Genomic DNA, 135873 nt, shown 5'->3' with positions numbered 1-135873 from the left:
CCGGCCCCGCCGCTGCCGTGCAGGGAATAAGGTAGGAACAAGGATGACCCCGCGTTGCCGCAGGACTGCCCAGTGCCCAGGTGAGGTGTTTCTGTGCCGGCTCTGGCCGATGCGATGTGCTGAGCTCAGCTAACCCGATGGGCCGGGTGCGGGGCGGCAGGCCGAGCCTGGCAGGTTAATTCTGTTACACTTCTTCCATTGCTCCGTACCCCTTCCGCAGCATGGGACACCTGTGTATCTTGGCAGTGAAATTAAGCGTGGTAAGGAAAAGTTTTCCTCTTTCCTACTAACACTTTGTGGCTGACACTGGTTTTGATATCCAGCTGGGCATTTTACACTAACATATATACAATTTAACAGATTGCAGCACCGATGCCGTCGCCGGGCACTGCTGCCTGTGCCCCAGCCCCGCACCTTTGCCTGACTGCTGGCCCTTCCCCTTGGGATAAAGCCTGGCGTGTTCATGCCACTTTGCGCGTCTCTTTAGGGGAAGATGCTGTGAACCTGCGTCTGCTCAGAGGTTTCTTAGTGCCATGTTCACTGCGCTGTCCCGCCTCACCGCCTGTCTGTGCAAGGGCAGCAGCCAGCTGCCCCTGGCTCCCACAGGATTTGCCCCGCTCCGAGCTCGGACCATCTCGCTGTCGCGTTATGGGGGCTTCAGGGGCTCTTAGGGGCTGCTGCCACACGTGTAAGCCCGAGTACTAAGCTGCTGCATGTCTGTTACCGTCGGCATGGGAGCTCATGTACGCTCACAGTGCCCACATCACCGCACTGAAAAGCAACACATGGGCTGGAAAATGAGGTGGAATTACCACATCCAGCACTGCTCCCGCATAATCCCGACCTGCCTCTGGTGCTTCTCTGAAGCACACCAGGCCTCCTCAGCTGCAATAACGGAGGGCACGCCAAGGTGGACCTTCTGTGGAGAACAATTGCAGCCTCCCATGTACAAATACTTCCAACAAAATTTATGCTGCGCTTTATCTTCGCGGGGAGCGGAGGGGGGTGCGGGACGCTGCCCCGCTAATTTTCGATCTCCGCCGAGGCTGGCTGGGGAGGCGAGCCGATCCCTACAGGCAGCAGCTATGCACATCTGCATGGATGGCAGAAGAAGACAGATAGACCCCGTTGTCTTTCTAATTCCCATTCCCTTTGTAATGTGAGGGCTCCCCTCCTCGCCTGGTGTGCTTATCTCCCCTCCAGGTTTCAAAGCCACGCTAATCATATCCATCACACGACTCACATTAGCAAGGCAAGCTCCAGGCTGTCACCGCACCTCATGTGCAGGCATATGTTCCAGCGAAGGGCTGAGTGATTTAGAGGGGACCATTCACATGCACAGTCATCGCTTCAAATAAACAGGCTGAGAGTTTAATGATTTCAAGGTAAAGCTCTTTTATTAAGACAACACAGGGAACTTTTTTCAACCACAGCTGACATCACTATAATAAATCACCATCATGTCTTGTGGGATTGAAAAAGCCAAAATACTGTCAGAACTGATTTTTCTGGCTACTCATGCCTCCAGAACAAACCATGTGTTTTTAATCAACAAATCTTTGTTTTGCATTTCTAAGACCCTAGCACTCTTTAAATAGTTAGCATTTACCAGAGGGATATTTTAAATTCAACACACTGCTTCCTTACTGAAGAGATTAGGAAACAGGACACCACATTACAGACTTACTGGGCTTGTCCGGGCTTTTGGAAATTTGTTTTTGTTATATTCATGCAGTACAGAGAAGGGCTTTCCCATACTTGTCTCTAGGTTCATTAGGCCTTTTCTCTCCCCAAAATCAGGACATTTACGGCTTGTATGAGTCAAACCATCTACTGAGACCTCATGAAAACCCTCCCTGTCTGAAGCTAGGAAAAGTAATGGAAATAACACCACACCCAGGGAGGTTCCCGAAGCCCCTGGAAGCCCGCACCAATAAGTACCTCTTTGCCCATCATGCAGGCATCCTTGCACCCGTTATCCTTCACCCAGCAAAGGGGTACGGTCCAAGCATCGCCCCGGCTGTCCCTGCTCTCACCTGGTGGCCGATGCCAGCGCTGCTTGTTCATGCCCGGGATGTGCCATGTTTTTCCGCTGTGATTCCCCCCCTACCAGCAGTGTGATCCGGGGGGGCTCACCTCCCTGCTCCGGTTTCAAGGTCAGGCTGAAAGCGGAGACGTGGGGATCCTCTTTCACGCCACGCAGGAACCCCTCCCTCTCCAGCAAATAAACGCGACATGCTCTGCCTGCTTGGCACAAATGTCAGGGCTGAGAATAAACGCGGGCCCGGGCCCAGGCGCAAAGGTGCCCATGCCAATCAACCCGCCATGAGCGGGCAGGGGCAGCAGCATGCCGGGGTGCTGCTGCCGGGGCACTGCCAGGGTCCCTGGGGGGCAAAGGGGCAGGGGCAAGGTGAGCGAGCTGTGCTGGGGTGCTGTGAGAGGGTCCCTGCAGGACAGGACCCCCACGGGCGGATCTGGACCCAGTTCCCTGCATGTTGCATGACGGCTTTGGTTTGGAAACCCTGATGGGAAGGGGCTGGGTGACCCAGACCCTTGTCCCCAGGGGGACACCTTGCAGTGCTGCTGCCCAGGCGTGCACCCTGGGTGGCTGCCCACGCTCCTCCTGGTGCCTCTGGTTGTGCTCGGCTTGTGGCACATGGTCACAGGGCCACCGGTGCGGGCTGTCAGCGGGATGGTGAGAGTGGGGACAGGTGGGGACACCACCCAGGGCACCCCCAGCCTCAGCTCCCACCATCGCAGGGTGCGACCTTGCCAACAGCCCTTTGGACTGGGCTGGAACGGGCTGAGGGGGACAAGGTGACCTTCTCCAGAGCCAGCTCCATAGCAGTGGTGGGGCCGAGTATCCCCACCACTCCCTTGGACACTTCTCCTCCAGGATGATAGGGAGACCTCAGGGCCCCCATGTGCCCCTCGGATCAGGCATGAACTTTCCCCTTTGGACGAACTATTGGCCCTGGCACCTCCTGGGCTGACCCCGGGGCCAGCGGCCGAGCCTCCCCTCCCACACACAGCCCCCTCCCCGCCTTGCAGACCCCCTGCGGGCGGCATAAAAGCGAACTGGGCACACAGATTGCTCTGACACCCTCCCACGCAGCCGGGCGAGATCAAAGCCTGCGCCGGGAATCAAAGCATGTGACAGGCAGGTGTCCGTCCCCCTCGACAGGGCCGCGATTAATCACAGGGTCTGTCCCACAAGGAGATCAAACCGGGCCTCCTGCTGGCTGTTGGTTAAAGCCTGCCTTCAAGTTACCCTAATTAAAGTTTTCTCTTCGCCTCCCCCGTGTTTGCCCGGCTGACTGCTGTCCCATGACCGCCCCTTTCACTCCCCAAGACAAAGGCTGCTGTGAGGCGCTGGGGCAGCTCTGGCCCCAGCCATGCTTCGCCAGCCCTTTCTCCCTGGCAGGCTGTGCCTTCCCCCCGGCAGGGCTCAGCCCCCCCAAGCCCTGCGCCCACCGGGGCAGCGGGCGCTCCCGCCACCCCAGGCACAACCGGGGCAGCCTCACCTTCCTCTGCTTTCCCGGACATTTTGAGTGTATTTCTTCCAGTTCTGGAACTACCCATTTTTCCTCTTCCTAAAGCGGGAGAAACAGCTGAAAAGCGTCTTTTCAAATATTTGCAGAAGCGCTGGATACGCGGGGCAGTGGCGGGACCCAGAGGGACCCCTCACACTAAAGGCTCCTCTCCATCCCCCTTCCCAAGGTTCTTGTCTCGCTGCAGCACCAGTAGCGGCATTTTGATGGGAAGGCGAAGGAAATGCGTCCCTCCAGCAACACTTTGCTTTGATGTGTTTCAGGGTTGCATAAAGGCAACCCAGGGGAGAACCAAACTCTTTCTGTAACCAAAAACTGGGAGGGGGTGGGGGTTAAATGCACATTTTAGGCATGTGACATAACGAAGAAGTTTTAAGGTTTTCTTTTCCCCTTGAATGTGCACATTATTTCACTCACACAAGGAGCGAAGAAAAAAAGAAAGGAAAAAATCACAGGGTTTCACTGAGAAGCCGCTTGCAGTTGGGAAATCAATCATTTCAATGGCAAAAATGCTCAAAACGGGGTCCTGTCACGGCCAGGGCTCACCCCTGGCTGCACCCGTGGGGCTGGCCCCATGGAGGGAGCTGGGGGACCCTCGCCGATGCCTCTGGAGCCAGACTGGGGGTCCGGAGGGACAGGTCTCCCTTTGCTGGCACAGCCAGGGGTGCTCCCCGGTGGGTCGCTGCCCCGGGACACAGCCCCTTGCTTTTGAACTTGGTTTTTCTCCTCTGGAGGAGCGGGGCCAGCTGACAATCAGTCGAGCTGTCAGTGCCGGCCGTGATTGATGGCGGTGACTGCGGGGCAGGACGCGGGCTTCAATCGCTGGCACACGTTGACTCTGGCACTGGGACAAACCACCTTTCACAGCCTCCCTGCGACCTCACTCCCTCTCCCCGCTCGCAGGCCATCATTCAAACGCCTGCCCCAAACCTGAACTTTTTTCCAGAGGAGCCTTTTCTAAAAGCAGCATTTCTTCCCCAAACCCCGCCGGAGGGATCCCGGTGCCGAGCCGGTGCCGGCCATGCCGGGCTGGGGTGAGCCCCCGGCACGTGTGGCTCAGGCAGGCGAGGACGCAGGTACGCGGCTCCTCGCGCATATTTGTCAATTTGCACAGCTGCTTCTAATCCCCTCTTTGAAGTCCCCCCTCTCTGTTTTTCTAGCTGACAGCCTCGACGCGGGGTTCCGGGGTCAGGGCCAGCGGGCTGCCAAGGAGGTTTCACCACCGGGTTTGGAGGAGCATCCGAAAGTTCAGGCTCTTACCAGTCCCCAGCGTGAGCCTGGTCCCTGCTGCCGGCCAGGGGCTGCGGCGCCCACCACGGAGCCCCCGGCAAAGCTGCCTGGGAATCTGGGGGGGTGGCTCCTCTCTTAAAAAAAAGCTGGGAAAGCCAAGCCAGCGCTAAGGTACAGGTTCGTCCTGGCTCGCACACACGCCCGCCCCTGATGCAGTGTTGTTCTGGTCTTGGCCTTACATTATTAACAATAATAACTGTAAAATTTTGTTACCCACAACACGCAGATTGAAGTATCCAGATAAAGGTCTGTGAGCTACACAACCTGCTGCTGGGGAGAGATAGTTATCTAAATAAGATTTTTTTTTTAAAAACCCAAGATAATAATGATAATGCTAATAATAATAATAGTAATAATACCTCTTTTTAGCCTGCTTCAAGATCCAGATCTTATCCTAAACAAGACAATAATTCCAAGCCCTGTAGAATGCATTGAAAATTAATATTGATTATTAGGAATAATAGTCCTACTGGGAATGGCATTGCAGTGTCTAGGGAAAGGATTCCTCCAGGGCCAGGTAATAATCACAATCATATTTAGTATCTGCACTGCACTTTCTATCCTCAAAGCAGATTAACCTCTTCTGTTCTAGCTTAATTATCCGGCGATGGGCTGGCATGGCTGGGGGCAAGCAGCTGCGCCACAGAACTACCTCTTGCCTGGAAAACTCTCCCAACCTCAAAACCCCTCACACCCCACCACGCACAGCCTGGGGACTGGTGTGACAGTCCCTGGGAGCCGGCAGCATTGTGCTGCCCCCCCAGCTGCCCCCGGCCCTTAGGAGCTCGACCCCCTCCCCTGTTCCAGCCCCCGCCGCAGCTCCGGCTGCGCCAGGTTCTCCAGGAGACCACACAATGTGCCTGACATGCCAGTTAATACAACACAATGAAATATTGAAAAGGCTTTCAAAACTCAACATGTTGAGGCAGAAATCTATGGAAGATGTTTAATACTAATTCTATTAGGCATCTGAGTTAATGAATCACAACTGTAAGAAATCATGATAATCCAGAAGGCATTAGTGACAGATTAGCTTCAAAGCTACCATAAAAGTGCCATAATGCTTACCTAGCGGCATGATTAATACCAGCAATACATAATGGCATTATGAGGGATGGAGCTGCACAGCAGCGGTCTGACAGCCCCTTTGCTCTGGCCATCACCCCAAGTGCAGCGCCCACCTGGCCCCACAAGCCTCCCCGGCACAGGGCAGCAAAACCATGGTGGTCCTGGCACTGCCACAACCCCTCACCGGACACACCACAGCCCTTTGTGCCATTTGCCTGAAGGAGCGAGCCCCCAGGTGTTGCCCGTAAGACTTTCTGCTCTCCTGCATCCCAGTAGGCATCCCTGGCAGGTGGGTGCTGCAGGTGTCTGCACTTGGGCATGGATGGGGAGGCAGAGGCCATAAATAGGAGCTCAGCAGCCCTAGCTCTGTTGTGGCCCTGGGGCAGGGCTGGGGGGGCTCTGGAGCGTAGAGCTCCAATGGCAAAACGCAGCAATGGAGGGTGCCTGCAGACTGAGAGCAGAGGTCCTGTGCTGTGTGTGCTTGAGCTGTCTCTTCCTCCAAGGCACTCACAGCTGAGGCTTCAGCAAATGTTCCTGATGGCTCCTCCATGAGCTGGCCCGGGGCTTGACCTGCCAAACCTAGTGGTGGTCTCGGCTGAGGACCACATCAGGAGAGCCTGGAGAGCCACTGTGCTCGCCCGGCTGGTGGGGGTCTGACTGAGAGTGCCCTCCTGGGCTGAGGCGCTGGCAGGCACCATGGTCCTGAGTGTCAGCAGAAATGTAAGTGGAACAAGTTGCTATTGAATGAAACTAGACGTCTCATTATGGCTTTTCAGGATTGTTTTCCTACATCTTTATTGCTCAGGTTTGCTTAATTCTAGAGTGGACGCCTGCCAAATTGTCTATCAAATTACCTACTGGCAAGTAAACCGAGATTAGTTCACTTGAGTGCGGCCCTCTTATATTTGACTTATAGCCAAGCAAAATATGGGTTTAATCAAGGGAGAAATTGGACATGATGTTTCAATGAAAGATAGCAGGGTACTATCTGTGCAGTGGAAACGAGGGAAGATGCAGCCCGCAGGCAAGGAGCAGGGGAGGGTTGGCTGGGTCAGCTCCACGTGAGCCAGCTGAGGGTGACTGCTGGGAGAGCAGCTTGGGGCACCAAGGAACTCAGCCCTCACCCCACAAACAGCTCGGCTGTGTCATCTTGCTTCCGTGGTGGAGCCAAGAGCGCGCAGCAGCCCTGGCTGGGCTCCCCAGGCAGTTGCCCTCTGCCGTCGTGTGCCCGTCCCAGAGCCTGGTGGTGTTGTGCCGACTCCTGCCATCCCAGCCGTGTGCCGTGCAGCTCCGTCTCCAGCAAAGCCCCTCTGTTCCCGGAGGGATGAGCTGGGGGGCCGCTGCTGCTGCTAGCACGGTGCTTGTTGATGCCAGCACGCAAGGTGGGACTTGCCCTCCTGCAGCCTGGCCAAGGTCTCAGCAGACAGAAGCCAATGAACTCGCACAGACTGTGTCTCAGCTCTTCTGATTTGTGCCATCTGAGGATGTGCAGGGAGCTGCTTCACCCGCCTCCTGCAGAGCCCGAGCCCCTGGCAGCCAGCGCAGTGGGCTCAGGGTGGGCAGCGAGGAGGAAGGTGAAGCCGCAGAGGTCTCTGAGAGAAAGCACAGGCAAGTGTTTGGTGTGTGCCCAGGACGTGGGACTGGCACATCTGCAGGGCATGTGTAAAATCTTCCAGTTTCTGGTGCCTCACTTTGTGCCTCCCGACGGGCTCCTGGGAAAATGCAGCGTCTGGGCAGGGCCCAGTGGTGTGAGACACGGGGGTCCTTCTACACCCCAAAAGTTGTGGGGTCTTCCCCTCCTTTGCACCTCGCTGTTTTCCCAATGGTAAAAGTGGCTGCAAGTAGGTCCCTGCGTGCGCCCAGCAGGATCCCCTGCTCCTCCCCAGGCCCCCGGTAGCTTGTACTGGGGCGGGGGGGTCCTATTCAAAGCCTCTTTCCATGCCCCTCGGTGTGTGCAAGGGCAGGGCGTGCTCTTCAGGGCAGGCGGTGTGCCTTGCTCCGGGGGTGCGGGTGGTCCCTGTGGTGCCCCCTGGCTCTGGGGTGACAGTCACAGGCCCTGGGATGTGGGATGTCATTTTAAATCCCCTGCTCCTGGCATGATGGGAATGCACATTCCTCTTTTTTTTTTTCTTCCTCCCCTCTTTAATTTTAAGCTGTTGCCAACCCTCACTGAGGCAAGCTCAAAAATTTGACTCCTGAAGCCTGAAAACTGGAAGGTAAATAAAAATAACCCCAAAGTTAATTATATACTTAACAAGTCATGGGTTTTTTTTAAGCCAGTCTCGTTCCTTGTGGGGGTCTGACTCATGATTCTGAGCGCTTGCAGTTGGCGATAATATCTTGCTGTAATTTGAATTAAACCACTTGTAGCAGTGCTCTGTTCTCTAATTTCATTTAGGCCCAGTGGGTGTCCTGTCTTCCTGGAATTTGTTGGCTATCTAATGAGAAGCAGCCTGGTGGACCCGGTTAATGAATAAAGTCAGGGATCTCGCGAGGGGATGCAAAGGGGTGGGTGGACACGGCTGGGTGAGGGGACCAGGGGAGGGGTTTGTAGGGCCATTGGCGGGGGCTGCTCATGCATCAGGTGCTGTGCACACTGCATCCCTGCAGCCACCCCGTGTGCCCTGGTGCCTCCAGCAGCATCTTGACCCAGCACTGAACTTGGGCTTATCCTGGAGCTCATCCCTCCGGCCCCAGAGGTGTGTTTGATCCTTGCCATCTGCCTGAATTTTCCCTATGAAAGGGGGATGTTTGCTCTTTCAGGCAGCCCCATGGCCACACAGAGCTGCTGCCTGGCCTGGGGAGACCTGGGCAGGTCATGGCACGGGTGTGGAGAAGTAGCTGTGCCCAAGGTCACCACCAAACCTGGGTGGGCGGGAGGGTGCCAGGTCCCCCACTGCCACCCACCAGTGACAGGCTGTGCGATGCTGGCGGGGCATCGCTGCGCTCTGTGTGCTTCTTGCAGGTGATGAGCCTGCAGCCTTTGCTGGAAGCCAGGCACGCAGCCTAGCAATGAAACTGTTCCTCCTTTGCCAAAACGAAAAGGCAGGGACATTTGCAATGGCCTCCTGTGCCCTGCAGGGACATGTGGTTTCCCGCAGCGCTCTCCAGGAGAGTCATTTCCACCGAACCTTTGCTAATGGTTCCCGCTGGCGGGGACCGTGTGCCCAGAGCTGTAGGTTCCTCCCCGGCTGCCTGCACTGCACAGCCCTTGCAATCCTGCCTTGCTGCTACCACCTGTCACTCTCATCCATCCCATGTCCTGCTGGGGCAGGAGCATCAGCCCCAAACCCGCTGCCTGGTGCAGTGCCACGGCCCTGATCGCGCTGCCCCCGGGTACCTTGAGGGAAAGAAAAGGGAGGCAGTCACGATACAAGCAGATCATGCTGTCCCTTTTGTCGGGGGTGGGGTGGGGAGGAATTGAAAAGAAAAAGGAGGAAAAATGTTAGGGGGTTTTATATATTAAAAAGAGCAGGGAGGGAGAGAGGAGGAAAAAAAAAAAAAAAAAGACTTCCAAAGTCGTGCAAGTTGCTGAGTTGAATTACGGGGGCTGGGGTCGAATGATTAACAACCCTCCTGCATTTCTGCATCGCAGTCATTACTCACTGCAAACCTGAGGCTTCTCAGTTACATACCCCGGCACAGGCTGACCATTTTTTCCATTGACTGAAAACACATTCTGACTGAAAACAAACTTTCGATCCCCAAGGCTTGGCACGCCTCGGGTCCTTCACCATATTTAATCAACGGGAAGCTAAACACTTTCAATCTGTGATGGCTCATTTGGAGAGGGAGCTTTGGGCCCTCGGTAGGTGCCAGATATAATAACTCTCCCCTTTTCTTTTCTGAGGCCTACTTTTATAATTTTGCTATTTTTCAATGTCAGACCCATCTTTTGAAGAAATTTTATTGGATTTCCTGCTAGACTTCAGTGAGGATTTTTCTTTCTTTGGCAGAAATATCAAGCAGAACAGGGGAAAAACTCAATCATAAGCTTGGAACGAGGATTATTATTAGTTAGGATTTCTTTGTCTGTTTGCACAAACACATTATTTAAGAGCCCCGTGGGTCAGTGGGCCCCTGGCTCTCACCAGCCGGTGCCTGCGGCCGCCCCTGCTGGGAGGGGGACAGGCAGTGCCGGTGCATCCAGGGCACAGCAAGGGCAGGCGGGGGCTCTTGGCCCCTTAGCAGGGGTATTTCTAAACCCTTTCCAGGATTTCTTAAATATTTGCCCAATTCTTCATCTCTCCGGGAAGCGAACCCCGGGGGCAGGTCTCTGCTCCTGACAGTGCTGGCTTGCACGGCCCCTGGCAGCGGTTTGCCCTGGCTTTTTGTGGGAATGGGTGTTCGAGGGGGTCCCTGGCTGCCCTGGGGCAAATGCACATCCCAGGTGCTGGCTGGGGCCCCTGCCCGTGCCATCATCCCCCTGCCTGTGTGCAGAGGGGCCCTGTGCTGGCACCGCTGGGTCGCAGGGATGCCCAGTGGTGGCGTCTCTCTGCCTGCTGAGCCCCTGGCAGGCCACCGGTCGGTGTGGGCACAGCCAGCAGGAGGTCAGTGCTGGCCATCCCCAGGGATGCTCCAGGGCCAGGCTGAGCAAGGCACAAGGGACCTGCAGGGATGTGCTCGTTTCTTCCCATATCTCTCTGGCGTTGCAAATGCCTGTGGTGCCTGTGCTTCTCTGCCTCTGTCCCCCATCCCTCCTGGTCTTGGGGGTCTTGGAAGTCAGGGTGGCTTCGGAGCCTGACCAGGATGCGAGTCAGCCGATGGGCACCATTTCCACAGGCACGGCTGAGCCCCGTCCCCAGGTTTTGGGGCGTGCGAAGCCCAGACGAGGGTTTCGACAGCCGACTCCTGCTCCCACCTCCCCCTGGCTGAGCCCAAAGCAAGCAACCCGCTGCTGCTGGAGCGGAGCTCCTGCCCTCTTAGCAGAGCAGCTTTTGCTGTCTCAAGGTTTTCCAGGGGCTCTTAAGGCTTCCCTTCTTTTTTCTGTCAGTGTTTGAGGTTAAGAAGTATGCTACAGTATTCAATAAATCGCTTGGCATGGCATACGACAAAACAAGAAAATGTAATTCAGATTAAAGTCACCCTCTGGCTAAAATGATAGTTTATTAAATAAACTGCAGCGCTGCCAATCAACTCTGCTGGCAAGCAATCCTTTGACATTAATCTTTTTTGATGTGATTTAGGGTACACCTGGGCCTTTGTAGAGTATCTCCCATAATTTCTTTCCCATCTCTCTGGATCAAGCTGCTGTGCTTGGCTCCGTTGACAAATTCCCCAAGTAATCCCTCAAAAGATTGGAGAAATGCTCCAAACGCTCCATTAAATTTATTTTCCGTGCTTTAAGAGCCCCAAAACTATGTCCAATAAATAAGTGTTCGCTGTGATTTATTGAAATGCTGCTCTGATTTAGAGTTATAGGCGGGGGAAATATGTCACCCCTGGGAACTGGAAGACCAGCCTTACAAGCGAGACCAGATGTGCCGGCGTGGGGCAGGGGGGGCCTGGACCCCGCTCCTGAACCCCAGCACAAAAGGTTCCCGGTCGAGTTTTCTTGCCTGAAAAATTTATTGTGGTTGTAGTTATTGGGGGAACCATCAAAAGAGTAATTCTGGCCCTTGTTTTTGCACAGGCCTTTTGATAAATATGATACTTAGAAATATGCCTCCCACAAGACAGGAAAGCCATAGAGTTAAAATGAAGTAATCTGTCAGTAAACTTGCTGGAATCAAGGCCAAAATGAAACCTGTGAAAGCAAGAGGGGGAGAAAGGGAGCCTGTGCTCCCCGTGCCCAGGGAGCCCGGAGCACGGTGCCATCGGCTCCCCATCCTGCCCGGATGCATCCGCAGGGCTCTGGGCACCTTCCCCTGCCCTGTGCACCCCCTCCTTGGGCAGCAGCACCTGCCTGCCCACAGGCTCAGCCTCCGGGGTATCCCAGCTGCATTCCCAGCTCAGGGTCTGCAAACTCCATCCGAACCCTGGGGAGCAGAGAGGCAGGGGCCGGATTCTGCTCCCCTCACACCAGTGTGGTGCATCGCCCCTGCTGGTCTGGACACAGTTAAAAGCGAGGTGTGTTGCACCACCTGTGTTTACACTGCACAATCTGCAGTTTACTGTAATAAAATAATTTAATACAGTCATAATATTTTTGGCAAGGTCCGTGCTGGCGGGGAGCAATGGGGAGCGAGTCGGCTGACAGCAGCCCGATGGACCTGATAACTCCCAAGCAGGGCTGCTCCAAGCAGGAGGCAACATGAAAATCCAGTCTGGAGCTCACGCTCCAACGTTGCGGCATGGCCACGCTCGCCAGGGAGGCAGACGGCTCCTCTGATCCATGGCCAAGCTCACCGGGCGGGGAGGGCGCAGGGAAGCAGGCTTCCTCCTGCAGCTTGGGTGCTGGCCCGCTCCCACTGGGCGATGAATGCCGCCGGGAGAGCCTGCAGCTCTGCTATCGAGAGCCAGGATCAGGGAAGCGGGAGCTGGCTCTCCCAGGTTTGCTTCTGATGATGCCCGGGACCGCTGGTGTGCCCACGCACAGCCCCCGGCGCTCAGCACAGGAGAGTCTTGGGGTCCCTGTGCCCCAAAATCAGCGTCATGCCCAGCAGGAGGGGCACAGCTCCTGCAGAAGGCCCTGCTGTCGCACCGTGCTTCGATTAGCCAAACCAAAGATAATATCCAAGATTGATGAGGCTGCAGATGCAGAGGGTGCCGTGACCCAGCCTGGCACCCACAGTGCCTGTCCTGCCCCCCCAGTTAGCACCCCCTCGTAAAGCAGAGGACGGGTGCTCGCGGGCAGCCTGACCCCACAGAGAATGGGGGAAGGATTTTTTTTTTGCAAGTCTGAAAGATCAGTGTCACTGCACAACTGCCAGGGTGCTGCAGAGCGAGGCCGCCAGAGAGGGATGGAGGGTCTGGTGGGACCCTTTCTGGGGTCTGGATCATGGGGAGAGGGAGGGTGAGCAGGGAGAAGGGGGGGAGGAAAAGAGCGAGGAGGCGTGTGTGTGTGACTGTTAAGAGAAACAGGATTCATGGTAATTTCCTGCCAGATGCCTGAGCTCCTCCAGCACGCAGACGTTTCACATGCGAAATATCAAAGCGTTCCCAGTAACAAATGTATTTCCTGCAGCTCCTCAGATCTGCCTCGGTGCCAGCCGGGGAGCGCGGGGATGCCGGGAAGAGCAGCGCTCCCAACGCCGCACGGGGTCCAGCCCCCAGCCGTGGGGGGACACGGACATTGCCCCGTGATGCGGGCGCTCCCCAGCTCGCTGCGGGGTCTGCGAAGCATTAGCCTTGTTTTTTTGGGAAGCGCTGCCTGTGCCTCCCCGAGCGCTTGTACACATATTGGTCCTGACAGCTTGAATTAATACGTCAGGGTGTATGATCCGCGCTGGCGACGGGCCTTTGACCCTATCAGCACAGTGCTTCCCCGGCTGAACGTCTCCCGGCCTCAAATTGATTCCGAGTTTTGTAAACATCCTGACGTTGGGGCTGGGAAGAGAGAACAGGGAGGGGGGGAACCCATCGCCACCAAGAAGCGGCAGGGCTGCACACTGGGCGGCGATGCGATGGCGAAGGGCTCCACCGCCCCTCTGCGAAGGCTCCCCCCGCCCCTCCGCATCCCAGCAAAGCCACCCCCGGAGCTGCCGATGCTGCTCACCGGTCCCCAGCAGCCTGGCCTCAAAATGTCGTCTCTGTTCCTACTCTTCAGGTTATTTGTTTGGTTTTTTAATTCAGGAAAGTCAGTGCCTCTCACCTGCTTTCACAATTTCCTTTGCAATTCTTTTTAATGCCTTACCAAGTTGGTTCAACATCCCAGTATACTTAAAATCCCCCCCACCTGCAAAGTTGATTTGGTGCTGTTTTTCAAGCTCTCTCTGAACGCTTGTGCTCATGGGGAAGCAGTGAAATTCATTTGGTTTAACGTTTTTTAGCATGTTTTAAGAGCTGCAGGATGATCCCAGCGCTCTCCAAGCAGTCAGAGGGCCCTGCCAGGTGCTGCTGTAACTTGCTCCTCACGCCGTTTGCAAGGCATTTTGAACCTTGCAGCAAATCTCTCGCTCCCCGTTCGTGTGTCTCGGCGCTAACAATCGCGTGAGCCTTGCGGGCACTGCTTGGCTGGTGAGAAAGTCGTGCAAAAGACCCAAATAATCATAAATCAATATTAACTGTGCATTGCTTATTATTTTCTATTTATTGTCTATTGGCCTGAGAAGTTAATATTGACTCAGTCGGAACAAAATGTCGATAACTGCAGACCTTGAAGGTTGGGGAAGATTGACGCTGATTAAAACCCCCTGCTGCCAGCGTGTAGGCTGGGGCAGAGCCGGTGCCACCGGGGGTGGGGGGGCAGCTCCCCGACAGGAGAGGGTGCAGGGGGGGAGGTGCTTGGTGCGTTTTGGCTGCTGGCTGTGGCACTTGCCACACCGGAGCCCAGGGATCCTCCTTGGCCTTGGGAAAATACTGCTTTTGGCCCTCTCTGCCTGTTTCAGGGGAAGCAGAAGACCTTCCCCGGGTGAATGCACAGCGTGACCTGTTGGTGCCCCTCTCCTCCCCTGGCCCTGCATGAAGCCGTACGGGACGGCGGCGTCACCCATCGCCCCCCACCCTGGAGGGCGTCCCTAAGCTTGCAGCCATCCCACAGAGACCACGGGATGTAATGGGCCACCAAACTGGTGGACTGAAGGATAAAAGCTTCACTTCTTCCCGCCAGCACATCAGTCTGCTCCTTCCCCACTCGCTGCTCCTCGTCCCCCTGCTTTCGGTGCCTGTGTGCCAGTGCCAGCCCAGCACCAATTATCCCGCTGCCAGATTTCCGCCGGCTCCCATGGCGATGGGATCACAACAAAGCAGCACCACTTCGGACGCGCCCCAGCCTGTTCCCTATTCAGCCCGTCAGGTACAGTGCGGGACGGGAGCTGGCAGGGCAGGCATCGCCACGCTCGCCCTCGCACCCTGCTCTCGGGAGGGCAGAGCAACCCAGGGAGCAGACCCGGGGTTTTGCAGACCACAGGGAAGGCATTTGAGCCAGATTTAGCTGCTGGGTGCTGTCCCCCTGCTGCGCCTTCATTTTAGCTCTCTGGGCCAAGCCTTTCACCGGGCGCTGCGGTACCCGGTGCGCAGCAGGGCAGAGGCAGGCTGGGCTCTGGGGAGGGATGCTCAGCAACCCCCACCCGTTTCGTGCCCCTTTGAGGTTGCTCAGGCAGGAGCCCTCAGCAGTTTGCCACCGTGGGCCGCCTTGGCTCAGCCACAGGCAGATTTCCTGGCTTTGATCCTGGTTCAAAGCTCTGATCAGCGAAGCAGGTGGCCCACCGTGGGCTTGAGTCCACCGTGGCTGACTGGCCGTGGCCGCGGAGCCCCAGGCCGGCCCCGTCACCCTGGCACAGAGCAGGGCCCGAGCGGTGGCCCCAGCAGAGCCCCCTGCCTTTGACACTGGGAAGGGGGGGACCTGTCCTCAGGGACCCCAGTGTCACTCCCGGAGCCTGCCTGCTCCCTGTCACGTCTGTCACTTCTCATTAGTGCCCATCAGCCGGGTAACATGACTTGACTGATGTAATCGGGGCCGACACACTGGCAGAGAGGGTCTCCGGAAACTTTACACTGTGTGGTTTCCCAGCCCGCACCAGCTCTTTCCTGGAAGCTGCGTTGGAGGCGATGCTTTGCCTGGCACATGGGCAAAGCGGGGCTGACGTGCTCGGTGCTGCTCGGCAAGCCCCAGGCTCCCCTCCGAAAATGGTGGGGGTGGGAGAAAGCCTCTTCCAGCCGTGCCCAGCACCACAGCCAGGGGCTTCCCACTGCCCTCGGGAGCTGCCAGCTGGCCACGGTCTAAGCCATGCACCAGTGTGGAGGGACAGGCTAGGGGCTGGCATGATCTGGGGGAGTGGACCTGGGGGGAAGGAGAAGAATCAGAAAAGGGGTTTTGAGTCACCTGAGGGTTTCTGCAGTGTGGGGAATGTCAGGGCTGAGGTCTTACTGCTCCCCTCCTCCCTGCCATCAGGCCTGGCAAGCACGCTCGTTCCCGGCTGCAGCAAACCCCAGCATGTTCAGTCCCACATAAAACAACATCATCCCTGTTCTTCCAAGAAAATTCCCGCCTGAGTGAGGAATCGTGAGTTAAGGTCTCCATCCCCTCCCTGGGCGGAGGAAGGGGGCTGGTGCTTGGGGGACACACGGAATGTCCAGCACCCCGGGCAAAGGTGGTACCCACCAGCCTCTATCACTCGGCGCAGCAGGCACATGGGAGCGAAGGGCCAAAAGCCCCAACAGCAGCGAGGGTGGGGTGGTGGGGACAGTGCTGCCACTGACCCCCACCCTTTCTGGATCAATTAATCTGGCAGGGTTCGGTGGTTTATTTGCCGAAAATACTTTCTCACTGCAAGTGTCCTACATAATGAGCAAGCACATCCGGCACTTCAGGGAGATCAATATCTCTGCAGTTGTAAATATCCCAGGAAATCAATGGGGGATGTAAAATGTATTTCGTCCATTTTCACTTTTAACATCTCTTTGTAATAAAAGTGCTATTTTAATAAATGAAAATGGGGAGATTCACTGCTGGGCCACGGTGGGTTTCTGCGGTGCTGGATTTTTGTCATCCCCGCAACCATTCCCTGATCCCTGCCAGTGCAAACCAGCCCGGTGGGGCCGTGCACTTCGCTCCATCCTCTGTCCGTCCTGCAGCGAGCCAAACCATCCCGTGGCGGGGCCGGAGCCCTCAGCCCTGGCAGGGAGTGCTGGCTGGCACCACCGGCACCAGGGCAGATCCCAGTGCACACCCGGGGGTGCCATGCTCCCTGCCAAAGCCCCCGCATTACCACGCTGCCGCCTAATCCCTTGGAACAGGTATTCAACGCCATGCACAGACGTGTGGGTGTCGGGCCGGTGGCGCAGGGTGGGGGTTACTCTCTCTGCACCACCAGCTTCTCCCTTCCTTTCCATGCGGGACCTGCCCCCGCGGACAGGGTGTACCAAGGGGGGTGGCCCTAAGGAAGATTCTCACCTGCAAAGGACAGAAAAGAGCCCCTCGCTGTACCTTGGGCAGCTCTGGAAATGAAATCCTAGCCTATTTGTAATTACTGTGCAATAGCTGCTTGTTAATTACAACATAAAACCTCTCGCTGTGCTAGAGATGGATTTATGGATGAAATTCCCTGATCAACGTTCACGGCAGTGCCAGGAAGGAATGTGTGGGTGGGGTAGCAGGGAATATCTTTAAATATATTTTTTTTATTATTTCTGTTTTAATATCGGCCGACCTTAGAGAATAGAAAAGGAAAACAGGAAGACTTAACATTTGCTTTCAGAAGAGTCTCTCCCCACAGGCGGTGGCCACAGGGACCTGCCAGCCGAGCCACCGGCTGCCCGCACGGGAGCGAGCTGTTCAAACTCCCTGAAAATCTCCTCGTACTTCCCAAGCAGAGGAGGCTGCGGGGGGGCAGGGGGCAGCCCCCGGCATTGTCCCGTTCCCTCTGCTGGGGCAGGACAGCGAGGCTGCGCTGGAGAAGCCAGGTAGGATTTAGGAGGTCGGGAAGAAATAACCCCTGCGGGACAGCCAGCCTGCTGGCATTTGCCGTGATGGATTTTGCATCTTCCCTTGAAGACCTGCTGGCATTTTGCTGGAGGGCTCAGGAACAGATGCCGCCTGGGCTGAGCCAGCATGGCAGTTTCTGCGGTGCACCTCTTGTTTGCCCGGATAATAGCTGGTTATTGGGTGGTTTCAAACACCTAACCTCTTACGAAATGTCTGTTAACCAGATTTATCCGGGCAGCTTGGTGTTAGCAGAGCACCAAGTGCACCAAGAGCATCAAGTGCTGGTTTGGAGGGGAGAGGAGTGAGGTTGGAGTTTCTGGCTTTGCCTGGGAACGTGGTGCTGTTGTCCCCGGTGCCCACGGAGCCTCACCCTCCCCGGGAGAGGGCAGGGACGTGTCCGGGCAGGGTCCCAGACATTCCTGGGAGACGTGCACCTGAGTGCTGGGAGTTCCCAAGGCTATTAGCATCTCTGTGCTAACAGTGGTTTTCTCTTCTGTCTAGGCAACTCCTTCATCAAGGTGTGGATCTGCTTTTGTCTCCGTGCTAGCAGTGCATCTTGGGGAGTTTAATTAGAAGCTTGGCATGGCGTGTGCAGTTACAACAGAAATGCTTTGTACCTTCTATCACCACCACCTAGGTCAGTAACCCCGTGCTGCCCTGGGTGCTTCCTCCCCTGGGATAAAAGATCCTGCTCCTGGGATACCTTCAGCATCTGCATTTTTCCCCACTCTGGCTGCCGTGACGAGGTTTTGCTGGCGTTAACAGCCACGCTCGGAGCGCTCAGTGCCAGCGCTTGGTTGGATGCATCCCCAGGACACGACACCTCTCTGAGCACCATCCCAACCCCTCTCCGGGCGCCAGCCAAGTGAGGCAGTGGCGTGGTCCCCGTCACCGGCGAGCCAGCGGCAGCTGGCAAAGGCAGCTTTCATGTCTCTGAGAGCAGAGTGGAAGTCAGCACACAGATAATTACAAGGCAGCGCATCTCTGTGCCCTGTGACTAAGGCAGTATGTAGAGCAAAGGTAGGAACAAACCACCAGAAGAGCAAATAAATAAAGAAGGCAGCTTTAATAATGGGGTAATTACCTAGCTTAAGTACACAATCATCTAGCATTTTGCTAAACTTTATGACACATGATGACAAGTTAATAAATGAGATGTCTTACCAGCAGTAAAACAGCTGTTACCAGCCACCTTGTATGTCTGGGTAGCCCAGAGCGAAAAAACCCACCAAGCCAAATGAAAAGAAACTGGTTATTTCTGTTTGTCGAAATAGCCCGGGTAATAAATCACCATTAATGATGCTGTCATTTATCAAAGGGAAAGCTCTTGTTGCAAAAGCCTTTGAAGTCATGGCACCTATAATTTCCTACCTATAAAAAGGTACCTTTGTGTATGTGTCATACCTGGAGCTGGCGGCAGCCGGGAGGTACCGGGAGTTCATCGCTGCCCCACGCCCTGTCTCACAAGCACGGCACCGACGACGGGGGCTGCCCCAGGCTGCCGGCTGGGCTCGCTGCCGGCGCGGAGCCCCAGATCTGGCAGGGATCGATTTGTGATGGTTTAGAGGTGGTTTTCCTCTCCTGCCTATACCTAATAGCTTGTTTACCCAGGAATATTTAGGTGGTTAATTCATTTTAATTAACAGGGATCTAATGTGGTTAAAATAATCAACTTGACATTTGCAGTGGCAGGAACAGCCAGGAGCAGGACTCAGAATTACTGGCATAGCGAAGCCCCTCGCTGCTGCGGCTGAGCCGGCAGAGTCCGGCCCTTGCTGATCCTCGCCGGAGGAGCCTGGGTCTCCCTGCTCTCCCACCCTCGCTGGGCAAGCACACACGTTATTAATGGTGATGCAATTAGCACAGTATTGCGAGAATCTTCATCTACCGTCATGTCCCAGTGAAACACGCAGCAGCATCTGCCGGGCTCCAGCGCCATTCTTTCTCCTGCCTCAGTCCTTCGCGGTGCAGCCACCATGCAACAGGAGCGTGTCGGGGTGACGGTTACAAACACGGGCCCTGAAGATGAGCAGTCTGGCTGTCATCAGAGATTAAGTCCTCTGTCACCAGAGAGCAGGAGGTACCAGGCACTTGAGCTAAAGGAACATCTCCCTTTAGATGTGAGAAAGCAGCAGGCTCGCACAGCCGTGGGGAAAGCGGTAATGAAGACACGATGGCATGCATTAAACACACACGCATGCATTAAACACATGTGTGCTCAGGAGTGCTGCGGAGCCGGCGGCCATGGGGACCCAGTGGACAGAGCGCGGCCGTGCCCGGCTTGGAGTGTGCAGGGGGGTCGTGCAGAGCAGAGCAGCCCCGCTCCCTCCCGCACGGATGCCCTTGCAGGAGGGGATATACGTTTCATAGGAGAGATTACACATTTCATCGGAGGCATCTCACCCAACCTCAAAGCAGCCGTGAGCTGAGCTGGTGGGAGCCTGAGCTCGCCCCAGCCACGCGTGGCAGCAGAGCTTTGCAGGGCAGCATCACGTGTGACAGCATCCAGCCGAGTCCCAGCTCACCTGCAGAGACCACCCAACAGAGGGTGGGACACATCTGTGGGTTTGCATGCTTCAGTGTTTTTTGGCATTGCCAAGGCCAGCCCAGCGAAGCAGGGTGAGCCCTCTGGGTGGGGAGCAGGCTCACAGCACGGCAGCTCCAGCTCTGCCCTGGCTATAATACCCCCAGCACATCCCCTAAATGGGGGGCTCTGCATGCACGGGGGAGGCATCTGCTCTGCAGAGCATCCAGCTCTTTAGGAGGAATGTGTTTCTTTTCAGGAGACCTAAGGAGGTGGGTTTTTTTCCTCCTTCTTGACTATTAAATGAGGCAGCTCCTGTGTAGCTTTGTCATTTTTCTCCTGCTGAAGACTTTTTCTTTTCTTCTCATCTGAGCGGCAGGCACCTCACCCACCTTATAAGCATCTGCTACAAGAAGTCTTCACCTGTCACCTCTTCCCAACTGACTTGAGAAAACAGGATAGGAAAGCTATAAATAATTAAGAGCTATCCAACACAGGTGCAGTGACTAAATATCAAACCTGCCTGAGCATCACCACACTCTGTTGATAGCCAAGGGGAAACTAACCTACTTTGGAAGGAGGAAGAGAAGGGAGATAGGAACCATGTGCTAAAATTGTGGCCAAACTGGTTTCAGTCCCATCGAGGACTCCTGACCAGGCAATAACCCACTTACATTGGTGCAGCGTGCTGCACCTGGCCAAAGGTTCACATCATCCCAAAGGACCTGGCCAAGGCATCCCGAGAGAGTGGCTCTGGCACCCAGGGCACCCAGCCGGCACTTACCCCCTTATATTTCTGGGGAGAGAGGAACCTCTTGCATTTCTATTGCTTCTCCCTATTAACATGCATGATTTACAGATCAAATCCTACAGCCGTCTCGGAGCTTGTAAGAAGTTAACATCAAAGCTGTGGAAGGGAGGGAATGGCAAGTGCTGGAGAGAGATGTCACATTAGTGTCTGGTGCTCTGAGAGCTGCTGCATTTTAAACCTTGTTCATCAAGACTCCAACTTCATTGCCCTGCTTGGTGGGGAGGGAGAAGATGCCACGCACAGAGAACTTGCCTCCCGCGCAGGAGAGGCTTCGGTGGCTGGGGCAGCGCTGGGATGGCAGGGACGGTCCCATCTGGAGAGGGCTGCAGCCAAGGGCAGGACCGCTCCAGCCAGGGCACCTGGCCACATCAGAGGATGTAAATCCTGCTGTCACCAGGGCATAGCGAGGCTGACAAGGGTGAGATAGAAACTTCTCCTCTGGGCACTTCTGTAATTGTTCGTAAGGGCGTCAGTGCAGCAGAGCGTGATTAAATTCCCAAGTGAGCAACCAGGGAGATAATTAACTTTTGGAACAACTTACCTGTGAGACAAAGTATCCATCACTCAAGGTCTTTACGGAGCAACGGATACACTGCTGAAAGCTCCTGGAGGTGACCCTGCAGCCCAACTGGTGGGAAATATCCTCCTGGGATTGGAAAACGCTGATTTACCTGAATCTAAATGATCTGCAGGAATACTCCTGGCTCCAAATTGCAACAAAAGATAGGCAAGCTGCATAATGTGCTGTCAGCCTGCCCAGGCCTGGGGACAACAGGGTCACCCCGAGCCGTGCAGCTGGGCACGCTGTGGCTCCCAGCTCACCTTCCCGGGGCTGCCGGCTGCCGCTCCAGCATCAGGCTGCCTGGGAAGCGGCATTCCAGCTCTCCCACCGCTCAGACTTTCTGCAGTGCTTTCTCCAGCCACGCACGTGCACACCTGATTGTGTTTTGTTTTGTTTTTAAAGTTTGATTTTGCCCTGCTTGGGGATGAAATAACGGCCTTTTTGCAAGCCCTGTCGCTGCAGCAGAGAGCACCTGGAAAAGCTGGGATGTCTCCTGGCACCTCTGAATGCCAGGAGCCCGGCGACAGCCTGGGCAGGCGGGATCTGCCTCCCCATTATGTGCCAAGCAAGGAACCAACATGAAGTTTTGCCCTGGGACGAATGGCCCGTGTTCATCTGTGCCTCGGTGCAAGGCGGGAGGCAGAGGGGCAGGGGGCTGCCGAGCGCCCGGAGAATGTTTCCAAGGCTCAGTGCAAACTGCACCAAGGAACGAGCTGGGGGCTCTCCCTGCACCAAGCAGAGCAAAAGCCTTCCCCAGCTGGGGGGGTTGCCCCCGGCCTGAACCCTCCTGCCCTTCCCACGGGGGCCGGGGTCGCAGGACCCTCCCTGGACACCCATTAGCCCAGGGAGCTGCTTTTATTTGGGCTGCATGGCACAGTCCCCAGGAGATTTATGGCCTGAGCGCCTTTGATGTGGGCCCCTGATAAGCATCAGGAATATTTTCGTTTCATGACAATGTCAGCCAGCTCGCTCCGCTCCAACTGAAGGGGGTTTATGGGCAGCGATGTTTCCTGCAGCTATTGAGCCGGCAGCCGCATTCCTAGGGAAGGCCAGCCATTAAAAGAAAATCGTAAAACCCCCTCTGGAAGGCTTTATAAACAGAGGGAAGCTTCTCCTTTACGGGAGAGGATCGAGGAGTATTTCCATTTCAATCAGGGGCATCTCTGGAACAAGACTGCAGCCAGGGCTGCGCAGAATTTGTCAGGGGATTAGCTCGGGAAAAGAGTGAGTGCAGGATTTTTCCCCTTCGCACTCACTGGGCTGTTATTCCAAATTAGGCTGTTTGTGTTCGGCTTGGAGGAGGGTAATGGAAACCAGAAGGGAGCCGCGGCGAGAGCCTGGCTGGGGGCAGGGGCCGGGACGCTGAGGGTCCAGGCGTGTTGCAGGGCAGCCCAGGCACCCCACTCCCTGAGTGGTCCCAGCGCTGCACAGTGGAGTGCAGTGCTGCATGGCACTGCAGGGTGCTGCATGGCACTGCACAGCACTGCACGGTGCTGCATGGCGCTGCATGGCACTGCATGGTGTTACATGGCATCAGTGCTGCACGGTGCCGCATGGTGCTGCATGGCACTGCTCCTCTTCTCCCGTCAATGGTCCACTGGGAGCAAGCCCGACGGCAGGAGAAACCTCCACCTCGGGTTTATGCAGCACAGCGGGCTGGGGGGCCCCACGTCACCCCTGCCGACCGGGGTCCCTGCTGCAGGGAAGCCACCATGGCCTGGCTTTCCCCTCACAGCAGCCTCTGCTCACTGTCAACTGCTTCCTGCATGATTTATTTGAGGTTTACGCTCCAATCTGTAACGCAAAACCACCGAGCACATTTCTTCCTCCTTGTAATTGAAGCCCCCACCACTGAAGTGCACACCTGGTATAAACAACTATAAAAAATATACGTGTGCAGCGCCAGCACTGTTTTTAGGTGCCGGGAACGCAGCCCGGCACTGGGTGCCCATCCAAGAGGCAGACGAATGTGGCTGTCCCCGTGTGAGAGGGGGGCATGTGGCTGGATCAGGCCTTACGCAGTCTCCAAAGCTGGATTGCAGTTTTCACAGGGGGTTTTGGGATGCATTTTTGGGCAGAAATAGGGATCCCTTCCTCACCCATCTCTCCCGGGCAGGGCAGGAGAGCTCTCCTCACAGGGTGCAGTGCCAGGGCTGAGCTCCAGGCTTTAAAGGCAAATGGTTAATGCCAACAGGTCTGAACTGCCCAGTGGCTGGGAGATTAATATAGCAATGGTTTTCCTGAATTTTACTGAAATACCATGGGATGAAGGCAGTGTGAATACCAAAGCACGCCATCATTTGGAGGCAACGAGAGCCCCTCGCCAAGGAGCCTCGGTGGGGATGGAGGGGAAGCGCCCGGGGCTGGTGAAAGCCCTTTGGTCGGGTAGTCAGAGAGAAGGAGAGCAGCAGCTCCAGGCATGGAGGTAACCTTCAGGGTCCCAGCTCTTCCCTGTGGGAGAAGGGAAGGGGTTTCCATGTATCGATGAAGCAGCAGTTATCGCTGCCAGTGCAGGCATGAGAAGCGTGGCCTTGAGCGATGTGCCCAGCTGAAGAACAGCCTCTAGCAAAGGCTGAAGGCTGCTGGGAGACCTGTGCCACTTTTCTCCTGGGAGATGTCTCTGATGGCCCCGGGCACAGCCTCAGTACGGGGCTCCCTGCTCAGGGACCACCACAGCATCCCGTCAAGAAAGGGACCGGACTCCGTCCCCCTGCTTGTGAGGCTCCACCAGAACCCTGCTCCCCTGATGATTTTAAGCTTTCTTCTCATTTCCAACCTAAATCTTTTTCATGGCTAATTTATCCCCTTTGTCCTTGTGCCAACATTGTCCTTTAACTTAAACAGCTCATCCCCCTGCCTGGTGTTTACCCCCTGTGTGTTTATACGGAGCGATCATTTCCCTGCTCAGCCTCCTGCTCGCTGATAAACAAGCTGAACTGGGCTGGTTTCTAGCTGCTCTTTCCTCGGTGTTGGCAGCCTCCGTCCTGCTGCCCAGCCCTGCTGCCCCCAGCCCCGCTGACCAGCCTGACGCAGGGCAAGACCCCAGCCCGTGTCCCCCAGGACCTCCAGCCCCCACCTCTCCAGCTGTGGCAGCAAGGAGAGGTTTGGGGGGGGCCACCCGGGGTGGGCTGCGTGCCGATGCCTACGGCACCGTGTGAGCAGTGGCACAAAGACCGATGCAAGACGGAGATGGGACGCCCCATGCTCGGAGCATGGGAAGTTTCTCAGCCTCCCCAGCAAGCAGCGTGGCAGGATGAACAGGTTTGGTGGGTAGCGTGGAAAAGGAAAAGGGAAGGTTGGCCTCAGCATTCCGTGCTGGCATGAGAAAGTCCCAACCCAGCGCCGTGCCTCCTGCAAAGCAGCGGGTGCTGGGGCGGTCGCCAGCCGTCCCTTTGCTGTTTCCCCAGAGATGTCCCTGCCAAGGAGGTTTTGCAGGGCTCGCTGTGACCCCCCCTGCCCCAGGAGCAGGACGAGGTGGGGGCCAGCCTGGCCCAGCCTCCCTCTGCCTCAGCCCGTATTTCACAGGAGAGCGGATACCCGTCGGCCGTGTCATGGCGGAAAACCAAGAACTCAAAGCAATTTTAAATGAACTTTCAAAATGATGAACAAAGAGCCCTTGTCCATGTTATACAGCAAATAAATCACACCAAAATGATAGTTGTAATTCCCAAAAGTACACAGAGAATTGATTTTCCGATGACATTTATCATGATAAACCAGTGCAGCAGCATACAGGCACATCTTAAGTTGCAGCTGGTTGACTCCTGCCCATTTATCACCCATCCCATCTTCTCCCAACACATTTGCACAGTTGCACAAGTGATTATTGGTACTAAGGACAACAGTCCTGGGGCCAGTTGCAGCTCACCCTGCGCCAAAGCTGGGGCTGGGTTGGCCTCTCCCCCCACGCTGACTCGAGCCGAGGAGGTGTTTCAATGGCTCGCCAAGCACAGCGCCCACACAGCCAGCTCCCGAGCCATGGAAACTATTTTTGGGTGGACATGAAGCGCCTCTGAATTACAGATCAAAAACCAGGTTGAGGCTGGGTTGGTTTAAGCCGCCCTCCAGCCCCAGGCTCTGGAGAAGCCTCCCAGGACGGAGCACCTAGAGCAGCTGAGATGGACATGGGGCGAGGGGCCGGGGGTCCTGCTCTGCCAGGAGGAAGGAGCAGGGATGCGCCAGGTCCTTACCTAGCAGAGCTCGGAAAGCAAGGATGTCAGGCTGCCGGTGTGGCAGCGGGCAGCAGGCAGGCAGGGCTCTGCCTTCTGGGAACACCCAGCCCGCAGCCGCCGCGCCGATAGCACCAGGAATGGCCTTGGTTTGGCTTTGGCTCTCTCCCAGGACATCCCCCGACTCCTGGGTGGCTGGGGCAGAACAGGCAGGGAGCATCCTTAGCCATGCCAGGCCCCAGGCAACCCAAAAATGAGCTGGAGACACCGCTGGGCTTCTTAGCAAAAACCAAAACCCTTTCCAAAAACTAAGGAGGTTCTCCCAGAAAGTGAACCCAGCTCCATTAGGATAACATTGCTTTCAATCCCCAATCAGATTTTTAAATTATCTGTGGCTGTGCCAGTGTATATATCTCCCTTTGTCAGAGCCTCGCCAGCCTCTCCCGCTCGCCTTTATTTGTCTTGCTGCTGTTGCAGCGAAAATGTATTGGCTTTGCAGTTAGTGATTACACGTCATCACATACCCAATTTATAACACCATACCCCAAAGAACAGATGTAATAAAGCCAGGCCAGGAAACAGCAATGTTATAAACCAGAGCAGTCAGCTCAGAGGTCCTTGCATGTGTGCAGGAAAGAAAATATTATAGACGCTGGTTTGGGGAGGGAGGGGACTCGTGTGCTGGGGATGGGGTGGCATGCCTGTGCCTCATGGGGATGTGGACGGGGGGATCGTGGGTGCCAAAGCCGCTGCCTGGGGTGCTGCAGCCTGGGCCGGGAGGGTTGTGGGTGGCTTTGGGGGGGTTGCAGCACCCAGGTCTGGCTGGGGTGGCCACCTCTTAATGGGCAGAGGGGGGACACAGCATCAGCCTTGCCTCCAGCCACACAGGGCTTTCTCCCAGAGCCAGGTGTAGAGCCATGGTTTCCTCGGCCTTAGTCCTGCACTAAGCCCTCAGCCACTTCCCTCAGAGAGGAGGAAAGGCGAGGGGGGCTGTTATCTCCAAAAACTTCAATCGTCCCCCCTGCCTTCCCATGCAACCCCCCTAAGCTATTGTACCAGGAGATGCTCTCCAAGAAGACTTACCCAAAGCAACAATTTATCTTCCATTATTCATGGGCCAGGGAGACACAAACTCTCTCGGCGGGACAGGCTAATCGCCAGCAGAGATAGGGGCAGCCCCGTCGCGATAGCAGTGTGGCGGCGAAGGGCTGATAACGCGGCAGCGGCAGGAGCAGGTCTCCAGTGGCCGGGCTCCCGCTCAGAAAGCGGCTGCAGAGATCAACACGCCTCATTATCAGAAAGTTTTTGTTTAATAATCCAGGGTAATAAAATGCACCTCGGGAGGGCTTTGCCCAGATAAAGGAATGTAAATCAGTGATAAAGAGTTTTGAATTTAGCTGCCACAAAGAACGTGTTAAAGCCCATTGTTCCCCGAACCCCCGCCGGTGACCTTGGCCATGTCTGTGCCAGCGGCTGGAGCTCCTGCACCCCTGGGATGGCTGGAGGGAGGGATCGGCTTCCCAGCTGGAAGGACCCTGCGCTTTGCTGGAGAACTGGGAGGGTCCCAAGGAGCTGGGTGGGCCACGCGCTGGTGACAGCAGCAGGCCCGCAGAAACATCTGCCAGGATGATGCTGTTTTCCAGCAGCAGCAGAACCAGAGCTTCGGGAAGAGGCTGGGCGAAGCCCATGTGCCCCGAAACCAGGTGCACCAGGGATCGGCCAATGCTGCCCAGCCGATGGGCAGGGCATCACCCAGGGACCAAAGCACTGAGCCAGCAGCTTGCTGTAGGCTGCTGTTAAGAAGAAAAAAAAAAAGAAAAAGGAGTCAACAACAACAAGAAAAAAAGTCTGGTCCTAGATTGTATATGTAGTTTCAAAAGTGATGTCATGCAAATTAGTTAGCTTCAAAAGCTAATCACTTTGAAAGGTCAAAACTCACATTCATAATCGGACTAAACAAAAAGCTAATTAGAGGCCTTTTGTGTGCCTAAATGAGGCCAGAGAATTCCCCCTGCTCCCAGGGGCCGGTGATGCTCAGGAGGGCTCTTGGCAGGATTATTTCTTCCACAAGGTATTTACTATGAAACCCCTCTCGCCGAATGAATGGAAATAATGATACAGAAATGGCACCAGACCCGAAGCATGTATTAGTGTAACATTAAACTGCCATTATGGACTGAAGCTTAAATCCGAGAGAGGCCAGAGGCGGAGCGCGATGCTGCGAGCCAGGCCGCTGGTGGGATGCAGCTGACGCCCGCCACGTCCAGCATGGCCGCAGGAAGCACAAGGGCAGGGAAGGACGATGTCCCTCCTGCTCCGCCAGGTCCCCGCGCTGCTCAGTGCCTGCGAGCGGGTGCCGGCAGCAAAGCTCAGCTCCACCAGGCTGCACCCACTGCAGGTTTGGCCCCTTGGCTCTGCCGGTGACCAGCGCAGCAGCACACGCAGCTACACGGGCACCGCGCCGGCTCCGGCGCTTCCCCGGCTGAACCCCCTGGCCAGAGCTGCGGGCCCTCAAAAGTGCCTTTTAATGCTTCCACAGGAACAGTCCCCCAGCTCACCCCGGCTGTCAGCGGCACCGTCACTCCAGCTGGTTCGGAGCACTGGATTCCTGTTGCCAAGATATGGATTTGGTTTTAATAACAGTTAGTGCAAACATCGTAAATTTACTGCTGCTAGAGAGAGTTTTTGAAAATGTCCAACTCTGGCTATAATTTTTCAATCGCACCAGCTGTTTGTGCTCTGCTCATACCTGACATGCTGCTTTGAAATAGCAATCACTGTATTTATAAGAAGGGAAGGACTCATAAATATGTCAGGAGTGGAATATACAACACCATATTTCACCATTTTCTATTTTAAAATTGTGAGTTATGGCTACAGAAATGTGGTCCCATTAAAGGTGATATGATGTATTTTGTGTCTTGTTCAGGAGCCCATCCATCATTGAGACAATAAAGAAAACCGCACTTACTTTTTTTCCCTGTCGTCTGTAATTTATGATGCCCAAAAAGCTGTAACCTTTTGGCAGGCTTTGCAGAAACTGCTGCACTGTTAGCAACTAAATAACCTTTTATAAGGTTTTAAATGTGTTGCTACAGTCTCAATGCACTTGCTGTATCGATCCAGAAGATCCTGCAAAAAAGGGGAAAGGAACATGATCTATAACAGGATCGATAACAGTATATAGATTGTTGAAAGATGCTTCTAATGATTTTTGCCAGCCATCATCTTTCAATGTGCTGCTCCCCATCTTTTAGGCTTCAGTCTCTGCTCAAATTAATTAACCTTGCTCAGCCTCTCACTGTGCCAGTGCTCCAGACACAGGCTGGCAGGACCACGACGTGTTCTCAGCCTGCAGGTTAATGGGAGACGGTGGTGGCAAAAGCGCCAGCCAGGGGGGACCGGGCAGGCAGCAGCACCCCAAAACCAACACGCCAGCCCAGGTCCAGCCTGGCGTGGGCAGCCGGGAGGGGTGGGGAGAAACAGGGAGTGCCGGGGCAGCGCCACCTCGGCCAGGCTCCCACTGCTCGTCCCTGCCTTAGGGGACAATATTACGGTTTTTTTTCTTTTTTTCCATGGCAAGGCACTGGCCCTCCAGCCAAACACGGGGCGTCCATCCTCTTCTAGGGGCCGGGACCCATGAAACGCACCCAAAACCGGGTGCCAGCCAGGGCACGGATCTTGCTGGGGGTGCGCCGGCTGCCGATGCTCCGGCTGGTGGGTGTGACTGGTCCACACCGCCGGATTTAATCATCAACCTTCAGCCCGGGTTTTAAAAGTGCTGAGTGGAAAGCAATTACGAGGCAGAAGTCTCCATGTTCACAGGGCTATTTAATCAAAAATAAAAGAGGAGGCAGCTGAAGCAGGGAGATGCGTGGCTGGGCATTGACAGCGCACTGCTCCCAGAAAGCACAGCTCCGCTCCCCCTCCCCGCCCGGCTGCCTCGCTTTGTCATTTATGTTTTCCCCCCAAAGCAGCCACCAAATCATTATTAACGTTATAAATAAAATGAGAGGGCAAGTTATTAAATGTAAAATATGTGGAGTCCTCCTCGAACTCACTGCGTAGTTCATAAATATGATGGCTTAATTTCATCTGTAATCCAAACGGCTGATGAAGCATTACACAGCTCTCTGTTAATTGAAGTTGTTAACAAAGCTGAAGAGAGAGATTATTATGTATAGACTTTTATCCTTCAGGGGTATCATCATAACAGATCATAAATGGAAATGAATTCATCACTCCCACATGCCATCGTGGGATCCCTGCGCGCAGTTCTATGCCAGACGGGTGGCCAGCACATCCATGGGGATGGGGTACAGGATGGACCCCATCCGTGAGGGTCTCCTGGCCCCTTCCACAGCCCCAGCGCTGAGCCCCGTGTCCCGGCCAGCCTGGCTCTCCTCCTGGCACCTGTGGGATGAGCTTCCCAGCATCCAGCTGTTGGTTTGCAAAGCCCCTTAGAAGCCTTTAGCCTTGATGTGCGACCATTGTCATCATCAGGGGCATGCAATGTATCAGGGTAGATGGAAAATCCATTCCCTCAGCCAGTGCATCCCTGCCGAAGTGCTCTCAGGTGGGAGGGTCCTCCGAGTTCAGGCCAGGTAATTTATGGCAGGGCACGGGGCGAGTGTCTGTGCGGGCACCCAGCGCTCGGTGCATTTCTTGACCCCGTAGACAAAGGATCGTTACTATCTCAGACCGGAGCATCTATGTTCTCAGCGCCTTGCTTGAAGTAATAACCGTTTGGCTTCTAGTTAGTGACTGGTTGTTTGTTTTATGGAGAAGTAGCTGCCTGGTGTTAGAAGTTGTATGGGAGGAGAATAGCCCTTCCCGTGGCTTCCCGTGGTCACTTCTTACACCCAGCTCCTGCTGGATGCCGGGAGATGCTCTCCCAGCAAGCGAGCGCTGGTGCCCAGCACAGCCCCCCGAATTCGCCCTCCCCATGGCAAGGCAAGCCAGCCCAGCCGAGGTCTGCAGCGCGGCAGCCTGTACTGCTGGGCTGTGCTGCTTCCAGGTGGAGTTATGAAAACACACAATGCCGTTTCCTTCTCCTGGATCCCATCGGCTTTTTCCATCCAGCACATTATCCAGGAAATTCTCGTCTATACCTTTGAGGAGTTACCGTGATTATCTGGAACGCGTTACTTGCACACAGCAAATGCAAATTAATGTAGTCTTCACATTTCGCCATGGCAATAAAGGGGAACGTTGACATCAGCCTGAAAGTAGAATTAACTTTTGCATTATGTGGTGTGAGAGCGAGGTGTTGAAACCCGCGTCCGAGACTTTCCAAGTCACAGTAAAGAACTGTTCTGGCAGCACTGCAAAAACACGGCAGTGTTTCCAAAAGGCAGAGGTAAGCTGAGTGCTCTCTCTGTTCCAGGCTGGATTATTGCTTCTGCTGGGCTTTCAAAACCCTGCCATTTTGTCTCGTTACCTCTAATGTGCTCCTTGGTTTATTGCAAGCTCATCTCCTTAAGAAGAGAGAGTTACAGCATTGTCAGGCTCTGCTACTCTCCGATAAAGAGCTCGTTCCGTTCCCAGCAGCGTCGGCCTCCCCTCCCCACTGTAATCCCTCCAACAGCCCTCCTTTCATCGCAGCCACAGGAACCCTTTGAACCAGAGCAGACAAGGGCTGGAGGGACCAATCCTGCCCGGGCCCTGCCAGCTCCCTCGCAGCCCTAACCCTGGCAGCTGGGTATTAACACCTTGTTCACGGCGGTGGCGTGCACGTTGCTGGAGCCCCTTAAATCACGCGCCAATGCTCAATGGGAAGGGACAAGGCTAAGAGCCGTATTGATCCTTCTGCAGAGCACGGGCATCCGCCGCGCTCCCAAATCCCACGGTGAGCACAGAACCTGGTGTTGAACAGCCAGGGCAGCCCCAGGGCTTCAGCCCCCGGCCTGCTTGGTGGGGCTGGTCCCACCAGGGATGCTGCAGGTCCTGGGTGTGGGGCGAGGGGCCCAGGCACGGCCCTTGAGTCATTTTCTTGTAAAAGTGGCTCAGCTCCGATTTTCTGCCCCAGCCGTGCCGGGGTGAGGGCCAGCAGCTGAGCGAGGATGGCGAGGGTGAGGGCAGGGGCTGCCGAGAGCAGCGAGCAGCGACCAGCGAGAGCAGAGGGCGAGAGCCAGACGGGCTCATGGGTCCAGTGGGCTTTGCCCGCCCGGCAGTTACATCCCATCCTTCTCTCCTCGGAGATTTGATCTGAAGGGTCAATTAGCCTGAGTGATTTTAATTAACCCCTCATCTGCCTCCAGCCTCAGTACCTGTGATGCAGGAGGCTGTTTGCTCAGCAGCATCCCACCCCAGGGTGGGAGCCCCCGCATCTGTCCAGCACCATCCTGCCCCATCCCGGTGACGGACGGCCTGACAGGTCCATCGCACACGACGGCTCTGCCATCTCCAAAGCAGCGCTGCCCGCGACCAAGCCGGGGCTCATCCCTGCGCCCAGCGGTGCAGGTGGGGGCTTTGCTCCTGGTGGCTGCCCGCATGGAGCGGGGCACAGAGGGAAGGGGAGCAGGAAGAGCTTGGAAGAGGATCCCTGGACGTGCCTGCACGCATGGGGCCAGGCACTGGCTGCAGGCTCAGCTTGGAAACCACTTTCTTAATAAAGAGCGACTTCAGTTTCACAGCTGCGAGGGGCAGCCGTGCCGTTATGCGGCATGGGGCATATGGAACAGGTCGTTCCACTGAGACCCTCGGGAAGGAGCAAAGTGCAATAACAGGCAGCCAGAGCGGCTCGGCCATGGGGCTCGGGCCACCGGCCCCAGGGGTCCACAGGGGGTGCCAAGCATGCGGGCAGACAGTGAGCGCCCGCAGGAGCCGGGGCCAGGGGGCACCCAGAGCAGCCCACCACCCCTGTGCGGGGCAGGGAGACATGGGGGCAGCTCTGGCTGCCTGGGGAGCTCATCGTGGCCCTTCGGGGGGATGCCACCCCCTTCCCTGGCTGGGCTCCAGGACAATTCTGGCTGAGTGGGCTGTAAATGAGGAAGAAGGGAAAACAAATGATGCCAGCAGCAAGTGAAGGAAGTGTAGGAGCATTATGTAAAATATTAAATTTAATGCTATTCCATTTTCCATCTCAGTTATTAAATTAACTGAGAACTATGCTTGCACTTAAAAGATTCCTGTCATATTTTATGCACATGATGATCTCAGAGTAATTCATGTTAGAAATATGTCATGTTAAATTACAGATACCAATAAACCTTACTTAAACTCAGCATTGATCATGTATGGGAGATAAACTCCACAGGGCCAGATCCCCCGGGTCGTGCACAGATCCCCCCAGCACATCTCCCCGTACAGCACACGCCTGGGTGAGAGCAGGGATTTTCCTTCTCCCCTCCCAACCAGCACCAGCAACTCCCACTGTGGGGCCAGGGTCGGGCAGGGCGAGGACACGGTGGCACTTATCTGCCGGGGCCAGCGGGTGTTGCTTGACGTGCATGGGAGAGCCAAGGGCGCCGGGCGGGTGCGCCGGCGGGGGTGAGGGGTGATGGCTATCCACAGGGAGGTGATACCGCTTATCGGCAAAAGGTTTGGTGTCGCTGTATCAAACGTGGTATGGCGAGAGTCTGTCTCCTATTTGGTGTCACCTCTGCTTGCACCGGACCCGTCTTTCCAGCATCCCCCTCCTGGAGCGGGTGGGTGCGTCGAGGCACCGACGGACGCAGCAGCTTCGCTTTCTCCGTGCGCTTTGCTGGGCCATGTGAAATCATGCGCGCTCTTCCTCCCGCGCTGAAAAAGTAAAAATATTTCTAGGAGCACTGAGGTTGCACCCACACACAGACACACCCCGACCCTGTGGTGGGGCTGCAGGACCCCAAGGAACTGGGGACAGCGAGTGCCAGAGCAGCCCTGCTGCAAACGGGGAAACTGAGGGGGGGGCGGTGTCAGTGCTTGGGCTGCTGCATCGGTGGCACCGCACATGTCAGGGCAATGCTGTCCACCGAGGAGTGCCCCCCAAATCCAGCCCATCACTGCGGGGTGGGGGGCTGCCCTTGGGCCATGGGGAGGCAGGCAGCAGCAGGCAGGCTGCCCTGGGCTGCAGCATGGTACCTGGCTGCCACACTCGCCGCAGGGCTCCCAGAGCCGGCGGCCATCCTCAGCTGACAGCTCTGCACCGTGAGAGCGAGCCAAAACTGCATTACAAGGCGCCAGGCTCCGCAGGAGAGGGAAAATGCTAATAATAGGCCTAGGCAGCCAGGGGAGCAAGCTCTCTCCCAGCACAGCATCCTGCTACCGGCTGCAGGATGCGACCCCTAGTCACCAGCTGCCCAGTGGATGCTCTCCTGGTCCAGGACCCCGAGCATGGAGCGGAGCCCTCCACGGAGGCATGCAGCTGGATCCTGTGTCTCAGGACCACCAGGCTCACGGCAGGTGCAGGCTCTGTTGTGCCGATGGGAGCGGTACAAACGTGCTCGGGGCGGTTACATGTGCTCGGCCTGGGGGTCGTGGCGATGCCCCTGAGCCGCCCACAGCCCCAGAGGCGGACAGACCCCACTGGGGCTCTGCCATCCCGGCAAGGCCAGCACGTGGGGATGGCAGAGTCCTTGGCGGGATGGGGACACAGAGCCCCTTCCCCAAAGCCAACCTGCAGCCTCCATGGGGCTCGCCCCGCTCTCTGCCTTTACTCCATGGCCCTGCCCTCATGTGATCCGAGATTCGGCTTTTCCTTTATTAAAACAGCCTCCGCCTGTGTGTGCAGGAGTCACAAGCTCCGGCTGCCCCGAGGCTGCTCCCTCCGCAGCACAGAGGCTTTTCAGGAAAGTTTGGCTTCTACCTCCCCTTGAATAGAGCCGCTTGTTCTCAGGAGCCGGTGGGCCCGGCTGCCTCCTGCCCGCTGCTGGGCTCCAGCACCCACATCCTGCCAGCTCGGCCCTTTGCTCTGAAGCCCCGGTGCTGGAGACATGGTGCATCCAGGTGGACAAGGGCAGGAGCCCCAGCTGCTGCCCAGTTGTCTTCACCATGAGTGTCCCCATGGAAAACCCCATTGCCCCAGGGATCGCTGCCACTGACTCAGACCCAAAGAGCACCCAAAAGCTCCTTTCAGCGTGTGAGTTACTGGGATGCATCCCAAGGTCAATCCCTGCTGACACTCACAAGCTTCAACGCACACAGCAGGGCTTGAACCAGCTGCCCGAGGACACTGTCGTTACCCCGCCCCTTCATGCGTGAGCCTGGGGCTGTGGTGTGACCATCCCTATGGACAGGAACTTCTCAGAGCCACCAAGAGCCATCGTTGGAGCTACTCCCATATTATCCCGGCAGCCAGACAGGTTCTGGCAACGCTGGTCCAGCACTGGGTGCCAAACACCCACCCAGCCAGGTGCTGAGCCCTCCGTACCACACAGCTGAGCATCCCTGGTGCCAACACAAGACACGGCCACGTGGCACCACCAAACCATGCACGTCAGCGGCCATGACCTTGCAAAGCTCAGCTCCAGTGGGGACCCCAGCCCCACGCTGGGGACCCCACGGCTGCCGGGGCCACGAGCACCCCTTACCGCAGCTGCCCGCCGCCAGGGAGTAATTGGGTGCAGCAGCACATGCTGCAGGGCTGCTTTAATCCTGCTCCAGGTGGCTGCAATCCAGTGCAGGATTTACAGTGCCCTGACCCTGAGCTGTCAAGAAGGAACAGCCAGATTAATGGGGTGGGCGGGTTCGTGCAATAATCGTTTGTTTGATGTGACAAGCCTGATAGGCGTTGATTTACTTACAGACTGATAGGCTTTTAATTGAGCACCTCCGTCCCAGTCACATCAAAGGCAGAGGTTGACAAGGGGCCCCTTTTACCAAAAGCTCCCAGTGACTGACAGATCCTGGATGCTAATTCTCCTGGGGAGGGGGTTCCCTCTTTTTCTCTTCTTGGGTTTTTTTTCTCCTTTTTTTTTTCCTCAGGATAGGGCAGGCCGGGTGCAGAGAAAGCCCCTGCTCCTGCAGGAGGGGGCGCCTCTTTGCCCCCTCCCCATCACGCTTACCCAGAGCCCTCCAGCAAAGCCAAACCCTCCCCCATACAACACAGCCAGGCTTCTGTGCGACTCCGCAAGGCATTTTGGGGTCCCCCTGCCTCCTCCTGCTGCCAGGTGGCTGTTGGCCACGATGCCCAGGATGCTGTGGGCAGGAGGGCACCCGCTCCCCCACCCCATCCCCATGGTGGCAATGCCACTGCCCTCTGCGTGGGGCTGGCTCGGGTCTGGGGGCTCTGGGGTTGCTCTGGCTAATACCCCTCATGAAGAGGTGGAGGGACGTTGCCCTGGGGGTAGTCGCAGGCTCCTTGCCAGCACAGTGCCACGCAGCTCTAGGGGCCAAGGCGCACCCATGGGTGCCAGCACCATACCTTACACCCGTCCCCAGGGCAGCACTGGATGGGACCACCACGACGCCAACAGAAGCATCCCAGGAGGGTTCCAACAGGAGCATCCCAGGAGGATCCCAACAGGAGCATCCCAGGACAGTCCCAGTGGTCAGTATCTGTCCCCACAACCCACCCCTGGGCCCAGCTGTGCCACGAAACGGACACGGGATGGTTTCAATGAGCTGAAAAGCGGGAGGCAGAAGCCAGCCCAGGGTGGGTTTATCGGTGACTCTGCATGTCAAGGCAGGTAACCCATCCCACCTGGCGGGTCACCCCGAGGAGGTGGCGTGAGTCAGCATCACCGGGCGGCGAGTGCGTGGGCACACGTGTGTGACTGGGCACGCAGAGCACCCGCCGACCCACCAGACGGGTCTGGAAAAGCAAAACCTCCAACTGGCTCAGACATTTTCCAAAAGACTTATGGGAGATTATACTCCTAATGGGAAATTTAAGGGAGCGGGTGTAAATCACGACTCTTTTCTCTAACCTGTGGTGTAGCATTCGCCTGAGCCTTTGGGCTGGATTAGCTCCGTGTATTTATGTTTTAACGTCTGATGTGTTTTTCAGTATCTAAATATAAATTATTTTTACCGTATCAATGATTAAATATTTTTCTTTGAGATCATAGAGTCCAAAAAAATAAATGTTTCTGAAAAGGCATTCAAAAAATTTAAAAGAAGAAAAAAATCCCTCTGAGAAACCCCTTTTGTCATTTGCAACCAATAAAAATGCCTATTGTTATGAAGGGCTCATAAATAATCTGATTTTGGCATGCTTTCATACCATACAGAAAATGAATAAATTAAACTTGATTTACAGCCTTTTTCATTTTTATTAGAGCCGCTCCAAACATTTTATGTAATGTATGTGCCAGATGAGCTACACCAAATGGTTTGAGGCTCTGGTCCTGATATTATAGAAATTAAGTTGTTTTAATTTGCATAGTTTAATTAACTGATACTGGCAAATAAAAAAATTAAAACAGAGGTAAAAGTGATTTTTTTTTTCTTTTTTGGTGGGCGTCTGAGGACTAAATGAACACACAGAGGCAGATCCCCCAAGAGCACTTGAGCTGATGCCAGCGCAGGGAAGTGGTTGGCCACCCCAGGGCCCCTTCCCACCGCTCCGACAGCAATGGGCATCGGGGGCCGCCATCACTCCCCTACTTTAGAGACGGGGAAACTGAGGCACGTAAGCTAGGCTGCTTCGTACAGCTTCCTGTGGCACCCCTGTGATGTTGAGACTGAATCATTGGGGAAAATACCCCAAAACTGTCCTTACTAACTGTTGTAAAGGCCTTTCCTCTGATTGCAGTAGCAGAAACCAGAGACAAACTGGCAAAAAAAAAAAAATTTAAAAATCCTTAAATAAAGTCACTGTGACCCGACGCCAGCCCCGCTGCCTGTTTTCATCCGCTGCCCATCCCCGGGAGGAGAGCAGGGCTTTCCTCCCCTCCAAAGCACTTTGATAAGTGTGGGATGTTCTCCTCCCCCTCCTGCAATTTATCCCGTAGAATTTCACACCAGGAAACAGCTTCATTACACCAACAACAGGAAGACCCCACTGATTTGTCACACAGAAAAACAGCTGTTAGTCACACATCAAGGGAATAGGGGAGGGGAAAAAAAAAACCCACCACCCTCACCTTCTTTTGCTTTAATGTTCACACCACTCTTTAATGTTAATCGCTCTGCAGAGGAAAGCAAACTACCCGGCTACTCAATAAGTAACCATCACCCAGCGAGTATCAGTTAATATCTAAGTGTCTTCCTGCTTTTCCTGCTACATGATTGCTTTGGAAAGAAAGATTAATTCCAACTTTAAAAAAGAAAACACTATTTTTATCATTGCCAGAAGTCTATATGGGTTTAAAAAAGAAAAAGCACTTGCTTGTCGTTTTACATCTTGCAATTTTGTCAGTTGTTTTAAAACATGTCTCCTGTAATAAATAAGATCATTTTTATGCACTTGTTCTGCAGCTAAAAGCGAGGCCTCAGCTCGCACAGCGCTGGGGAGAGGTGGGACTGGGAGACAGGAGCGGGGCAGGGAAAACGCTGACTCCGATGCTTCTGCTCCCAGAGGGGCGGCCGGGGGGCTACGGCTGCCATCGCCTCATGCAGGGTGGCTGGCAGAAGGCGACACCTATGAAATAGCAGGGACACAAGCACCGATGCGTGGATGAAAGCTCGCCTTTTAAGAAGCGTCTTGGATCCCCCATCCTGTAGCAACAGCTGGGGCCTTGGGGGGACCTGCCAGGGCAAAGGCGGCTCCCTGCCCTGCCGAGGTGGGAGATGGTCCCGGCAGGGCCGGAGAAGCTGCTCCCGTGCCCCCCAGCAGCTCCCGGACAGACCCGCTTTGGCCAACAGGGAGTTTATCCCACTTTCCCTTAAACCACATCCAGCAGCAATGAAACGGGCAAGGCATTTATTCCAGAGGGAAAGTACAGCAGAGAGATGCTGAAAGAGTTACAGTGATTTAAATTCATGGCTTATCGTATCCCACCACCACGTTCAGTGCAGGCTGCAGCGCTCGGGTGCCCCTCTCCTCCTCCACCCGCAGCCACATGTCGCTCCTGCCCACAGCCCCCCGTGACTCGGGATGCCCGTGCCCAGAGCCAGCGTCTGTCTGTGCCGTGGTACGGAAAACTCGCCGTGCTACCAACAACCTTCTGCCTATCAGCAACACAAGAACGTGTTACAACACTGGAGAGGATTTTTCTGCTAAAGGGCAGAGCAAAAATAGAGAATGAAAGCGCCGAGGGCTAGACAGCGTGTTGTCCATAGGTATGTCTCTGCACCTCACTGGCTGCCAGAGCAGGCACGTCAAGAAATACACTTGACTCCCCAGGAGAAACCGCTTTCTCATGGTGCAGTTAGTATTTATGTATTTAACGCCACGGTTTGTATAGCGACTGCCTCAGAAAGCAATTTCCTAGAAGTCAGAGCTGGTGCCCTATCCATCATGAAGGGCACGCAGGCAGCGCTGCAGGCAGGGCTGGGCCGGGGGATCCAGCAGCCCCTGCACATCACTCATCTCCTACTTGGCGTTTTTCTCGCTCTTTAAAAACACCTGGTGCGCCATGCGTGCCTTCCTCTGGAAAGCACCGTTCTGCACCACCAGAACTGGGGGGACGAGGCTGGAACGGGGCCCGGGGAGTGAGGGGCACCCCCGTGGCATGTGTCACCCGAAAGCCCCAAGGCACTGAGAGATCCTAAACTTAAAGGAATTCACAGCTGCCCTTCCCCGGCCACGCTTCGCAGGTTGTGGGAGCGCCGGAGCCCAGTGGCGCTGGTGAGGCTCCGTGTGGGGGATGCGTCCCTGGAAAACTAAACCCTCCATAAGAGCAGCCCCGATTTGGGAGCAAAACTACCGTTAGTCACATCTGAACGCGCTCACGGAGGCTTTTTGTCTTTCTTGGCTTTACTTTTATTCAAAATATTTTGCTTTTCATTTGGTGCTTGTGTTATTTTTTTTTGGCAAGTGGTCTTGCATATTTTATTTGAGTGCCCTTGCGACGGGCAGCCTCTAAGCCGAGTGACTTGTCCTGGGGCAGGACTGACCATGGAATTGGGAAGTTTCATTTTCTGCCCCTCTGGTTACCATTCTCAGGGAAAACAGGACCCACACGGATTTTAGAACGAAGACTATAACCAGAGACAGTACAGGCACCCCCAGCGAGCAGGAGTCATCATTAGCCATGACGACCCTTTGGTGAGGTTCTAACCCAGGGACCATGAGCTGAGTCCAGCGACGTTCTGCCATGTGCCAGCACCGGGGCAGGATCAGGCCTCTGAAATGGCTCGAGCTCTGGGGGAAGTGCTAGATGCCACCCCAAAGGTATCGCTGCTCTGTGCCCTCGCTGCGTTCCAGCATCCACCACTGCATCGCTGCTGCTCTTACGCACTTGTCCCACCTTATTTTATGTTATTTTGTTAAGGCCATGTTGTTGTTGGCGTACAAGTCGAGTGACTTTGAGGAAAGATTTTTTTCTGTTTCCTCCTTACTTGAATGGCTCCTTTGAAAGGCAGCGCCTCTCCGTTTACATCCCCGCTGTCCGGATTGAATCAATCTTGTGGTCAGCTTCAGGAGGAGGGGGGAAAAAGAAGAAAAAAGCCTCACAAAGAGGGAAAATCGACAGGTCTGACCATCAGCATGATTGATAGCGGTTGGAGAAGCGGGACTTGACGTCGGGCTGCGCCAGGGCGATGCCAGCGCTCGCTGGGGAAATCCAGCAAAGCCTTTTTTCCCAGAACCCAGAGCAGACGGGCTTGGCGAGGGCTGGTCACATGAACTTAATAATAGCATCATTGTTGGAACATAAAGCATCTGTCAGGAGTTAATATGATTAATTAGAGGTGTCTGTCTCTCTCCCTCTTTCCCCGCTCCCTCTCCGGGTAGGCAGGAGGGACACGAAACCCGGCCCCGGGGAGGGCAGAGGTGGGTCGGTGCTGCAGCGCTGGCCAGGGTGGGCACCCAGCCCAGCCCTGGGAAGGCTGGTTGCTCCCCGCCAGCCTGGCTCTGCCGCACGCAGTCGCCACGAGCCTGCCGTTGGCAAAGGATACACACTCAGCCGGGGTACATGATGGAAAACATGAAAATGTCAAGCACCCAGCTCCCCACTTTCCCAACGACACCACATGGCTTTTCGCCGGGCCAAAGGTTTTGTACTCGCCCCGTGACCTTCCCCCATCACCCCACACCCCTTCGCCCACCTCTCTGCCAGCCCCTGCTCTCCCAGCAGCTCCCAGCTGATGCCCAGGAGGGCCGGGGGAGCCGCCCTGACGTGCCCCTGCATGCTGCCGTTGTTCCAGGCTGGGGTAAAGCTCCAGGATTTATCCCTGTGGCTCTTCATGGGCGATCCCGTCGGGGTGGTGCTTTTCCAGCCCCTCCACCTGACTGTGGAGCCCCAGGGGTGTGTGAATTTAATTCAGAGATGTCTGGAAAAGGTAACTAGAAATAGGAAGTTAATTGTTGGGAGGCTTAATTAGTCATACAGCGGTCTGCATTGTCAGTGGCAAATTTTTAAGACTCTGCAAACCAAAGGAAGTAGGAAAGGCCTGAAAGAGGGACGGGTTGTAGGAACGTGTGGGAATCGCCACCTTCTGTGGGACCCAGGTTAAGACGGGCCCCTTCCGTAGCATCGCAGGTGCAGCTCACACCCCCGGCCACGTTTCTATTGATGGTGCGAAGTGCTCGGTGACTGTCTGGTCATTACCCCAAGAGCTGAACTTGCTCTGTGACAGCCTAGTGCTGCTGCTGGGAAAAATAATTTAAATGCTGGTGGCTGCCATCCATGCAAAATCAAAAAGTATGTGCGCAGCCTGCATCAGCCCCTCAGGCTGGGGCGGCACCACGGTCCCCAGCAACCCCAGCACTGCCCCAGTTTGCACATGCATTGCCTTGGGACAGCAGGGACACAGAGATGCCACCGAGGGACACGGGCTGGCTCTGCCCCGGGGGGGAGCACAGGACGCCGTCAGCCCTCACCCCATGTGGCACTGGGGCGGGATGGGGCGCTGGGCACGGCGTGCAGGGGCTGGACTGGGTGCAGGCAGCAGGCTGGGTGCAGGTGCTGGGTGCAGGTTTGGGCACAGGGCATGCAGACAGGGTGCAGGAGCCATGGCAGCAGGGGTGCTGAGCTGTGCTGCGCCAGGCTGATTTCTCGAAGCCGTGCCACAGCAGCCAAGCCATGCCATGCCAGCCGCACCATGCCATAGTGCGCCAGCTGAGCTGAGCCATGCCATGATAAGTCATGCTGGGCATGCCATGCTAGCTGAGCCATGCTGTGCCATTCTAAGCTGTGCCACACCATGCCATGCCGTGCCAAGTCACACCAGCCATGCTGTGCCATGCCAAGGTGTGCTAGCAGTGCCATGCCATGCCAGCTGTGCCACACTGTGCCAAGTCAAGCCAGCCACTCCATGCTATGCCAAGGTGTGCTAGCAGTGCCATGCCAAGGTGTGCGAGCAGCACTGTGCCATGCCAGCTGTGCCATGCCGTGCCAAGCCATGCCAGCCATGCCATGCCAAGGTGTGCGAGCAGCACTGTGCCATGCCATCCGAGCTGTGCCATGCCGTGCCAAGCCATGCCAGCCATGCCATGCCAAGGTGTGCGAGCAGCACTGTGCCATGCCAGCTGTGCCACGCTCTGTCACCGGTGCCGTGCCGCGCCGTGCCGTGCCGTGCCGTGCCCTGCCGTGCCGTGCCGTGCCGTGCCGTGCCGTGCCGTGGGCGGCTCTCCCCCACGCGGCGGCGGCGCGGGGCGGTGGCGGCGGCTCGCCCCCCCCACCGGCGGCTCTCCCCGCCCCGGGGGCCCGGCCGGGCGCGGATTGGTGCGCGGCGCCGGCCCCCTCGGAGCGCGGCCGCCATCGGGGCTATTTGACGTGTCGGTGGGGCCGGGGAAGGGTTTCGTCTCGCCGGGGCCGCCGCCGCCGCCGCTCCGCCGCCCGCCCGGCCCGGCCCGGCCCCGCGGAGCCCGGCGCCCCCCTCCCCCCCCCCCCCCCCCCCCCCGGCCGCACCCGCCCCAAATGAGCGGTGCCCCCGGCGGGCCCCGGCCGAGGACCCCGCCGAGCCGCGGAGCCGCGGGCGCCCCGTCGCCCCGGCCGCCCCCCGCCGACCCGCTGCGCCAGGCCAGCCGGCTGCCCATCCGCGTCCTGAAGATGCTCAGCGCCCACGGCGGCCACCTCCTGCACCCCGAGTACCTCCAGCCGCTCTCCTCCACGCCCGTCAGCCCCATCGAGGTCAGTGCCCGCCGCCCCCGCCCGCTTCTCCGGGGCCGCCCGGGGTTCGTCCCTGCCCGGCGCTCCCGGCTCCTTCCCTTTTCCCTTCCCTTTTCCCTTCCCTTTTCCCTTCCCTTCCCCCGCTCCGCTGCAGCCCGGCTGCCCCCCCCTCCCAGCCCCGTCCTTCTCCCCGGCCGGGCGCATCCCGCCCCCCCCTCCCCGCCTCCGCCTCGTCCCCCTCCGTCCCCCGCGCCCTGGCTCGGCGCCGGGCCCGGCCCCGCTGCCCCCGGGATTTTGGGGATGGGATGGGGTGGGTGGGGGGAGGCCGGGCCGGGGGCGCCGTCGGGGTCTCCCCCTGACCGGCTCCGCTCCGCCCGCAGCTGGACGCCAAGAAGAGCCCGCTGGCGCTGCTGGCCCAGACCTGCTCGCAGATCGGCAAGCCCGACCCGCCGCCCTCCTCCAAGCTGAACGCCGTGGCCTCGGCCGGGCAGCCCGCCCCCGAGAAGGAGCCCACCGCCCGCCCCACCGCCCTGAAGCCGCCGGGCAGCGGGGACGCGCCGCCCGAGGACAAGTCCAGCTTCAAGCCCTACTCGAAGGGCGGCGGGGAGCCACGCAAGGAGGGGGGCACGGACAAGGCCGGCTTTCGGGTGCCCAGCGCCGCTTGCCCGCCGTTCCCCCCGCACGCCGCCGCCTCGCCCGGCAGCTCCCGCGGCGCCTCGCCGCAGCACTCCGAGCCCAAGGGCGCCGAGGAGAAGAAGGAGCCCGAGGCGGGCAAGCCCAGCCCCGAGGGGACGGGTGGGGGGCTCGGGCGCGGGGCAGCGGAGCCCGGGGCGCACGGCGAGCCCCCGTCGGGCCGCAAGTCGGAGCCCCCAGCACTGCCGCCGGCCGGCCATGTGGCCCCCGTCTCGCCCTACAAGCCAGGTCACTCCGTCTTCCCCCTGCCACCCTCCAGCATCGGCTACCACGGCTCCATCGTCGGCGCCTACGCCGGCTACCCGTCCCAGTTCGTGCCCGGGCTGGACCCCACCAAGCCGGGCCTGGTGGGCAGCCAGCTGCCGGGGGCGCTGGGGCTGCCGGGCAAGCCGCCCAGCTCCAGCCCGCTCACCGGGGCCTCGCCGCCCTCCTTCATGCAGGGATTATGCCGGGACCCCTATTGCCTGAGCTACCACAGCGCCTCGCACCTGGGCTCCAGCAACTGCTCCAGCTGCGTGCACGACCCCGGCAGCCTGAAGAGCGGATACCCCTTGGTGTACCCCACGCACCCCCTGCACTCAGTGCACACCACGCTCTCCTCCAGCGGCACCCCCAGCCTGCCCGGCCATCCTCTCTACACCTACGGCTTCATGCTGCAGAACGACCCCCTTCCCCACATATGCAACTGGGTGTCTGCCAGCGGACCCTGCGACAAGAGGTTTGCCACCTCGGAGGAGCTGCTCACCCACCTACGGACCCACACGGCCCTGCCGGGGGCGGAAAAACTCTTGGCGGGTTACCCTACCTCCGGGCTGGGCTCCGCAGCCTCCTGCCACCTCCACCTCCCGCCTGCCGCCCCTGGGAGCCCCAACACGTTACCCGCCTCCCTCTCCTTGCGGAGCCCACACACTTTGGGACTAAACAGGTACCACCCCTACGGCAAGAGCCATTTGCCCACAGCCGGTGCCCTGCCGGTGCCCTCCTTGCCGGCCGCCGGACCTTACTACTCTCCATACGCGCTCTACGGCCAAAGACTAACTTCAGCTTCTGCACTGGGATATCAGTAACTACGGCGGCCCCTTCCCCTGCTCCAGCCCCCTCCTCGCCCCAGCCCCCTGCTCCCTCCTTGGACTGTGTATTTATTTACTGTATGTTAGCTTAAAGCTGGGAATATAAGTGCATTAATACACCAATGAATCAATGGTATGCAAAAAGTCTGTGTCCAAAAAAAAAAAAAAAAGAAAAAAAAAGAAAAAAAATTCTTTACTTTGCAGGTGTGGGGCTTTTCTTTTTCCTTTCTGTTTCTTTTGAAAAATTTTTTCCCTCCCCCCTTCTTAATTTCCCCCTTGAGAAATTCTTGCATGACTCTTGACACACAAGGAAAAAAAAAAAAAAAGCATTTTCCTCCTCCCTCTCCGCGTTTATCATTCTGGGATTCTGTTCCTCTTCATTTGTAAAGTTAACAGATGTAATATTTTTTAATTTTTTTTTTTTTTCGGTGCCCGCGGGGGCGGAGGGGCCCAGCCTTGGCCGCACCGCCCCCCGGCCCGCGGCGCGGCTCCCTCCTGCGCGCCCCCCCCTCCCCCGCGGCGGGGCAGCGGGCCGGAGCGCGGCCGGCGGCGGGAGGAGCGGCGCCCCCGGGCAGGAGCGGCGCCCCGAGGGCCGGAGCAGCGGGCGGGCGGCGGACCCCGGCCGGGTAAGTCTCGTTTTGTTAATAAATGACTCTTGGTTATATCCACCCTCTGGTGTCGTCTCTCGTCCCTCCCCGCGCCCGGGCCCGCCGCCGCGGCTGGGGGGTCCGCGGGCCCCCAGCACCATCTAGCGGCGGCCGGCCCCCAGCCCCCTCCCCGGGCTGCCGGCCCCCGCGCCCGGCCCCGCCGCCGCCCTGCCGCCCCCAGCCCCATCGCCCGCTCCGGCCCTGGGGGGGGGTGGGGGTGCTGGATGGGGGCCCGGGGCCGCGGCCCCGCCGGTGCGTGTCCCGGGAGGAGCGCGCCGGGTGTTGCCGTGCGTGGCGGCGGAGGGAAGGTTCGAGAAGGCGTTTGGAGCTGACGGGATGCGGAGAGCCCCAGTGCTCCCCGAGGGGCGGCGGGTGGCGCCCCCCACCCCCCGGGGATGGAGTTTTAGGGATGGAATTGCGATATTAACGGGGCCCGGGACCCTCTTCCGCGTGGGGTCCCGTGTGCCCCCTCCCCATTTTAATCTTTTTGCTGTGCCAGGAGCGTGCGGCGCGGGGTGTGTGTGAGATAAAGGGCTTCTGAGCTAGGTACGGCTGCCCCCCCCCCCCGGACAGAGCTGCTGTGCCTGCCCTGCCGCCGGGGAGGCGGCGGGGGCTGCGCTGCTGCCCACCCTGCACCCCAGGGACAGGGCTTCTCCCCCAGCAACAGCCTAGCCCTCGCAGCGGGACCCCCGGCTCTGCCCCTGCTCCCCACGTGCTCCTGTCGCCCCCCATCACTTCGTTTTTTCGGGCTGTTGAGCGCGTTACTCCTGTTGCATTTTGGGTGAGTCATGCAATTAATCCGATTTAATTGCCTTCTCTATATTGCCTTATGCCCTGTGTTTAAATTCCTTTGTGTCCTTTGAGCTGAAAAATAATGCGCTTGGAACAGGGGCTGGTTTTGCCAATGGGATTTTTATTTTTCTGCCCGTTCCCGTGAGCGTCGCCGTAGGCGTGTGGCTGGTGTGGAGGGCCCTGGCCAGGGTCTCCTGCTGGAAACAGGAGTGGCCGGTGGTGCCCGGGGCTGGTCTCCCCTTGGCTGGCGGAGGGGTGGGCAGCACCAACCCCAAGCCCCCCGAGGCTGGGGGGAGGAAGGTTTTGCAGGACCACAGCTACCCCTTGCCCTGCTGTGAACATGGCTCGGGTCCGACGCTGCCCAGGGTCTCCCCGCGGTTGGCCCCGCTCCTTCGTGGCAGGATGTTTGCAGGGTGATGGCCCGGGACGTGCAGAGGACGTCTGGGTTCAGAGCAGAGGGGGCTTCACTACGGCTGTTTGCTCTGCCCTGGGGCAAGGGGTTCCAGCCCCAGGCTGCTGCAGCCGTGCTGGTGTCTCCCATCCCCGCATCCCAGCTGGATGCCGAACCGTTTGGCTCTGGGCGTTGCGGCTGACGTTCCCTGTGGAGCTGGGCACCACAGGGCAGCGGGCGCAACACTGGCAGGACAGCTCCAGTGTTGCCATCCCCTCTGCTGCGGAGCTATGCGGTGGCATTGGAGGTATGCTGGCCCCCCTGCCCCTCGGGAGCACCGCCACTCCCTGGATGGGGCGCCCACTCCCACCGGTGATGCTGCTCGGTGTCAGCCCTGCTTGGGCGCCGTCGGTCCCCGGTGTAATTCACGGCTCCTGAGCTGCAGCTCCGAAATGCCGTGCCTGCCGTGGGTCCCTGCCGCAGCATTGCGTTCCACCGTGCTTCTCCCTGGCTGTCACTAGGTCTCCGCTGCCAGCACTGCTGGAGAGCCTCGTGCCGTGGGGCAGGAGGGTGATGCCACAATGCCCGTGGGCCTGCACAAGGCACCATAGCCTGGCACAGCCGATGCAGAGTCTCGGGGCTGCCAGGGCCGTGTCATGTGCCAGCCAGCAAGTAGCTGCCGCAGAGCAGCCCGGGCAGGGGGCGAGGGGCTGGCACAGCTCACCGTCCTGCCGGAGCCCTGCTCTGGGAGCAGGGCAAGCTGCTGGGTGCATCCTCCCTTTACGGCAAAGGACCGTCTCCCCCCAAACCCCTGCTCACGCCAGGATGCTCCCAGCTTCAAAACTGAGCCCATGGGCATTTCCTCCACCGACGGTGGGAGCTGGATGCTGCTCAGATGCGTCCTGCCACGCAGAAGGTTCCCTGAGGAATATTTTTTCCCCTCCCTAAAGACTGCAGCACCAGGGCCAGGCTGTGTAAACACTGCAAAGTATCATCTGATAGCAGCCGACACTCGGGGGCTTTATCTGCCGGGGAATGATTGTGTTGCCAATATATTAAATAACTCCCTATGTAATGTATGCCCAGGTTATTGCAGAATTCAATTTATAATAAGAGCACTGGGATGCACTTTATTAATCATTCTGTCTAACAACCTGCACTCCACAGTTTCGGTTTGATTTGATTCAATCCTGTCTTTCTACAAAATATATGGCTGAGTGGGTTGGATAATGTATGGCTTAATTTAGAGTTGTATGGGTTTGAATTACCATTTTCATAATGTGCTGTGCATTAATGTGTTGCATCATTTATACAGAAAAATGTGCAAGGTTTCAAACCTCTCCAGGAGGCAAAAGTCACCTAAAGGGAACGTGGAGCGACAGAAAAAAGACCCTTTCAAACCCAGCTGGTGGGGGGCGGCTTGGGGCGGGTGGGCTGGGGTAACGCAGGTGGGTGTCGGACGCGGGGACGGCGCGTTGGAGGCTGTGCTGGCGGCGCGTTGGAGGCTGTGCTGGCGGCTCCCCTCCCTATTGCCCGCCAGCGACTCCGGTTTGCCCCGAGCTGCTGGGGGCCTCCAGTGCTTGACTCACTGGTGACCCCGGTGCCGATGCTCGCCGCGATTGCACCCGCCGTCAGTCACCCCGGGCCGGGAGGAAAAAGCTCTGATTATCCAAATACAGTCATTAAAGGGGAAATGTGTTTTTAGGACTGTCAGAGTGATTAATGAGGGTTAGCAATCCTTGCAAATGCACTTGTTTAGTCTAACTGGCAGCCTCTATTTTCCTATTGATTTATTGCGGCAGTTGCCAGGGCCGCGGTGTGTGTGGAAGGAGCCGGGACTGTGCGCTATGTAAGCGGCGAGCACGCAGGGCTGCGCAGCGGCGGGCACAGCCGAGCGGCACGGCAGGCTTTGCTGTGTCGGCCCGTCGGAGGCAGCTGAACAAAGGCAACATTATACCTTGTGCTGGGGAAGGAATAACTTGGACGCACATGCAGAACAGCTCCGCCGCGCTGCGTGCCTTATAAATATCCCTGTTTGTAAAGCCCGAAGCCCATCTGACCACAAATGATCTGTCCACCTAATAAATACGTGAATGAAAGCGCAAGGCCGTATTTTTTTTTTGTTGTTGTTTTCCTTCCTCTCCTGCACACAAATCCCCGATGTCTTTTAGGTGATGCAGAGGTGTCTGCCCACAGACGTACAAGGCGTTGCAGAGACCAGACCGGAGCACAAAGTCTTCGAGGGCTGCTGCGTGCCCGCCAAGAGGAGGTCAGGTCAGGATGCAGAGGCAAGGGCCGGAGCAGAAGCGATGGTGGGTGGATGAGAAGTTTCTCAGCTGCATAAAGCAGCTTTTCTTTCCACGTGAGCCCTGGTGGAAGCCCCGGAGAATACAGGCTCTGTGTTTGTCCTCCCAGCCGGAGTGGCGCGGACGCCTCCCGTGCCCCCACCAGCATCCCCGAGCCCAGCCTGGCCACTCAGCCCAGAGGTCAGGGCTTTGCTCTGGGGGACGCTTCGTGCCACGCGTGCTGAGCGCAGACCCGGAGGGACAGAGCCATGCTCGGAGATGGCCCCTGCAGCCACCGCTGCCGCCGGCAGTGTTCCTGCTGCCTGGGGCTGTGTGCTGGAGCTGGGAAGGGAGCAGCCGGCGGCGGTGATGCGGAGCGGATGGGGCAGCCTGGGGGTGCTGGCATGCAAAGCTGCACCCCTGGTTTGCAGCCATGAGCACAGCCCTGTGCCGGAGCCTGGCGCTGCCCTGGCCTGTGGTTTGTGTCCAGCCAGTTTGAACAGCACAAATGATGAGAGGCCTTGGAGGAGGCAAGCGGAGAAGAGCAAAGACCTTGAGGTGCTCAGCGACCCCCCCAAGCCAGAAGAGCATGGGCAAGCACCCGGGGAGCTGCGGTGACCAGGAATGCTGAGGATGTGAGAACACTTTTGTATGGCTTTGAATGACGGCAGAAGAGCCGCTGCTGTCACTTCCCTGGCCATAAATTGGTGTGTGGTGTGAATCCTCCCAGCGGCACCAGTGCCAGCTTGCAGCAGCGATGCACCAGCGTCTTCCCCACTGTACCAGGACACCCGGTTTTGGCACCGCATGGGAAATGCCCAGCATGACCCATGGCCGTGGCTCCCTGCTTCTTCCACAATGTCTCATCCCGGGTGCCGGGGCTGGCTGACGCGTGCAGCTCAGCGTGGCGATCCAGCACGGGTGCAGAACGGCTGGAAGGCTGCAAACCTCCCCAGTCCTCGGGCTGAGCCCACAGCAGCGCTGGGCTGCAGCCGTTCCCTGCAGAGTGCAGCCCTGCTCGTGCAGATTTACGCCGGTGCGCATGTAAGTGATACTGTTCATTACTGTGATGCATGGTTAATAGTTATCTCTCTGTTTATTATCATGATGAATAACTGAAGAGTCGTAATTCTGTATACACAAATGTTTCAGCTAAACGCTCACTGGAGAATGCTGGGGGAGACGCAGGGCTGACAGCTCAGTTTACAGAGTATATTCCTGTAGCTCACTTCACAATAACAAACAGATTTCCACAGACCATAATGTTTTCTAATACAGTGTTTATGGAAACCTCCTGGAGCAGCTTTACCATGACTTCATCCCACCTTCCAGCATGGTGCATGAGGTGGGCCGGGGGGGATGTGACCTCTGCAAGGATGGACCCACCTTTGCAGGAAGAGATGGTGGAACGCCACTGCCGCACCAGCAGAGCTGACCCTGATGGACTGAGCAGAGCTGGGTGGCACGCTCAACGCTGTGCAGGGTGCAACGCAACCTCCGCCAGAGCCTCATGGTCCCAAACACCAGAGGTCGTCCCTCCAAGCACCAAGAGCCAGAGCCCTCCCGGTTCAGCAGAACCTGGAGGCAGCTGAAGGACAAGTGGCATCCCAGGCATCTGACAGCTTTGGGGGGCTTTTTAACCACCTGTAAACCCAGCTCGCAGACACCCCACTGGAGCAGAGAACTGAAATGACCTTTTTTTTGTCCCCCACGTCTGCAAGAGGGCAGCTGCCAGCGGCACACGGGGCCATGCCAGTGCCAGTGCCTGCCACAGCAGCTCGTGCATTTCTGCCAGCCACCGGTGCCTCGATGGGAGAGGGAGATGCTGCTGCTCCAAGGAACAAGGGACCAGTGGGAGCCTGGGGTACTGGTGCCGCCTCCTCTCCCACTTTCGCCCCTGGCCAGGCTGTCCTGCAGCCCCTGAGCTCCACACAGTGCCAGGAGCCCCTTTCCACCACCAGCACTTGGAGAGCAATCAGCCCTTTCACCATCCTGGTTCATGACCCGCACCCATGCAAGGATGGGGCTGCTCGTCGCCCCCTCAGTGGTGAAGCTGGCAGCCAGGCTGGGATACCTGCTCAGCTGGGTAGAGCTCCTGTAGAAGTGACTAATTGTTTCTGCTGAAGCAATGGTTATCTTCACTGGGTTTCATTCCAGTTCCCTGTGCAGGCTCGGTGATGTCTGTGGGGCTGGAGCGGGATGGTGGCCAGGTCCTCCCTCTGAGGTGGGAAGAGCCACGTTCTGTGGAAAACGTCTCTGACGTGAAGCAAAGCGCGAGCCGGGCTCGTGGGGAGCTGCTGATTTGTCACGGGCATGGAGCAACCTGAGGTTTGCAAGAAAATTGTTGCTCAACCTGCCCAGGGGAATTTGCCGCCCCAATTGCTGAGAAATGGAGCCCCAAAGCCCTTGGTTATTTCTGGGGCTTCTGAACCTCTCGTAGGGTCTGGTTGAATGTTGTATTAGGAACAACTGCTTGGAAAGGGCTTGCTGGATGCACAGCTCGTCCGCTCCTCCAGCTGCAGGGATGTGCTCTGCCCTGATTCCTGCATTGATAGTTCCTGAACTTTTCTGACTTGTGTGCACCGGCATGGCTCCGGTGGGGCAATCCTGCGGCACGCACCAGCAGACCCCTGTACAAGCTGTGCTCCGCTGCTTGCTGATGAACCTGCCTGGCTTCTCTAGGGGTGAAAAGCCAGAAGGGAGTCCTGGGGCAGGGCTTGGTGAGGTTTTTCCCCAGGGAACACTGTAAGGGCAGCACCAGGCTGTCGGCAGCTGGTTTCCCAGAGTTCCAGCTCCGGCAGTCATGTCGCTTGCTTTCAGTGCGTCCTGGTGCAAAGCAGAGCCTGCAGCCCTCCCAGCCGTGGAGGAAACTCAGAGCATTGGGGGCTGTTTTGCCATTTTGGGGGTCTGGCTCACATTGCTTGAGCACTGGGGGTTGTGTACAGCACCCGGCACACATGCAGATGAGTTTGCGGGGAGGCCAAGGCAGAGCCAGGGCAGGGCTGGCACCTCCAGGGGCTTTGCAGGGGGTGCTCTGTGCAGGCCAGGGCATGGGGAGAGCTTGGCACCAAGCTGTGGCACAGCCAGAGGGTGGGCAACGGGCACCAGAGCCCCTCCAGCTCCTGGCCTTTGGTTGCTCCAGGTTGCACCCCACATTGCATGCTGATGTCCCTCCACTTGCACCCCAGCACGGCGCAGCGATGGGCTTTTGGGGAGAGGGGCCAGTTGTCTCCGCGGTGCAGCATGGGGTGGAGCGGGGTACCAGGGATGCTGCCAGCATCCCACATCCCGCCGCCGCCCTGGGGTGCTCCTACTCATTCCTCTCCCCTGTGCCTTTCTCTCCGCTGCTGTGAACGGCCCTTTTATCTCTTGGGTAGGTACAAATGGAGCTGTCAGATGCGATCAGCCCTGTGATATGACAGGTTGCGGGAGCCGGGGCCCCTCAAACAGAGCAGCCTTGTCTGTCAGAGCTGCCTGACACTCCCCATAATGGCCAGATGGATGAGACTCTGAAAGTAGGGCCCGGCGCGTTTTCAACTCTATTTTGGGTGAAAACACTTCTTGAAAGATCTTGAAAGGAGCTGGCAGTTTAGTAGTTCAAATGATTAATGAGCACTGGCTCTGCTGGGTGGATTTCTCGCGCCGTGCCAGCAGCTGGGCTGCTCCAGCGGGCCAAGACACGCTGCTCTCCCCCCGGCTCCCCCCACGCCCCCCTGGTTTTCCCGGAAATGACACCAACGCGACAGGCCCCGCATATGGAAAAAGTTAAATATAAATTACTGCTGAAAGAGGCCTCGCTGAGCGGAGTTAGTTAAAGATGTTTATGGATTCAGAAACACGGGCCTGCATATGTATTTAGGGATGACAAATGTGATTCAATAAGTAAGGAATTTCTCCGTGGGCTGAGGCGGGACCCGCGCGGAGCGGGCGCTGCTCTGGGCTCTCTGGCTTGGCTGCGCCAACGCCATAAATCCTGCAGACAGGCTCCTTTTTCCTTCCTGGGCAGCTCAGGGTTTATTTTCTTTTTTTTTTTTGCTCCGGATCACACCAAGTCACTGCGTCTCCTGCACTTGGGACGTGACAGTGCTGCTCCATGCCTGGATCCTCTGCATGCATCCCCCAGGGCGACTTCGGGGGGCTTGGGAAAACGTGATGGATGCTCCATGCAGGTCACTGGGGACTGTGCTCTCCATGCCGCCACTGGTGCCAGGCACGTCCCCGTCCCCAGGCTCTGCTGTCCGCCCGGAGAGCTGCGCTCAGCAGAGCAGCCGGACCCTTCAGGACTGTCAGCAGATGATTAATGACCAACAACTCCAAAACTGCCCCAGTTGCCAGTTTGGGTGCTGTTTGACCCAGTGCGTAATGAGTTCAGACATGCTTCTGCAAGCCACTTCACATGGGCAGCCGGGCACACTCATGGAGCCTGGGGGGGCAGGGGCACGCGCATGTCCCCCACCCAAACTGTCCTCTGCTCCCGCTGCTCTTTAGCATCTCTCTTGGGGCACATAACGTCAGGGGCCACAACAAACTCATGCAAGAAACCCCTAAACTAAACTCCAGCTGCTGTGGCACAGGCCAGGGAGGGATGCCGGATCCATGGCAGGGATGCTGGGTCCATGGCAGGGGTGCTGGATTTGGGGCGACAAACCCCAGCAAACCTGCAGTGATGGGCAGTGCAGGAGCCGGTCCCTCGGCTCCCCCCCATCCCGCCACCTCCGTGGGCCTCGCAGGGAAGCGCCTTTCAGGGGGTCAGCGCCCGGCCGGGCTTTTGACAGACAGCCACATTCCTTTGTCCTGATTTTATTCGTTAGCAATATTTGGCCTGGACACAGAGACAGCTAATGAGGGACTGAGTTTATTGCAGTTTGATTTTTCTGTTAAAACAATACAATAAAATAAATGCACTTGGAAATCTGGTATGTGTTTGTACATAGTAGATTTATGGCTCTGGAGGCTTCCAGAGAGATGCAGCCTTTCATTCCCTTCCTTATTGGAACAGATCATATTGCAGAGTTTAAAGGGCTCTGGAGTTGTGATTTATTTGAAGAGAGAAACTAGGGAAATCCAACTATCTGTTCCCTGGCTCAGATCATCCAGTAACTCCCCGGCCAAGGGGACGGATCTGCACCTCCTCCACAGATATTTTTATTTTTTTTTCCCTCCTGTCGCTTACATTATCCTGCTCTAAATATATCACCAAGACAGGGCTGACTCCTGACCTGGGCTTCAGCACCTCACCAAGGCTTCCCCAGCCCTTCTTGGAATCCCACAAATAAATCATACTCCTGGAACCCTTTCTGAGCTCCTCTGTGCCACTCACGGGATGGGACCTGCGCAGGGCCAGCCACTGCCTTGATCCAGAGCAGAGATCATGGCAGATATCTTGTTTTTATCTCTGGAATCAGGTGATAAATCTATGCCACCGGCAAGCCCTTTCCCCTCCCTCTCTGCTTTCCCAGCATTTGCAGGGTCCCTGGGCAGAGGAGAGCCCAGCAGCTTGGATCCAGGTCAGGATTTGTGCCTGAAGGCCTTCTTCATGCAATTCCTAGCCCATGGGGCCCTGCCTTGTTTCTGTGGCTCAGCTGGACCTGCTGATTGTGGGATGCTGCTGCGGTTCCTGCATCTGAGTGGGAGCATGCTCCGGGCCAGGGCTACGGCAGCCGCTTCCCTCCTGCCCTCGCAAAGGAAAAATGTGTTTTGCCCCTCTCTGAGGTTTCCAGCACCGCAGGGATGAAGCACTTCAGCACCATTTGGGGGGACAATCAGAGCATGCACTGCGATGGCTCAACAGTGCTGTTGTGGTGCACCCCACCCCAGCACCATCCCAGTCATCCCAGTGGTTCCCACTAGCAGGAATAAGACGAGACTGTTCCCCGAGCCCAAAACCAGGCTTTTTCTGAAGTTATTTGTTGTTTGCAGGCAGGAACTCTCCGGGTTTTGGTGCAAAACCTCTCCTGCTTCTCCCTGGTCCTAGGAACCTCTGGGACATTTGGGAATGACCAGTTTGGGTCCCGCCAGCAGCATTCATCCTTCCTTGTGCTGTGCTGGGAGGCCCACAGGAGGAGATTACCCTTCTGCTCTGCCTGACCATCTCGGCTGCAGGGCAGATGAAGAAAAGGAAGGAGTGACTGAGATTTCCAGCTCAAGGAGAGCTCTGGCAGCTGCTCTCCTCCTCCCACCCCCAGCTCCATCTCACTTCTCCAGCCCGGGTTTTTGCAGGGTATTTTCTCCCCCTGCACACAGACGGGCTCTGTTTGCCATTAGCTTCCCCTCCTCTGCCCTAGGAGCTGATCCGAGTGCTAATTCTCACGCATGTTTCGGGTAAATCTACTTTCTTTCCTTGGATGAATTGTGGTTTCCAAGCACCATTAATCATTTCCCTTTAGAAAACAGCGTCGGGGGGCTGGAAACATTGCTTCTTTATTTACTGGGAGGATGACCTGGCACGCTGGCGCCCGGCCACGGGGCTGGCGTCTGTGGGACGACATGGAGTGCGGAACGAAGCCTCAGGGTGAGCTCCCCTCCACTGTGCCAGGACCGCGGTATTGGCTCCCACCAGGACCGTGCCCTGCAAGGACAAACCCCCCAGTCCCAAGGTTAGATGTGAGCAAGAGCCTGTGGAGCAATAGGATGGAGGCTGGAGAGGAAAATGCTGCTGAAATGCCATGTGTTTTAACCCTGTCCTCAGAGCCTCTTCCCGGAGGGGTCGTTCACCTGGGGGCTTGTTTGCACCGTGAGATTTGTTGTGGCAGTGGCAGAAACGCCAGCCCTGTTCTCTGCCTGCCACAAGCACCCCTCAAAATGCCTGGGATATGAAATCAGGACCCTCTGCTTATCACCCGCTGCTGGGGCTGGGGTGGGCAGGGAGTCAAAGGGAACTTCTCCTGCCCCGATTGCAGCGAGGGTGAAGAGGTGCAGTGAGCACATGTGAACGGTTTCCTCCTTTCCAGCTCAGGACTGTCAGAGGATGATTAATGGCCCACGCCACAGAACTGCCTTGATTGCCAAGTGCTGTATTGTTAGCACTGACATGTAACGAGCCCGGACATACTTTAACACAATTCTGCACCATAATCTGCAAATAACGTTCGATAGACTTAATTTGTTAAATATTTCCCCCTGCACAGTCCCTCTCCCCACCATCTTTCCCTTTCAAAGCCAGCTCTGAGCAGCCAGGGGCCCAGCTGAGTGCCTTGCAGCCCCCCAGCCCCGCCATGGCACTGGCAGCCCCGCTCTTGCCAGGGATTTCCCTTGCTGGGCTCGGCAGCTCCTTTAGGTTTCAGCTAGAGAGCAGCTTTCTCTTTTCTCCCCAGCCAAACAAAAAATCAACTTTTTATGCACTTTCAACCCTGTGCACGTTCGGTCACCTGCTACTGCCATGCTCTAGTAGGAGTTGCAATAGTTACTGGCAATTTTGGGGTTCCACCAGATGGCTTCAGGGCTCCCCATGCCAATAAAGAGGTCACCACACCAGCTGGCACATGGGCGGGGGCCGTTGCACCCAGAGCAGCTCCCAGGTCCCAGGTAAAAGCCTCATGGAGCTGCAGTGAGTTACAACAGCACTGAGTGCCCATGGAGCACGATTCGTCCTCGAGGCACTTTACAAACATCGTATTAGTTACTGGGCATCATGGTGAGTGAAGCACCAGGTTTGCCTTTTAGAGCAGCTTTCCCCCAGGAGTACCAGAGCAACCCAGCCCGGGGAGGGGAGCAGGGCCGTGCCAGAGGGTGCTGGGAGCACCGATGGATGGGTACAGGGGTGGGGATGGGGATGGGGAGAGGGAAGGGGGTGGGATGGGATGGGATGGGATGGGATGGGATGGGATGGGATGGGATGGGATGGGATGGGATGGGATGGGATGGAGATGAGGATGGGGATGGGATGGGATGGGATGGGGATGGGGATGGGGATGGGGATGGGACAAGGATGGGACTGGTGAGCAAGAGCGTTCCACCCCATCGCTCCAGCTGCACACGGAGGTAACCTTAAACGCCAAAGCAGGAACAGTGGGGACAGAGTTTTTCCACCCCTATTCACAACTGTCAGGCGGTGATTAATGGCCAACAGGCTCGAAATTGCCTTTATTGCCAGCCCAGCATTGTTACTTGTGACAGCTAATGAGGTTAGACAGACTTTTACACAGCGCTTTACACCGGTGCTGGCGGAGCAGCCCTGCAGGGTTCAGTGCCCCGGGCGGGGGGACCCTCCGCGCTCCCCAGCAGTGTTCAAGCTGGGGCACGTCCCCGGGGGGCTGCCCACCTGCCAACCCCGGGTCTGGGCAGGCTGGGACCGTGGTGCTAACGAGAGCGCTCTGAGACCTTCAAACTTGTCTCAATTAACTTTGCAGTAAAACCCGCAAGATATTTTTATACGGGCTCCACTGCAGTGGGGCAGGGAGGAATGGGGCAGGGATGAAAAAGTTTTCAAGTGCCGGAGAGAAGTGGGTGTAATAAACCATTTGTTCATATAAAAAGCCGTGTGCTGTTAAAAACCAGAGAGCCACGGCACAGACACCACCGAATGTTCCTGGCCCCAGGTCCAGAAGTAATGATTTTTTTGGCCTTTTTTTTTTTTTTTTCCTTTTTTCTTTTCTTTTTTTTTTCAGGATTATTACAAATAATATTTACCTTTGTGCTAGTTCACATCTTGATGCTGTTAAACACGTGGCTGCAGCTGGTTTCCCATTCAGGGTAATGATATAGCACCGATGTTATGAAGCAAAACCTCGCCTGTGAGCCAGAACACCCCACACTTAAAAATCTATTACTTTTCAATATTATATGAATGTATTTTGCTTCAGCTCAGAGCAATTTCCTAGTTTACCCTTATTAAACTGGGAGAGGGCTGAGCAGAGGTTCTTGATTTATGAAACACATACTAGATTCATTAAAACCTTTAAAGATTTAATACATTTTATCAAGGCCTTAAATCTGGGCAAGCGCTTTAAAAAAAAACTAATACAGGGTGTATTTCATCTCTGGTGCCCTTTTGTGCTTATTTAAGAGCTGTAAAATTTGGATTGACGGATCGCAGGTATTTCATTCCTTATTTCTAAATGGCGCTGAATCCTCCTGACAGGCTTGTTATATATAACCCTTGGAGATCTATCGAGTGTAAAGATCAAATTATTCTCCTTTATTGATGTTTTATACGTCTCTCCCGTGTTTTTTAAGTCCCCTTCAACAGTTGCAGAGGGGGACACCGAGCGTGCCTTTGCCTGGGTGTTGCTGTCCCCACCACGGCCCAGGCGGGACCGGGGGCTCCCCGGCGGGGGGCCGGGGCGGCGGCGCCGGGCCCGAGCCCACGTGCTGTGGGGGGTCCTGCGGCGGCCCCCACGCGTGAGCTGGGGTCCGCGCAGGGCCGAGCTCCCGCGGGCGGGTCTCGAACCGGCGGTCGCGCTACTCCCGCGCCTCCACCGCCCCCTGGCGGGGCGCCGCCGCGCCGGAAGCAGCCGTCGCGCTGCGATGACGTCAGGGCGGCGCCGGGCTGGGGCGGCTGAGCGGGCCGCCGCCGCTGCCGAGCGCAGGGCATGGCCCAGCTGGGCGCCATCGCGGCGCTCTCCCTCAGCTTCCTCGCCGCCGCCTTCCTCTCGGCCATCCACAAGATCGAGGAGGGGCACATCGGCGTCTACTACCGGTGAGGCGGGCCCCGCGGCCCCCTAGCGCCGCGACGGGCCGGGCCCCGCGCAGGCTGCCTCTCACGGCCCTCTGTTTCCCTCCCTCCTTCCTTCCGCAGCGGCGGGGCGTTGCTGACCTCCACCAGCGGGCCCGGCTTCCACCTCATGCTGCCCTTCATCACGTCCTACAAGTCAGTGCAGGTGCTGCTGGGGCGCTGCTCGCCGGGCACGGGGCCCTGCCGCGGGGGTGCGCCGGGCTCGGGGGGCCCCGCCGCTGTGGTACGGGCCGGGGCCGGGCCGGCGGGGGGCCGGGCGGCGGGGCCGGGGGAGGTGGCTCGGGGTGTGTCTCGCTGGTTTGCGTGGGGCGGGTTCGGCTCTGGCTTTCAGCGTTTCCCCCGAGAGGTGCTAGGGGGAGATGCGGGCAAAACCCTGCAGCTTTTTCATACGCTTGTGAGCAAGTAGGATTTGTGCAGGGGAAATCCTGTCTCTTAAGCCTCTTTCTTAAATCTCTCTTCAGACCACGCTGCAGACAGATGAGGTGAAAAACGTTCCTTGTGGTACCAGGTGAGATGTCCAGCAGTTACCCCCCTGCAGTCCTTCACTTTTTGTGGAAACCTTCGGCTCCTTTCCCTTTTTTCCCCCACTGATTGTTCCAGTATGCTTTAAAACGTGTAGATTTGTTTTCATGGACTGGATTTCCCACCACCCTAACTGAAGTCTGTGGAAGGCTCTGTAATTCGTCGCCCAAGGTGATGAGGATGAGCCCTGCTGGGATGGTTTATGTGCAGCCATCTTCAGGGTCTGCACTGAGTTTTCCAAGCCTGGGCCTGCATTTCACGATCCCCTTTCTGGAGACACATGTAATTGAAACCAGGAGCCTGGTGCAAGGAGTGGGGTGTTGGGGGTTTGCCAGAGTGCTGCAGCAGTGCTGCACGGCTGGCTGCGCTCAGCCCACTAGAGGGGAGTGTCCTCCACTCAGAGCTGCACAGGCAGAGCACTTGGCTTCTAGCAAACTTCATCTTTATACCTTTTTTTTCCTTTTGCAGTGGTGGAGTGATGATTTACTTCGACAGAATTGAGGTGGTGAATTTCCTCATCCAGAGTGCAGGTGAGTGCTACCTCTGCGAATCCTGCCACCCAGAATTGTTTGTGCTCCTGATAGCATGACATGAGGTGAAGAAGGTTGTGCTCTTATTTGGAGCTGAAGTGTACCACAGGTATTCCCCTGTGTACCTTGTAAAACCTCATACTTCCTGGGCATAAGCTTTAAACCAGCTCTCCCAGACGGTTTATGTGTGTATTATTTCTTGCACATACTTTTTCTGTGCTGCTAATTGCTTCACCAATACCTGAATATCAGCCATCACTTTTATTATTTGTATGATTACAGCCCCGCTGGGCTGTATGCTTCAGTGAAGAACTGCTGATTTGAATAACAAGGTGTACAAAAGGTAGGGGAGATGAGGCTTCTGCGAGTAGAAGGCTGCCTCTGAAAGCCCAAGGAGAATGACTCGTGCAGCCTTTTTTTTTTTTAAATTCTATGGTTTTTAACATCCTGTGGGTTACAGGTGTGGTGTAACTGCCTGGCTCATCAGTGGTCTGCGTTGAGACCTCTGTTTTATGCCAACTGCAGGATGCCCTTCCCTTGTCGCGTGTTAGACCACACATTCTGTATTCTGCAGCTTAGACACAGCCCATTGCATGCTTGCAGATAGCACAGAGAGGGCTGTTAGCAGTTAGATGTCCCGTTTACAAAGCATGTGACAGGACATTGGTTAGTGTGTTATGAAATGTTAGCGATAAATACAACTTTCCTGAATGAAGTATTTGTTTGTGGCGCAGGCTTCTCTTGTGGGTGTGTTCCTCATGTGAGACTGGCGCTGCAGCTCTTGCTGCTGTGACTGAGCCATGAGGTTTTCACTGCAAGTGCTCAGCCCAGCCTGAGGCATCCCTCCATCCCAGCCCTTGACAGTCGTTTCTTCTTTTTTAGTATATGACATAGTGAAGAACTACACCGCTGACTATGACAAAGCTCTCATCTTCAACAAGATTCACCATGAGCTGAACCAGTTCTGCAGTGTCCACACGCTGCAGGAGGTCTACATCGAGCTGTTTGGTGAGCTGCCCCCAGCCTTTCAGTGTTGGATTGATGGCTCCTTGAGTGATATTTCTGGTGGTCATTTGCATGGTCTGTTGATGCAGAACTTGCTACCCGCAACTGATGGACTTTTTACCTATTAATCCAGCGCCTCCTCTGTTTGGAATCGGGATTGTTAACCAGCTGCCATCATTTACTCCTTGTTATCTTTCGGTGCTCAGTGCTTCAGTATGTTGTAACAAAAAAAAAAATCCAAACCTGACAGTAGTACCGGAGGGCTTTAGGGAAGGGACCAGTAATTCTGCAGCGTTATTTGTGTGTTTAGCAAATGTGACTTGTTCAATCAGTCACAGGGTTTGCTAGTCCAGATGGGAAAGCCAGTCTTCTGCTCTTTGCTGTTACAAAAAGTATGAGCAAGCACTCCCTGGCCTGTGGGTTTGATTAGCTTTGTGTCATGCACATGGCTGCAGTGCCCAGACACTGTGAGTGAGTGCTGGAAAACAGGGCTCTTGGCAAGGGCCCGCTGACCTCCCCTCCCTTGCTGCAGGCTGCTGGGAAATCAGGGAGCGCATGTGCTGGGAGAGCATATTGTGAAAGAGTCTGAAGAAAAGTTGCGGTTTCTTGGTAGAAACAGCTGCTGCCAGTGCTGAGTGTTTTGTTTATGGCTTTGGACTGACAAGAAATCCTTTCCAGCATTTCAGCACTACAGCAGTGCTGACTGTGGGCAAGGTGTCACTGTGAATAGTTTTGGACCCCAAATGGACAGGATTTGTGCCTGAAAGAACACAGGGCATTTGCAAACTCCTGTTTTCTGTTCAAACAGGGCTTCCCAAGGAGCCTGGCTTTCTGCTTTCTGAGATGCCTCTGCACAAGATGCAGAACTGGGGCTCGCTTCGCCTCCAGTTCCTTTATGGGACTGCTGGCGGCTGTACGGGTTCTTTGCCGATGGAGTCTCCAGATGTCAGCAGCTGCTGACGACAACTGCTTGAAATGGACTCAAAGCAACTGATTTGCACAGAAGGAACTTGTATAAACTCCCGTGTAACTCTTTGAGCTGAATGTTTTCTGGCTCAGGAGTTCTGGCACAGCCCATTTCGAGCAGACTTATGTCATTCTCTGCCCCCACATCTGCAAGCAGGTGCAGGAAACTGATAACAGCTGTTTCCTAAACTCCTGGCTGAACTTCATTATGAGGGTGAGTTCCAGATAGCTAAACTGGGACCAAAGCAAATAATCAAGGAGTGCAATGTGATCACTTTCAAGGCTGTTACATTTTTATTTTCCCTTTGCACTTCTCAGCAGGCCCCAACTGGAAAAACTACTATCCTTAGAGCTTTTCACTGAAACGGGGTTTTGGGTTGTATTTCCTTTTGAAATTTCTTAGCTACACTGGAGTTAACTGTTATCCATTGAGCCAAAGAGACATTACTGATGAGTGTTTTGCAGCCTATTACAATAACTACTGCAGCCATTTCACATTTCTGCCTTGCCATTTTCTTTGTCTCCTGCTGGCACACATGCAGCTCCTAATCAGTCACGATTTAGCTGGACCATGTTACTTCACGATCTAGTTGTGAAGATATCAATGGGGGAAGTGGGTTAGAGCACAGATTCTTTATCGTAAAGATGCTGCTTCTGGCTCGGAAAGATTCCAAACTGCAGCTCATGGAAAAGAGTTTCATTTCATAGCTGTCATGTTCCTACAGTTTGTCCCAAGTGTTTGGGGCTGGCCAGTGCTGCTTGACATGCTGAGAGAGATGGGAACCTGCCTTGGAGTCAGGGATGGTTTTTCTCAGCCCAGCACTTCTACATCAAACTTAGGTTTGACTTCCCAGGAATAAGAAATCTGAGCCATTCCAGCTAATTCTGTATGTGTTGACAGCAAGCTGCCTTGTGGGCTTTTTAGTTACCTTTTTTTTTTCTTTTTTCCCCCACCCCTAATCAGATCAGATTGATGAAAACCTTAAACTGGCCTTGCAGCAAGACCTAACTACCATGGCCCCTGGATTAATTATACAGGTAATCAGGATTCCACTTCAAGATATCTAAGGTGCAGATCATAAGGAGGGGTAAGGGCTAAAAGGAAATAGGAAGCTGTGAAACTTGTTTAGAAAATGTCTTTACAGTACAAACTTTGTTTAACTTGAGGAACGAGAACAGTATCCTTTCCATCTCCTCTTAGCTTTGATGTGTTGGTTTTCTTTTGGTGTTATTCTGGGTACTGGTTTACCCAGGTTATAATCTGCCATGTCAGGAGATCATTCAGTCCTACCTTTGCTCTGTGGAGTTTGGACCTTGTCACAATTTCTGCAGCATGTGAAAGCTTTGTGTGGCAGAGCATGCCCTTAGTGTTAGCTCCCCCGTCCTCTGCCGCCTCGGGGGCCATTTGGCTTTTGATTGTTGGCTGCTTGCCTATGTTTTCTTCGGTCTTTCTTTCCAGGCAGTTCGAGTTACAAAGCCAAACATCCCTGAAACAATCCGGAGGAATTATGAGCTCATGTAAGTGCCTGAGACTTGCACCTTTGTGTTACCAAAAAAGAATCGGTCATCCAGATTAATGTGTTTTCACAGCATGCAGTGATCAGAGTGCCCTCTGCCAGGCCTGCTCTCAGCCTCGTGCTGCTGTTCAAAAAGGGTCTGGTGAGGCTGCAGCAGATGAGCACATGTCTGTCACTGTAAGTAGCAGGCAGGTCACTGCTGAGTTAGAAGGTATTTCTCCATTTTGAACACAGAAATTATTTGCCCAAGGGGCTCCTTGCGCTTGACACTGGCCCTGTTTTAAAGAGGCCTCCCAGTGCGTGTGAGTGAGTGGCAGGTGGATGGATTCCACTGCTAATCCTGTTGTTTGACTAGGATGGAGAAACTGTTGATTCAACAGGCTGAAGACTTGCAAAGCTTTGAAATAACTTTCTTTAATAGCACTTGACATACTGGTCCCTTTTCAATGCTCTGAGCCAGCAGCTGCCTTCTCCTGCACTTGATCATTCAGAATCGCTTATGTTCTCTGAGCACTCTGCCGACAGAGCCTGCGTAGGTCAGAGTAAGATCCTTCTCGTCCATTTTGCTTCCCTAGCATTTCATATGACCTTTAGGTATCGTGATAAGCCACGTGTGGTATGGTCATGGTAGGCAGAATCCCAAATCAGCCTGTTGCCATAAATACAACAGGACATGTGTTGAGAGAGACTTGGTTTTGACTCTAATCTCTCTTCCCTAATTGGGATCAGGAGCAGAGTATTTTATTTATACACACACTTTTAAAACTTACTAGCGTATATACAAAACAGTAAGATAGAAAAGGCTTTAGCATGTAAAATGTACTGAGCCGTTTGAATGAAGGATGATTTCAAAGCTGTATACTTCCAAATGAAGAAGAATAGCTGTGAGGGCAAGGCTTTTAGAGGATTTTCATGTCTTACTTTGTTTAAATAATATCTTCATTAACAGTAGCCCAGAAAACTTACAGATGTGTATGGTCTGTGACCTGCCTCTTGTAGAAGGCAGCATGGCAGCCTGCAGAGAGTAGGAGGTAGTGTTTCACGCTGGCTTGAAAAGTCTTCCTGCTATGGAGGGGAGGAAAAGATGCTTTGGTTTAGAAAAAAAAGCTCTGTGTGTGCAGGTATGTGCACTCACTTTCCTGATTGCTGCCTGCCCTAAAGACATGCTGGAAGGAGGACTGAGCCAGCGGCTCATCCTGGAGGTGTGGTAGACCACACCACTTCAGTAAGCTCATGTTTTGTAACTGGCTTCTTCTGGCTTACTAGGGAGAGTGAGAAGACAAAGCTGCTGATTGCAGCACAGAAGCAGAAGGTGGTGGAGAAGGAAGCGGAGACAGAAAGGAAGAAAGCTCTCATCGGTCTGTATATCTTTGCTTGAAGGCAGTAACTAGCAGAGCGTGGTGGGGTAGGCAGCAAAAGGAACCCAGGCACCAGGGAGAGATGCTCCTGGTTCAGTTTTGGGTGATCTCTCTGCTGCATATGTTTGCAGCTGATCTGAAACTCTTCCAAAAAAACTCAGAAGAGTTTTTCAAGTGGATTCCAGCTTTGCTTACAAACGTAGACTGATGCCTTCTGAGGGCTGAAAATTCTTCCCACGATTGTTTTCACCAGAAGGGGGTGGTGAGGACATTCATGGGTGAAGCTGCTTCTGGCATTAGAAAGACTACGTGATGACAATGTGAATGTGTTCTTTTTCGTTTCAGAGGCAGAGAAAATAGCACAAGTTGCTGAAATAACTTACGGACAGAAAGTGATGGAAAAGGAAACAGAGAAGCGAATTTCAGAGATCGAAGGTGAGTGGTGAGCTTTCCAGTAAGTAAATGTTCTGTGTTGAATTTTATCTGAAAGTCCTGAAGCAGTTCACCATGGAGTTAAGTCGTTTTTAAAGTGTGTATATTGACTGTGTTCTTCAATCCAAGCTGACATTCACAGGGGTGAAGTTACTGGTCTGAAGTCTTTCATTTTAGCCCGTGTTTGTGGTACCTTATGGTAATGCATTGAGTTCTGAATAAATGTGTCTCAATACACAGATTCTCCCAACGTGTTCGCAGCCTATTTTGCAGTGAGGTTTTCAGGGGGGTAGATCAGTCGGGATAGCAGAAGGCATTCAGGGTACTGGGGCAATGACACAGTTAGTGAAGCTTGACTCCAGATTCTTAGGTGATTCTTCATATAACCAAAGTGCAGGAAGTATAGCTGTCACGAGTGTGCTGGAAGGGAATGGCAGGCTGGTGTCCTCCTAAAAGAGGTCGTGTCAGGTTTTGGATAATGGCTGCAGACTCTCACAAGAGAAGTGGAAGCATCCTAAAATACTACTGTCCGGTCTTGTGGGGACAGCCGCATCTCCCAGTTATCTGCAGTAGGGTAGGTTTGTAGAAGCTTTCTATTCTTTTCTGGCTTAAGATTCTTCTAGAACCTGTCTCTTTCTTGGAGGGAAGAAGAGGTACGCAAATTTAGCTTTAGTTCTTTGTGTAGTGTGAAATATTTAGAAAACAAAGTCTGGCTATTACAGAATGCAGCAGCAGGGGTCTTATATAGCTTCCAGCTCCTAAAGGTTGAGAGAAGGGGAGGGGGAGATGCTTCTTTTGGAAAAGTAGTCTTTTGTTTTAGCTGATAAATCTGTAATATCTGTTTAGTTTGCATTTTTGCTTTTTCATCCTCCTTTAGTTTTGCAGCTAACTACTTTTAGGAACTAGGATTGACCAGAGGCAGGAATAGCAATGTTTCTTTGCAGGCTGCGCCTCTTAAAACTCTTTCTCAAGGTGATCTTTCTAGGAGGTTATACTGTTAAGGAGATATCCCTTCACCCGTCTGATACAATGCTTTGTCAAGGAAATTCCAGGACATGAAAAGGGGTCTGCATTTCCTGCTCAGAGTGGCAAGCCCTTATTTTCAATTACATTCATTATAGGCCCTGTCAAGCTTTGCAGAAGGCCACTGAGGAGCCAATTAAGCATTTTACAGATCAGCAGGTTCTCATTAAGAAGTTCTCCACAGAAGTACAATGGTTTTTATTTCTTATAAATGTGTGTCACCGGGTGTCAGGCCTTCAGTTCAACTCTGCAGTGGCAGAGGATTCCTGTCTCCCTCATTCTTTCCAGTGTCTCTGACTGGAACCACTCCTTTTAGTCAAAAAAAGAGAAAGTCGTGAGCCAAACCATCCAATTGCTTACATGATTTTTAAGTGTAGCAGCTCACAGGGCTCCCTGTTAGTATAGGTAAACAAATGGTTTATCCAGCTGTGCAACTCAAATCCAGACTGGCATGTATTACAATCATGTGGCTCCTGTCGTAGAAGGAATGTCAAGAGATCACATTGAACCAGCTGGAATACACTCGTCTTAGCCTTAACATGGTGGCCGGATGTCGATCAGAAGAAAACAAAAGGAGTGCAGTGCAGAAAGGGGAAGTGCTTCTTCCCTTAAATGTCTCTGCTAGGAGTCAGTGGAGGAATTTCAGTATCTTGTAGGATCAGACCCTTTACGCAATTGTAGATATTGTAGAGAAACATCTCTCCAACATCTGTCCAAGGGGCAGAGCCTGTAAAGGTTAAAATCGCCTGCCTCTACATGCCAGAATCTTAACCTCAGTATCCCAGACAAAAATCCCATCTGGGGAATTGCATTCACAGTCCCAGACTTCATCTGTAGAGCAGTCTGCTCTGCTGTTCTTGGAGTCTTGTGCAAATGTCGTGGGTAAATACCATTTCTGCAGTGGAACAGTTGCTGTGTTTTCAGCACTAGCGTTAGTGGCTGGCTAGAGAAGAAAGAGTGTTCTCGGCCTGCGTGACAGGGGCGGTAATAAAAACCTTATGTTCGTAAAATGCTTTGAGGTCTTCAGTTGCAGATGCAATTTACTTATTTAATGCTATCATCCTGCAGCGTTTTAGATGTAAACTGAGATCCCATTTTGTTCCCTCTTCCCCTTGTTGTATCCTGTACAGTTTAGATGTGGTACTGGCCACTTTAAAAAGTTTCCAGCTGCAAATGGTGCTAACATGGCTGGAAATAAAAACCTGAATATGAGAGCATGTGTTCTCTTCCAGATGCTGCATTTCTTGCGAGAGAGAAGGCAAGAGCTGATGCTGAATGCTACACTGCTATGAAAGTAGCTGAGGCTAACAAGGTATTGTTATTTCCTTACGCTGTGCCTTGAAGCAGAGCTCATGAGGTTAGGCTGTATAGAAATACTCAGCAAAAGAGCAGTCTGTGTTTATTGTTTGCTTGTTGTGTCTCATTAAGTCAAAAAGCAAAACAAAGCCATCTCCTCAGAAGAGTTTTCATTGAGACTGAAACAATTGGATCCTTATTTGCAAATTCATTTTCTTCTCTGGACAGATGAATTTGTCAGGATACATGAAATACCTGGTCATCTCTGGAGACAGCTCTGCTAGATGCTAACGGGGCCATGGCTCCCTCTGTAGATAAAATATCAGTTTCAGTGTTGCCCTTTCACGCTGTTGTAATCAGACATGTTGATTCATCCCAAGCTGCAATCTGGCAAGCAATCAAAGCAGGGACATCTCTAGAGTGACAGGCAGGCTTAGAGTAAACAAGCATTCAGGTAAAGAAGAAGTGGAGCTGATCTTATACACCAAACTAATAAAGCCTTGGTACTAAAAAAGAAAAAGTAAAAAAAAAAAAAAAAAAAAAACCCAAAAAAAACAAACCCCAAAAAAACAAACACCTGGGAACAGAGGAATTATATGGGTAGAACTGCCAGGCTCGTTACTGCCTACAGCAAGTTCCCAGGACATCCCAGCAGGAAGACTTTCTGCTTTGTAAGGGTCAGTGAGAATGGACAGAGGTCTGGGATGTTTGTGCACAAGTTTTGTCCCAGTTATTCTATCCTCTCTGTTATAATGTCATTATCCTGAACAAATGAGCTCTGCTCTCCGAAACAGACTCGTCAATCTACTCCCTGGAAAAAAGCCAATTGTATTTTTCTTTCCAGTAGCTTGCATTGCAAGGGCTTTCAGTGAGTTATGTGCTTTCAAGCATCTCCATCTCTGGTACGTTTGGATTGAACATTTCCCCAGCTGCTTCCATCACTTTTGCATTTTGCCATTTAGTCGTTGGATTTAGAGCTTCACTTAGACATGCTGAAGGAGAGCCTTCTTCTGGGCACTCCATCTTTTCAGCTGAAGAGAGGATGAGCATGCCTGGTAGTGTTGTGGAAAAGTAGATACCTTGTATGCTGATGACAGAAATTTGCTTTTAACTGAATATGAGCTGTTGGTGATCAGTTTTCTTTTTGTGCAGCTGAAGTTAACTCCTGAGTACTTGCAGCTGATGAAATACAAGGCTATCGCAGCGAACAGCAAGATATATTTTGGTAAAGATATTCCCAACATGTTCATGGACTATGCAGGAAGCCAGACCAAATTTGCAGAGGGACTGGCAGAAGGAATCCAAGAAGAGGATGGGGCAGGAACCAGTGAGGACACAAAACTACTTCATAATACCAACTGAAAAGAAAGATTTCTATTCATTTTATATCAAAAGAGACATGAACTGGGAAGTTCCTTTTTGTTTTCCCCCTTTCCTGTACTGAAAGAGGAATCAGACTTAATCCTTTCATTCTTTTGTATGACAATTAGACACAAAGACTTTGGTATTTATGGGGTGTGTTTTCTGGTAACTTCTAAGCAGCCAGTTCCAGGTGTGTCCTCTAGATGCACTTCTCCCTGCTCTTGGACACATAGACCAGCTAGACTCTGTTGTGCAGCCAGCTTAGATGGGTACTTAACCTTGCATTGGGGTGGTTCATAGCAGCTGTAAGTTAACAATTTTTGAGGCTTTGGAGGGAGGGGAATTGCTGCTACAACTTCTTGTTTTGTTTTTTTTTTTCTTTTTGGAAATTTCAAGTACTTTATTTCAAACCCCTTTTCGAAAAAGGTGCTAGACTTTTGTACACTACACGTGTCTGCTTGAAGGCCCGGACCTTGTCCAAGTGGTAGGTTACTGCCAGTTGTGTGGTGAACTGGGATAATCTAATGGCCTGTGTCTGTGCTCCAGGTCTGTCTTGAGTGCAAGATGTAGCAAGTGCACAAAATCACCTTTTACTGAGGTGTGAGCTGATGTGTTTTGCCTTGGTAGGGCAGCTGTGACCATGTGCACAGCAAGTTAAAAATTTCAGCTGAAATCCTTCAGGTTACCTAGTTTCTGTGGGGGGATTTAAGCCTTAGACCACATGTCACGCAGGTAGTGACCCAGACTGTTCATTTTCTGTCTTAACACTGGTTTGTTTTCCATTTGTCATATTTGGGGAGGGCAAAGGGGGAGTCTGAATTTTGAGGCTTTTTCCAGCAATTTAGCTGCTAGGCAAGAGGTGTAGGCATGCCAATGGAGGCAGTGTCTTGCTAGTGGATAACTGGACTTGATTTTCAGTGAAACCAGACTGCAAGCACGGTACTTGTCATAGTTAGAAAAGCTAGGGAGAAAAGAATTTTTGTCTCAGGGAGCCTGACTTTGCAAAAAGCCTTGCTGGTGAATAACTTCTCGAATGACTAGTCCCTGCGGTCATTACAGTATGTTATCTGCCTCTCTGCAAGGCCAACTGGATGTCAGTGTTTACAGTGTCTTATTAGGAAGAGGACATGCAGGTAAACTGAAATGAATGGAACCCAGTTACTGTTGGCTTTGGGTTTTTTTTCTGAACAGACCTTGTGAAAGGAAGATAGACTAGTAGCAAAGGACACAAAACATCACACTGAAAAGTCACAGGGCAAAGAAAAGAACCTCTTCTCTTTGAACTGTCAAAGATAAATTTTCCCTTTTTTTGCTCAATGCTATATAATGTACCTTTTCACTTCAGAAAACAGATTAATTCTTCACGTACCAGATGCAAAGAGGTAATAGGGTTTTGTTTTCACACATGCAAAACTTGAGTGTTAAAGACAAAAGTTCTGGCCTAGAGAGAACATTATTTTTTTTCCTCTCCCTAATCCATCTGCCACTTGGCAGGAGAGCCTGTTTATTAATTGCTGTTATAATTTGTGGCCAACACACTAATATGAGATGATGTGAGTGTAACTGCTTAGTTGTCAGAGACCAGCCTATTGCATTTACAATCTTATGCCCCAAATGCTTGCTACCTACTACACTTGGTTTCACTCTTCAGTTTTTTAAATATGCATTAGTCTTTGTAATAAAGTGATCACACTAAGATAGAACTCTGATGAATTTCGGCTGCCAGTCCCAGTATTTTCACTTCACTTTTCTTTTCCCTGTTAGGTGAGTGACTATTGATACTTGAAAATGCAAAATAAAAGATATGCATCAGTTTCTGCTGGAGAAAAGTCCCATCTCCTGTGTGTCATCTTTGTATTTGTTGGAAAATACGAGCTAAGGGAAGTTCCACCTCCAGATCTATGTACTATATTAGACAGCACAGCAGTCAAAAAATTGCATCAATAGGTAGGCTGTAATATTACTAACTTTTATAAATAGGTCTCTGCAGGAAGATTATGAACAGGGAATAGCAGAAACTTAGCATGGAGGTAACAGTACATAAACCTTTGAGGATGATCCCATTTGGGATTGCTCTACATTCATGTTAGGCTTCCATTAGTAACTAAAACCTACGTTTTACATGAGTGTGTTTCACTAACGAACAGATGCAAATAAGCCAAAGTGGTATTATAAAGCATGTTTTTGTATGACTTCAGAGTAAGACAATAGTTTGGAATAAGTAGGTCTTGATTATTTTTTTCAATTGAAAACATTACTGCTAAGTTATTCTTGTAATTTAGTTAAATTGTAATTAAATTGTAATAAGGGTAAAAAGCAAAAACAAGTTGAAATCTTACCAGTTCTCACTAAGTCAAAATCCACTGTTGCACGTTCTTTCAGGTTTCTACATTGTATGTATAATTTCCTTAAGTTTGTAGGGTAGATCTGTCACTACAGCAAATTTTTATTCCATCTCTTTGACATTTTGTCCTATTTCCATAATCTGAAATCTTGAAATGAAGATCTGAATTTTAAACCCAGTCTGTATAACAAAGAAAATACAGGTTTGTGGCATTGCTGATACCTGAGAATTGCTGGCAGGAGCATGGTAATGCTTTACCAGTACAGTCTTTGATCTTCTCATGTATTGAATTAAAAGCCTTTTTATTTTGGTATTTGCTATGACAATAAAATGGCCTTCAATTTTAATATCAGTCTTTTTTTCATGGATGACCTTTAACACAGTGTGTAGATATATTTGCAGGGGAAGTTTTATGAGGGGTAACATCAAGGCTGCCGCTGCTCCAGTGGGAGAGTGTGGAGCTGTGGAGTGCCGTCTCGGTGCTGTGCTGGCAGAGACGTGCCTGTGCTGCTGCACAGTTTTTCCCTTTCCACTGAGCAGGAGAGAGGAAAGTGGAGCTTCGGCAGAAGAGGGGCAGACGTGTCCCATGTCGGCTGGGCAGCCAGCTGAGGAATGCCGCTAGCGTCTTTCAGCCCCACTTTGCTAACCGCATTGGTGAAAAATAGATAACAAAACTTCAGTGGCAAATATCTAGGATTTGGTAAAGTTTGCAGAAAATCATTGTCATGTTTTACCAGACAAAGGGCAAGAACCTTCTGGGTATTTTAAAACAGCTGTGTAAATACTGTCATTGCTCAGAATATGGGGAGGGAAGAGTAAGTTCTGCACATTAAGACAAATATTTTAGTTAATGGGTTCCAGCTGGCAGTTTCCCATTCTTTCCATCTGACTTGCTGTGATAAAGACTGGCATTGTCCGTGGCCCCACGGCACTGGGGCCTCCCGCGCCGTCTCCAGCTGCGTGGCTGCCGCTGCCTGTCTCAGCCCTCAATGCTCCAACCGGGCGTGCAGAACAAGTGGTGTCGCCTGCCCTGGTTTTATGAAGTTTTTTTCTGAAAGAATTTAAATTTGTACCCCAGGGAGACTGCTTTTCATGCAGGTGGGAAGAACATAACTTCTGAGGGTGTGTGGTGGACTTTGTAATTTCAGGGGTGTTTTTTCTTGGAGCATGCATAGCTCTGCAGTACTGTTGTGATGGGCAGGGCTTGCCCCTGAACAAACGGGGCTGCTGGCTGCTGATTTTCTTTCCAGTCATGAGAGCCAAGGGTTCCTGCAGACGCCTTCCTTGCAGGCCCGAGGGCTCCTGCCCACACACCTTCTCCCTCTGCAGCCGGTAGACACCTCATCCTCCCTGGCCTGCCACCGAGGGGAGGCTGGGGTGCCCATGGGGTGCCATGGCAGCGATCAGAGTTGCTGATGCCATGCTTGTTCCTCACAGCCGGGCCCCCCCCGCTCTGCTCGCTGCCCCTCAGCCCGGCGTCGGGCCTGCACCCCCACCCAGCAGCACCACGGGCAGGCAGATGGGTTTGGGCAGCGCCAGGCGGGAGCGGGGCAGCCGGTCAGGGCTGTTCCCCACGGCACGGGGGTCAGACTGCGTTTGTCACCAGTTTTGGCCTGTATTTGTCGCCTGTCTTGGCCAAAACCGGTGAAGGGCGTGAGGTGAGGGAGGGAAGGGGAGCATGCGCACTGCAGGCAGCCCCAGCCGGGCCCTGCGGCCCGGCCTTTCCCCTCAGGAGCCCGTGGGGCTTGTGGATGGCCCCGGGCGGTTCGGCGAGCGGGGTCCGGCCCGAGCTGGCCCTCAGCCCCGTGGCCAGGCCTCCGCGCTGCTCCCCGTACCGCCCACCATGGTGCCCGCCGACCTCCCCAACATGGCGCCACCGCCCAGGGCCCCGCCTCGCCTCTGCCATTGGACAGCGGGGCGCGGAGGAGCGATACCATTGGCCGGCGGGGCGCGGAGGAGCGATGCCATTGGCCGGCGGGGCGCGGAGGAGCGATGCCATTGGCCGGCGGGGCGAGGAGGAGCCATGCCATTGGCCGGCGGGGCGCGGAGGAGCGATGCCATTGGCCGGCGGAGCGCGGAGGAGCGATGCCATTGGCGGCGGGGCGGGGAGAGGAGCGGCGCGCGCGTGTGTGTGGCGGAAGGCGGCGGGGCCGCCGGGGATGTGGAGAGCCGGCATGGCCGCCGGGGATGGATTGGGCCCGGCGCTGCGGGCCGTCACCGAGCAGGTGCAGCAGGCGGCAGCGCGGAGGCCGCAGGTGAGGGGCGGCGGAGAGGGCCGGGGAGCGCGGGGGAAGGCCCTTACCCCGCCGGGGTAGGCCCGCTCGCCATGGCGGCACGTCCTCCGTCACCATAGAGACGGGCCCCGCATCCTTGAGGGCAGGTCCTCCGTCGCCGTGAAGGCAGTCCCCCATCGCCACGGACCCCGCGGGGTCGGGTGTCGGGCCCCCCCCCCAGCAGAGGAGACAGCACCCCATCACGGACCCTAGAGACAGGCCTCCCCGCGCTGTAGCCGGTCCCACTGGGACAGGCCGTCCTGATCCCCTCCCACGGCAGCACCAGGCTGGGGCTGGGGGGCTTGAGCTGGGGCTGGGGGGCCTGGCTGGCCGCTGCGGGACACGGGGGAGAGCGTGAGGCAGGTTAGGGCCTCCTCCAGGTGTCCCCCTCACCCTTGGGTGCTTCTGCAGGGGCTGCCAGCTGTGCAGCCGCGGCTGGTGGCCGTCAGCAAGACGAAGCCGGCAGAGATGGTGATTGATGCCTACAGCCACGGGCAGCGCAGCTTTGGGGAGAACTATGTGAGTTGGCTGGGCCCCACGGGGCTGCGGGTGGGCCCCCACGCCTAGGGCAGGCACCGGGCACCCAGTGTGCCTGGGGAGCTGGGCTGGGGTTCGGCGCCGGGCTTCTGCCCTCGTGTGAGCGAGGGGCACGCTGGTCCCAGGGACACATGTTCCAAAGAGACCGCTCTTGTGGTGCAGGCGCGTCTGGCATGGTTCTAACGAGAGATTGTCTTTGATTCTCCTAGGTTCAAGAGCTGCTAGAAAAAGCATCAGACTCCAGAGTAAGTAGGCAGTTCTTTATATATCCTCTCTCCCTGTGTAGCTGTGTCCTGAGAGCTGTTCAGCAGAAGTCCCAGTTTTAGGGATTTGGAGGCTGTTTGATCCTTGTCTTTTCAGATAAATAGTGGGGTTATTCTTAGCACTTTATCTCAGCCCCATTCCGTCTCCTTGCCTTGTGGGCTGGAGAGGATTCTGTGAATACATGTGCCTTAGTCATGAAGTATTTTTCTGAATAATGCTTTACCTTTTGTGCTTTCTGCTGTAGGAGATGCACAGCCCGCTTTTAAAAAAAATGGTAACACTCAGTTTGGGGAAAACATCGTTTTATGACTGTTCAGTTACAAAAGAGTTTTGCTTTTCCCATGCACGGTGTAATGCTCTGCAGCCACCATTCTGTTCCTCTCCAGGCTGTGAAGCAATCTCAATAAACACTAGGAGCACTGCCTGAAATGTGTCTTTCAGGGTAAACAAGAGAAGAAGATTGGGTGTCTGGTATTTTGTTTGTGAGCAAACTAAGACTTAAGTACTGTGGGGGGGCAGAGGGAATTGTCATTCAAACAACTGTTCCTGTCTGCTTTCAGATTCTGTCATCATGTCCGGAGATTAAGTGGCATTTTATTGGCCATCTGCAGAAAAATAATGTCAACAAGTTGATCGGTAAACACTATTTAATTTTTTGTGGGGTGACCTTGTGGGCAAGAGTCTTCCAATGTTCAAATGATAACAGCCTCATATACATTAACTTACCGCTGCTTGTGTCTCTGAGCCAGCTGAGTTGTAGGTACAAAAAATACTCTGCCAGCAGAATTGCCCTCAGCCTGTGTTTTCTCCCCAGCCGTCCCTAACCTGTTCATGTTGGAAACAGTGGATTCTGTGAAACTGGCAGACAGAGTCAACAGCTCATGGCAGAAAAAAGGGTCAGCTCAGAAGCTGAAGGTCATGGTGCAAGTTAACACGAGTGGAGAAGACAGTAAGTGGCCTTTTCTGATGATATGCAGGTCTGTCCTGCTGACTTGACAGAAACAACCTGAGTGGGATGGGTTGGTATGCGCTCTTAAAGTGTTTCTCTAAGCTAGGAGTAAACTTGCTCATCTGTTTGCGACTGCCTGGCTGCGGGGAGGGGAGGTCAGGTCTCTGGCAGAGCTTGACACAAATCTCCCGGCTTTTTGCCAGGTAAGCATGGCCTTCCTCCCGGAGACACTACAGCTGCTGTGGAGCATGTCATCAACAAGTGTCCAAGCCTGGAATTTGTGGGGCTGATGACGATTGGCAGCATCGGGCATGACCTTAGTAAGGGGCCAAATCCTGACTTCCAGGTAAGATTTTTCTAGAAGAAAATGTCAGCTGTTGGCTGGCCTCCCATTACAGTCTGTTGTCTATCCCAGCCAAACCAGTAGGTTGTCAATAGAAACACCTTGTTCAGAGTAGTACAGAGCTCTGAGGTATCAGTACTAATGCAGGTGTTGGGCTTGTTTCTGCAGAGGCCAGAAGCCCATACATGTTTGGTCGCATCTCTTCTCTGAAGCTGTAGCCAGGGTATTAGCAGGGGCACCTCGTGCAGCAATTACTGCCCTGGATCCTCTGGTCCTGCTTTCAGTTGGGGTTTCAGTCAGCACACTGTGTGCACAGGGCTGCAGCAGGCAGAAGAACTGGGTCTGTGTTCCTTGTCTGTCAGGCTGGTGTGATAATTTAATGTCTTCAAAAGATGTGTAGAGTTGTAAGTACGTGTGTCATCAGTGCCACAGCATGTAATGGGAAATCTCCAGGTGCTGTTACGATGCTGCAGAGCAAGCTTCAGTGGGAAGCGTGGGAATTGCGTTCAGCCTGAAGGAGACTTCAAAGAAAGGCAGAAATCGTGATCTGTGAAACCCTGAAACTGAGCTAGCATGGCTGTCAAGTGTGTGGTCCTCTTTTCTTTCCTCCTCCCTTCTAGATGCTGCTGTCTTTGCGGCAGGAAGTGTGTGAAAAGCTGAATCTCCCCATTGAGAAGGTGGAGCTGAGCATGGGCATGTCCACAGACTTCCAGCACGCAGTAAGTCTGGTTTCCTTCTGCCACCCCTTCTCTTGGGAAACAAACATGCCAGTGGTAGGCACCCAAAGTCCAGCCCAGGCATCATCCAAAATGGCCTCTTAGGCCTGCCCTTGGATAGCGGTACCGATGGTGCTGTTCTGTGAAAAACAGCTCTCCTGGTCCTGGGATAGAGTTCTGCAGATCAAAACAGACCCTAGCTGTAGCTGCAGGTGGCGAGTACATGGGGAACTGTCCTGTGATATGGGGAGCTGTCCTTCTGTGACATGGCGAGCATCAAGGTTGGTTGCGGACTGTTGGCAGACGTGGGTGGCAGCCCTGCCCTGAACTCCTCCTTTCTGTCTCTTTGTAGATAGAGGTTGGATCCACAAACGTCAGGATTGGAAGCACTATTTTTGGAGAGCGAGATTATTCCAACAAAGCAGTCGGTGGCAAAGCCCCTGCTGAAACTAAAGCCAAAACGGAGACCTTGACAGTGCAGGATCATTAGATGGAGGAAAAAAAAAAAAAAAAAGTGGTCTGGACAGAGGACAGATGATGGGAGACCTCACTATGCATTCTTACTTCCCTCCATGTTGACACCAGATCACGATGGTGAGAGGGAATTCCTCGTAACAGAGCAGAGCCCAGAAATGCCTCATAATTTATTGTGATTATAGAGTACCCATAGAAACTGGAAATTTTTATAACCAACAAATAAGAAAATTTATGTTTGAAAGTGACTGGTATCTTGGCTCCTTCAAGGTGGTTAAGAACAGTGACTTTTGGATGATAGGTTGAACAAACTAACATTTGTCAGGATGGAGTTGCTAATGAGCAAGATTTAGCTGCAGCAGTGTTGGTGATTATGGTTTCACTGAGGACTAAATTCTTCATTAAACAAGTTATAATCTTGCCAGAGACCTATAAATGTTTCCCCAAATAAAAATTTTGCACATGGTCACTACTGAGGGATGCTTGCTTAGAAACTGCGATAGAGACATACTGTGACTGTATCCATTTAAACAGAGGATGAATAACAAGCACACAAGGATGGATAAGGAGAGCAGCTGCCAGCATAAGTTCGTGGCGTAATGTTTTGGATGCAGATCACAAGTGTGGGAGTGTCTTTTTGGCTGAAGTCTATATGTGTCCTTTTCAGGCTGACACTGCTAACCTTTCCCCCTGGTTCCATGTCTGCTCAGGTCTTCTGGGATGCTTTCAACCTTCCCCTTCCCCTCTTGTGAAGTGTTGTAAGGAGTTATTTTCACCATGCGTAGGAGTTCTTGATGTTGTAAGTTCTTTTTGGTCAGAGTGGGGGTTTCCTGCAAGGTCCCTGGTCTACCATCAGCTTGCTGTTGCTTTCCAAGGCAAGTCACTTAACCATTTGGTGCCTCCACCATCCCATATACATCTGTATGAGAATAATAATGCTTGTCTCACAGGGCAGCGGTGAGCTTTGCTAGAGGCCCTTCGGGAAAAGTACTTCAGAAAGTAAAGTATTATTGTTCCACTGTCTTCTAGGTTCCTGAAAAAAAATCCTTTCGCCACTGACAGAGCTTCTAGGCTATGTCCTAATATCTTAAGTGCTGATCTAGCCTTTACTTCTCCTGGAAGAGGGAAACAAGACTCTCTCACTGCAGTAACTTTCATTCAGTTGTGAGCAGAAGCCCCTGCATTGTGTCACGTCATTTGGCCAATGGTAGCTATGGCAAGTCTCTTGTAACCTGTGTTACAACTACTTTTTTGGGCTTTTGTGTGCTGCTAAGAGGAGGGGACATCGGTTGCCAGCAGAAACATCCTTCCCAGGCTTTTCTCTGTGTGCGTGTGGTTAAATCTAGCTGTTGGTTTTACTCTCTGACTATAAAAGCTGAATGTAAATGAAAAGAGTCAACACCAACCTGTCATAGCTACATGGTTTAGAAGCAACATGCAGTCTGAGCTGCCCTCCTCGGCACTGCACCATGTGTTGTTTCATAGTCTTATTAATAAAAAGTAGTGAATTTTAATACCATCTGTGCCAACTATAAAGCTATTAAAGATGTTATTTTTATGTTCCAGCCTTGTGAATAAATGCCCTGAGTGGTCGTTGAAGCTGTTTCCCTAACCTGGAGCTGCTGTTGAGCGAGACTTGCTTGTCTCAGGATGGAGGGAGGAGGGTGGTTTGAAAGACAGCCGAAAGCCAAGCTTGCTTTGATCAGAAGGGGGAAAAAAATAGCTGCTGAGTTGGGCGACATGTCAGCTGGCGTGAGCTGTTTGTGGAGAAGCCCTCTGGGTGGCAGTGCTCCCCAGGGCCGGGGCAGCGCTCCTGGCCCACCGAGGAAGGGACAGCAGCTCCTCGGCTGCTTTCGGACAGGTACGGATCAATAGTGAGCCTCAAAAAAAAATATTTCCCATCTGATGGTTGAAGTTAAATCCCTTCCTCTTCCACCTCTGTCTTCCCAGAATTTCAGCACCACGCACTGACCACACATCCTCATGTTTGCAGATTTCACAACATGAAAAGCCTTTCGTTTATTTTACAAAAACAAAGTCAGGACACTGGTTCTATCTGAATTTGATTCCAATGCACAAAGACTGCCAGTGTCCCTGCAGTGCGTTTGCTATTTGTAAAATGTTGGCTAGAGCTCTCCGTAGCAAATAAGGAGCAAAAGCGATTTGCTACCTGAGCTTACAGAGCTAGCCCAGCCCCGGAGCAGGTGGTTCTGAGCCCGAGCAGGAGATCACGGACCCCCTGCTCTGCTCACCCCTTGCCAACAGCCTTTTCCCACCAGCCTGTGACTCCAAAACCCGCTGCGCTGCTGCAGTTCTTTCTGTTCAAGCACAGAACAGTGGGGTGGGTTTACATAGAGAATTATCTTGCGTCGTGGCTCATGCCCCCTCTTGCTTTTCCTCTCTCAGGCATTTTGTGCTTTTTTCCTGAGCTGGAACTGGACGCTGGCCGAGCTTAATGCAGTAGTAAATGGCGTAAACTGGGAGGTGAGTGTGTGCGGGTGGCCGTGGGGCAGGGCAAGGCTTGTCCTTGGCTTCCATGCCCTGGAGCTCTGGCTCAGCACAGTGGTGTTTTAGGAGCAGACCAGCTCATGACAGCGTATGGTCTTCTGGTTTTCTGATCTGCCTGCGTACTGTCTGCTAAAACAGTTAGGGCTCCGTCGGCTTTGGTGGTGGCCTCCTGCGTGAGCATGTGGCAGAGCTGCACGTCTCGCTGGTTCTGCAGGGCCGTGCCACGTGGCGCTGGGAATGCTCTTGGCTGTGGGACACCTCTCCCTTCTGGCTGGGCCATGTCCAGGCTGTGCGGGTGCCCCACGGGGAGCAGCTTGGGTGCTGTGCCCGAACAGCAGCGCTGGCTGCAGCTGCAGTGGCCAGTGTTGGGCTGTGACAGGGCGCTGGAGAGGAGAGCAGTGTGAGCTTCTGCTCCCTTCCTCTGCAGCTGTTTCTGCCACCCATCGTGCTTCAAACTGGCTTTTCTCTTCTGGCTATGTCATGCTCTAGAGCTTTGCCGTGCTCCTCCAGTGGCCAAGCCTCCCCAAAGCTGGTGCAGCAGGCAGTGCCCACCAGCACCTCCTGTTCCTCCTTGAGGTGTCCACCTCAGGCCTGAGCCAGGAGAGTGCGGATCTGTGGTGTTGGTGATGCCAGACACCTGTCAGGGGGGAGCAGGGCGCAGACCACCCACTCCTTCCACAGAGGTCACCCGGCAGATGGTAACTGTTGGTCATTGCAGTGGAGCCAACAAGCTGGAGATGAAAGGCTCCTTGGCCTCTTAATGAACCACTCCCCGCTCAGGCAACTTGGCCCCCTGCAACACAAGCTTTATTTACATCTATTAAAAGCACTTGACTGGTTTATTGAAGCAGCAGTGCTCTCGCTCCTCAGAGCAATGTCACTGTCAATATTTGCCTGGAAGGAATGCGTCCAGCAGACGAAGGCTTGTTTTGTGGCCAGAGGGATGACTCCTCCCTCGTGACTTAACAGCCCTTGCTGCTGGCCAGTCGTCACCCCCCCGGAGCAAAGGCACAGCCCCGGGTTTCCCAGCAGTCCCCCGAGGTGACCCTTGCTTCCTTGGATGGGGGCACAACAGGCTGACCCCCCCCACCAGAGCTGTGTCAGTGCATGGAGCAGGGCTTCACATGCACTGTGGAGAAAAACTCTTCCTGGGGGCTTGGGGAGCATCTGTGGGCAGGCTTGGCTGCCTCTAAAAGGAATAAAACTGTTGATTATGCTGGACGGGATGATGTGCTGCTGCTTCTCCTTTCCTAGCTCCTGCAGAGATGGGCTGGCTGCCCGAGGCCATCCTCATCCTCAGGGAAGCACTGGTGCCAAAGCACACTCTGGTCACCCGTTAGGTGAGAGTCCAGGAGAGTTCACTCCCCTTCCTCCACCAAACCAGCATTGATTTATTTTTTATCAGATAATATCCTTTGTGTTGCAAAGCGCCTGGAGCCGAGCTTGGCCTCCCCGCTGAATGGCAGCGCAGGCCGGGTGCTGATGCACGCAGATGCGCAGGGAGGCGGTGGGTGCCGAGCCCGGTGAGCAGGGATGGCTTGGAGGGACGCAAAAGCACCCGCTCCCCGATACATGGCCGGGCAGGCGCAGGGGGCTCGGTTTGCATGAGAAAACCGGTAGATTTGGGTCCGTTCCCTGCTCTGCTTCAGGCTCCTGCTGCGGCCGGAGATGCTGCGGGCAGGTGAGAGCCGGGGGTGGGGGGCAGCCAGGAGCAGCTCGACCCCGCGGCAGAGCCCGCTGCAGCCCTTCAAAGTGGAAAGCGTATTTATTTCTGGGATATCAGGTTTCCGGCAGGAAGGCCGGCAACTGCCAAGGTTTTTATTGGATCCCAGTGAAAGGAATTTAGAGAGTCGTGTGCTTGTTGTCTTGCCGTGTGCCTACAGTGCTTAAGGAGCATTTTTACCTTTGGATGGGAGCAAGAGGCATGGGGATTTGGCATCTGGCACCGGCATGTCCGTGGTGATGGAGTTTCAGACAGGTTGCCTTGTTGTCTCCCAGGCAGGAGGCATCAGGAGGGGTCTGGGCTGGGAAGGCACAGAGAGGGGCTTGGAAGTAGTTGAAAGAACCCGAACTCCATCGGGCTTGAAGCATGTGGGAAGTGTTGCTTGAGCTTCTCTCCTCGTAGCCGGGCCGGGGCCGGGTATTTCACATTTGTTACTAGTTTGGACAAGGTTTTGACTGTTCTTGGAGGTAATTTAATAGCAGATTGAAATTCTGAAGACCACGTACAGTGGCTTGATTGCTTCAATGTGTCATGGAGACAACTCCAGAGCTCTGATTGCCCTTGGATGTTGCCAGCATTGACCAACATCCTGCAGGACCTGAGATCCATGCCAAGTCCCATCCTTGTCCGTGCACAGGGAGCTCTTGCCTTGCTGCTGGGGTTTCCCAGGGCCACTTCTAGCCCACTGTAGGGCTGCTACCCCGAGGAAAGGGAAGAAGAGGGGCAGCAGCTGTGGTTTGGATCACTATCAGAGCTGCAGTTGGTAGGAACAGGAGTGTGAGCATCTCCCTGGCTCTCCCTGTGGTGGAGAAATGAAAGGGGCCAGTGAGAGGCGACGCAGGGCAACCCGGGGTTGAGAGTGCCCCAGCGCAGCAGGACCACCTGTGGCAAGGGGCGAGCCAGGCTCTGCTGAGTTCCTCCAGACACTCAGCACCGCAGCGCTGGGCCCTTCCCTCGGGGTCGAGCTGCTGGAGCCTTGTGTCTCAGTCCCAGCTCTTGCGCTGACAGGCGCAGCGTGCGTGGTGCTGCACGGTACCTGCTGTCTAAACTGGTCTTTGCTCTCCCTTGGGGACACCCAGAGGGAACCATGGGCTCCAGCCTGCAGGTTCATCTTCTCCCAAAGGAGGAGGGAAGACCACTCTCGCTTTCTGCAGTGTTTAAAGAGGGAGGCACAGCTCACCCTTTTGGGTTTTGGGACGGCTTTCATTCTGTGCAGATGCTCACAGGATCTCTGAGCGGATACTGGACACAAGTGGTTTCCTGTTGCTCTTCCAGCTTCAGCTGCAGGATCTGGGACCAGCATCCTGCAGTGCTGAGCACGGGAGGGTAATTTCTACAGTGGAAATTTTTCTCAGTGGAAAAAAGGAAAAAGAAAAAAGGAAAAACACAAAAAAAGAGAGGAAGATGCGGGTGCACTGTTGAGTGTCCTCTTTTAAACAAGGTGATGCCAATCTCCAGGGCTCTGCGCCTGTGGCTGATCCCCCAGGCCAGGGGATGGGAGGTCTGCAGGGGGTGCGACTGGCCACATGAGAACCCCTGGGGGCCACGGTCCTCGCCCCAGCGTGGCTGCTGGCGGCAGCGAGTGCCTGGGTAGGGAAGAGCTGCAGAACCGCCGGTGAAGTGGCTAACGGGTTGTGCAGGAACTGAGCTGCTTCGGCTCCCAAACAAAAGCACATGTGGAAGCCCCTTGGGTGTGCGTGCTGATGAATATCTCCTCTTTCCCGAGGACCACTGCCACAGTGAGTTGCATTTATTTGCAGAAAGGAATACATTTCTTTTCCCCTCCAGAAACTATTGGTCCTGGAGAGAAACCGCATTCCCAGAGCCATCTCTTGCCGTCCTTCCGTGATCCTCTTCGTCTACTCCCTGGCACGGGGTCCTGGAGACTTCATTGCCTTAGTTTGATCCTTTTGCTTTGGAGCTGCAGTGAGCCGTGGCCCAAGCCCCGGGGGGGAGAGGGCTGGGGGCAGAGCAAGAGGCAGAGGGGATGTGAGAGGGGGGAGCGGGAAGAAAAATATTTAACTTAGCGTGAAACCAGTGAAGCAAACAGGGAAGGCGAGATGGGACGAGTGTTAACTGCGGAGTGGAGGCCAGGAGGGGCCGGAGCTGTGTGACCATAGAGTGAACTGCGTGAGTTTGTGCAGGGCGGTCCCTCTGCAGTGCAGGGTCCCGAGGGGCTGGGGGGGGCATGGCCATGCTGCCACGCCGGGCACAGCACGCCGGGCACAGCACCCCCAGGCACAGCACCCCGGGCACAGGACCCGCGCCCGTCCCGCGGGGGGCCGCAGCCACCCATCGCGAGGGGCTGCCTGGCCCACGGCGCTCGTGTCCTCGCGGGGTCCCCGCCGACACCCGGGGCTCCCGCTCCGCACCGGGGAGGAGCCGGCGCCTCTCGCCCCCCGGCGGGCGCGGGGCTGCAGCTCGGGCTCCCCGGCACCCCGCGGGGTCCCTCTCCCACGCAGGCTGCCACCCCGGGGGGAGGCGAGCCGGTGCCCGCGGCGGGGCCGGGCCGGGGCGGGCCGGGGCGGGCCGGGGGAGGTGCCAGGGCCGGCGGCGGAGCGCGGCGAGCGGGGGAGGCGGCGCCGCCGGAGCCGCCCCGGGGAGCGGGGCGGCGGCGGGCGCGGAGCCGGAGCCCGGAGCCCGGGGCCGGGGCCATGCGGCGGGCGGCCGCGCTGGTGCTGCTGGCGGCGGCGCTGAGCGGCGGAGCCGCGGCGCGGAGCTGCCCCGCGCAGAGCCTGGGCTGCAAGTGTGCGGCCGAGCGGCCCAAGGCGCCCGGCGGCCCCGCCGCGCCCCGCCGCAGGGTGGTCTGCAGCGGCGGGGGGCTCCCGGCGCCGCCCGAGCCGCGCCTGCTGCCCGACGGCACCGCCACGCTGTGAGTACCGCGCCCCGGGCATCGCCCCCGCCCCACGCCCCGGAGCAGGGCATTGCCCCCGGACCCCAGCATCGCTCCCCGGCCCCGGGTACCGCTCCCCCGGGTACAGCTCCCCGGTCCCGTGGCATCGCTCCCCGGGCATGGCCCCGCACCCCCAGGTTGCCCCGGCCGGGAGCCTGCTGCAGCTTGAGAGGGCTGGGAGCCCACGCGTGGGTCACACCGAGCCCACCCCGTGCCACTTGGTGGCCCCGGGGGAGTGGGAGCAGCGGGGGGACCCCCGCATCGCTCTGTGCCGGTGTGTATCGCTTGGCCGCTGTCTGGGGCTGTGTTCCCACGGGCGGGCAGGTGCTGGGGGGGACGGGGGGCACGGGGTGAAGGCCGGCAGCGTCGGGGAGCCCAGCTCGGACAGGACCCCGCTGTCCCCACGGTGTGACAGCGGGACAGGTTTAAAGTGTGGATGCGAGCTGGAAATCCAGGAAACGAGCTCCTTCTCCATGCTTCCCTCCACAGCATTTGCTGTCGGAGTGCTGGGGGAGGATGTTTTTGTTTGAAAGTGACTGTTCTCCCTGGAAATATTTGCTGAACAGAGATCAGGAGCCGTAAACGGGTCTTGGGTTTGTGCAAAGCATCTAAAGCTTCCTCCAAGCTTCCTCCAAGCTTCCTCGTGCCCTCGGTGCTGGGGAGGGTTGGGGTTTCAGCCAGCATGCCTGCTCGCTGCAGCAGCGGGTTGCAGGGTTTATTTATAACTCTGGAGGAGACGTTTGAATTAAAATCTGGTTTTGAGGGCAGGGCGGCAGCGCTGTGCTGGAGGAAACATCGCTTTTGCCCAGAGTGCTGTCCCAGGAGGTTGGCCATGCCTGCCTGCCCACGCAAGTGTGCTCATGGCCTTGGTTCTCCTCCTCCTGCTCCTCGGGTGGGTTTTGTTGGGTGCTGTGGAGGACTGGGGCTGCGCAGGACTGGGCTGTGGGCTGCCGTGCTCCTCACCCGGTCTGCTCTCACGTGCTTGAACCCGCTCAGTCGCGTTGCTGCTCATGTGCTGGAGTCACTGCTATTTCTAAGCATCTCTTGGTTCCCCGTGTGCTGTGCCGCTCGCTGCGAAGGGTCTTAGTTTTGGGGTGACAATGTTGTTAAAATGGGGTGGCTGCAATGCTGCCATCCCCCATGTGGAGTGTGGCTGTGACACAGCCTGCGCTGTGTGGGTGCCACGAGCAGGGTCTGAAGTGTGATGGTCATATTAAAAGCATGAATCAAACCAGAGCAGCAGCACCAACGTGTGTCCTGGGCTCCCCTTGGTGGGGGCTGCAGGGCTGGTGGAGGCTGGGCCCTCCAGTCGCACTTATCCCTTGGGTGGGCTTTACTCTTCGTTTCTTTCCTCCTTCAGTCCTTTCTTGTATGTCAGCCCCTTGCAAATACTTGTAGGGATGCTTGAGTCCTCTGTCAATTTGTATTTGGGAAAAACGTCTGGTTAGTTGCCTGCTCTGGTGCTTTCTCCAGCGTGAGCGAGTGTAACTGCAACGTTGAGCACAAGTCGAGCCCCATGCAGCCCTGAGCTGGCGGAGCAGCCAAGGTGGGCTGTGCCTGGTGGGACAGGGGAGTTTGGAGCAGTCTGTGCTGGGGCCGGCTCCTTGGAGAGGCTAGAATGACCGTGCAGAAGCATTAGGGCATTACACGATCCCACTAAAACGTGACATGAAACCTACAGGCGTAGGCAGAAACCTACAAATATGCGGTGACCCTGGGCTCTGCTCTCGCGCAGTAAACATGATTTATTCTAAACCCTTTCCAGATGGAACAATCAAAACCAGAGGCTCCAGCTTCGGGAGCGTCTCCTGGAACCGCTGGGGTGTGGGCAGGGAGCGGAGGAGGCAGCAGGGCCCGGGCACGTGGCAAGGGCTGCACGTGCCTCGGGGGACACCCCGCTGTGGACAACCACATTTTGAGCCCAGCGGGTGAGCTGGTTCTGAGCAGGGCTCCATGGCGTGCCCCGGGGATGCTCAGGTCCCCGCTGTGCCCCAGGGATGCTCAGCATCACCGTTGCCCCAGTCGCAGGAAACGTATGGTGTGTTTTGTGCAGAGCAACGGCTTAAAAGCAGAGCCTGTTCCAGTCTTCGTCCGGGCCGCCGGGGAAGCAGGCATGTGTTAGCGCTAACACTGTGCGTGGGGGAGGCTCTTCCAGAAGCTGCCGGTGCAGGAGGGCTGCTGCCTCCGCCACCGCTCTGGCCGCCCGGGCGATGGCTGGGGACACGCGGGTGGCAGGAGGAGGTCGGGCAGCCGGAGGGGGTCTGCCACCGTGTGGGTCTCTCACCCTGGCTCTCGTTTGGCTTTTTCCCACACTCTTGGTTTACTTCTTTATTTATCTTTAATTATTAGGCCTGCGCTAAGGAATCCTAGGCTGCATCCGCGGCAGCTGCTGCTTATTTACCCCCTGTGCCTGAGAAATGCTTGCTGGCATCGCAGCCTGCAGAGGGGCAGAGCAGGGGACAGGGGTGGCGGCGGCGCTGGGGACCGGCCCTGCAGCCAGCACTGGGCTCAGCCACGGTGTCCCGGGGGACGTGGCGGTTTCTCACAGGGAGCCGTCTGCCGGAGCCATGGCTCCCTTCCTCCTCCCTCGGCCCCTCGAAGGGATCAGGGATCGCTGCTTTGGGAGGGAGCCGAGGCAGTGGCCACAGATGTGGAGCTGCAGGAATTAACTCCATGTGGGGAAGCCGCGGTGGCAGGGAACAGCCCCGGCGTGGCCACGGGTGCTGGGAACCAGTGGTCGTGCTCTGTCCTGGTGGTGGGTGTGATGCCAGGGGCTGTGGTGCTGGAGCTCCTGGAGCTCTGGGATGGTGGTGGGACAGGGGGATGGAGCGCTTTGGTTCTTGCCTAAATATCCACAGCCATCCCAGCCGCATCCCGACGGTCTTTGGTCCTAGTTGAGAACCTCGTGCCGTGGGGAGACCTGCGGCTGGCGGGCACGGAGTGGTCTGCCAGGACCGGGGCAGGCAGAAGCACTGCCTTCAGTGCGGAGCAGGCGCAGGGAGCCAGCACGGGGACACGCGTGGGGTCTGGCAAGCAGGATGATGCTCATAGGGATGTGACAGCCCCATGCAAGCCCAGCAGATGCTACGAAGCATGTGCTCTCTGACACCTGCACCGTTTTATACCTAGAGGTTAATTCTTGGCCCCGGCTCATTGTGGGGAGGAAGGAGCGATGCCAGCCTTAATGCGTGGGGTTGTTACCCCTCTTTAACTCGTAGCCCTGCAGAGCTCGCCTGGCTGCAGCTGTCCCAGCAGAGCTTGCACCGACGCAGCCTGGGGTCTTCCCCAGCCTCTCCGTCATGATCCAGCTTCCCAGGACTGTGGTCTTCCCATGGCTTGAGGTCAGGGATTTGGCACCTCTTGGGGACATCCCTGCAGCATGGCTGCGAGGTGCCGGGGCTCTGCAGACGTGTAGTAACAAGGCTTTAATTCCCTCCCCCTCCAGCTGACCCCTGTGCTAATCGCCTAATGGAAAAAGCACTGTATCCCTAACGAGACCCAGATAGCCGCGCCGGCCGTGGCCAGCCCCACTGTCACACGGGCGGGAGCCCAAACCTCTTCCAGATGTGGAATCCCCACACAGGCCTCATTTATGTGCACAGCTTGATTGCACTGAAATTACAGATTGTCTGCAGGGAATAGAGGGCTTTGACTTATGACCAATTTCCAGTTCTACTTGAACTCCCCTCTCCAAGGCTGGTTTGTCCTGGGCCCTGCAGATGGTTTCTTTCTCAAACCTTTTTCAGCTTTCTATTTGTTATTTATTAGGCTGCGGCTCCGGCAGGTTTGGTTTTTCTGGGGGCTGTGGGGTCACAGTGCTGCCCGGTGCATCGGAGCATCCCGGCTCTGCTGCCCCGTGCTGGCTCTGGAGGTTTCGCCCTCTCTCCGGGGCTTATTTTTCCTGTGCTAACAAAAGCATAGGGTTGGAACAATAATTTTCACCATCCGAAATAGCCCGGCGTGACGTGAGGCTGGAGGCAACGCCCCAGGGCACATCATGGGGAGGGGAAGAGCTACCCACCCCTCACCACCCCCACCCCGTGCCCAAACAAAGTGGGAAGGGGGAGCCCCCTGCCAGCTCCGGGGGTCTCCAGCCCTGTTGGGCTGGAAGCTGCAAGGTCCCCCCCGGGATGCTGCCACCTCCAGAGCCCCTCCTGGTGCCGGAGCCCTTGGCCACCTCTTGCCAGCTCCGGGGCCCCTCTTTTCCTAAAACCCCTCTGCAAACCAGCGAGCTGTGCTTGGGGCGCAGCCTGCACCATATCTGCTGCGAGCATATGCTTTGAATTAATGCACTTGGAGAGCAAAGCATAGCGAGCCTCCCCACCCCCACAGGCCCCCCCCCCCCCTTATTAACCTCTGCGCCGCTGCCTTTCCCCTGCTGCCCGTGCTGAGGAGCCACCGTCTCCCCGCGTCCTTTTTTGGTTGGGTCCAGAGGAAGTTTATTGTTTCAGCAGCCCAGTTTCTGGAGCCCTTATTTATCCAAGTGGATTCCAGCACGCTTGAAAAAACAATCTTGTTTTTTTCGCTTTTGGCTCCTCTTTTTGAGATGAAAAAAAGGAAGGAGAAGGGATGGCTCCATCTCCCTGCCTGCAGCCTCGTGGGGTCTGAGCCCCGAGGACAGCCCTGTGCGGCTGGGTGGGAGCAAGGGTGCTGCACCCCTTCCAAGGCTGTATCCCCCTGGGATGGGAGGATGCTCCCTGGGGGGCTCCTGCGCGGCCACCCCCATCCCCACCACACATCCCCCTATCGTTTCCGTTTGACTCGACGCTCTGGTCCTTAATCCCTGCATTGTCCAGAGAGACTTTTCCAGCCATCGCTCAATTAGCCGATTATTGTCCCAGCAGCAGGGCTGTCCCTGGCAGGCGACGGGAGCCACCCGCCTGCCCACGCACTGTGATACCAGAGGGTCTCGGGCTGACTGGGTGGGCTGCAGGCACCGTTTTGGTTGGGAGGATGCTCTTGGGCGTGAGGGTGGTTAGGCACCAAGGGCTGGGGGTGTGCACGGGGTCCCCAGCCCTTCCCACCGCCCTGTGCTGGGCACATCGCTCCGAGCCTGGGGCAGGGGGGTACCTCTTGCCGGGACGTGTCCAGTGCTGCTGAGGTGAGGAGTCCCAGCCTGGGCTGGAGCCAAGGCACAGCCGAGCAGCGGCTCTGGAGGAGCACAGCTGTGCTTTCATGGCCTGCCAAGCCTGCGGATGGCTGGGACATGGGGGCACCACATCCCCTCTGCACCCCCAGCCCCACACAGACCTCAGGGAGTATCCGGAGAGCTGCCACGACCCCAGACCGGCATGCTCCCCAGCCTGCCGGCAGCAACAGCCACCTTGGCCACGGCGAGCCAGGGCGATTGCGGGGCAGCTGCGGGGTTTGCGTCCAGCCCCCCATCCCCTTTCCCCCCCCAGTCGATCTCCCCTCCCAGCTGAGAACAAGAACAGGGGCAGCCCTTGGGCTCTGAAATCCAGCCAAGGGGTTCAGGTCCGGTCCCACGTGCCGAGGACGGGGTCCTAATGAGGGGTCCTGTTGCCCCAGTGGGGCTTGGGGGCTGCTTGACTGTGACCCCCCTGTGCTGGGCTGGGATGGCCTCTCAGGGACACTTATTTTGTTGTATTTTAGGGTTTCTCAGTAAATTTTCTGTAAGGGGATAGTGCCAGAGACCTGCACACAGCTCTGCTGCCTGCGGACGCACGGGAACGGAAAGTCCCGTGGAGCCTGATGAGAACTTCCTGGAAAAAAAACAAAACAGAAAAATTTTTGGAACAAAATATCCATAAAACTAGAGAAAACAAAATATAACCGTGTTTGAGGATGTGAGTTGTAACAGGGGAACGTGACCCGGCTGGCTTCTACAAGGCAGGGAAAAGAGGAGCCAGGATCGCTACCCAGAAAACGTTTTATGAGGGAGAGAACTTTCAGTCAAGTCGTTGCTGTCCGTGCAGTTTTGGTGTGCCAAACACTCCTTTTGGTCGGGGACCTCTTTTCCTTAAGGAAAGGCAAACCAGACTCCAAGCATGGCACGGGTGGGCAGTGCCGGTGGCTCAGGGTGCCCCCGCGTCATGTCAGGGTCCCAGCCATTCCTGCGCTCCCCGATGGCTGGTCCCAAGGGGCTGGTGGCTCCAGGGGTGGCTTTCCCCTGAATCCCACGAGGAGGGCACCCTGTGGCTGCTTTCCCGGCCGTCGGCGGGTGGGTTGCTGGCCCAGCTGCCTGGCTGCAGATCACAGGGGAGGCTGATCCCATCGGGGCGCGGGATGCTGCCTTTTAAGGCGGGGAGCGCTGGTTTTATGGCAGAGATGCAGATGGTCCCAGGGGTCTGCGAACAAAGCGAGCATCCCCGGCACCGGGGCTCAGTCCTGGGGGGTGGCAGGGGACTGCGCTCCCAGCTGGGCGCAGCTCTCCAGCACTGGCCTCCGGTGCAGGCAGCTGCCTGCTCTCTGCCCACTGTGCTGGTGGCACGTCTGTGGTTGTATCCCTCTGCCCTGGGAGGCTCCAGCATGGCCGGGTCCAGCTCGCCCAGCGTGCCTGGCTCATCTCTGCCCAGAGGCTGCATGTGTCCTTGGTCATGCCACGGACCCCCTGGCACTGTGGGCCGGGACGTCTGAGACCGGGGTCTCATGCAGTTCTCCATTTTCTGCGCTTGCAGCTCATGCAGCCCCAAGGGCTGTTGTGGCAGGGTCCATCATGCTTCCCTGAGGCAGGGGGTTCTGCTTGCCCTAGCTCTAGCAGGGAGCCCCCGAGGTCCCCCCATGCGCGCGCAGCCTGCGAAGGCTTTGCCGGGTTGTGAAATCTGCTGCTGCTGGAATTAAAACCTTCTGGAGCCATTGGGGCCAGCATGGCCTTGAGCAACAGTCCCTGCCGGCACTGTGATGGGGAGTCGAGGTGCGCCGTGGGGCTGCCGTGCCCCAGAGCCGGGGAGCAATGCGGGAAGCATCCCTGCTGCCCCCAGCTCCGGGCAGGGTCCCAGGGCTGCTGTTGGCCAGCACCAGTGCTTGGTGCTGAGGTGAGCCCAGCCCTGCCAAAGCGTGGTCCCCGCAGGGAGGAAAGGGTGAGATGTGGCCCTGGCTGCGGCAGCTCCAGCCGTCGGCGTGTGGAAGCAATTTGCAGGCTGTCGGGGCTGCCGGACGCTTCCGATCCCTGCTGCCAGCCGGGTCGCAGGGCCCCGCGGCCACGGCGGTGCCCGGTGGCAGCTCCTCATTAGCACAGGATGCGGCCCAGGACGGGGGGTGCTGCATCGCCTGCCCCCCTCCCCACCAGCCACCCCCGCTGCAGCGCAGCCCCCGTGCGGGGTCCCGATCCTGCCCGCTGCTGGGGCAGCCCCGGCGCGGGAGCCTGGCCAGGGAGAGCCGAGCGATGCCGACGGGTGCTGCAGGCCGGTGTTGGAGGGGATGGAGCTCTGCAGCACACAGCCACCATTCAGCCCGGCGGCAGAGCCCGCCCGTGTGTAAACAGCCCCGGCTCCGGCCCTCAATGAGCCCTTTTTTCCCCTCGCCTCGCCCCTGGCCAGGGCTCCAGGGTGCCCTCTCGGCCCCCGCTGCTGCCTGCCCCCACTCTGCTTTTGGGTCACGTTTGCCAGCGGGAACGTTGCCGGTGCCCACGCATCCGCCTGGGAGTTCCAGGGAAGCACCTCTGGTCCCCAGAGCCATCTCCTGTCCCCAGGCTGGGGTCTGGCTCTGCTAATTGCTACTGATGTGCTTTAATGAGCTCCTGGCTGAATTGTCGGATGCTTGTGCCCCCCTCCCTCTCCTGTCACCTCACAAGGGCCCCTTTGGTCAGGAAAGCTCTTTATTTTGGGATAAAATCCCAGTGCTGGGAGGCCCCCAGGATGGCTGCAATGCAGTGACTGGAGGGGATCAGGCTGGTGGGGGGCAAGAGCTGGGGTGCCGCGGGGTCCTCACCTGGCTGCAGGTCCTCAGGGTGCCTCTCGGTGCAGTTGCTGGGCTGGGGATCTCATTGCCCACACATGCAGCTCCTTACACCCAGGCCAAGGTACAGGAGCGACACCCCAAGAGCCAGCACGGTCCCAGGCGCCTCCATCCTGGTGCTGCCATACACATGGACCATGGCGTGGCATCCCAACACAGGTGTCACATCCCATGTCCCCACCTGGCCATGCAAGCCTGTCCTTGGGACTTCACCATCACCACCTCAGCGGCACAACTGGGGCTGCCGCTTCTTGCCATCCCTGTTCCCCCTCCAGCCCCGCAGGTCGCCGGGACATGGACCTCCTGCCCAGCAGGTTGAGTAACAGGGCTGCCTTTCCCTCTGCTCTTCCCACAGGCTGCTGAGTAACAACAAGATCACCGTGCTGGAGAATGGCTCTTTCTTCGGGCTGTGGGCTCTGGAGAAGCTGTGAGTGCCCGGTGGGCGGCTGGGGGGTCGGGGCTGGAGGGGCGCACAGCAGCGCGGTGCCGGCAGGGCTTCCATGGGTGTGAGTGGGGCCGGTGCTGGCAGCACTGCACAGGTCCTGCTCCTGATGCCGCTGCCGGCTGCTGCGGCAGGGCCGGCACTGGGGCACAGGGTTTGCTGCTGGCACCCACGGCATCCCAGGGACCCCGGGAGCTGTGCCGGGGCAGGAGGCACCAGGGGGGCCACGCTCTGTGAGGGCCGGTATGAAAAGCAACATTGTCCCCCCGAACAAAGTCAACTTTCTTATCTCTTCATGAAAGGCATCTCTATGGAGGGAGCTGTAATAAGGGGAGATTTATGGCCCCCATATGGGTTTGATCTGTAGGTATGCAGGAATGGGGACCAGCGCACTGAGGGCGTTTTGTTCCCCACCACGGCCCCGTGAGGGTCTCACGCATTCCTGGGCTGAGCGGGCTCCTGCTGCGGGATGCTGCCCCGTTGGGATGGTGGCCCAGCTGCTGGTGGGCCTCTGCGCTGGGCATCCTCTGCGGCACGTGGTGCTGGCACCAGGGCCGCAGTTGTGGGGTCCCCTGCCACTGGGCGGTGGGTCCCTGCCCCGCAGCGCCTGGCCTGGTGTTTTCCCACAGGGCATGGCTCTGGATGCAGAGGGGCAGGGGGCGGGTGGCAGGGGCAGCAGGGAGGTGCGGGCAGCAGAGGATGCAGGCAGGGCAGGCAGCACACAGGGCTTGGGGACCCACCAGGGCAGGTGCTGCCAGTGCCACCCTGCAGCCGCACCACTGCATCTGGTCAGTGGCGGGTCTGAGGAGGGTTAGAGCCCTGCCAGGGGTTTGGCACAGCCCCACAACAATGGCCCTACCGGCTGGGGGGCTCGCGGGGGCTCCCCAGGGGCAGCGGGACCCACACCACCTGCGTTTCATTAGCCCCAACAAGGAAGCGTTTATTAACGTGGGTCTTGTTCGAGTTACAGTGTGTGCACCTGCCCCAGTCTGCAGCGGAGCCCAGCTGCTCCGGAGGCGATGGGGGCTGCAGGGCAGGGGGTGCACAGTGCCCGCTCGTGGCATCGCTCTGGAGCATGCAGCGCCCAGTGGGTGCCATCCTCTGGGCAGCACTGGGGGCACAGTGCTGTGCGTGGGGTACACGGTGTCGAGCGGGGTGCACGGCACTGCAGTTGGGGTGCGTGGCGCTGCGGTGTGGCACTGGCATGCCAGAGCGTTCAGTGCCTGGTGCTGGGGCTGGTTTGGGATTTTAAAGGCGTGGAAGTCCCTGAGGGGCTGTTTTCGGGGTGAGCAGGAAGCAGTCACCCTGGGGACCCTGAGTCCCTGCAGTCCCGCTTGGCTGAGTCCTCCCAACACGGTTCCAAGGCGTGGGGTCACCTCCTCCTGCTCCCAGCTCCGAGCTCTCATTAACGGGAGGGATTAACATGCACACGGGCAGGGAGCAGCTGGGGCCGCCGCGGGTGCCGCGCTCCCAGGAATGGCTGCATCAGAGCTGGGGGGCTGGCACCTTGGGGGGGACCATGGCTTTGTAGCCCCCAGGGTCCCTGGAAAAGTCTCTGTGCTCTGGGAGCGCTGTCACCCCATGTCACCTCCCGCTCACCTCTGCTGTGCCGAAACCGTGCGCGGGTTGGAGAGGGAGCACCAGCACGTCGGGGGGGGGCCGTGGGCAGCGCTCCCCCATCCCGGGCCAGCCAGCATCGCGCTGTGCCGCGCCTGATTGCTCTCGACATGAGCCGTAATTGTTTTCATCGGGTCGGTTTGGGGCCGCGGTGCAGACGTGCCCCATGGAGGGACAGTGCTGGCACGGTGGGGACATGGTGGGGGCTGCGGAGCCCCTTGCTTCTTGTCCTGGGGCTCATGGGGTCCCTGCCTGCCCAGCATGGGTGCTTTGGTGACCCAACAAGAAGGGGGGAAACCTGTTCCCAGGGTCTCAGTGGTGTGCAGGGTGCCCCCACGGACCACCACCCCTCCAGGCTTGCAGCTTGGCATTTCTGGTGATTTGTAGCGGCGTAATGAGATTAATGAGTCTGAGCAGGACCGGTATGCAGCCAGGGCGGCCACGCTCATTAGCGCAGCCCCGCTTGGGAACGTCCTGCCCTCCACTGGGGCCAGTGCCCCCCCCTTGGGTCTGTGGGCTGCCACGGGGCTCATCCGGGTGACAGTGGCGGCGATGGAGTCTGTCCACCCGCCTGCCTACACCAGGCTGCGGTGGGTGCTTGTGTGCACAGGGGTGCTTGTGTGGCTGTGGGCTCAGCCCCGGGGTGCTGGGCTCCTTGCAGCCGCACCGGGCTGGATCAGGCCCTCTGTGCCAGGGTTTGCTGCGTGCATTGCGGCTCGCTGCTTCAGGGAAGGAGGCAGTTGGTTTGCAGTGTCCCCATGTGCACATGGTGGCAGGGGGGTCCCCATGTACATGTGGCAGTGGGGGGTCCTCATGCACACGTGGCGCTGTGCCGCTGCTGGCTCTCGTGCCTGCAGCATGTCACCCTACCGGGGCAGGGGGAGGAGGGGGCTCGGCACCGGCGGAAACGCAAAGGCAAACAACCGCAGTGCGGAGAGAAGAGCCTTATCATAAATCAGCAGCAGCAGCCCCGGGCCCCTGGCCAGCGGGGAGGAAGTGACTGAGCGAGGAAGGCTCCCCGCAGCGCCAGGCATGGGCTGGCCGTGCGCCCCCGGGGCCCAGCATGGTCCCCGGTGGGTCCCATCCCTGGCCGGTGGTCCCTGGAAGCCCCCAGCCCCAGCTGCAAGCCGGCCAGAGCCTGTGGCGCTGAGTTTTGGCAGTTGATGTTTCGGTTGCTGCGGGCTGTGCGAGGGGTGTGTGCCAGGGGGTGTCTGAGGGGATGGGGGTCCTTGGGATCTCTGGCTGGGCCCTGGCAGGGAGCGGGGCTGGGGCTGGTGGTCGCCATTGGTGTGTCTGGGTGGGTGTTTGTGGGGCGGCTGCTGGTGCGGTGGGTGACGGTGCAGGTGACGGTGCAGGTGACGGTGCAGGTGAGTGGAGCTGTTCCTTCAGCACCGGCGCTCACCTGGCCCCAGTGCACCCCTGCCCGCACCCTGCCCGCACCCTGCCTGCACCCCCTGTCGGGGCACCCGGCCATCGGAGCTGCCAGGACACCTTTTCCCTGTTGAGGGAGGCCGGCATGGGCAGTTGGTGCAGCAGCCAAGCGGGGCTGGGATGATGCTGGCCCAGAAGGCATCACATCGTGTTTCCCTTCCCTGGGGTCCACCACAGGGCCGTGTCCCCCTGCCGCGAGCCCTGCCCATTTGGGGTCAGCAGGGGACCTGTAGAAGTCACTGGAGTGAGTTTTGGTCTGGGAGCAAAGCACGTCCATGTGTTTGCAGTGTGCAGGCAGCGCCACCCGGGTTCCCTCTCCCTGCGTGGCCCCTCGTGTCTCACCGGTGTGACCCCCATGCCTGCCTGCACCCCCAGATCTGCCGGAAGGGTTTGCACTGCTCCCCCGTCCTGCGCACCAGCTTGTGGCCTTCAGACGGGGGCTGTGGTTCATGGGTGTCCCCAGGGCCGCACGTGGAGCAGCAGGCGATCCGGCAATGAGCACCGTGGAGACTGCTATAAATAAACGCGGCATTGCCATATGGATCCCATTTCCTCTCCCGGCCAGCGTCAGTGCTCGGCAGGAACCACCTCGCCGGTCCCAGGGCTGGATGGAGCGGCTGATGCCACCGGCGCACCCCACCGTGCCAGCAGCCACCCCACACCCCACACCGGCACACGCCTCTGATTAGATACGTGCCTCCAATCAGGCTAATAACCCAAATGAGCTTCCTGAGGGCTGCAAAGCCCTTCTGGGGCCGTGCTGGCAATTGCGATGTGCTCTTATCCTGCATGCAGGAGATAACCCGCCGGGATGTGGCTGCTCCAGAAACAATGTACAGGAGGGGACGGTGGCCACCACCAGCGTGCATGGGCATGCGATGCTCCACAGCGCGCCAGGGCGTGCAGAGGGGCTGGCATCCCCCCGTGAGCAGCAGGGAGCCTCACACCTTCCCTGCGCCCTTTGGAGAGATAACGAGCGAGCGGGAAATGGGATGGAAAGCTGCTAATGAGGCTCTTGCAGGGGAGTTTCCAGCACCTGGGGCGGCTGAGGAACCCATGCGTGGGAGATGGGAGCTGGGGGTGGATCGGGGTGCGCTCATGCCCTCGGCCCCACAGCGCCGTGTCTCCTGCAGACAAGGCTCCCCCCAAGCTCTGTGTCTGTCTCCCTGCAGGGACCTGAAGAACAACCTGATCAGCACGGTCCAGCCGGGCGCCTTCCTTGGCCTCCCCGAGCTGAAACGTCTGTAAGTGCCAGTGCAGCCCCCGCAGGGAGCCTGGGACCAGCCCAGGGGGGAGCGGGGACAGCGGGGCGTCCCCAGCCCTGATGGCACCTCCGCTTGCCTTGCAGGGACCTCTCCAACAACCGCATTGGGTGCCTGAGTGCCAGCGTCTTCCAGGGGCTCCCCAACCTGCTCAGGCTGTAAGTAGCTCCCTGGGGATGCCCTGGCCAGCCCTGTTCCCTGGCTCACAAGGAGCCCCCGGGGCTGTCCCCTGCCCTGAGGCATCGCTGGCAGTTTTGCATCCCAAGGCTCTCCCTATGCCACATCCCAAGGATGCCACCTACCCTTTGCCTCCGCCCAGTGTGGGGGCTTGTCAGGCTGTGGCTACCCCATGCCCACCCTCGGCAGGTGGAGTGTCCAGGCACAGCGAGGGGCCTGGGAGGTGTTCCCTCTCCCAGCAGGTCCCCGGTCCCCTCCACGCCACCCTTCTCTCCTGTCCTGCAGGAACATGTCTGGGAACATCTTCTCCAGCCTCCCGCCCGGTGTCTTCAACGAGCTCCCCTCCCTGAAAGTCGTGTGAGTTTGTGCCCCAGGATTTCAACAGCCAGGGGGGCCCTGCCAGAGGGTCTCGGCGCTGATGGCATGACCCCGCGGGCACCCTGTGACACCAGCCCTTGCAGGGACTTTGCCACTGAGTACCTGACGTGCGACTGCAACCTGCGCTGGGTGCTGCCCTGGGCTCGCAACCGCTCGGCGCAGATCTCGGAGCGGACGGCGTGCGTCTACCCCCGGCACCTCCACGCCTTCCCACTGCGCAGCGCACGGGAGAGCCAGCTCCGCTGCGGTGAGCCGGGGCCGGGGCGGGGGGCGGCGGCGGCAGGTGGGGGCGCGGGCTCACCCGGCCGGCTGTGTCCCCCGCAGCGGGCGCCCCGGAGCTGCACACCCACCACCTCATCCCATCGCTGCGCCAGGTGGTTTTCCAGGGCGACCGGCTGCCCTTCCAGTGCACCGCCACCTACTTGGACAACAGCACCCAGATCCGATGGTACCACAACCGTGAGCCGGTGGAGGAGGACGAGCGGACGGGTGTCATCGTGGAGGAGAGCCTGATCCATGACTGCACCTTCATCACCAGGTTGGCGATGGGGACAAGGATGGAGATGGGGAAGGGACAGAGATGGGAACAGGGATGCGATGGAGATAGAGATGGGGACAGGGATGGAGATGGGATGAGGAGGACAGGGATGGAGATGAGATGGGGATGTAGATGAGATGGGGACATAATGGGGATGGGGATGGAGATGAGGTGGGGATGATGGTGGAAACAACACGAGGATGGGGACAGGCACTCATGGCCACAGGGCTTGCTGGTTTTTGGGTACCAAGTGCCATGGGTGGGACGCCAAATGTGAGCACCTTCTGTGCTTGGTGGTGTGTGTCCTCATGCCCCCAAGCTTGAGGGACCGCTGTGGCGGGTTCCCGTGGGGCAGGCCTTCCGTGCCAGCCTGTCCCCTCTGCCCACAGCGAGCTCATCCTCTCCAACATCCACATCTCTGCCAACGGCGAGTGGGAGTGTGCCGTCTCCACCTCCCAGGGCAACGTCAGCAAGAAGGTGGAGATCGTGGTGCTGGAGACCTCCGCATCCTACTGCCCTGCTGAGCGGGTCACCAACAACCGCGGGGACTTCAGGTAGGGGCCAGCAGTGGTGTGGCCATGGGCCAGGTGCCACGTCAGGACAGGGAGTGCACGTGGTGTGTGCCACGTACAGCGTGAGCGGTGTGTGCCGGGGCGGGGGGCTCGCCGCAGGTGACCAGCAGTCTGGTAGCGATTAGCGGCCGCAGGGAGCACGAGCTCTTTTGAAGGGCTTCCCGTGCCGGCGGCGCAGCCTGGCTCCAGCAGCAGAGGTGTTGGAATTTCTCTGGCACGAGACAAAAGGCTCCGGGCGCCCGCCGTAACCCCGGTGGGGCCGTTATGAATATAAATTACTGGTACAGTCAATGTGGCTTAAATTAGTGGTGCCCCTCCATCACCCACTGCTTTCCTCTGTGCTGTGCTAAGCCGAGTGGGATTTGGGATTGGAGGGGGCAGCGGCAGCTTTTTGGGGAGCATCACCCCCGGTCCCTGCAGAGCCAAGGGGGGGCAGGGGCTTGTTGCGGGGGTTTGGGGGCTGCGGTGCCCCTGGGCTGTGGCGTGGTGCTGGGTGGGGTCTGCACGGGGAGAGCAGGCTGGGGAGGGGGCTGCTGGTGGCAGGTGCCCCATGGTCACCATGTGCCTGCGCCCGCAGGTGGCCCCGCACCCTGGCAGGCATCACCGCCTACCAGCCCTGCCTGCAGTACCCCTTCGCCACGGGGCCGGCGGGCGCAGGTGCGGCGGCGGAGAAGCAGGCATGGCGGCGCTGCGACCGCGCCGGGCGCTGGGAGGAGGGTGACTACTCCCACTGCCTCTACACCAATGACATCACCCGCGTCCTCTACACCTTTGTGCTGGTGAGCCGGGGACCGGGGGGGCTCAGCTGTGCCCAGGGGGCTGGTGCAGCCGGTGACCGTCACCCCACCGTGGCCGTGCCGCTCTGCAGATGCCCATCAATGCCTCCAATGCCCTGACCCTGGCTCACCAGCTCCGCGTCTACACGGCCGAGGCAGCCAACTTCTCGGACATGGTTGATGTCCTCTACGTGGCACAAATGATAGAGAAATTTATCGGCTACGTGGACCAGATCAAGCAGGTAACGAGCACTGCTCCTGTCTCCTGGTTGCCCCAGCCCTGCTGGGTGTTTTTGCAGTGGAAAAGCATGAATTGGGGTGTTTGCTGCTGGGGACAGCAGTAGCTCTTTGTGGAGCCGCTCACTGTCCTCGCAGCTGACGGACGTGATTGTGGAGATGGCCAGCAACATCATGCTGGTGGACGACCACATCCTGTGGATGTCGCAGAAGGAGGAGAAGGCTTGCACCAGCATCGTCCGCTCCCTGGAGAAAATTGCCGCCCACACGCTCAGCAGCAACTCCCAGCACATGGCGGTGGTGAGTGGGGGGCAAAGGGCGGGCTGCCTGGAGGTGGGGGGCTGAAGAGGGAGGAGGAGCGGTTGGGTTGGCTTTCTGCTTGTGCTAGGGGGTCTCTGCCCACGCTGGGTCTCTCTGGCCATTGCCAGGGATCTCTCTGGCCATGCTGGGGGTCTCTCTGGCCATGCTGGGGGTCTCTGGCCACACTAGACATCTCTGCCCAGGCTGGGAGTCTCTCTGGAAGTGCCAGGGGTCTCTGCCCATGCCGGGGGTCTCTGGCCATGCCAGGGCTGATGCCCTGCGGTGCTGTGCCTGGCAGAACTCACGCAACATCGCCTTCGAGGCGTACGTGGTGAAGCCTGAGAGCTACGTGGGGCTGAGCTGCGTGGCTTTCCAGCGGCAGGACGGGGTCCCCGCCGGGCGTCCCCCTCCAGCCGAGCGGGGGGCCGAGCCCATGCCCGACCAGCAGCTGAGGCTGCGCTGCACCACGGGACGCCCCAACGTCTCCCTGACCAGCTTCCACATCAAGGTACGGGTACGCCAGGGGCCGGGCAGGTGCTGGGGTGGGCTCAGCCCCTGCTCACCAGTGACCGTCTGCCCGCAGAACAGCATCGCCCTGGCCTCCATCCAGCTGCCACCCAGCCTCTTCGCCAGCCCCGTCCCGGCTGCGCCGCTGGCCGACTGCAAGCTCCAGCTGCTGGTCTTCCGCAATGGCAAGCTCTTCTGCAGCACCGGCAACTCCTCCCGCTTGGCTGATGACGGCAAACGCCGCAGCGTGGCCACACCAGTCATCTATGCCGGGACCTGTAAGAGCTGCATGTCTGGGGGGCTTGGGGTGCCCTGTGTGGGGCTTTTCTTGGGGGATGGAGCTCCGTGGGGCTCCCTGGGGTGTTGCCCTGGTGCTCCTGCAGTGCGAAGCCATCCCTGGGGGTCCTCGGGGAGGTGGCAACGTGCCCATGGGATGCAGTGTGGGGGTCCCCCGTGTCCAGCCCCTTTTGGGGTGCAGGTGGAGGGGTGGCTCATGTCCTGCTGACCAGGTTTCTCCGTTGCTGCAGATGGCTGCGGAGTGGGAAACCTGTCAGAGCCGGTGGCCGTGTCACTGCGGCACCCTGGGGAGGGTGCAGACCCAGTGGCCGCATACTGGAACTTTGAGGTGCTGGAGGGCATGGGGGGCTGGAGCGCTGAGGGCTGCCAGCTGGCCGCCCGCGAGCCCAACGTCACCTCCCTGCACTGCCGGCACCTCAGCAACGTGGCTGTGCTCATGGTAGGTGGGGTGAGCAATGGGTTGGGGTCCTTGCCCGAGGGGTGCGGAGCCTGGGGGCTGCGGGCAGGTGGTGCGGAGGGATGGGGACGGGTGGTGCAGGGCCTGACGGGCTGTGCTGGGCTGCGCAGGAGCTGAGCGGTTTCCCCAGCGAGGCGCGAGGTGCCGTGGAGGTGCTGCACCCGGCCATGTACACCTGCACGGCCATCTTGCTGCTCTGCCTCTTCACCACCATCATCACCTACATCGTCAACCACGGGTGAGCGGGCACCTTGGCGCTGGCCTCGGCTGCGCGGTGGCTGGAGGGGCTGCACCTGGGTGGTGTCTCCGGGCAGCTGGAGCAGCTTATGTGTACACTTACGTGTACGGATTCTCTGTCAGGCCTGCTCCGTTGCCTGGCTGGGGCAGGCTGTGTCAGAGCATCCCTCCGGAGCAGCGGAGGCAGGATGGGTGCTGCGGGAGCTGTGGCTCTCGCGTGCTGTAAATAACTGTCCCGCTCGGGGCTGGGCAGGAGCTCATGGGTGCCCGCTGTGCCTCTCTCCCAGCACCATTCTCATCCCGCGGAAGGGCTGGCACATGCTGCTTAACCTCTGCTTCCACATCGCCATGACGGCCGCCGTCTTTGCCGGAGGCATCACCCTCACCGGCTACCTGATTGTGTGCCAAGCGGTAGGTACCGGGGGCGAGGGGAGGGCCCCTGCGCCCTGCTGCCGCCCCCAGGGCCGCTGAGCCTGGCACAGTGAGGTGTCACCCTGCCAAGACCCACAGGATGGTGACGGCGGGGACGCAGCCGTGCCTGCAGCACCCGCCTGCCCACCCATTGCCCCTCTCCTGCAGGTCGGCATCATCCTGCACTACTCCTCCCTCTCCACCCTGCTGTGGATGGCAGTGAAGGCCAGAGTGCTCTACAAGGAGGCGACCTGGAAGGCACCGCAGCAGCCAGATGGGGACATGTCCCAGCCAGCCCCCAGCCCCATGCTACGGTACAAACACCCCTTCCCCGTGGGGGGAACGGGGAGCTGGGGGGGCTTCCTCTGCCCTACAAGCCCGTCCTGCCCGTGGCTGTGCCGAGGGCTCACTGCAGGCGTGCGGTGACAGTGTCTCCCCCATGCAGGTTCTACTTGATCGCTGGTGGGATCCCCCTCATCATCTGCGGGATCACGGCGGCCGTCAACATCCACAACTACCATGACAACAACCCATAGTAAGTGCCTCTGCTCAACCGTGCCATCCTCCCCAAACGGGCAGCCTCCCTTCACCGGGGCATGGGAACTGGCAGCACCAGGACTCTGGGCAAGCTGGGGAAAGACTGGTGAGATTTGTCCCAAAAGTATCCATATGTTGGGGAGAAACCCCAGCCAGGCAGCCAGCAGGCCTCCGCAGAGCCCGTGCCATTGCGGCCAGGGTGCTGAGCATCGCAGCACCACAACACATGCGCAGGCACCCGGGTCTGCTCATCAGCGCTCCTTTCCTCCCGCACAGCTGCTGGCTGGTGTGGCGGCCCAGCCTGGGGGCTTTCTACGTCCCTGTGGCTTTCATCTTGCTTGTCACCTGGATTTACTTCCTCTGCGCCGGGCTCAGCCTCCAGTGCCGACCGTCACGCCGGAAAGATGTCCCCGAGCCACTGGAGCCACCGCCGCAGCTGGGGGGTGCCAGTGACCTCCTGACAGACTCCGGGTCCATCTCCGTCACGCTGAACTCGGGGCCACCCTGCCCTGAGACAGATGGCATCTACTCTCTGCAGGTGCAATTCTGGGCGCTGGTGACCACCCACGCCTTGTACATCGCCCTGTGGACATTCGGCGCCCTGGCCGTGTCCCAGCGCTGGTACCTGAACATTGTCTTCAGCTGCCTCTACGGCGTCACCGCCGTGGCGCTGGGACTCTTCATCTTCATCCACCACTGCATCCGGCGCCGGGACGTCCTCAGCTCCTGGTTCTCCTGCTGCCCCTCCTACAGGAACGCGCTGCCCATGCAGGCGTACGTCCACCCTGGGCTGGTGCCGGAGGATGGCTCGCAGGTCTTCATCAGCTGCGACCCGGAGGCGGCTCGCTCCAGTGCCTCCTCCTCCTCACCCAGCAGCGCCGGCTCGGCCGGGGGCCGCTGCAAGCTCACCAACCTGCAGGTAGCCCAGAGCCAGGCGGACGCACACCCAGCCACCTGCCCGGAGCCGGACACCGCCGACAGCAGGACGGCCAGTGCCGGCAGGCACGCCAGCAACCTCCACGGCCGCAGGAACCACCGCGGCAGAACTAAGCAGTGCCGGGACGGGAAGCACCACCGCTTGAAAATGCTGCGGGGCCCCTCCTCGGAGCATCCCTCCAGCGAGAGCGGGAGCCTCCACAACAGCCACTCTGAGAGCTATCACAGCAGCAGGAACAGCCCCAGCAGCAGTGGCCGCGGGGGGCCGCGGGCCCCCCAGGACGGGGAGATGGCACCCAGCCACTCAGAAGGCAGCGACGGTGGACGGCGGGCACCCGACTTCGCCGAGGCTCGCCGGAGGAGCGCCAGCAGGGACAACCTGCGGCAAGCCAGCGCAGCCGAGAAGGAGGCAAAGCGCCGGTCCTACCCACTCAACGTGGCCAGCCACAACGGCGGCCTCAAGGGCAGCAAGTACGACGTCAACCTGGCCAGTGCCGACAGCGTGGCCGGCATGAAGACAGGCCTCTGGAAGAGCGAAACCACCGTGTAAAGGTGGGGAAGGACTGGATGGCCACAGCGCCGCAGCATTTTCCTTCGGGAGCCGTGGCTGGAGCCGCTCGGGGCAGCCGTGAGGTGACACTGTGGGAATCACCACGTGCACTAGTGGGGCTGGGCGGCACGGCTGGGGGCTCCAGCTCACCCCGGGTGGAGGGTGATGCCAGGCCCACCCATCCCCCCGAGGAGGGTCAAAGCTTCCCGCAGCGGTGCCGGGGCCCCCAGGCGAAAGGCAATCCTTGCTCTCCAGCAGCCTGAATTGCAGCTGTACCTTAACGGCTCCTGCATGTCACTTGAGACTGATCCTAAATACTATTTTATAATATACAGAGGAAACAAATGTCTATTTTTCAAAGCTATATTATTGAATGTATATATGTATAGACAGATCAGTAAGTGATGAGAGTGCCTCGTTACCGACCAGTGTTCTCCAGGAGCGGGTGCTTTGGCAATAGCCCGCTTGTGCCACGACTGCAATACTCCCGCTGAGGGGACCACACCAAGTGCCCTTTATGTACAGGCACCGTAGCACCGATGTTCGTGCGACCCCAGCCTGAGCAAGCTGCTGCTGGGCAAGCCAGAGAGCAGCTTCTCCGTCTGGAATGTTTTTACATGCAAAAGTTTTTATCCGTTTGTGTTAAGATGCCAGCGTTTAGCCCCGTGGGTTAGGCGGCTGCCAAAGCAAAAGCCATATTGCGAAGCAAGCACAAGGTAAAAGGAGCCTCAGCTCCAAGGTGAGGTGATTGTCTGCACTGTGTTAATGCCAGACACTAAAATCCCAGCCAGGAAAGGCTCCCAAGCCCTCGGAGGCATAAGCTATGCAATGGGGTGGGCTGGCGGAGCTGTGCCGCTGCCAGAGCCGAGACTGACCCTTTCTGCCAAAGCACCAAAGAGCTGAGCCATGGGCTGAGACCCAAAGCAGGCCCTTGTCCTCAGCCCAGGGATGCGCACTCAGAAAGTACCTGGGTTTGCTCTTAGGAAGGTGGAGAAACCCCCCACCCCCAGCTACTGGCCTCGCACTCGTGTAAGATGAGAGGAAAGCACCAGGGAGCAGGGGCCATCCCTGGTAAAGTGGGAGATAGATGACAATTAATTAGGGAACTTCCTTGGGCAGTTCACATGATGCATTCAAAGGGCTGGAACTTGGATAAGCACTTATTTTTCCCACTTTAAAAACAAGTCTCCCCCCTTTTTTTCTAGCATGCAGGTAAAACAGCCATGCTGCAGACAGCAGCAGGGTCTGGGAGCCATCCCCTGCCAGATCTCGAAGGTTTCCCAAAAGGAGAGGAGGCTGCTTACCTTGGAGCCGGGCAAGGAGCACCCCATCCCTATGCTGGTACAGGGCAGCACACTGGACCCGGGCTGTATTGCACCCCTTGTCCAGCACTGAGCCCAGCTGACGCCAACCCCAGCCCTAAAAGTAATGGTGGGATGGGAGCCTGCTACCTCCCCTGCCCTTCCCAGCCTCCCTGGGCCTCCATTTTCTCCTGCGTGCAAATGAGTTTAATTAATAATATAGCTACCTCCCAAGGGGTTGCGAGGACCAGGCAGGAACGGGGAGCCAGAAGCCGGTGGAAGGAAAAGCACTTAGCAGATCTGTCTCACCTTCAGCCACCCTCGGGGAACCCTCACCCCGCAGGGCTGGGGCACCCCAGGGTGTAACACGGTTCTGCCTCTCCCTGCCTGCCTCCACGTCTCTGCCGACCGATGGCTTAAGCCATGCTTCATCGCGCCTGGTATTTAATAAATTTAAATCCTTATTGTCAATATCACAGCCTACACGGTCTTGCTGATGCTGAGTTGTTATATACGCTTGCTGCACTGTGACAGTATTATATAAAAAGCTTTGTATTATTAATTACACTTTTTTTTTTTTTGTCTGTTTACATTACAAGCAAATGACATATCAACAGAGAGCTTCTTGCAATATACGTGGGGGAGGGAGGGGAAAGTATGCCAAAGAAATGTCTTTAAAGGGGTCTTCTTGCATTTTTATATAAATAGAATGTTTCTAGCAGATATGTTTTGTTTAATATATTAAAGATTTGCCAGTCTGCCAAGATCTACTGTTATTCCTCACAGAATTTGCACTCAAATACAACAGATCGCCAGGCACGGAGAGGGCACCGCCTCACTGAGCGAGCCACGCTGCCGAGAACAACCAGCAGCACTGGCCACACACAGCCCAAAGCCTTTGCCACCCTACCCAGCAGCCTCACATCCCTTAGTTAACTGAGACAGGTTAGTTTTCTCTCAGCAAATTAACATTCTCCTTGACCCTCACAAAGCCATTCTGCCCAAGGAGGAGAAGCACAAGAAGGTGAGACCACCCCAGAAAAGCCGGAGCAACACCACAGAAAACCAGCATCAGCGAAGGTGCTGGAGCCCTTCCCCCAGGCGTCAGCACCTTGCTGTACAGCCACGGGCTCAATGGACTCGCGTGTGATGCTTTCCTGCAACACCGGGACACACCGAAACATGTTCTACCAGAGGCTGCAATGGGAAAGAATCCAGAAGCCAGCCCTGGCACGGGTGCTTTCATTTCTAACAGAAGCGTAACACAACCCAAAACACCACAAAAAGCCCCATTTTGGTCCAGAACATGAAAGAGGACATAGCCCGCTCCCCCGCCACAACCCTGCTCCTGTGGGCAACTGTCCCTGCAGTGTCATGGCTCTGTCACCGAGGGGTTTCACACTTTTGGTCCCACAGTCCCTGCAGCCCTGGTGTCTTTGGCAGCACCGTCCTTTGCAAGGCGCCAGAGACGAGCATCTTCACAGCCAGGCCTTGGCCTTCCTGAAGGCCCGGATCTCCTCCGGGCCCCGCAGGTACTGCTCGATTTCGCTGTCGGAGATGGGCTCGTCGCCAGTGATGGCAGAGTCTGAAGCGCTCAGGGCTGCCGTCCGCAGTCTCTTCCTTGGATTGATAAGGCAGGGCGGCAGCAAAGGCCTCGGGCTGCCCTCACACTGGCGTTTCCTTTCCAAGGGACAGCCCTCCTCCTGCACTGCCCCGCCTGCTGCTGCAGGAGAGCCGGCGGTCCCCTTGCCCAGGGACCCCTCGCCCAGGGACCCCTTGCCTGGGTCTGAGGCATGCTGCTCCTCGTCCTCCAGGGAGAAGGCATTTTTCAGCAGGAAAATTCGGTGTTGCAGCAGGTCCCCAATGTGCTTGACCACAGTTTTCTTGTCCATGTTAAACATCCTCAGCCAGGCGAGCTGGGAGGCCATTCTCAGGAGGATGTCGAGAAGCTCCTTCAGCCGCAGGTGCGCCGGTGGCGGCAGATCAACGCCCGCCAGCTTGCAGAACCTTGCGAAGGTGCAGGCAAGGCGGGCGGCAGGCTGCAGTGACTGCCACGACAGGAAAGCCGCAGCCATGACGATGGGAACAGGGTGCCGGCCGGTGACCAGCCACGTCTCGCTGGCCAGCTCCACAATCTGCATTGTGCGGGTGACCATCGTCTCCTTGTCTTCCACAAACGGGGCAGGGATGTCGGTCGCGTGCTGGAACAGCCGAAAGCTGGAAGAGCAAAGAGAATGTTGTTAGTGTCGTGGTTTAACCCTGGCCAGCAACCAAGCACCACGCAGCCGCTCACTCGCTCCCCTTTCAGTGGGATGCAGGAGAATTGGGGAAAAGGTAAAACTTGTGGGCTGAGGTAAGGACAGGGGGGTTTATACATATATATATATATATATATATATAAAATGATTATAATAACAACAACAACTATAATGAAAAGGAGAGAGAAAGAGAGAGGAATAAAACCCAAACGGAAAAACAAAAACCCCAGGTGATGCACAATCTGCTCACCCCCTGCTGAGCAATGCCCAGCCTGGCCCCCAGCAGTGACTGGCCGGCCCCAGCCAACTCCCCCTGGTTCATATGCTGAGCGTGAGGGTCTGTGGTATGGAATATCCCTTTGGCTAGTTCAGGTCAGCTGTCCCAGCCGTGTCCCCTCCCGATTCCCCATGTCCCTCCAGTCCTCTCACTGACGGGGTCCAAGAAACTAGAAAGCCCTTGACTTAGTATTGACATCGCCCAGCAAGGACCAAACCCATCAGTGTGCTCTCAGCGTTGCGCTCACACCAAACCCAAAGCGCAGCACCGCACCAGCTACAAGGAGAGAAATAACTCTCACCCAGCCAAAGCCGGGCCAGGGAAACCACATCACACAGCACCGCAGTAATCCAGCTTGACACGGGAGCTGGCTGCAGTAAGAGCAAACATACCCTGCGACGGGCTTCTGCTCGTGTTACCTAGTGCCTCACTGCCCTCTCCAAACTGAGGAGAAAGGGGCAGAAAGAGAAGAGTCACAGCCCAGATTGTGACAAGGGAGGCAAAAAAGCCGTCACGGTCTGTACAAACCCTAGCACAGAGGCGAGCCGTTCCACCCAGCAAACACCGCTCCAGCTGACCTCCACCCCCGGGCTACCCTGTTGTACTATGATCGCTGGATGGAGCAAGAACCTGGTTAAGTTTGTCATTCAAGGGACAACAAATTTTACTCCCAGATCACAAACTTTAGATGCTGCTGCACCAGTACTGCCACCCAGCCCAGTGGTAGATGTGCCCCCCTTAGCACGCAAGACCACGAATGGACCAAGGGAACACTCTTCCAGATGATCTGGTTTTGCCTTAGTGCACTCAGCAACGTGCCTGTGTAACAGCACAGGTCACCCTCTCTGTCCTTGTGGACTTCTGCCCTGGCCACAGCTGCGTTTCAGCAGCTTTTCCACCCACCAGTGTCCAACACAGGACTCTGAAATGGCTGAAAGAGGCTCAGTTACCTGTTCAGGTGTGTCTTCACCAGGTCTGCCAGGCTCAGGGCTGGCACAGACAGCCCAAGCTCTTTCTGAAGGCTCAGGTAGACACTGGCAAACAGCTCCTGCTTCGCATAAAGGAGAGAGCAGATTGTCCCCATCATCAAGGGCCAGTTGTGCTGTCGACAAGTCACAAAGACGCAGCAGCCCCCCAGGAGCTCCTTCTTCTCCAGACTGACCAGGTGGAAGGAGGGGTGCTGGAGAGCTCTCTGGAAGTATGACACTGCCGTTTCCTCAAACACCGTTGGGAGCTGGAGGACTTTACAGAGATCCTGGACCCGCTTGATCCCTGTGAGAAGACACTTCCCTTAAAGATCAGCTCAAGCACCTTCTGATACATACCTCTCCTCAATGTCACAGCACAGCCAGCCTTCACCCAGCCCCAGGAAAAGGTGCGAGAGCAGCTCAGCTCCGGCAGCAGGAGAACGTCTCCCATGTCCCTCAGTGCAGGTGAGACAGTTTGCTGAAGGCCGGCAACAGCTGGATGCAGAGCTAACTGCCTTCTCCATGGTCTACGGCCAGCTCCCAAGGCTCTGACCATGTTGGAGTGCACCGGGAACACATTAAACAGCTGGGAGAAGCAGCTGGAGGGGACAGGTGCGAAGGCAGGCGGACAGCATGCTCTCACCTCGCTGCAGGCAGCGGCTCAGCTGCTCCTTCTGGCCGGTGCTCTGGGAATACGCCACCTCTGAAAAACAGCCACTGTTAGAGCCAGGAGCCCCACAGAGGCCTTTAGAGTAGAAAGACCCCTAAGACCCCCGAGCTCAGCTGTACTGGGCCTGGAGGCAGCCGGAAAAGTGCTGCTGGCCCAGCCCCACAGGGAAAAGCCGTGCTGCTTGGCCAGGGGACTTGGCCAGGGGACGTGGCCGGTGCAATCCCGGCAGCGCTGCACAGCCCCCTACGGCCCCCCACATACCCCTGTGGTCCCGCACAGCCCTCCCCGGCCCTACACAGACACCCCCACACACACAGAGTCCCCCCACGGCGCCGCACATCCCCCCCACGGCCTTGCATAGCCCTCCACATCCCCCCCACAGTCTCCCACAGCCCCCCCCGGCTCCCCCCATTCCCGCGCAGCCTCCCACAGGCCCCCAGAACTCCCTCACATCCCCTCAAAGCCCCCTACGGCCCCCGCACATCCCCGGGCCGGGCCCCCCCGCACCTCGCAGGTGCTCCTCCTCGGTGTAGGTGGTGGTGAGCAGCCCCTCAGCCAGGACGCAGCCGCAGGCGGCGCAGACCAGCTGCTGCTGCGCGTAATGCGCGTCCTCCACCAGCGCCGCCGACCCGCAGGCGGGGCAGCTTCCCCGCGCCGCCATGGCCGAGCCGCCCCGCCCGCCCCGCAGCCCGCCTATCACCGCGCCGCCCGCCCATCGCCGCCCCACCCACCCCGCAGCCCGCCAATCGCCGCGCCGCCCGCACGTCGCCGCCCCGCCCACCCCGCAGCCCGCCTATCGCCGCGCCGCTCGCGGTCCGTCCCGCCGCCCGGACCCCGCAGGCCGCGTTCCCGCGTTCCGGGCGCCGCCGCGTTCCCCCGGCCAGTTCCCGCTTGCCCCCGCTTCTACCGCCGCCTCCAGGCCCGGGGCGGGTGCTGAGCGGCTCCTCGGCGCTTCAATCTGTCGGGAGCGGCCCTAAGGCCGGCCTCCGGTTCTGTTCACGGGGCAGGGGGTCCCGCACCGCGTTGTCTGCTCCCCGGCGCTGCCAGCTCCACCTCGGGGGCCCGAAGGCCCGTTCTGGCATTTCAGCTGGTTGCCCCAGATCTCAGCATTGTGGCCCCCAGAGCCACGGCAGGACCCGCTGAGGGCCGCAGCTGGGGGCTCTCCACCCCAAAGGCCTCTGCAGCGGCTGCTCCTCAGAGGCAGCCTGTTCCCAGAGCCCTGGCCCAGGTCCTTTACTCCTCGCCCCTCCAAAATGGCTCTCCAACATGGCAGCGCCTTGGGAGCCGGCTGCAGAGCATGGAGAAGGCAGTTAGCTCTGCATCCACTGGTGCCCAGCTCGGCAGAGAGCCAGGGTGAATGCCAAAGCCACAGCCCGTGTCCCCCCGGGGTGCATCGGCCGCAGCTCCGTGCCCTCACTGGAGCTGTCAGTGCAGCAACAGCCCCCCCAAGCCCCCCAGCTTTCGTCACCAGCGAGGATGAGGGCAATAATGGCACTGAGGGTCCTACGGCTTCCAGCTGAACAGTCCCGAGGCAGCAGGAGCCCGATTTCCTCTTGTCATCCACTGCCCACAACGTGGGGGCTGCTGCAGCATGGGGTGGGGGACCAGGCTCCAACTGGGGTGATTTCAAGGGCTGCTGGCCAAGAACCTTTTGCAGTTGGGTTGGGTTTTTTTGCTTTACAGAAACTCTTGATTCTAGTGATGCAGCTGAGCTCGTCCATCAGGTTTCCCCACCCGGTGAGGTGTTTACCATGAACTTCCTGCACGCTCGCAGGGATGGACCTAGCCCAAAAATACCTTGAGGATGAGGAGTTTCAGGCAGCAGAGCTGGTCACAAGGAGGGAGACAAAGCCCTTTTGAAACTGCTCTTTCAGAAAAAAGATCAAGCGATCAGAACACTGGATTTAAAGTATAATTATTTTAGTGTTCCATGAAAGCAAAAGGCATTTAAAAACAAATAGGCACCCAGGCTAAAAGCAGACAGCATAAACAAGGAAAAATACATTCAGAACCTTCAATAACAAAACAATACACTTGATTCTTACGGCTCTTAAAGTCAAGGTGAAGCACCTTGCTGCACATAAAATGCCAGTCCCCTTATGCCAAAGAAAGGCTTTAACTAGTATTGCCAATAAAAGACTGAGGTACAAGGTTTGTGCGATGCTTTCACGGCCATGGAAGTAGAAGTGTGGCTGGTGCAGGACCGTGACCCTGCAGCAGCACCTGTGCTACTTGGGCAGAAGGTGTGACACTGCAACCACCAGAGAGAACAGCCCCAGGGGCAACAGCCAGACACAACCTGAGGTCCACCTCAGAGGACAGGGCCATAACTGGCAAAAAAGGCTGCCAGGAGAGGATAGCACAGGTTTTAAGGTTTCATCTCTAAGGAGAATGCTAAGAACGCGTATTATCACTTCGTTTCTGTGCATGTAGCTTCAAGACACATATTCTGGCCAACACAAAGGCACGTGATCCAAACTTCCTAAAATCCATACTTCAAAAGCATCGCACACGGCACCGCAGTGCCTTCAGCAGCCAGCGACTCAGTAGTACTTGTATTGTTTTCAAATGAGGCCAGCAAAAAAAGCTTCCCACATGTCCAGTTACAACTACCGATAATGCAGTTTTTGAACCATTATGTCACCGCTCGAAGGCACAACTGGTTTTTCTGACTCTCTGACCTAGAACATCAGAAAGCTATGGAATAAAGTCTAGTTTATTAGTGAGGTATAGGCAACCGTTTCTTTTCAGAGATCCACTGCGGCACAAGGAGGAAACAAATTAATCCTTCATCTTCCTCACTATTTCAAGGCACAAGAAGCAGCAGCAGTTTTCAGTAAGGCCAACCAGTACCACCCAAAATTAAAACCACCAGCCAAGAGCTGAAGATGCCACTAAGACCTTCTGTGTTTCAGACCCTTCATTCACAGAAGAGGGTACAGCAGGAAAGAAAACCCCTTCACTGAAGAAATCTGCTCAAATACATCAATTTAGAAAAAAAAGTACCTGAAGTCTTTGAAGGTTCTTAATGCTTGTTTCAACTCAAGCTTCCCGTGAAGGACAGCTCTGTCAGAAAAGCTCCAGACTTTGGTAGTAAGTCAGTTTACAGTAATAAAAATGTAATTAACATTTGTTGAATTTTCCAATAAATGTATACATCTCTAGGCAAATATATTAAACTACTCTTCACTACAAAAATACAGTATTTGAGAAGTCTCCAGCAACTTTCAGTGTTTTATGAAAATAGTAAGACGACTGCTAACAGGTTGATAGTCAATCCATCTGGTTTAGTCCCTCAATAAAGTGCTTTGCTGTAGAAAAACTGAGTTAGAAACTCACCCCTTTCAAGCTAAGCCAGGAGTGATCCAACAGACCCTTTCAACTTCTGAAAGTAGGAGTGTTTGCTTTGGTCCTCTGCTATTTCAACTTTCTTCTAAGCCTTTTATGGACTCTCACAACCCTGATAAATCCCAGAGATGCAAACAGGCATCTGATTTTTTTGATCTTTGACAAGAGCTTGGAAAAAAAAAAAAAAAAAAAAAAGATCCCAAAACCAAACCCCTACATTTAGTTTTTCAGTGGAGGAAGCCTGGTGTGGTGATTGCTGATAGCGCTATGCTGTTACTTGCTGTCCAATGAGATGGGGAGGAGAACATACCTGTCTCTGTCGAGCTGCAAAGCAGCTACACATGAAGGAAGCAGACAGAGGTATCGATTGCCTATCAAAACCAGCATTCTTTCTCAGCTACACAAAATTCTCATTCCATTCTGAGCAGCAAGTCCCAAAGAAAAGCAAGTCAGGTTTGAGCACTAGCGCTGAGGGCTCCCATCCGCAGGGGAGGGCAATTCGGTTCCTCTCTTGGCTGTATAAGGAATGCATAAAATAGTGTTGTAAGACTGATCACTCTAAGGTCGTTCCAAGGTAAACCCCAGCTCCAAAATCCGAGGTATTTAAATTTAATAAACTGCAATGGTGTAGAAGAAAAATCATCACAGAGCTCCCATACAGCAAAAGACATGGCAACGCACGTGTCCTGTGAAATCCACACCTACTTAAGACTACAGGACAGAAACCAAGCGTACCTTTGCCTCCCTCATTTGAACAACCTTTGAATCAGGAATTTGAAGTCTGTAAGAGAACAGCTTCTGATTTAAAATGCACCTTCGGCCCAAATTCATTAATTCTGTTCCTATGGTAGACAAACATACCATGACATCTCAATGTTTCCTGTACCAAAAAATGCCTGTAAACCTTCCCCTTGGAGAACTGCTTTGAAACAATATGTACTTTATGAGATTAACTAAGCTTTGCTTCTTCCTTTCCAATCTAAGGTTTAATTTGCATTCAACTTGTAGGGCATTAATTACTTTTAAAATACAGCCCTCACAGCCCTGGTCTGAAGCACTTTGGACTTCTCCAGTGTAGTTATCAGTATTATTTTTAAAAAAAACAATAATCAAATCCTCAGACTCTACCGTACAAGATTTTATATTGCACTACAACTCAAGATATGGAAAGAAGAATAATTGACCTATCAAAGCTGCTACAAAATAAAACCATTAAAAAAAAAAATCTTCATAAAAGGATCATCAGTGCCTTGCTGGCAAGCAAAACACTTCAAAAACCCTTCACCCTTCCTATCGCAATCAGCCTTTGGATTAGACGCCTGAACAAGTCTTCCCAAATAATGGAAAGAAACCAAAAAATAAATACGGTAAGTTGACTCCACTCCTGGACTCCACATGCAAAACTTGATGTAACTACTGATGAAACTGAGAGTTGCTCAAGGCAGAAACAGGAAAGAGGTCATTTTCTTGGGCAGCACAACCAGTACCACCTGCCTCACATCGTCTCCTTATTAATCAAACTCCACTGGTGTGAATTCAGTCCTTTGTTCAACCAACCTCCCTAGAGCTTTTACATCTTTCCAGCTTTTTTGTTTCCAGACGTTGAAACACGAAGAATGTTTGGGGTTTCTTCCATCACTCTGACAAGCAAGTTATCGATGTAGTCTTCAAGCTCACGCACCTGGAGATCCTTCTTGGTAATTGTATCCTTCTGTTTCAAGACCAGCTGGATCAGCTCATCGTGCGTTAGCTGAGCATAAGCATAGGCAGGATCTGAAGGATCATATTTCTTTGAGAGAGAAGAAAGGCAGGGTCATTACAGACATACGGGCATTTCAAAATAGCAACAGAAAGGTATCTGGTAGCTGGCTTGTGGAATTCAGAGCACCAGTGAACAACTTTACACACAATGTTTGCAGAACCACAGCTGCTCTTCAAAAGTATGACTGTGCTTTGTATCTTTCTAAAAGTAAGTTCATCCAAACAATGTTTTGAAACATCAGTTATTAGCACTTTAGGATCAAGAGCAGCAGGCTGCTCAGAGCCAAGCTGTGCAATGGCCACGGCACTAACAACGACAGGGAGAGGCTGGCAGGCCAGGCCAGGCCAGCTTTCTGCTACAAAGCACCTATTGGGCCATTAGCAAACCTAGCCTGGAAAAATTCTTATGTCTACATATCTACTCATGCACTTCCAGAATGCAGAATAGCTTTCTGAAAGTGTTTGGAGGCAAAAAGAGCAACTGCCTCGGAGTAAGCGCATGCTACTTACGGCGCAGAGACGCAATATATAGAGCTTAGGCAGTCTTCTCCACAACAGAAGGCAGGCTTGGAGCAAGACAGCCATTATGGATGGTAACCAGGCCACCGGTTTTAGCATAACATCTTTGCATAACATCAGTTCTGTAATTCAGCTCCGCTGCAATTTACTGTGGAAGAATGTCATGCAGACTCCAGGCAGCAGCCCCCCCAGCTTAGTGCAGATACACGGAGGTTAGAGCCATGCACCATCCACTACCATCGTTTACAGACCAGCACTGGGGCAGCTATTGCTTAAAACATACCAAAGGCTAGGAAAGCCAAATTCAGGTTAAACAGCAAGAAACACTCACCTAGGCCTTTGGCATTTCCCTCTTGCAGTTATCACTGTGAAAACACATCACAACACAGCTTCTTTCTCTTCTTATAAGTCTGCTTTTAACCCTTAAGCAATCTTGACGGGTACTTCACAGCTTCTGCCAATTCCTCCAGCTACTTTCTAGGACACTAAACCAGAATGCCAGCCCAGGCATTTCTGTTGCAGGGAGCATGCATACAACACGCTCACGTGACTACATCAAGCATAACTTCTTATGTGGAATCAGCAGCACACGATACTAATTACAAGTTTTCAACTCATTCAAAATAGCAACTTCTCAGTTTGAATCATTTAACCTGCATTTTCTTCTTTTCCACTTACACCAGAAGGAGGCACTGCAGTTACTTTGGTACTAACTTCTCATTTTCCCCAAAACGCCCTTAAGAGACAGTAACAGTACCCAGGGTTTTTTTCCCTGCTGACCCAGAGATGCTTCTAGCCATTCTGATCAACATGACTTTTAAGCTATGCCTCCAGCCTGGAGGTCTCTTTTGAGGCCAAGATCATGCAAAAAGTTCCTTTAAATCCGAGTGATTATGGAAGCTGCACGGCTATGCTTTTAGGAAGAGGCCATGCCTTCATGGCAGGCACCTGGTCTCTCAATCTGCACAAGGTATTGATGCAACTCATTGCAAGGCAACAGCCACCCTGAGGTCACTCTTCCCACCTTCTTGGCTTTAAGAGCCACATACTTACTTCAGGGTGAAAATGAGCTTTGGGATCTAATCACATCTGACAATAAACGGTGACTAATTTGTCCATTTTTCTGTGCAGACCCAAGCTACGCAGCTCCCACACGTCACCAACGGGACCCTCTTCCAGGGGTAGCACTCTCGTGAGTCACCCATCGTTTCTGTCACAGCCACCTCGCGGCTCACACACATCCTGCTCACCTCTGGGGTGTCAGCGCTCCACACTGCCCCCCCACCGAGAAACGCCCTCTGAGGCACCAATTCTATTATACATCAGTTTGCAAGTAAAAAAAAAAAAAAGTGATTGTCCCCACCTTTGGCCAGTGACAAAAAGAAAGCTCATGCCCCCGCAGTGTAGTAACTACTGTTCTTTTTCTGCTCGAGATACAAGCCTAGGCAAACTACCTCCAATACAGGAACGCTTCAATTTACTGCTTAAGCTTTAGTTTTAAGCACCATTTTCCTCCATACCTTCACATTCATCTCGAGCAGCTTTTCACTCATAGTGCTGATGACATTCAGGTTTTTACTTTGAGGCTTGTTTGCTGTGGTATTCATTGGCTTCACAGGATGGAGTCTGCAACATTAACAAAGGTTTATGTTACTTAGGCAGTACATGTAACACCATCCCTACACAGATCTTCAAACTAAAAACAAATACAGCAAGAAATTGGGAAAAATTCCTACCCTTCTCTATCTCCAGAGAGCTAAGAGATTCAGCTTCAGGCAGGCAAGACATTTCTGTCTAAGCTGTAGGCTTTCTGTTAAGTGTACTCCAATTCTCTACTATCTTTACTGACTTAAGGCATTGGAGATAAAGAAGCAGTAATATAGGAAATACGTTCTGAATGGTATGTCACAAAAGAAAAGCCAGGTTGGTCTACACAAGAAGGCAGTACACAGCAGCAGTTATACTCTGATCTGTCACGCACTAGTATTTGAGTTTAACTTTCCTAATGAGAACTTATTTGTAGTTCTTGTAACAGATCAAATACTTCTACTATCCTGGGACATGCATGTATTATGCCTTTTCCAATCTGAACTTATGCCATAAGCTGCCAAAAAAGTGCTATCTTTATTTGCTTGAGCAGGATTTATATTGCCAGTTTTAATACAGGAAGAAAATTTTCCTTGTATCTCAGCAAATGCTGACCCAGAAGCATCCTAGACCCTAGAGAGAGTTCTGCAGATGAAGTACTGAGGGCTGACAGGTCAGCAGCACTATTCCACAGACAACAGTAGCCCAGGAGGCAGTAGGAGCTGCCAACAGCTCCAGAAAGCAGCCACGCATCGTTGGGAGAGACAGGCTTTAGCTGCATCATTTGTGGTTCACTTCAAGGTTGAGGAGCGCAGCTCAGCCAGGAAATGAAGCATCCCACTTTATCAGTTGACTGTTCTCCCATTTCTGAAAAATGGGTCAATCCCAGTCCATTTCCATGACTTGATGAAACGACCTTATTTCTTAAACCGCCACCAAGCTTCCCTAATGGTTTTCCTAACAGGTAGCACTGTGATGAACAGCAGGTCCCCTCAAGCGCTCTGGGCATGCTTTAGTAGCCGTACAGATTCATCCAGTGCCAGCAATCATCCTACACTGGCATGACAGGACCCAGGTCCCGTCAAATCCACAGGCTAGAGGAAGTTAAAGCTGTATGATGCTACTGCAAAGAGCAGTAAATTCCTGCAGCTGGAGAGACAGATCTGCACTCAAATGAAGAAAAAGCAAGGCTCGTATCAGCACCGAGATACTTTCTGTGTATTTCCCATATTGTCTCACCTGTGCTTAGGAGACACGGTTTCACCACTCTGCTGAGTTTGGTTAGGATATGATTCAGAGGGTGAAACCCATGCCTGAAGAAGCTTCTTCTTGCCAGAATTTCCTGCTTTATCTGCGAAGCCCTCGGCTGTTGGCTTTTTCGGAGACTCTGCTCTATGACTTGGGGTGTCAGAGAGAAGGGCTTGAGAGGAAGAGTAGGGCTGGGAAGGACTTGACAGGGAGGAAGAGGAAACAGAAGGCTCAAAGAAGTCACACTCTGCGCACTCCTTGACACCTGCACTTATTTTCAGTTCTTGTTTCTCAAAATTACTATTATGCTCTGTGGAATGAAACGTCATACCTAAGGCTGAGTCAGCTACCTGGTTATCGACACCAAGAACATCCACTCTAGCAGACAGCATGGGTGATTTTTTTGGCTTACAAGCACTTCCTCCTCCTGGAGCAGCCCAGGTTACTTGGGTTGCAGCAGAGCTATCGGAGTGCTCTTTCAGTTCTTCATGCAGAGGCATTAAATCTAGAGACTGCTTTCCAGTTTCTGAAATGTTTTTATCACCTGCATCGACACCATAGTTCTCCTGACAGTCACCCAGCAGCTCGTCATCAGAGCCTCCTTCTGGAATAACTGGAAGACCGGTCAGTTTCAAACCACGGTCTCCAGTAACGGGAATGGCACACTTTAGATTTGTAAGACAGTCGAATAAATCATCGTTGCCTTCGTTTTTTAAATGCCTATTACTGCTGTCATCTCCAAGCATCACTGGAGGAGTGACAGTCTGCAATGAGCCACTTTGGGGGAGGCACCCAGAAGCATCCGAGGCTTTATCATTAGGTAATGGGGACACAGATTTTACACCGCCGCCTGAAGAAGGCAAATCACCACTTAACTCATCAGCCTGAGAAACCAGTGGGCACTTCTTCAGTGATAAAGATAACTGTGGTGCTGGCTTTGGTGTGACACTGTCAGCCCTCCCTACATTGGCTTCCTGAGGGGACGGCGTGCAAGCTCCCCAGGTTGGTTTGGCAGGTCCTACTTGAGAAAATGAGTCTTTTTTAGCAAGTGGAGCTGCTTGGGGCTCTAGCATGGGTGCACGTTCTTCCCATCTCTTTTCACCAAAGATCTCCTGCTTCTCTTTCAGTTGGCTCTCTGGGGAAGGTGGCTGCTCAGCACCGATCTCTGGCAAGAGGCTATTACTACACTTGGAAGGAGACGCAAAGCCTTTGTGGTCCTTGGTGCAGGGTTCAGTACCTACACCGCCTACTTCCACACCAGCCTCAACAGCAGTCTCTCTGTTTTGGATGGGACCTATGCTGTCACTAGAGAGTTCTGATGATGGGTAGCACCCTGCTTCCACTTGGCGAGCAAACCCTGCTTGCTCTCCTGTTGCATCTGAACACGTAAGTAAGATTTCACTGAAATCAGAGCACTGCTTTTCACATTCCTGCCCACCCAAATCCTCATCACCTGACGTAATGCCCTCTGATCCATCACGGAGAAAGGACACAGATTTCCTGTTGCCTAGCTTACTTCTTTTCAAAGAAATCTCAACCTGAAGAGAATCGCACTGTTTCTTTGGAGCCAGGCCAGGGTTGTCAGAAAGGATGCAGAGAGGGTTTGATACAGCTTTGACATTACTCGTTAAAGCCACATCTGAAGAGCTCTCTGAAGCATCATGCCCAGAGTGTTTCAGCTCAGCAGGGCGTTCTGCTGAGGAACAGTCTTCATCAAAAGGAAGGCACAAAGATGAAGAACTGGCAACAGCTTTGAAACCCGGCGCATCTGCTTCCCACCCAAGCTTGGATACAAAGGGATTACTGTCATTAAAATGACAGTCAGAGGGGGGAGAAGGTGCAGGTGAGTGAGAAAGAGCCTGGGAAGCCCACGTATCAGTGCTTTCAGGACCTTGGCCCCATAAGTTCTGCCCCCATTCAGAAGCAAAAGGATTATTGCCACTACCAGAGACCTGCCCAGGAGGAGGCATTTCGGGAACAGGGGCTGCAAGATGATGGGACGAAGTGAAATGGGCAATGCTTTCGGGATCCAGGGTTGCACGTGCCCTGCCCCACTCAGGAGCAAACGGGTTCTTGCCATTCAAAAGCTCTGCAGCGGAAGGAGAAGTAAGAGATGCCGGAGAACTAGTAATGTTTTCAGAGTCTGGCACTTGGACTTTCTGCCCCGTTTTAGAAATAAAAGGATTATTGTTACTACTGATACAGTGTACAGAAAGAAAAGCAGGAAGGGAATCAGGTGCAGGAGTAGGAAGCGTGGCTTTGGTTTCCTCCTCTGAAGACACGCCCAGTCTGCAAAAAGGGACAAAAAACTCGCATGTCACTTGCAGATGCAACATGAGGCAGGAACAGACAAGCTTTAGCACCAGACTCCATCAACTCCAAACACTGGAGATGAATTATACGTGCAAGAGACCTCAGAGCCTATCTGATAGACTTTGCATACTTACAGACGCCTTTACAAAGCACTCAATTTATGTCAGAAGGCTCCTGCTACAGACTTTGAACAGGTTACTGCGGCAGCTGCTTTTAAGCACTATCTCACCTTTTGCACCCCAAGCAATTTTATTAGTATGTATGTTTAAACACAGGAAGGACTGAAAATAAGGAGCTAGAGACAGACATAAACCACAGCCTTATTAGTAGGAAACACCTATATATATAAAAACACAAACACACACTATTTATAGATGTATTTTTTATCTATATATATATGAAAGATAAAGGAGCAGAATTTCCGAAAAAGCCTTGTGTACAAATTCACACAAACGTCCCTTATGTTGCTGTGAACAATGCCAAAAGCTGAGGGGCTCCAAGATTAATACTTTGGAAGACCACAGCCAGATAGAGAAGAGTTGAGATGTTAGAACTGGTATTTTAGACTTGGGTATGTTCAAGATGCACAGCTCAGATAGAAGTTAGTTTTTGCAAGAGATCCAGCAAGAAAAATCACCCCTACAGTACCTGCCAAAACGCCTGCACTCAAAGAACCACTATTTCAGCATCACTTATAAGGAACATCCCCGTATCAATCTCTTCTTCATACCGAGAAAGAACTCTGGATTATTATTTGTTAGCAAAGCACCTAATGGCCAGCTTAAAACCACCAGGAACCCTGCAGAGCAACAGGCTTCTGCCGATGCAGGATGCCGAGCTGAGCAGCACTGCTCTGTGGCAGGAAGCAGCCCAGTTAAAGCCTGCCACCTGCAAACTTGACTGACCTGGGCTTGACAGCTTTCGTCTTCGCCGGCGCGGCAACTTTTTCAGGTTTCCGTTCTTCCTCAAAAGGGTTGAGAGGCTGCTTATTTGCAGAGACGTCTTCTGCGTGGTGACCATCTTCTGGTGGATTCCCTCTGCCTAAATTTGCTGGAATTTCAAGACGTTTGGCCTCTTGTTCACTCTTCTCCTCTAGAACTTTGTTCTCCTCATCCTGCAGGGCTCTGTCAGGCATATTCTCAGCATCACTGTTCTTCACTTGTTCCTTCTTCCCAGTGACCAGAGAGAGCAAGGCAGACTTTTTGTGGTCCGGTTTTTTGGTCTCTTTAATAACCTCAACACTTGGAGGAACGCTGGTTTCCAGGTATTCTTCACTGCTCAGCAATTTATATGATGGCAAAGTCATAGATTTAAAGGTCTCCAAGGATGCAGACCCAGAGAAAGCATGACTAGGAGATGTTCTTCCTGTCTCTTCAGGTCCTTTAGTAGATCTGGAAGACAGGTTCTCTTCAGAAGCAAAGAGCTGCTTCCTTCTGAAGTTGTGAGGAGAAGGGGAAGAGGCTGGAGTGTTGTCCTTCGTTGTGCTTTCTTCCATATAAACGTGGCTGCCGTTGATACACAGACTAGACTTGGAAACGGGATCGCTTTTGGATTTAAGGCCACTGAATAAAGACAGCCCTTCTTTCTTGGTGTAGTTAGCGGTTACTTGATTTAGTTGCCTGCTGTCCAAAGCTGCCGTTTTACGAGATTTAAATACAGGAGAGAGAGAGGACTTCTCTTCCAGGACATTCCCAAAGGCTTCTGAAAAAAATAAATGGGAAGAAATTCAAGCTGGAAGAACATCCTTCCCTCTGACAGTTGCTCCTGACAACCTCAGCGCTTCACAGTCATTAATGGACTGCTGCAACAGTAACACAGCAAGTGCACCAGCCACCTCCAGACCCTCTGGGTCCCCTACCGCTGCCAGCCCTCAGCAAACCAGATCACATGTGCTGTTCAATGACCTAAACCCACCACAGGTCACCCACTGGGAAGCTGCACTGCCCACATGTGCGGACATTGCTCGCGCAGCCCCACGGTTTCTATGCTACCCCAAGGTAAGCTTAGCTGCGTCTAATGTCCTGCATGCACACCTGCCACCGCGGACAGAAGTGACTTTCTCTGCATTCGTTCAGTAAGCAGAATTTAACTACTACACTAAAAAGGACGAAAAGTGCTAGCAAGCCTTTGGAGGCAAGCTTTGTGCTTCATCAGTGCAGTGAGTGCCAATACTCACTTTCTGAGGTTGGAGAGGTCTCGGACTCCTCGTCATCCCATTCTGACTGGAAGTCGCTGGGCCGCAGCCGAACCCTCTCGGTGACGGGCTGCTGTGTCGGTAGGACTGACATGGACTGGGAGAGGGAGGTCTTCTGCAGGCCAGGTTTGGAAAACAGGGTTTTGAACTTTGATTTCTTCTTTTCCTTCTCAACTGACTCATCTTCACTGTCAGCAGGGGAGTGAGTTGTGCTGGGAACGATCGCCGACGCCGTGTCAGAAAGGCCACTGCTCCTCTTCCCCTTGAGCTTGTCTTTCAGCTTGCCAAAGGGAGAGCGAGGCTTGTCTTTTATGGACAGGTCAAACATACTGGCTGTCATGTTGCTTCTCATAAACTGGATATCTACTTCAATCTCCCCTCTCTCCTTTTCCTTTTTCCCTGGTTTGGAGCGAAGCTTGTACCACCTGCAGAAACAAGATTTCTGTTACAAACCAGTTCTTGAGAGGCACGAGTAATTCAGAACAACAGAGGGTATTTATGTTTTAAAAATCAAATAAGCCCACAGCATAGGAAAAAAGAAAAGCCTTTAATCTTACAACAATGTCATAGTCATATGGCCCCAGGTCCCAAGGAAAACATTTCTCATTGTAAATAGAAAGTTATTAGTAAAATTTGTTTTAAAACTCAGACCAGGAAGGGTTAAAGAAAAATGAAGAAAAAGAAGAAATACAACATGGAATTCCTGTATTTCAGCACAGCCACTCTCCCCTGTCCTTTAATCTGGCTTCCCCAAATTTGCAGAGGCTAAGACTTTGAAGTGGGTTTGAGAGCTGACACTGGTACCAGAGAGCTTGCACACAGGCCCCACACCCTCATACCTTTCATTCCAGCTTCTTTTCAGTAGCTATCTTAATACCTCTTAAGCCAAGGAACCCCTAATCAACACAAGGAGAGCCAAATCAAGCCTTGCAGACCGTCTGGGGATTTCCACTCACCTCTACCAGCCTGTGACTGGAGCATGCCAGGAAGGACATTCGTTGGGCAGAACCTTATCCCATCCCACTTAATGCAGCGCCAGAACATTAAGTGCTGCATATTAAGTATGTGCTCACGGTATCCTACACTGCAAAAACACCACCTGCATGCTGCTATCCCACGTCCTTAATTACCACTACATGACATTCAAACCACATTAGGGCCAGCAACGAAAATTAGCAGCACCGCACACCAATACTTTTTTGTCTATCACTGGAGCCACAGAGTTCCCAACTCCACAGAACTGATAGGAAAGGCTGCCTGGAAAATGCTGGCTTCCTCCTCCTCACCAGCTGGTACGGGAAAACAAAGGAAGCGAACGGAGCACACAAATCCACCTCTCCATCGAATTTGCACTTCAGTCCTTTGAAGGTGCACTTTGAAGCAATGACAGAGAATAGGAAAAGGCACTTTGCTTCAGAGAAAATTCAAAACTAATGAGCATTAGCTGAAGGAGATGAATTCAGAAATCTGCTACAGAGAAACACTTAGAGGGAAATGAACGCTCAAGCACCACGCTACAGTTAGACATTCAGACCTGAAGTTACAAGACACCAGCACCAGGGAAGGGATTTTATAAGATGTCAGGCTTTGTCGGGTCCCTAAAACTGCAGACCCACAGCAGCAGTGAGGGGAGCACAGATCCTCTGCCTTTAATGCAAGCCAGCACTGGGCACTTTTGTTCTAACCCGCATGATTTCTAGGAGCATCCTGAGCTCGTATGGTTTTGGTGCCACGATTCATTCTGCGCATTCTCTGCCCTGGGGACAGAGAAGGCCCTATTCGAAATGCATCCAAAACACAAACTACATGTTCAGCGAAAGGCAGCTTAGCGCCGACCAAAACAGGGCCATCGCTCTGGGAAGCATGCCGCTACATCTGCCTCCCTTTGAGCAGCTGAATAATGTACTGATAACCTCCCCCACAAACTACAAAATATAAAATCTTATTAATTTATGTTAGTGTGCACCTGTCAATCAACATGCATTTATTTTCCAAATAAAACCACCCCTTCACGGCTATACCTCACCACAGCAGCTATGCGATGACAAAAGACACAAGCTTCAAACAGAAAATGGAGAGTTGGGTGGACAACACTAAGGGCTGGAAATACCAAAGTTTTCCCAGGAGCAAAATTACATTTTCTCCACACACACCCACACCCGTATTTTCCTTTGACCCAGACACTGAGAAACCAGCCCAGGAGGACCCGAGGCAAGCAGGGCTGACTCCTTGAACTCTGCTGACTGCACATTATGCTCCGATGCAGTGTAAACACATTAGGTCTTGACACAACCTTAATGACAGCCACACTGTAATTAAAGCTTCACAAGTGGTGATGGCTTTGTCAAGAAACAGGACAGCAGCTCTCGGCTTTGGCCAAGCCTGTGTCAGTACCTGGATCTGCTCCGGTGAGCAGAAGAGGAAGGTGACTCACTGGCCACCTCAAGCCACATTACAAGGCTGCTGACTCCCAGTAAAACCCTCCCAGTAACCACCCCTGGATTCCAGCGCACCGTCCCAGTGTTTATGTTCAAAAGGGCAACTATGACACAGAGCCGGCGCTTGGTAATAAAGGAAAAGTCTCCCAGCTTGGTGTCCTGCTGCAACAGCGAGGCCAGCCCATACAACCCTGAATTATCTGCTCTTACACGCGCTTAGGCTCTGCTAAGCATTTATTAAGAAAAATATATAAATAGCTGGCTGTAGCCTACGTTCATTCCCTGTTGGAAGGAGGAGGCATTTCGACACACGAGGTGTCTCGGGTCAGCCTGGCTGCTCCCAGCACACACTCTCAGCATCCGCATGTAAATATTTAAAAATCGAGCCCAGGCACAAGGCAGGGCTGGCCAGGCACCAGGTGCTGTGCCGGGGGCTGCCCCACGCCAGGAGGGACCTCGATGGGTCACCCCATGGGTCCTCGTGAGGCTTGAGGGGTCCCTGTGTGGCACAGGGGTCCCCCACCAGAGCCCCAGGCCCCTACGTGGCACAGAGCACCCCAGCCCTCTCCCCAGCCCCTGCGGGGCCCAGAGCCCCCCCACCCCCTCTCCCCAGCCCCTGCGGGGCCCAGAGCCCCCCCATCCCTCTCCCCAGCCCCTGAGGAACCCAGAGCCCCCCCACCCCTCTCCCCAGCCCCTGCGGGGCCCAGAGCCCCCCCATCCCTCTCCCCAGCCCCTGAGGGACCCAGAGCCCCCCCATCCCTCTCCCCAGCCCCTGCGGGGCCCAGAGCCCCCCCATCCCTCTCCCCAGCCCCTGAGGGGCCCAGAGCCCCCCCATCCCTCTCCCCAGCCCCTGCGGGGCCCAGAGCCCCCCCATCCCTCTCCCCAGCCCCTGCGGGGCCCAGAGCCCCCCCATCCCTCTCCCCAGCCCCTGCGGGGCCCAGAGCCCCCCACGCCTCTCCCTGCCTCCATGGGGCCCAGAGACACCCCCCCATCACTCCCCCAGCCCCTGTAGGACCCAGAGGCCCCCCAACCACCTTGCCAGCCCCTGCCTTGCCCCCAGACCCCCATCCCTCTTCAGCCCCCCCGCCCCGGCCCCCCGAGCCCCCGCAGCCCCCCCGCCCCGGGCCCACCTGCTGTGCCGCCGCCCGCCCTCGGCCCGCAGCGCCGCCAGATCCACCTCGGCGCGGCCCAGGAACTTGTCGAGGCCGACGAGGGCGCGGTGCAGCACGGTGAGGCGCAGGGCGGCGGGCCGCGGCGGCGGCGGCAGCTCGAAGGTGGCCTCCTCCCGCCAGAGCGGGCGGCCCTGGCACCGCTCCGCCACCGACGTGGAGAACTTGTCGCGGCCCAGCGCCATCACGGTGTAGGCGTCGCTGCCGCCGCCGCCCGCCGCCGCCTTGGCCCGCAGCCCCCGCGCCTGCAGCACCGTCACCTGCACGTGGGTGGGCGCCCAGGCCGGCGCCGGGCCCGACATGGCGGCGGTGCGGGGCGGGCGGGAGCGGAGCGGAGCGGAGCGGTGCGGAGCGGTGCGGTGCGGAGCGGGCGGCCCGGTGCGCTCCAGCCCCGCCCCTCTCGCGAGAGCACGGGGCGGGGCTGGGAGGGGAGGGGCGTGGCCAGGGGCGTGCAGGTGTGTGCACATGTATGTGCAGGTGTGCGCACAGGTGCATGCACAGGGGCGTGCAGGGGTGTACAGGTGTATGTGCAGGGGGTGCAGGTGCATGCACAAGTGTATATACAGGCGTATGTACAGGGGTGTACAGGTGCATCTACAGGTGTACATATAGTTGTATGCACAGGTGTATGTACAGGTGTATGTACAGGGGTGTACAGGTGCATATACAGGTGTATGTACAGGGGTGTACAAGTGCATCTACAGGTGTATGTACAGGTGTGTGCAGGTGTATGTACAGGGTGTACAGGTGCATCTACAGGTGTATGTACAGGTTTGTGCAGGTGTATGTACAGGGTGTACAGGTGCATATACAGGTGTATGCAGGTGTATGTACAGGGTGTACAGGTGCATCTACAGGTGTATATACAGGTGTATGTACAGGGTGTACAGGCGCATCTACAGATGTATGTACAGGTTTGTGCAGGTGTATGTACAGGGTGTACAGGTGCATATACAGGTGCATGCAGGTGTATGTACAGGGGTGTACAGGTGCATATACAGGTGTATGCAGGTGTATGTACAGGGTGTACAGGTGCATGTACAGGGGTGTACAGGTGCAGCTACAGGTGTATGCACAGCGGTGTGCAGGTGTGTACAGCGTGTACAGTGTATGCACAGGTGTGTACAGGTGTATGTATGGGGTGTGAAGGGGTGTACAGATGTGTGTGGCATGCACAGGTGTACATACAGGAGTATGCATGTACAGCTCTGTACAGGGTGTGTGTATATGTACAGTGGTGTGTGAACGGGCGTGTGTGTGTACAGGACAGGGGCTGTGTGTGCATCCATAGAGGTGTCTGTATGGGCACGCGTGTATGTACAGCTGCGTGTGTGTGCAGCTGTGGGGGGGTGTACGGGGGAGTGATTTTGTGCTTGCCTGGGGCTGTGCATGCACAGGGCAGCGTGTGTGGGTGTTGTGGAGGGTTACAAGTGCCCGTGCGTACAGGTGGGTGCTTGTCTGGGGGTACAGGCTGGGGGGGGCGGGAGGGGGGCTGGTGCAGGGTGGCTGGTGCAGGGTGTGCATGGCAGGTGTGCAGGGCTGCGGAGCAGACTACCCTGTCCTGGTGTGGCTCCGTCCCCTCACCTGCCCTGAGCCTGCAGGGAAAGTACCGATGCTTCTCTAAAAACAATCTGGCAGGAGAAATGCCATTTCCAAAACCCAAGCGAGAATCACTTTCATGGTTGCTGTACGATTCATTTAATGAAACAGGCAGCTACTTACAGCCGTCACCCCAGCGAAATGCCTTTCACCCCTTCCTCGCACTCCTGCAGACCCATTTTCTTCATTAATTTAGAATAATGACACTGTGAGGTTCCAAAGCGAAGCATGCAGCCCTGCCAGGCGCTGTGTCCTCCAGGAGCTGTGCTGCCCCATCCCACCCCATCGCCTGCTCCCCGGAGCACCCACCCCCCACCCGGCAATGCTGATAATGCTCTGGTCCCCCCACTCTCTTCAAAGCCCAGCAGCCTCAGCACGAGGCTCCACCAGCCCTTTGGACCACAGCATCCCAGGGCATCCCACCAAGCAGCCAGTCATGGAACCAACCCTGGGGACGGGGACATTCTGTGGGCCACACGTGCTGCCCTGGGGGGGAGATCTGAGACCCTCGCGGGGGGGATGGGTTTTGCTGGGACTGGTGAGGCTGCAGGTGCGCAGCTGGGGGTGGCTGGGGCAACTTGCAGGGAAAAGCTGCAGCAGATGCATTTTTGCTCATGCCAGCGGCTGTCATGGTGGCAAAGGCTGCTCGGGGCATGCCAGGAGCGGAGCCGAGCACCTGTTGCAGGGCAGGCGTAGGGAAGGATGCTGCAGCGAGTGCTGCAAACCCCTGGGCAGGCAGGAGGACCCTGGTTGCCTCTGGTCCCGCAGGCAGGACAGCATCCCCGGCCCCTCAGCAGCGAGGAGAGCCCTGCCATCCACGGGGTGAAGCACACGGCCGTGGAGGGGCTGGGGAGCGAGACCCCAGCCTCAGAGCATGCCGCCAACAGCCCCACAGTTCTTGGCAGGGATGATTTTCCTCTTGCAGGCAAACATCTTCCGGAGCTCCCCGCGGAAGCGGTCGTGCAGCCAGGCGTAGAGGAAGGGGTTGCAGCATGAGGAGCTCATGGCAAACCAGTGGCAGAGCAGCTGGATGAGGAGGAAGTAGTGCTTGTTGATGAGGTTGATGTCGATGTCTCGGATGATGTTGAAGACGTGGATGGGGAGCCAGCAGACCCCGAAGGCCGCCACCACCAGCACAATGAGGCGGAAGATCTTTCTTTTCCTCAGACGGTCAAACTCGGCTTGGCTCTGCGTGGGGTGGCCAGGGACCACCCGGTTCCTCAGCTTCACTGAGATGCAGATGTAGGAGAGGGAGACGGCAGAGAGGGGCAGGATGTAGGTGACGATCAGGGTGCCATAGGCATAGGCCAGGCGCTGCGTCTCCTTCTCCATCCAGAACTCCTCGCAGATGGCGAAGCCCTCCTGCCGAAACTCCACGTGGTAGGTGTGGGCGATGGCGGGGGCCACCAGCACGCAGGACAGCAGCCAGATGCCCCCCACCACAGAGATGCAGCTGGTGACTGAGATGCGCTTCTTCAGGGGGTGCACAGTGGCGTAGTACCTGCAGGGAGGTAAATGGGGGAGCCTGAGCCCTAGAGCAGCCCGGCAGCCCAAGCCCCCCCCCCCCAGCAGCCCCCAGGGCAAGGGGTGGCTGGCGGCAGGGCTGGAGCCATGGGAGGCAGAGCCCTGCCAGCTCCAGGAGCAGGGGCACGGCCTTGGGCTGGGAAGGGGCTGGCTGGGAACAGGGGGGACAACTGCATCCCCTTGCTCTGCCATGGAGCCCCTGGAAGGACTGGGTTGCTTCTGCCACCTTCGAAAGCGGGGCCAGGCATGGAGCACGGAGCATCCCTCCTGCAGCCTGTCTCTGGACCCACCTTGAGGACCGCAGGCAGCACTGAGTGAATGACAATAAAAGCCAGCAGTTCCTCCTTTACTTCCTCCTCCACTGAGCATCTTCCACTCCTCTCCGTGGCAGTCCTTATGATCTCCCTTACAATCAAGGGCTGATCCTAAATGGGCTCCCAGCAAGGTACCTTCAGTGACCGTAATTAGATGTTATGCAGCTCTTTTGCATACTAAGTGCTCTGCCCCCTGGCACAGCCCGCCACTTAGTATTGCAGCATTTGCTATCGCAACATTAAATATTGCAACGTTCAGGAAAGCACTGACAGCTCTTCGTGTGCTTTGCTCGCAGGCTTGTGCTGAAGCCTGAGACCAGCAGAGGCCTGGGGCAGCCGTGTGCTCCCCCTCATTGGAGCTGGAGGATTTGAGCTAAAATTGTCCATTTACTATAAATCCCAATGACGTTTTATGAATGTGCTGAGGACAGTGTAATTTGGTGGCTGCCTCTTTAGCAGGAGAAACAAGCAATTAATTTTCACCCCCCAAAAAAGGGCTTTGCTGAAGAGCAAAAGGAGAACATCAGCACTGCTGGGACACCTCAAGCCCCTGGCGAGAGCAGCACAGCTCTGCCAGCAGTCCAGCCTCTCTCAGCTATTCCACTCAAATCTTTCATTTTTTTAATCTTCTCTTTTTTCCCCTCTCTTCCCATCATGGTCCTGCCCCGCTCCCGCCTGGGGCAGAGGCATATGAGTGTGAGAGGCACTCTTGGTGCTGCCAGCGTCGCACCCATCCCTGCAAGGTTTGGAGCACCTTTTATGAGAGGAGGTCTCTATGGAAACACAGTTTTTACAAACCACCCCCATCAGACCCTGCCCAGGCGCACTCGGGGATGCAAAAGTGCTCTTCACCCAGGGGCCAGAGCACAGCATGATTTGAGTGCAGATTTGTCTGGCAAAGTATGAAGAACCAGGAGCAAACTCCAGCGAGTCCTTGTGAGAGAGCAGCGCCTGCCGGGAGCACAGATCTGGCTGCGGGGGAGCAGATTTCAGTAGCGATGGCTTTGTACAGGCAGGCGTGAAACCGCGCAACACCATTTCCCGATGCGGCCAGCCGAACGCCCCCACTGCACTTCCTCCACCTGAGCCCGAGTCCTGATGCTAAAGAGGAGGCTGCAGAGACACTGCAGAGATCCCCTGGATTTTTCCTTTTCCAGTTTTGAGCGTACAGCACTTAACACCCCAAGCTGACCAAGCAGCAGCTTGAGGGGACTGGGGATCCCCAAGCCACCCACCCTGCTGGTGCTTACCTGTCCACTGCGATGGCCATGAGTGTGAAGACGGAGACATAAACTGTCATGGGCTGCATCAAGAAGACAAAGTAGCACAAAAACTTCCCAAAAACCCAACCCTGGGGGTTGAAGGCATAGGCCAGGGTGAAAGGCACGCACGTAGCACACATCAGCATGTCAGAGAAAGCCAGGTTCCCGATGAAGAAGTTGGTGACGTTGTGCATCTTCTTGGTCTTGCAGATGACATAGAGGAGCAGGTAGTTGCCGAAGATGCCAACGAGGACAACCAGGGCGTAGCAGGGGATGATGAGGGGTTTGAAGGACTGGATGAGCTGCACCCCGGTGAACTGCGCGCTGGCATTGGAGTGGTTCTGCAGGGCAAGCTTGTAGACAGTGGTGTTGGCCCCGTCCCCCTCCATGGCTGCAGCTGAGCCCGTCTACCACAGGCAGGTGAGAAAACCCCTGTCTTGACCAGCCTCAGCACCCCAATATTGGGTGGTCGTGGGTTTTAGGCATCTATGGGGCACATCCTGCTCCTTGTCATGGCTTTGCTGTGGCTGTCCTCCTGCCCAGCACCCTGCCCGGTACCCGGGGAGGCTCCCCAGGATGGTGGCTTTGTCCCGCGGGTTCCTGGGGAGGGAAATGGAAAAATCAGGCTCAGAAAAGGGGTGATGCTGGCACGCAGCCCTGCATCAGGAGGGGGAGACAGCCCCAGGCTCAACAGCGGTTATCGTGGGGTAGGGAAGAAGAGAAGGAGAAAAGCAGCAGGGCTGACCGTGAGCGCAGGGAAGGCACTTACCAAAATCGGGTCTCACCAGCACCCCTTTAAATGAAGCGCTTGCAGCAATCCTGCCTCTGCCCCAGCCCAGCCGGCACGGAGGGGCAGCTGCTGGCAGACAGAAAAGGGAAGCAGTGGCTGAGCCAGAAAATAGCTCCTAATGTTTCTGGAAATCACAAAGGACATTAATGGATAAACGAATAAAGATGCTCTACTACTTTTGCACTGCCTCAAAGCGTCGTGCGCCTGCACCCCGCTCATCCATCCCCCTAACGAGATTAACCAGGTCTCCTCAAGCACCAAGTCTGGCAGCCACCAGCCCAGGTTTCATCGCTGCCGCAGTTCAGGGGGCTCAGCTGAGATGCTTTTGTAGACCCCGACACAGTCCTGCTGAAAGCAACGCCAGAGTTTCATGTCATCAGCTGTGAAGGGAATGGGGTGGGGGGCAAGAAGGAAATTCAGGGAAAAAAATTAGATCAGTCCTGGAAGACGGGTCCCTGCCTGCCCGGGCTGCTCCCCACAGGCAGCTGGGTCCTGCTGGGAGCCCATAGCCGGCACCTGGCCTCAGGGGAGTGCAGGCAGCACCGTCCCCGTCCCGCAGTGCTCACTGCCAGAGCCCCGGGACCACCTGCCCAGTGCAACCCCCTCTCCCAGGCTGTTCCCACATCCCCTGCCTCCCTCCCACCCACTGAATCATCTGACCACCCGCTGCAGTCCAACTTTAATTTCCTGGGCTATTTCCATATACTATCTCCTGCTCTTCCCCAGCACAGGACTTGCCACCCTGCTGATTTCCTTCTGTACCAGATGTTATTTCATTCTTAAGCCCTCACATATCTCAGCTAGTAGGACTGAAGCTCACCTGGCATATTTTGGAAGTCCCCAAGGGAACCCAAGGGAGAGCTGCCCCCAGCCACAGCTTCGTAATGCGTCTCAGCAGTCCCCCATAAGCTCTGCAGTCTGAATTTATATTAACTGGGCTTTAAGATCAACTTCCATGCACCCTGCCTGCCTCACCCCACATGTCGACAAGGCACCCCACCTCAAAGGATGCTTTCAGAGGCAGAAGAGATGGTTCAGAATCGTCCCTCTTACCACATATCAGATATTGAGTATCAATCAAATATTGAATCCAAAGCCCTGCAATCACCTCCCCACTGGCCAACCCCACACGACTCTTCGTTCTGCTCCAGCTGAGCATCAGCAGGTAAAAATCCCCCCACAAATAAATTACCGTGTGCAGAAGCCTCCTCCTGAGATACGTCCTCAGCCCTGCATGCATCCCTAAATGAAGGGCTGCTTTTCCAGGTGAAGCACCTGCAGCAAAGCACTTGGCTGTGCTGCCAAGCAGCATTTAAAGGCAGTCACCTTCCCGCAGGCTGGGCAGGCAGGGGGGAGCGGGCCCCCCCCAGTGCCCCCTCAGCAGCTGCAGAGGTGCAGTGAGATCGTGGTGATCTCAGTCCCTGTCCCTGCCTAGCTGTGTGGCTTGGCCATGCATCCCACCCCTGCTCCCGGAGCAAGGCTAGATCTGGCCCTTTGGACCAGGATGGGGAACTGGGCAAAGCAACCTCAGCTAGGAGAATTCTTATTTATTTTAGTTTATTGCAATTAACACAAGCTTCTCTGAGTAGACAGCAGAAAATGTAAATAATTAAGAGGTATTTGGGGAAAACGCCTCCCCCATCCCCAGGCTGAGGCTTCCTCCTGCCCTTTCTGCCAGCACCAGACTCCTGAGATAACGGGGGCTCATGCCAGAACCAAATGGGCACCCAAGGACACTAATGGGGTGCTCATGCATGCACTCCGTTGGTGCTCAGGCTTGCACTACCCGTGCGATTAGTTGGGTGCTCATGGGTGAGCTGATGGGGTGCTCATGCATCAAATAATTGGCCATTTATGCACAAACTAAAAGGGCATTCCTGCATTTGTTAACTGGAATCTGCTCACTCAAAAAGCAGGCGAGGCTGTGACATGTACCCGGTGGAGCTGTGGCGACCAGCCTGGAGCAGTGGAAGGCACAAACATTTCTGCACCGACAAAGCCTGGGGCAAGCCCCAGCTCCTGGGGGGATCCCATACAGCTCCCCTGGGATTTGGGGTGTGACTGTGAACATCTGGAGGACATGTGCACAGCTGGAGATGTGCAGTACCGAGTAGCCAGCAAAGCCACCCCAGAACAGCTCCCAGCCCTGCCAGGCTGCGATGGTGCGAGTGCTCGGGGCTGGGACCACCTCGCTGCTGAGCCCAGGACCATTGCGCCCATCGCCCTGTGCAAAGCCCACAAACTCCTGGGGAACAATTAGCATGGAAGGAATCTCTGCAGCAGCTTTTCACCTAACAGGAGCATTTTCCACATTAAAATGTCATCCTCACATCTCCTTTCTCTGCCAAAACTCTTCTCCATTATTCCCAAAAGAAAGTCTTTAAGCCACCAGGCACTTGGAACAGACAGTCCTGCCGGTGCGCCAGGCTGGCACCCATCCTGTGCGCGAACGCTGTGAGGAGCTCAGGGCTGCCTCTTCACCCTGTCCTGCCCAGGGGAGATGCTGGCTGCCATGTGCCACCACCATGCAGCAGGGTGATGAAGGGACACCCGTGCCACAGGGGGAACAGAACCCATTTTGGTGCCGGCTGGGTGGGCACAGCACCAGCTACATGCCACGGGGCTGCAGCCTGCACTGGGGCCCTCTGTGCCCAGCTGGGCAGGCATATGCAGCCCAGTGCCCGGCACACTCCTTGTCCTTGTTTTGTCTCCATGACATTGAGATCCATCTATTAATTACCTGGCAGTTGCCATGGTTATGCCAAAGCCCTCCAGGAGATGTTGCCAGTGCAGGATGAGAGGTGCCCCTGAGGCTGTGCACAGCAGCAGCTTTCTGCTCCCCATCCCAGGGCACATCTCAAACCCAAGTGCAGGGAAGGGGGCTCCAGGCAAGGCGATGCCAGAGAAGCCCCTTCCTGGGGCGAAGGCTGCATGCGATCACCCTGTGGTCCTGCCCCCTCGCATCCCCGAGCAGACATGCTGCCAGGCTGCAGCCCGTTAGGGCTGGCAGCTGGTTTCACCCAGACCCATCTCCAGCCTCTCCCGAGCCATTACAGCCCGACAGCAGCAACCTTACCCCCGCGCGCCCATCAGCTCATCTCTGTGCCCTTTTCCATTACCAGTGTGGAAAATAAAAAAAGACCCCTGGGCCCCATTCTCAGCCCGCCCTGCCTGCAGATCCAGGGCTCCCCTTTAAAGTCAACCGCACTGCCAGCTAATATCATGTATATAATGGGTTTGGGCAATTTTCTCAATTACGAGTTCTAATTACGTTATTTCAATGGCTGCTTGTTCTGGGCGGCTTTTGGCTGCATTTCCCTGGGCTGCTGTGAAGACAGTGACACAACTTTGTCCTGTTGATCCGAACAGGTGATGGTCCGAGCAATTCCTACCAGAACAAAAGGACCATTAGAAGGGAGCACGCAGGATAATTGATGCCAGGGCTGCGCAGGGAGTGCATGAGCCCCTCAGCACCAGAGCACCTTGTCCTCCCCCAGAGACATGGCTAAGCTTGTTGTGGACACACAAGCCCTGAGCCGGGACATGGTGCAGCCTTTGTCCTCCAGACATGCTGAGAGCACCCCTGAGCCCTGTCCTGGCAGCAGGCAGCTCCCCAGGCACTGCTCAGTGGGACCCCTGATCCCCCAGATCCATGGGTCAGCAGCACAACCTACAGCATCACGGCACGACCCACAGCATCATGGTAATTGCAGACACAGAATATATTTTTCCAAGAGGAGGCAGGGAGGGACAGGACAGCAAGTGAGAGCACAGCCCAGACTAATTCCAGGATATTTGCACTTTCGCACTGTTTTTGCAATAAAAAGGAAAAAAAGAGCATTTATGGGAGTGTGGTAGGAATGGAGAGGAGACAAAGGATGATATTCAAACCCCAGACAGGTTGTATCCCCCTGCAAGGATCTGTGCCATCTGGCATGAGGCATTTGCAGCTCCTGGCACAGGGTGTCCCCACCATTGCCATTGTGCCAGCTCCACTCCTAGAGCCAAAGAGTCCTCACCAAGCTCTGACTGTTCTATGATGCTCTATCATTATCCTCATCACCTACATCTTCCTCCGAGAGCTCTTCCTCGTGGGCTTCGGACTGTGCATCATCTTCCACTGGGGAGAGGAGATGCATGGCTGCAGCAGGAGCGGGGGGGCCTGACCCACTGAGGGGAGGCAAAACCCCCAGCTGCAAACACAGCCAGCAATCCCACCCCACGTTGGGAGCAGGAACACGGCACCATCCCACCCCTTGGCACCAAAGGCAGAGCAGAAAGCTGGCACAGACCACTGTGTCGAGCCCATAAATGCAAACAAGCACTAATCCACCCCGAAGACCGGCAATCCCTCCATCTCCAGGGGGAAGCAGCCTGGTTGAGGGCACTAGCCACCACAGGACCCAGGAGCATCCCCAGCACAGCCCCCAGCCCTGCAGCTCGGTGGCACTCACGGGTGATGTGCTGCCCACTGAGATAGACTGGCCCAGCTCCACACTTGAGGAGGAAGGTGACAGGGGGGACCAGCTCCAGACCTTTGAGGCTGATCTGCAAAGAGTCGGAGCTCAGAGACCCCGGCCCCAACCTGGGTGAAGTTATCACCCCGTGGGCAGGGGCTGCACGCTGTGTGTTTGGTTGCCTGTACCATGGGGAGCACCGAGGTCCGCAGCGCTGCGATGGTCACTGGCTTGTGGTCTCCATAGGTGTTTTTCGAATCAACAGCCACCACGTGCAGCTCATCCCTGGCATCAGCCCCCAGGCAGATCTGTGGAGCCAAGCAGAGAGCCCGTGGCAGGGAGCCCCACCAGCAGCCAGCCCTGCTGCTGGGGCACAGGCTCACTCCGACGGGCTGCTCGGCAAGCCTCACATCTCACCGTTCTCAGCAGGACCAGGTGCTCCAAGAAGTCATCGTCCTCCTTCACCACACAGCTCTGGGTGCCCGTGTTCAGCTGGCAGCCTGCAGGGGTGCAGCATCATCTGTGCACATGCAAGCTGCTCCCCCAGCAAGCCTCGGGCCAGCTAAAAGCAGAGGTTTTCCTGGGCACACACTCGATGGGAAAGGGGAACCATGCCCCATGCACACCAGCCCAGCTGCCCGGAGAGCACAGCCACCACCTCCCCACTCGCTCCTGCCACCAGGTCCCACCAAAGCAGCCCAGGGCATGCATCTCCATACCCCACAGGGCAGCAACAGGCTTCTCCTCCGACAGCAACCTGGAGAAGAGAGAAGAGCCGCTCATCACAGCAAATCCAACACTGGCAGCAGGAACTCTGTGGAGCAAACAGCAGAGAAAACCGTGTTCAGCTGCTCTGGAGCAGAAACACAACGCAAAAACATGACTTCAGAGCCCAGAGAGCAAACTCCCGAGTCCCAAAAGCCCAGAGCCAGGACAGCAGCTGGCCCAGCACCCCCTGGGCAGGGTAGCATTGCTAACTGAGGGATAAAACCACCTAGCCACTTATGCATCCCCTGGGGAAATGGAAAAGCCAGTTAAATAAACATATAGACAAAACCAGCCACAAGAGGATGAGCAGCCTCCCTGCATCAGGGGAGTGCTGCAAGCAAAGGTAGCACTGGGTGCTCC

At 55.8% G+C, this 135873-nt stretch overlaps 8 protein-coding genes across 18 annotated transcripts; 4 read left to right on the top strand and 4 right to left on the bottom strand.

Annotated features, from left to right (window-relative positions):
* The first annotated feature begins 42381 nt into the window (after positions 1-42381).
* ZNF703 (zinc finger protein 703) lies at positions 42382-54502 on the top strand. 2 transcript variants are annotated; one of them, XR_008750061.1, is made up of 3 exons: positions 42382-42604; positions 42964-44972; positions 48348-54502. XR_008750061.1 is itself a non-coding variant. In XM_055820388.1 (2 exons), exons 1-2 carry the CDS (start codon positions 42392-42394, stop codon positions 44341-44343), a joined length of 1593 nt encoding a protein of 530 aa, XP_055676363.1. In that variant the 5' UTR covers positions 42382-42391; the 3' UTR covers positions 44344-45014. The 2 variants fall into 2 exon arrangements, 1 of the variants encoding a protein (XP_055676363.1); XM_055820388.1 differs by lacking the exon at positions 48348-54502 and having other exon boundaries at positions 42964-45014.
* A 3421-nt stretch (positions 54503-57923) lies between these two features.
* Positions 57924-70836, top strand: ERLIN2 (ER lipid raft associated 2). Of its 4 annotated transcripts, XM_055820086.1 has the most exons (11): positions 57928-58098; positions 58198-58279; positions 58596-58642; positions 59125-59186; positions 60069-60194; positions 62122-62195; positions 62617-62675; positions 63941-64032; positions 64378-64467; positions 66720-66799; positions 67936-70836. In XM_055820086.1, exons 1-11 carry the CDS (start codon positions 57992-57994, stop codon positions 68143-68145), a joined length of 1029 nt encoding a protein of 342 aa, XP_055676061.1. In that variant the 5' UTR covers positions 57928-57991; the 3' UTR covers positions 68146-70836. The 4 variants fall into 4 exon arrangements, 2 of the variants coding, with proteins under 2 accessions (XP_055676063.1, XP_055676061.1); XR_008750036.1 differs by lacking the exons at positions 63941-64032; positions 67936-70836 and having other exon boundaries at positions 57926-58098; XR_008750037.1 differs by lacking the exons at positions 62122-62195; positions 66720-66799; positions 67936-70836 and having other exon boundaries at positions 57924-58098; positions 64378-64425.
* A 1754-nt stretch (positions 70837-72590) lies between these two features.
* PLPBP (pyridoxal phosphate binding protein) lies at positions 72591-77644 on the top strand. Of its 2 annotated transcripts, XM_055820084.1 has the most exons (8): positions 72591-72744; positions 73174-73281; positions 73509-73544; positions 74124-74199; positions 74378-74512; positions 74716-74858; positions 75476-75574; positions 75924-77644. In XM_055820084.1, exons 1-8 carry the CDS (start codon positions 72649-72651, stop codon positions 76059-76061), a joined length of 831 nt encoding a protein of 276 aa, XP_055676059.1. In that variant the 5' UTR covers positions 72591-72648; the 3' UTR covers positions 76062-77644. The 2 variants fall into 2 exon arrangements, with proteins under 2 accessions (XP_055676059.1, XP_055676060.1); XM_055820085.1 differs by lacking the exon at positions 73174-73281 and having other exon boundaries at positions 72607-72744.
* Positions 77645-82877: 5233 nt separating this feature from the next.
* Positions 82878-104522, top strand: ADGRA2 (adhesion G protein-coupled receptor A2). Its single transcript, XM_055820081.1, has 19 exons — positions 82878-83148; positions 91442-91513; positions 95749-95820; positions 95925-95996; positions 96301-96372; positions 96477-96640; positions 96718-96931; positions 97321-97485; positions 98081-98282; positions 98372-98521; positions 98655-98816; positions 99115-99324; positions 99400-99601; positions 99851-100059; positions 100188-100315; positions 100602-100725; positions 100894-101039; positions 101171-101260; positions 101539-104522. Exons 1-19 carry the CDS (start codon positions 82931-82933, stop codon positions 102746-102748), a joined length of 3882 nt encoding a protein of 1293 aa, XP_055676056.1. The 5' UTR covers positions 82878-82930; the 3' UTR covers positions 102749-104522.
* A 753-nt stretch (positions 104523-105275) lies between these two features.
* Positions 105276-108915, bottom strand: BRF2 (BRF2 RNA polymerase III transcription initiation factor subunit). 2 transcript variants are annotated; one of them, XM_055820083.1, is made up of 5 exons: positions 108730-108915; positions 108196-108255; positions 107747-107856; positions 107535-107632; positions 105276-106266 (listed from the first exon to the last, which is right to left on the bottom strand). In XM_055820083.1, exons 1-5 carry the CDS (start codon positions 108881-108883, stop codon positions 105528-105530), a joined length of 1161 nt encoding a protein of 386 aa, XP_055676058.1. In that variant the 5' UTR covers positions 108884-108915; the 3' UTR covers positions 105276-105527. The 2 variants fall into 2 exon arrangements, with proteins under 2 accessions (XP_055676058.1, XP_055676057.1); XM_055820082.1 differs by having other exon boundaries at positions 107535-107856.
* Positions 108916-110125: 1210 nt separating this feature from the next.
* Positions 110126-125174, bottom strand: RAB11FIP1 (RAB11 family interacting protein 1). 5 transcript variants are annotated; one of them, XM_055820294.1, is made up of 6 exons: positions 124761-125174; positions 121175-121617; positions 119904-120699; positions 116677-118974; positions 115371-115476; positions 110126-113359 (listed from the first exon to the last, which is right to left on the bottom strand). In XM_055820294.1, exons 1-6 carry the CDS (start codon positions 125099-125101, stop codon positions 113141-113143), a joined length of 4203 nt encoding a protein of 1400 aa, XP_055676269.1. In that variant the 5' UTR covers positions 125102-125174; the 3' UTR covers positions 110126-113140. The 5 variants fall into 5 exon arrangements, with proteins under 5 accessions (XP_055676269.1, XP_055676271.1, XP_055676272.1 ...); XM_055820296.1 differs by lacking the exon at positions 124761-125174 and adding an exon at positions 122032-124140; XM_055820295.1 differs by having other exon boundaries at positions 113217-114215.
* A 2085-nt stretch (positions 125175-127259) lies between these two features.
* LOC101913250 (prolactin-releasing peptide receptor-like) lies at positions 127260-130013 on the bottom strand. Its single transcript, XM_005233519.2, has 2 exons — positions 129487-130013; positions 127260-127899 (listed from the first exon to the last, which is right to left on the bottom strand). Exons 1-2 carry the CDS (start codon positions 129885-129887, stop codon positions 127266-127268), a joined length of 1035 nt encoding a protein of 344 aa, XP_005233576.1. The 5' UTR covers positions 129888-130013; the 3' UTR covers positions 127260-127265.
* A 4309-nt stretch (positions 130014-134322) lies between these two features.
* Positions 134323-135528, bottom strand: LOC106112247 (nucleoplasmin-like). The gene is made up of 5 exons (XM_013296098.1): positions 135465-135528; positions 135163-135245; positions 134934-135053; positions 134743-134836; positions 134323-134408 (listed from the first exon to the last, which is right to left on the bottom strand). Exons 1-5 carry the CDS (start codon positions 135526-135528, stop codon positions 134323-134325), a joined length of 447 nt encoding a protein of 148 aa, XP_013151552.1.
* Between the last annotated feature and the right edge of the window lie 345 nt (positions 135529-135873).

This window comes from Falco peregrinus, chromosome 17 (assembly GCF_023634155.1).
Source record: "Falco peregrinus isolate bFalPer1 chromosome 17, bFalPer1.pri, whole genome shotgun sequence".
Taxonomy (NCBI): Eukaryota; Metazoa; Chordata; class Aves; order Falconiformes; family Falconidae; genus Falco; species Falco peregrinus.
This window is presented reverse-complemented; position numbering and strand designations above follow the sequence as displayed.

Coding starts and splice junctions, on each gene's coding strand:
- RAB11FIP1 (XM_055820294.1), bottom strand. CDS start 125,101: ATGTCGGGCCCGGCGCCGGCCTGGGCGCCCACCCACGTGCAGGTGACG. Junction 121,618..124,760: donor GGCGGGCGGCGGCACAGCAG/GTGGGCCCGGGG, acceptor TTGTTTCTGCAG/GTGGTACAAGCTTCGCTCCA. Junction 113,360..115,370: donor TGCTCGAGATGAATGTGAAG/GTATGGAGGAAA, acceptor TCTCTCTCAAAG/AAATATGATCCTTCAGATCC.
- ADGRA2 (XM_055820081.1), top strand. CDS start 82,931: ATGCGGCGGGCGGCCGCGCTGGTGCTGCTGGCGGCGGCGCTGAGCGGC. Junction 83,149..91,441: donor CCCGACGGCACCGCCACGCT/GTGAGTACCGCG, acceptor CTCTTCCCACAG/GCTGCTGAGTAACAACAAGA. Junction 96,932..97,320: donor GACTGCACCTTCATCACCAG/GTTGGCGATGGG, acceptor CTCTGCCCACAG/CGAGCTCATCCTCTCCAACA.
- LOC106112247 (XM_013296098.1), bottom strand. CDS start 135,528: ATGAGCGGCTCTTCTCTCTTCTCCAGGTTGCTGTCGGAGGAGAAGCCT. Junction 134,837..134,933: donor GGACCTCGGTGCTCCCCATG/GTACAGGCAACC, acceptor GACTCTTTGCAG/ATCAGCCTCAAAGGTCTGGA. Junction 134,409..134,742: donor CAGTGGGCAGCACATCACCC/GTGAGTGCCACC, acceptor TCCTCTCCCCAG/TGGAAGATGATGCACAGTCC.
- ZNF703 (XM_055820388.1), top strand. CDS start 42,392: ATGAGCGGTGCCCCCGGCGGGCCCCGGCCGAGGACCCCGCCGAGCCGC. Junction 42,605..42,963: donor CGCCCGTCAGCCCCATCGAG/GTCAGTGCCCGC, acceptor CTCCGCCCGCAG/CTGGACGCCAAGAAGAGCCC.
- BRF2 (XM_055820082.1), bottom strand. CDS start 108,883: ATGGCGGCGCGGGGAAGCTGCCCCGCCTGCGGGTCGGCGGCGCTGGTG. Junction 108,256..108,729: donor CGAGGAGGAGCACCTGCGAG/GTGCGGGGGGGC, acceptor GCTGTTTTTCAG/AGGTGGCGTATTCCCAGAGC. Junction 107,857..108,195: donor GAGCCGCTGCCTGCAGCGAG/GTGAGAGCATGC, acceptor GTCTTCTCACAG/GGATCAAGCGGGTCCAGGAT.
- LOC101913250 (XM_005233519.2), bottom strand. CDS start 129,887: ATGGAGGGGGACGGGGCCAACACCACTGTCTACAAGCTTGCCCTGCAG. Junction 127,900..129,486: donor ATGGCCATCGCAGTGGACAG/GTAAGCACCAGC, acceptor ACCTCCCTGCAG/GTACTACGCCACTGTGCACC.
- ERLIN2 (XM_055820086.1), top strand. CDS start 57,992: ATGGCCCAGCTGGGCGCCATCGCGGCGCTCTCCCTCAGCTTCCTCGCC. Junction 59,187..60,068: donor TTTCCTCATCCAGAGTGCAG/GTGAGTGCTACC, acceptor CTTCTTTTTTAG/TATATGACATAGTGAAGAAC. Junction 66,800..67,935: donor AAGTAGCTGAGGCTAACAAG/GTATTGTTATTT, acceptor CTTTTTGTGCAG/CTGAAGTTAACTCCTGAGTA.
- PLPBP (XM_055820084.1), top strand. CDS start 72,649: ATGTGGAGAGCCGGCATGGCCGCCGGGGATGGATTGGGCCCGGCGCTG. Junction 73,545..74,123: donor AAAAAGCATCAGACTCCAGA/GTAAGTAGGCAG, acceptor GTCTGCTTTCAG/ATTCTGTCATCATGTCCGGA. Junction 74,859..75,475: donor GGCCAAATCCTGACTTCCAG/GTAAGATTTTTC, acceptor CCTCCCTTCTAG/ATGCTGCTGTCTTTGCGGCA.